Raw genomic sequence first — 144,179 nt, 5'->3', positions numbered from 1 at the left:
GGGTGTATTTTAAGCACAACACTGTTTGTTGTAAAAAGGAACTCCATATGCAAAATAATTCCAAAGCCGATTATGTACTCTGTCTATGTTGATGTTCTTCAAATAGCTTGCACATCTTCCAATGTAGCAACTTGCGAAAGGCAAATACAGTTGACTATAAATAAACTGACAACATGGGCAGACAACAATGGTTTCCAGTTTTCACCACACAAAACAGTGGCTATTGTTTTCTCTCTCAAACGAGGATTACAGACCAATCCGACCCTACACCTCAAGGAAATCGACTTACCCATAGAAAACGAACACAAATTTCTCGGCATAATATTCGACAAAAACTCACTTTCCTGCCCCACATCAATATGCTTAAAAAGAAAGCTTTGCGAGCTCTAAATATACTTAAGGTCCTGTCTTGGAAACACTGGGGTTCCGATAGGGCCTGCCTTTTACAAATTTACCGTTCTGTTGTACGCTCCTGCTTAGACTATGGTAGCATTGAGTATGGCTCGGCGAGACAGTCCTACTTGAAACGATTGGATCCCGTTCACAATTTAGGTTTACGTCTCTCGTCTGGGGCGTATAGGACATCCCCCATAAACAGCCTCTACGTCGAAAGAAATCAACCACCACTCACAGATAGAAGAACAATGCTGACATGCTCATACATACTGAAGATCCGTTCACTGCCGAAACATCTGTGTTACCCCATAGTTACGAAATGCCCGCCTAGGACACTTTTTAATAATAAACCCCAAGCTATCAGGCCGTTGCTTCTTCAGTTTGAAGAGAGATGCCAAGAACTCAGTATGCTGGACACATTACCTCAAATTTCTCATAGACAAAACCAACTACCCCCTTGGTACAGTTTACCTACAACATGTGACTTCACACTAACACACCTTCAAAAAAAGCAGACACCGCGAGAACATATTTTACAGGAATTTTTGGCACTAAACGAAAAATATAAAGGCTACACCACATTTTACACAGACGGTTCCAAAACATCATGCTATGTCGGGAGTAAAAAGTTGATCAGACTACCCCAGTGCGCTTCGGTTTACACAGCAGAATATTATGCCATTGCTGTAGCAGTAGAAAGCATAATGAAGCATAAAATTAAACACAGTATTATATATACAGACTCTCTCAGTGCACTCACAGCAGTACGTTACAAAAATGCAGCTCAGCCCATAATAGGAGGCATAATACACAATTTATTAACAGTCACAACACAAGGACAGGAAATTAAGTTATGCTGGGTCCCTAGCCATGTTGGAATCAAGGGAAATGAGAGAGCCGATGCGTGTTCCGCACAGGCGGGTAACGGAACAATAGAAAAAGTACAGATTCCTCACAGCGACTGCATGAAATTCGTATGGAGCAAACTGAGAAAAACTTGGCAGTCATTATGGGATACGGAAACCGACAACAAACTCCACCTAGTTAAACCCATGATAGCCGAGTGGACATCAAGCAGACATGAAGAACGCCTCAAAGAAGTGATTTTATGTCGTCTCCGCATTGAACACACACATCTTACACAAAATTTCCTTCTTATGAAACAAGACAAACCGAGATGCGACGATTGTGAACAAGAACTTACAGTAAATCACATCTTGCTCTCATGTGCGAAATTTGAGGCCTTGAGGAAAAAACATTTCAGGCTGTTTTACAGCGAGCAAATTCTATTTCACCCCAGCCTACTCCTAGGAGAGGATGCTGTTGTTAAACTTTCCTCTGTCTTTACTTTTTTAAAAGAAGCGACACTTCTAAACAAGCTATAACGAGATAAAGCAATTGGTTATTATCCACAAAAAACACCGAACCTTTTGTTTGGCGCATGATAGCCTTAGTTGCTTATGTGCCACAAAACACAACACAACAACATATTAGCAGGCCCCAGTTGTAAATCGTACGAACGAATGATGAATGAGACGTTCGACGCTTTCCTTTGCGATGTGCTATCGGGCGTTCACGTACATGAGCGCAGTTCGTGCCTCAATTGGCACAAACTCAGTGGTCCTACCTGTATTATTTCCACAGAGATTAGCCTTATTAACATTATTAGGCATTATTATTAACATTATTGGGAAGCACAGCATCTTCCGTCACATTTCCCTTTCAGGAATATTTTTCAGACAGCGGGAAGGCGCATTTCATCATGTGTGTGTATGTGTGTGTGTGTGTGTGTGTGTGTGTGTGTGTGTGTGTGTGTGTGTGTGTGTGTGTGTGTGTGTGTGTGTGCGTCTGTGTGTGTGTGTGTGTGTGTACGTGTTTAGCATATTGCGCTTCTTGGTATCGTGGTCGTGTTTGACGGTACACCCTCATAAATTATCTTTTTACAACCTCACAATTGCCAGAAAGATCCAAGAAACATCTTTCATGGGTGTTTGTAGGTATGTAGTGGCAGAGGTTTTTGTTATACCGTAGGGTAACGCAAAAACATAGCTGGTTCGACGCTCACCTTTTCTTCGCGGAAAGATGCAGACTGCGCAGCAACAACGATGTGCGCGGGCGATTGCTGTGCCCTCCGTTTCTGGCACAAGAGTTTCATAGATTTTATTTCTGTTTAGTGGGCTGCTGTACCGGAAACGGTTATTTTAACTCTCTACTGTGATTCACTCTTTCAACCGTATCCTCGACGTTGTTTATGTTATAGGGAAACGAGAATGCACTACCCCTGGTTGGACATCAACTACTAATGCCCAGGTGTTTAATCTTATCGCTTCCTACCAAGTCATGATCGTACGGAAATGTGGTTGGATGCAGAAGCTTTCGGAGTAAACCATGCTGCGTAGTGTTCCCTTCGCCCTTCACTGATTACTCTCTTTACGCCATGTTTTCACCTCACTGGAAGCGTTTACGCCACTTTGTTGACCATAAAAATCAATTCAAAAGTGTTGTTTTCCTCTGTTGGTCTTCTTTGCCGATTTACTATGAAGTTTCTTGTCGCGCACTTTAACAGCTTTGGCTTTACTGCCCGGCTCACGTACCCTCTGACAAAGTCGGTCGACCCGCTACCGGAGAGTTGTCACAATTTCTCCGCCAGGCAAAACCATGGTGTGTAAAACTAAGTCTAGACAAGGTGTGAGCCCGGAAGAACGTCACTCTGGTTTGCTAGTTTGTAGACTGTATCAAGCTTAGCAAAGTCCGCCGATTCAAAGTAGCTCGACACAAGCGCACAGGAGCTGTAACCCGCATATGCCGGTGCAACTGATACGCTAGTAGGAAATCTACGGTCAATGAAAGGCGGGAGAAAATAAGCTAAATAATATAGGTAATACGGTGTTAAAAGCAGCTGAAGCATGCATTGTATATGCAAAAAACAAAATTCTGGAAGCTCTTATTGATCAGGCTGAACAAGCACAGCAGTGAGCAGCACAACCACAAATTTGTGATCGGTTTTCCTGCATAAAGGCGGACAGCCGCGATTCATAAAATATTCGTATGGAATTTCGGGACGAGTACTGCACAAATTTTTTCCGCCAAATAGTCATCTCAGCTGCTTAGAATGCCGTAAATATGAAAAAGCAACATCATAAACAAAATACACTTCGCAGTTATTTCCCCGACACGGCTGGAGTCATGGCCGAGTGCTCTGAACCACAACATGCAGTGCGCGCCATGAGAAGGTTTCGATCAACGATTACCCCTAGTTTTCTGGAGTTTATTTTTTGTTTATGTGATATTTCAAATAGTGCCTTCCACATTATTTGCTGTAATGTTCATTCTTCCACAAGCGAGTTGGTAGACAGCCTGAAAACTGACTCTTACACGCTGGCGAGATCTCAGTGGCGTGGGATTCAATTAGCACCGACAGTTTGTGGGCCATGTGCCGAATCAGCGCCCTCTCGGCATGATGTGAACACGCCTCTTACAACTCAGTCCCGAGCAAGGCAAGCTTCCAAGGTGGGGGCGAAGAACCTCGCAATTGAGCGTCTTCTATGGCGAGGAGGACGTTCAGCCAGTGCCTACGCCTCGGCAAGTGAACATTGCCAATGTAAGCCGTGCTGGCAGGCTTATATTACCCATTTTACCGCGAAGAACGGGGCAGAAGGACGGTATGTCGATTTTGAGATATGAGGAAGTCTCAAAGAAAGATGACGCCGGATGCGAACTCGTTTTTGCACGAAGCCAAAGCCGAAAGTGTTTGTACTGAAATCTTAGACACCGTCCAATCACATCTTAAAATTCGTGCCTCGGGTGTTAGTTGCAGCCGACCTAAATGTCGTACGGTATTTGTTTCTTCCTTGAGGCTTTATAAATTAGCTGCAATACACTCTCAAAAATTGAATATCAGCTATATCAAACTTTCGGGTGAAAAAAAAAAATCGCGAAATTTCGGTTGCCCGCTGCTCCTCAATTCGAACTGCTCGATGGCCTATATTGAGTTTATTGAGTTATTTTTGTACTTTTTGCCTGTCCTTGCCCAAATAAACTTTCCGCATTTTGCCGTGCTAGCTGCACATCTGCCTTACTTTGTCAATCAAAGTCAGAAATAAATACGATGACCCTCATATATGTGTCACAGAGGAACCGCGGGCGCAAGCAACCGCGGGTGGATTGAGGCATAAAGAAATAAAGAAAATTGCAGGCGTCGTAGGCGCCTTATTTATTCACGATTTATTAAGCGTAAATAGATGTGTATTATTGGAAGTGAATGTGTTATTGTAAATATGTAATGTATCATTACAACACATGCTGCTATGTTGCCCTAAGTCATATAGAAGAGAACCTCTGACAATTCAAGCTGTTAAATATTTAAAATAGCCTGTCTATGCAATGCAAACAAACATATAAGGCTAAGAAATGCACGCCCGTGTCCTTAGAGCAAGGTCCTAATTTTCTGCATTGTTTATTTTGACACGCATGTTGGATCCTTATATTCGAATAGGTTTATTTTTATGTGTTCATATATATTTTTAAAAGTGTTTGCAAACAATTTATCGTTCAACAGTCCCACTTGTTATCAAAGTGGCCTTCATATTTGGTCATTTTCAGGAATCCTGCTGTGCCCCTGTTTGTAAGAGAACAAAATTAGCATGTTTAGGCAGGTGCTGCCTCCCATATGCCAAATCTTTATATACAACCACGTGAGGAAGTAGCTTAGCCTGTACCTGTAGACGTAAAATTGCAGCACCAATAATTTTGGACAAGAAACAAAGTTTGAGAAATTCCCGTTAGTGTGTCTTTAACACTTTGGCCTTAAGAGCGCATAGGTACAGCCTTTACTACCAACCTGCCGCTTTCCCCTTGAAGTTAGCGCCACCATGGACACCTTGGCCCAATTTCTCAGCCGGTCATTGCTCTTTCTGTACGCGCTATTCTGGTAATGAGACTTGTTTTTCTAGGGAGAGAGGGAGAAATTACTTCATTTTGGAAGAAAGCTGGCCTGGAACGCGTGGTGGCCGCCGGGCGAAGGCTGGCTGCGATGGCAGCGGCTCGGTTAACCAGGAGTAGTTGGCCCCTCTGTTGCAAGCTGCCAAGCACGTAATCCCACTGCTCCACGCTAGAGATGAGGAAGGAACGCATTAAGAGGGCAGGCCCACATGGCGTGAATTAGAGCGTACATAGTACCACAGGGGGTAGTTGGGAAAAGAACTGAGAGGTATACAACTTGTGCAGGAGTGAAAGACTAGAGAGGACATTGGTTGCAGGAGTCGCCACAGGCGCTTGTGAGCGTTAGTGAAGAATGTGTGGGCATTGGGATACCGCCGGTGAAGAGGCGGGTATGCTCCGTGATTTTATAAGAGAAGGAAACCCCGCGACGACCGCGCCCGTGGTGGGGAGCGGGATAGAGCCCAGAATGGCTAGTAAATTCTCGTGCTACTTTGTCTGCCACATCGTCGCCTTCCATCCCACGCTGGGTCGTGGTTCGTACGACTTTGCCTGGTTGGGTAGAGGGATTTCGGAAGGGTGGTTTGAGTAGCGTAGCCCAAAGGCTACCGCGGATGGAGGTTTGAAGGACCACATTCGAGTCAGTGAATATAATGTGTGGTTGTGGCCTTTTTGATAAGGGCTAGGACTATTGAAGCCTCCTCTGCCGTTGCGGTGAAAGCTGTCCGTAAGGTGACGGCCGTGACTTCGGGAGAATTGGAGTGCGAATTACTACCATAGAGAAGCGATCGCCGTATTGTTACTCCGTGGCGTCTACAAACATGGTGGTGGGAGAGATTGCGTATTTATCTGCAAGTTCACGCGTATGTCGAGGCAGTCTCGGATGTCTCGAGGTAAGGACCGTTTGCTTTCTATGATTGGCGGAATGCCGAATCGTAAGTTATGAAGCATGTACCGCCCTGTAGAAGTGGTACAGAAGCGGCGTAGCTGATTAATACGATGTGCCTCTTGTTGCTCGTGCGCAGTGCCGTATACTCTTAACGAGGAAACTCGCAGTTGAGGCATGGAGGTGAATTTGTAACGCTGCCTCGTATTCCTTTCTGAATGAGGCCGTCCATTCTGTCTAGGTTGGAGGTAGTAAGCCTAAGGTATGTGGTGGTTTATGTGCTGTTACTGATGATGAACACCTTAAATAGACGGATTCCTTCTCTCTCCTTGAGCACATTGTGCCGGCATGCAATTCGGTGACTTAGGCCAATTTTTTCATTACTTGTTAATAAGGTCGAAAAAGGAATTGGCCATTACCTCCAGTACGTTGTATAACGGGGCCTAGTACTTTTAGGGTTTGCACCTCTTGGATGATGCGGTTGCCGAGTGAAACATGAATGTTCTATGAAGTAAGAAAAAATTCCTGCAGGAAGAATCACGGTGAAATATTTTTGGGAAGAAGAGGATAACACAGAGTGGCTACGCCTCTGTATCCAAGATGCGGGTACCTTGCTCAAGAATGGTTTCTATCTGAGAATCGGTGCCCAAAGGTACCCCATATTGTAAAGCGGTCAGCAGTAAGACTGCGTGTGAGGCTCGGGACCGAGTCTCACACGCTTGGGCATGAGAAATAATGTTATGGAGGCAAATTTGCATGCTGGGGAAAGCGTACTTTGAGTTCAGTAATAATTAAAGTGCGCCATTAGGGCCCTAATAGAGGGATCGCGTAGGCTGTGAATAAGTGCTTAGACACGCCATCTGCACCGGGTGCAGATCACGGCCGAATCAGTAGGAAAGTGTCTCTCAATTCTGCTTTCGTGATGGGTGTATTGAGGGTTTTGTTAGGCGAGCGGCGGTGTGCATAGTGTATTCGATGGGCTGATGGGCCGGTAGGCCAATGGTGATGCAAAGCGTTCGATTTCTGCAGGAGTTGTTGGTTATCCCCACAGAAGTTCTGCAATATAAGTGTGAGGATGTTGCGTTGCGTCGTCTTAGAGCCCATCGGATCAAGGAGATGTCTTGTAAGGGACTAAGTGTGTTTCATACATAGAGAGCGTCTAATGCTGTCACAGACTTTAAACCACCGATTGTGGATATGCCGAGCTGAGTACTTGAGAATTTCCGCTTCGATATGAGGTACCTTAAAGCGCAGTTTTCTTTTGTGTTTTTGCTTCCGCCATCGGCGCTGTATGCCACAGTACGCTGCCCAAAGATGTTGTAGGTGTGGGTCTACAGTTTCGGTCGGTGTGCATGGATCAACGGGAGTACTAGTTTGTCGCACGTCAGCTACTATTTGCTGAACCCCGCGCACGAGACCTAGCGATGACATTTTTGGGTCGTCATAATCACTCCACACTTCGCGGAACATGCCCAAGTTGGGTACGTGGGTACTGCGGCGGCGACTATGGCACCGGTTGCTTTGAGACCGGGTGGTTTTGATACTGCAATAATTGCTGCCTAGTGCATGTATCGCGTTGTCCATGACTGCCGCATGGGCGTTCAATGTGAGTGTGAGTTCCGGAGACAAGTCTCTCTGCACGTTGTTACCCACGCGGGTGGGGGTCTGCGTGTCTTATTCTATCAATAAGCGGCATGCCTGGATATGATTCCAAAAGCGCTGTTCTTTCGGGCTGCTGTGATCATATCCCGAGGCTGTATGTGGTGTATTGAAACCCTCCGTGACGTACAGTGCGTGGGGGCCAGCCTCGAATTTCGCTAAGGAGAGAAACTGGTCGAACGAGTGGTTGGCCGATCTGGAAGAGCTCTAAATATTCAGTGTGTAGATGGTGATGCCACCAGGTTGCGGAGAGTATTCCACCAATACATCTTGAGGGATCGTGATGTGTAAAATTCTAGATGATCCGATAGAACGTTGCGATGCACCAAAATGGCGGTAGGGGATTTGCGCCTATTTTTGATACCCCGTGGGAATGCGATTTAATGATACTGACGAGGTCTTTCCACCATATAGCCCAACTTGCTAGGTCACGCGAAAAATGAGACGAGCGAAAAGAAAGAAGACAGCAAAAAGAGACGAAACCAACTCGACGTCTGCAAACAGAGTTCAGTAGTTCAGTGTAAAAAAAGTGTGGTAAAATACTCTCGCGAAATGTCAGCTTCCAATTTGAGCGGAGCATTTTTCAGGTATCGCCTCGCGGCCACACGCGAGAATGTACTTTCATCGCTAGCATAGAAGTCCTGCTAAGCAGACGCCCGAAATGTTCACATGGACACATGGTACACTTTGCGAGTGGAAAAGTGAGAAACATGATCCTGTAGCAGGCGTCGCGTCTTTGTTCATCACCGTTAAAGAATGTGAACTAGGCCTAAACTCCGCAGGAGCCTCAGGAAGGGTGTTGTCGACCGTGAAACCATTTTCTCACATGACTAGGGGCCAAGGATCTTGCTGGGCGCTTCGACGCGTGAGCAGCGCGGAAATAGAAAAAACGTGTTGCGCGGTGCTTTCGAACGCCGCGCATTCAGAGAAAGGCCGCGCCTGCTCGCACCAGATGTCCTAACCGCCAGCACATGGGAATGAACCCCGACGAAGAGGGCTTGCTTTTCCCCATTTCCCGGCCCTCAGCGGCAAGGGGGAATGGAAAATGAAGACGGACAGACGCGGTCGGGGCGCAGGAGAGCTCGGCCCATCGTCTTTGGGCTCGCCCGAGCACTGTTTCTTAGCCGCCCGCTGGGCTGTAAATAAATGTACAGTTTTGAATCGGAGGCTGAGTTTGTCGGTTGAAGATACCCGGGGTCAGATCCTCAGAGCTACTGCGACTTGGAGGAGAAGCCCCAGGGAAAAGAACATCACGAAGATAACTGGCGCAGTCGACAGGATCTTCAACAGCGACGACTCAGTCAGCCGGCGGGCGAGACGGGCCCTCGACGGACGGAGCAGGCGGAAAAATCGTGGTCTGCTGAACGATATCGGCGGGGAGCAGCGAGCTCGCCAGCCAGGTTGAGAAGCGGCTCGACCGGCGCTCAACGGACTTCTCAACGGAGAGCAGCAGCCTGCTGAATGGGAACTGCTGGAGCAGGGAAAGAGCTGGCCCCGACAGAAGGCGGTGACTTGTGGTGCCGCGTGCGGACGCCTCTGCGGAAGGAGCCGGATCACCGCTCCAGCAGGTACGCCGAAAGATGTACGGGTTGGAACCCATCCACTGGACGTGCGTAAGTCTCCTGTTTCGCGGGATTCGGCACGATCAGAATCTGGCGGGAAAGGCGAAGAGAGGATAGTGGCTAACGTTGCTTCGCGGGTGTTCAGATTTTCTGCGACTGGGGAGCAGGGTAGTCAAGCATCCCGCGTGGAAACGTATCCCCAAATGAAGATGGAGGTTAAGGAGGCTGTTACGCGCGGCTCCATTGGGAAATGACAGGCAGTCAAAGGTGAATGAGACTGCGCAGGCCCGTTAAAAAGCTGATACCAAGAGAAAGCCTCAGCTGCGTCGCATGTTCGCATTCACGTGGGCGATGAGCCCCTCTCTGCTTCTTGCGCCACGCCACGGTCTGTGGTAGAGAACGACGCTTTGTGCATGCACGGTGGTTGAGTAGCTTCCGAACATGAGGGTTCGCACAGAAAGGAGCTGAAAAACAATGCAGTTCTTAAATCAGCCGTTCTGAAGAGGCTGAGGCTGGCTTCAATTGAGCGTGAGCCCGTTGCCGCAGCGTGCGGAGACGGAGAACAAACCAGCAGCGTGGGCGAGGGGCCAGTTGCTTTGCAGGATGTAGCAGGAAATGAAATGCGCGCGGAATCGAACGCAGTTGGTGTCGCATACATTGCGTCTTGTGTTTCTGGAGATCCCCAAATGTCGTATCCTGAAAATGTGATTGCCATGGGGAGCTCCAGCGAATGAGAGAGGAAAGTGTGCATCATGGTACGGCCGCTCAAGCAATGCAGCCCCAGGCAGGTGCAGGGATGGATGCACGAGTGGTTGAAAGAGATAGCCTCTCCATCATTGCATGTCAGCGTTGATGTGGCCGCTAAGCAGCCCTCTGCTGCTAACGCGGACCAATGCTTCGTCATGGAGAACGGCGTTTCGAGCGCAGGAGTGGCTGAACCCCAGGGTTCGCCTAGAAGGAGGCGCAAGTGTCAGTCAGCTTCACCTCAGTGCATCGTGGTGGCACCGCATGCTCACAAGCCAGCAGCGGTCCTTTCTCGAGCGAGAAAGTGAGGAGGAGAGGATTCCGGATACCGTTGTGCGACGAGGTACGCCGCGTGGCAAGGGTGTTTTCGGACGACGACGGCTGGTGTGTACCGCGTTCTAAAGGCCGTTCGCTCTGAATGAGCTGGTGAGGATTGAGGCTAATTTGTCATGGTGACCAGCAGCCAGTGTCAAGAGGCACTCACCGTGCTGATTGTTATTCGTCAATTGAAGGAACGATGTAGCACGCGCGAGAAGTGTGTGTGGTGTGTGTGTTTCGTGTGTGAAACATTCCTGAAGTTATGTTTCACAGTGGCGGTGAAGGTGTTGTTCGCTTCGACGCACGAGCAGCGCGGAAATGAAAAAAAAAAACGTGTTGCGTGGTGCTTTCGAACGCCGCGCTTTCAGAGAAAGGCCGCGCCTGCTCGCACCAGATGTCCCAACCACCACCACATGGGCATGAACCCCAACGAAGAGGACTTGCTTTTTCTCCTTTCCCGGCCCTTAGCGCCAAGGGGGAATGGAAAATGAAGACGGACAGACGCGGTCCGGGCGCAGGAGAGCTCGGCACGTCGTCTTCGGGCTCGGCCGAGAACTGTTTCTTAGCCGCCCGCTCGGCTGTAAATAAATGTACAGTTTTGTATCGGAAGCTGAGTTTGTCCGTTGAGGATACCCGGGGTCAGATCCTCAGCGCTACTGCGGGTTGGGGGCGAAGCCCCGGGGAAAAGAACATCACGAAGATAACTGACCTCATTCAACGTTATAACACGATATTGGTAGCTTGCCCAATGTCGCTTTGAAAGAGAGTCTGGGTGCTGCATAGAGTGTACACACACCTATGACACGGCGAATATCTTCTGGACAGTAGCAGTCTTCATTGATAGGCCTGTAGGCGGCAAAGGAGACTGCTGCACCTGTTTCCTGAAGAGTGATTACTATAAGTGGAGATTCTTAACCCTGTACGAAGGTATTTTGGCTTGTTACAATACCACCTACAAATTTTATTTAAAACAAAGTTCATTTGGCAAAGTCCTCCTTTGTTGTTTCTTCAATAAATATATTTTAAAGCAATGATACAAAAAAGGTTTGGCTGCTGGTGACATTGCAGGGTTACGTTGCAGCAAAACCACTACTATGATTTGTGCGGTTTGTCGCCAAAAATACGCGAGTTGCTAGTTGGTATATTGGTGTGTTCATAAGTCAAATAGCAAGGGCATGCGAAAAACAACAAATCATGGGTAAAAAGAAACGACCACAAAAACTCCATTCGGGAGCAGTATCTAGTACAATGCACTTAGATTTCATGTTGGCGGGCGTTGGAGTCTCCCCGAAAACTCATCTGCAGTAACAGTTTAAATTATAGCCTTGTGCACGCACTGCACGGAAGCTGACCATCCAGAATAAAAAAACTGCTATATGACTGAACCTGAACCTTGAACGATGAATCAATGAAAGGGTTAAAAGCTGGCCCATTACTTCGTCTAAGTGTTTCTTTTTTTGCGACTCGAAAGTCTAAACAGGGAGGCAAGAGAGTTCATTGCAACGGCGCAATTTCCCCGCTTGCAATGGCCCGGCGTTCGGTGTGAACATGTGTTGTCCTTTCCTCACACTTGCATTTATTGTGGTGTCACCTGCGGCGGCAATTATGGCCTCCCCACCACTGCGAAAACTCCACCAACAAAGTTTTCTGCGCAGCGACAGATCTATAACTACCTGGAGCGCCCTCCAGACAGCCAGTTAAGCCACCAGGGTCGGTACTGAAAGACAAGGAGCGTGCAGTTCAGCTTTTTTCCGCGAAAGTTTTATTTAAACGAATTTATAGTATATTAGAGACATCTTACGCTTCAACTATATTTATCTTCAATGCAATTTGGATCGGTACTCTTCTTTCAAAGTTGCTGACGCCGTGCAGACAGGGAGGAAGGCACTGCTGTCCCTTTCCCGACTACCAGCCTGTCGATCGCTGCCCACTTTGCCTGATAAAAAAAAGACCGCTAGAGCCTTCTACATGCACGGAAGAACCCTTTTTGAAGTGGTTAAGGCTCACTCTGGAAGCCTCAGTAAAATATATGCCGCAAACATTGACTTGCAACCAGACTCCCGTTAAGCACGTTGTTGCTGCAAAATGTGGGCATTAGCTTTCAGCTGAGAGTTGCTCTTCAACTTCAAGCGTAAACACGAGCATCTTAGCCACGCGTTCCGGTTGAATTATCTCGGTAGCGAAGCTGCAAAACACGTACTCCACATCGTCCCTATGCTGCCATTCCAAACGCTACGTTGCAGTATTGGGTTCTGACCTTAGCCGCCGGGGAAACAAATTGGAATGATGTATTTACCAGTAGGAGCGCCATAGCATAAATATTATGTTCATTCAGCGAATAAATATGAGGACACTCCTCGGTGCTAACATCTAATAAAACCCCATGCCTCGTCCCGTCTATCATCCGTCCGACTATGCAAAGGGGAAGTTTAAGCTGGGCTACGCCCTTGAACAAAACGCGGCAAATCCCACCGGCCCGGCCTAAATTTCAAAGGGGCTCCATAACCAGAGCCCGGATTATAGTTCAGGTATGGACCGCACCCCACGAGTGGATAAAAAGTCCGCGTGATTTTAGGTCCACCAATCAATATCTAGATCAGGGCAGCTTGAGAAACGCGTGGTGCTCTTTTCATATGCAGCCTTCTTTTCCAAGCCGCATGTCAAATCGAATCCAGATGCTTGTGGCAGTAATACCCGGAAAGCAATGTTTGGTCCCGTTGCTGGTCAATGAAGCTTTCTCTCCCCAGTTCTTGGTGCCGCGGACGAATGAAGCTGGTTACCCAATGTAATGACACGAAAAAGTATCTGTAAAGACAACCGTTCTCACTGGATACCATACGTGAACAACACAGACAATTTATATAAAGCGCCAAATGGCTCTCAAACGCAAAGCGACAGTGAAAAGTCCCGAACGGCGCAGCCTGAAGGAAGAACTGCTCATTACGTCGTTAACTACGCGCACGAAGTTTTGCAGCCAAACCCTTGCCACATTCCCAACATATTCGCCTCAGAAATAATGGTGCATCTTGAAAGACACTAATACGTTCAACAAGCGACTCAAGAATAACGGGAAAACTACATGTCTTTAAAAGCATAGCAAGTAAAATTATTCCCACGTTTTTTCAGTCGCTCTTGCAATCTCCTCCCCTCTAAACCCAAATGAAGGCTCGTATAAATCAGTGACGTATAATCTGATTCGTAATGAGATAATATTCGACGAAGGTGTATTCGCAGTTCTGTTAGATCTGGATGCAAAAAAATAAAACGGCGCTGGTGGCTTGCCCAACATCTCCCTACGGCGATATACTAAAATGCTGTCGCATTATCTCTAGGCACTTTTAGATACGTCGCTAAATAGGAGCGTTTTGCCACAGGACTGGTAGACAGCGACGGTAATTCCTGTACCCAAAGCAGGATAGCAAGTCATGCGAAAAAACTGTAGATTGATTTTTTGACTAGTACCTACTACAAAATACTCACTCTGCAGGCCTCAGTAAAATATATGCCCCAAAAGTTTACATGCGACCAGACTCCCGTGAAGCACCTTGTTGATGCAATATGTGGGCATTAGCTTTCAGCTGAGAGTATCGTCCAACCGCACTCCAATGACCTTCTCGCAAGTCTAATATCAAAGTCTAATCTCAAGTCTAATATCGCAAGGCTAATATCAAAGCATCGTGAAAAAAACGTTTTTGTTGGCCACCAACAAGTATAAAACGTAAAGTACCTACAGGAACGCAACCACCGATTGCCATTCATTGCTTTCGAACGAAGAGATGCGGTATTTCTAGATCTGTCAGAGGTATTTGACCTGGTGCCGCAAAATTTGCTTGTTGTTAGGCTTACGCAGATTTGTTTACTCAACACAAATTGGTTTCTGAGCTACGCCTTTGTCTGTTGAATGGTAAACCGTTCAACAGACAAAGGCTTACCTCGCAAATTCTACCCGGTTTGTTGAATTTCACGGAGTTGGGTCGGATAGTTTACTTGTCTTTTTAGGAGTGCCACAGGATTCACTGTTGGTCCGTTGGTGTTCTTCACATAGAATAATATATATTGCTTAAGATGTTGGTGGCCACATGAAAGTGAAATTCTTCGCAGATGATTGCCCTTTTTGCTCTGTTAGCACGAGTGGTGCCTGCAAAGCTGTATTGAATGAAAATGCTTGTAGGCTCACTGACAGCCGCGGTAAGAGTTTAATGAAAATTAGATTTTCCTAGTCTGTGCCGCTTGCAGTAACAACCAAAAAATTCACATATTCACGCTAAAGCTATCAGAGACCGTGCTTTCCAACTTGTACCGTCTGTAAATTCTGAGGCTTAATAAGTGTTAGCGATCTGAAATGGATTATGTACATGGATAATATCTGTAGCAAAGCCGTTCGATGCAATGGTTCGTGAGCAGAATACTACAAAGATGTCATTCAAATATTTATTGGGAAACTCATCGCACCTTGATTCCTCAGTCCTTGAGTACACAATAATAGTTTGGGATCGGTTTATGCGACGAGTGTTTTTAAGTAGACAATGACGAGGCAGGTTTTTTGCAAGGAACAGAAAGAATATTTTATACAGAATATATATATATAACCCAGAAACCATTCGGAGACAATACTAATACGTTTTATATTGTAAAAACTTATACCCGCTTCAGACAGATCTTCCGTTGCAAAAAAAAAGAAAAATTGATTCACAATAGCTCCAAGAATAGACGAATTCGATGCAGGGGTAGAGAAAGACGTCAAGCGACGCTTCAATTGTATGCCGCTATGAGCTCGTGCTTCGCAAAGTAGGCGCGCCTAATGTGTTTGCCGGCGACTGCAGAGTAGTCGGTGCCCGTTCCCTCCGCGCAACAAATTGGTTTCATCGTTGGCCGAACCGCCGTCGGTGGCGCAATCGTTGGTGCCACGAAACCGTACGAGGTGTTTGCTCGACCTTTATGAGCTCGAAGATAACACAAACCCACCAGGCATCTCCAGGTTTTGTACCTGCAGCAATAAGCTTCGCCTAAAGTGCGCGCTTTTACTTTGACTTTGAAGGCAACAGTACTGTGAAGCGTCTGAGCTGATGATGGGTTGGAGCCTCAGTTTAAGAGAGTAGCGAGCGTAGGGCAAACACTCCGCTTAGTGTCCGAAATGTAAGCGAATTTTATAGCCGCTCACCAAAACTGCACTTTACGCTCCATCGCTGTCCCCTGAAAACGTGTGGCACCCTTAAGCCACCCTACCAACTGAACAGGGCGACACGCAAGCCTATACCCAAAAAATCTCACTATATTTGCAGCGTTCCTTTTTATTTGCCTCTGCTGTGCATGTCTGTTACACGGAATTTCGTACAATGCTTGGAGGAGGCCCTGAGCAGACATATTTTCTGGGATATTTGAAACGCTAAAAGATTCATCTTTCTTATTCATATACTTACAGTCCGCCATGCTAGTTGACCGTGCTTTGCAGCTGTGACTACTCGTGGGACATGTCAGAAATATAATTTATAATAGAGACAAAGTCTCATTTGTGGTCCTATGTGGGGTCACTTTTTTGCAGCTTCACAAGAATTGCCGTGGCACTCGGTAAGGTGTTTGTACAAGCTGTTACCCTGGCTTTTAGATTTGAGAGAAAGAAACTGCAGGCTTCTTAAAATACGTGTTTAATGTTAGCAGCTAGTCTTTGAATTTGAGACATTGTTGCAGGAAATGCTAACATATAGCTTAGTACAATGTTACTGGTACTTTAGTCATAAATTAGAACAGTTTTGTTATCCACATGCACAGAATTGGTGGTATATATTTCATTGGTTTACCTACCCTTGCAAAGCACAAAGTCACTCGGGGAATGCAGACCTTCTGCGCTATGTTCACTTAACTTTCGATTTCCTTCATCATTTGTTTGATGTCCTAAATAAATACTGTGGCGCTGGGAAAAAACTTGAGATTTCTTTCACGCGCAAAGAGAACGGTTGATGCAGGGAAGCAAAAAGGAATTGCAGTCTTTTTCTACGATGCGCATCGTCAATCTACCGCCATGAAGATTGCTAGCACCAGCCGTCACTGCGAGCTGCAGGACAAGTTTCAGCCGCATAGGCATTACTTCAACAAACGTGGCTGAAGAAAATACAGCGCAGTTTCTTGAATGTCGATTTGGAAGCAAAAAAGTCATGTTCAGTTCCAATGGCAGCTCCGGAGCACTTTCGGATCAACTTTTCTGCTCTTTCTGGAGCAGACGCGTTCCAATGGCAGTTCGGGAGCAACCAAATCCTGTTCCAATGGCAAATCGGGAGCGCCGTCGCAGCCGAGATCACTCCGTAGGGCAAAAAATCGATTTTGTAGAATTCAAATTTGGCGCCCTTGGAGACCGCCTCATAGTCTCTACAATGGCAGAAAGAGGGCGCCAGGAGTCCGCTAGAAGTAGGAGTTCCTGTATAAACATCCCCCTCGCGAGGGGCACGATGAAATGCAGAGCATTTCCGGGGGCTCACGGCGTTAAGTATTTTGCGTTACGTTAATGTTGTTGAACTTGTGACAACTGCTGACGAGAGAGCGCTCGTCAGCAGTAATTTGAATGAGTCAACGATATAAGGCGCGTTAGTAGCTTCCCATTCTGTGTCGGCTTTGTGGCGCAGTGGGTAGAGTACCATGTAAATTGCGTTCCGCCCGCAGGGTCGAGGGACCGAAACCTGGCACCGCATAGTACTTTCTTTTTTATATAGTCGGGACAACGAGGGTGCGGACTACAGACGTCAACGCGGGTGACATCGTGAGTTACTGAAATGCTCTGCATTTAAAATTTAAAAAAAAATGTTTCTGACTTAAGGGGAGGGGTTTTATTGCTTGTTTGGTATTGCGAACTTGAGAACCCAATGCAAATCGAATAAGATATTTCCTAACATCCCAACCGTCTTTCCTCCGCTTTTGTCACACATTCGCACCCTCAATATTTACCCTGGGTATGCTTTACGCGCAAGTACTTTTTTTTCAGCGGATTTGACGGTTCCTCTGCGAAACATCATTTTTTCTTGATTTGCTCGGTGGGGTTTTTGTTTCAGTGGCCCTGATTACTAGCACCTAGTTTGTCGGTGCTTTGTCCTCCCGCATAACGCAAGGCGGGGGAGTTTTGAGCCCGGGGAGGCATCATAGCACTGCTGGGAATAAACACAGCTTGATTATAATGATGGTGATGATGGTGACGGTGTTTCTGGTAAAGATGGCAGTGAACAATTGACATTAGGATAAAGAAACAGATACCACATTGCTTACTGTGATGATCTCAGTGGCTAGTCAACACAACTCGCAGTGCAAAACTGTGACAGGTGTAGGACATCGAAAAGAACATTTATGGGTACAGGACCACTTAACGAGACGCAGATTACGTTACCACCAGAAATATGCTAAACACAACATTTTGGCGTAGCCTGCAAAAAAATAACAGCTACCATTTCAGCTTAGAAACATGGCAGTGGAAAATGAAACGTCTACGGCGGCATTGACACGTCCTGGTTGTCGCCGGGTAGCTTAGAACTAGTAGCTGTCGTGTCCGGAGATTGAATGAGCGGCCGACGAGAAGCTAGTATACACGGCTGGCACTGCAGCGTGGCTGGGTTTCGGGTGTATCTCAGACGGCCTAAAGAGACCACGTCTACGGCGCACCAGGCGTTTTGCACCTTGCCTTCATTATCCTGATTCCTTTTATTAAACCGGGCTTGCTCACCGATCAAATTCTCCCCCTCTTTTCCTCTTCGTGCGTCACCTTATAGCTTTGGGCTAATCTGTCCGTTCCATTGGGGTAACACAGTGCGTGGAACATACCTCTCAAGGGAGATAATTGACTTTCGGGCATCTCATGCCACTCACTTTTATTAACCTTACACTTCCTTTCTCACGCTGGTAATAAATTATGACTCAGTTTCATTACGTAAAGGTGCCAGAGAGTAACGACATGCGCGATTTCACTGCTGTCACAGCGCTTCAAACATGGGCTATTCACGTGGTTAACAAATGATGGGGCTTTATTCCAGGCTGCGAAAACGGTGAGTTTGCGGAGCTGTAAACGACACCCATGATTACCCATGTGACGTAACTTGAATTCTCATGCATGGCTCTACGAAGAGTGAAAAGACAGACACTTCAAATGTACTTAACCACACTTTATATTACTAGACAAAGACATTCATGACTGCTTTATGTTCTTATGGCGTCTTCGCTCTGAGTGGTCAAGCCAAGGTAGCCTGGAATGAACTGAAGGAGGTGCCATACTTGACTCCCTTTTTATATATGAAGGCGTGGTGACGTCACTACGTAATGTATAGGCAATTGTGTACTTTGGCTTTTGGAGTAGTTTACGCAACCGTAATCTTTACCGGTATGCCCAGTCCCCCTTGACAGGTATGTACCTGCTGTCAGTGAGTATGTTGACGCATTCTTATTGATGATAGTTTTCTGCTGACACCACCATAAATATTTGCGTGGATGGCAGAGGTATACTGGTTCGCAGTAAAAGGGCTCATCATGTTTGGATCTTGCACCTGCCAAAGATGTTATGCTAGTTGTATTAGTGAACCATAAACATTGTGCCAGGTGTTACATTTTTGCGACTCTACAGTAAGATATACTGTTACTTAAATATCATAAAATAGTGCTACTACCGCATTTACTGGCGTACTGATCACACTTTTTTTTTCAGAAATATGATGCAAAGTTAGGGGTGCGTCCCCCTGCCGCGTTGCATCCCCTGCCGCGTTGCAAAGTGATGGAGCATGCAGTGATTTTATGAAATATGGAATGCGCCGGAACGAGTTTGCTGCGATGTGAGAACTGGTCGACCAGTAAGTGGCTTCTGCTGCCACAGTGCGGGACATCAAAACAGACATTCTAAGAAAGCTTTTTCTGAGACACCCTAAGATATTTATTTGTCTTGTGGGTACAGTATGTACATTTAGTGAGAGTTTCTTCTGCACCAATAATGAACTCATACTTGCCGATATCGCTAATATCGGCAAGTATGCGGCAATAAAGTAGCCATGTCCGCTTTGAAAGGCGAGGAAACAGGTAAGCACGACCATGGTGAGCTAGACTTGGCACGCATAAGACATATGGCTGCGGCAAGTTCCGGGTGCGATCATTGCACGGGGAATAAAAAATGTCATATTTTGACGGCGAACTTCAGGGGTGCTCTCATTACTCGAGTGCGATCATTATGCGAGTAAATACGGTAGTTTGCTGATGATCAGAAAGCAATCACAAGTAAAAGCTATGCGGAGGATAAAAATTTGCCGTAAATGGAACTGTCATTTTATGGTAAAATCAGTTGTTAGATGTTTTTATTTTTATATACCCTGCTAAATTGTTCGAGGGAGCAATGTAAGTGCAAAAACATATACCGCATTTTTAGGGAGGTGCGGAATGCGCACCACTGAATGCTGCTGCCAGCCGTGGCGAACTTCTGCCCGGGCGGCGTGATCAGCAGAAATGACAGACCACACACATGCCATCGCCTAGCGAGCCATGTATCAGACTACGCGTTCCAGAACACCCTTCTCAAACATTGACGACTTCCAAAATTCACGCTTATTGCCCTTTTCTGTTCGTTTTCCCCCTTTTCTTCTTTGCGCGTTACATGTCAGTGAAAGCATTCGTTACTATGTTGGTGGAAAATCCTGCATTCGTGGTAACAAAATGGAGGTGGAATGGCAGCAGTATGGCCGTCGGCTCAAAGAATAAAAGCAGGTGAATACAGTGTCCGGCATGACGTCACTGTTCAGAGCGAAACTCCAGAAAACAAACTAGATAACAAAGTTGAAAAGAAATTTCGAAATGTTTTGCCCGGAATCAATTTCACAGCGAAGTTCTCAAATATGCAGCACAAACAAGGGCCCCTGTGTGACGAAGGGTCCGAACGAGTGCTAATGAGTGCGGGAAGAGGTCTACAAAGACCAGCGAAATCAAATCCAAAGGAAATAAACCGTACGACTATCCCCAACTTACTGTGGACAGCACCACGGCTAGCCTGAGCTAGAAAAAACAAGGCTCCAGAAAGAATTCAGAAGCGTGCCAATAGGGAGGGGGCAGGTGCCACGTGAGCCTCTCTGCGAAGGGTTGTTCCTGACGCCTCTCCAGCGCTGCATGGCCCCTTGTCCTGACGCTGGAGCTAAGCCCTGAACATGACCACCGTTCCAGTGGGCGCCTGAGTTTAGGACCTTCACGGGTAGACTCGAGGCCGACAAAACCAGGCCAGACATCCAGCCCTCTGGTAGTGCGGGTGTACTAGCCAAGGTTCAAGTTCACCGTCTTCCAGCTGCCTTTGTGCTTTTGTGCCACCGCAGCTTTGCTGGATTCTGTTTTCGCTAGGGGAGAACTGCATTCACGCGTCGTCCACGGCTACGCACCCCCTGCATCGACGCTGCGCTGCTACGAACGTTGCCCAGTGCCCGATTGCCCGGTGCCCGGTACCCTCACGTGACGGTGCTCTTGCTTGCCTATATTACCTGTCCAAAGGTTCCCTGTAACTTTCACGTTGGCGAAAAGTTTACCTTAATACTTTCTGTTATTCGTGCTCGTTAGTTTGCGTTATAAATACAACCGCCTGTGTGTCTGCAAAAGCGCAACCCTTTCTTTAGGGCTAACAAAAAAAATTCACGCCTCTCCATGAAGTTAATCATAACGAGTGAGCTCGTTCTTACCGCAAATCACCTGTGGCATTGCACACTCGCGCATGTATATGAGTGACAATGCGTGTGTACAAATTGAATCCAATGCAATATAATAAATCCCATACAAAAAATCCAATCAAACTCCAAACCCAACCCAACCAAATTATTGAATTTTGATCCAAATCCCATCGAATCTAATTCGATCACTTTGAATTAGATCCGATCAAAATTCCAATAAATCCAATCCAATCCAGTGCTCCTCACCCATGCGCAACACTGTGTACACGGACGCCAAGGGAGAAGCCAAGGACGAAGCGAGGTGTTAAGATTCTTCGCACCTAATAAGCACAAGCGCTGCCCACCCCTGAACCATCTGAACCACATTAGCGGTAAGAATTCACTTGAACAAAGTTTAAGGTAGAGGAAAGATTGAGGCTGTGGGAGTGAAACGTGTTTTACAGACTACCTAATCATACAGGAGAAACTTTATACTTGTTATAACACAAATCGCAATTCGTTGAGTAGGAAACCGTGTTTTCCAAAAAAAATCGCTTATGAATGCAAAACAAAGGAAATTGGGCAGTTAAAGAAGGAGGAAACATTCCAAAGGCACAATACGGTAACATTACAAGGACAAACGCCTCCCACTGGATGCGTTCCACGATACGCACAACGTTATTACGTTATTGACGGGGATGGAATGACCGCGCTATAGTACACATGCCTCAAGTTTTGCAAGCTCAGTGGCTATGGTATTTGCAGCGACACACTATGAATCATGTACACAAACAGCAACTGTAGCCTTGCGGTGCTGATAATACCATCATTTATGTTCCACAGTTCAGCATAAATCTTGCGCCCATGTCCTCCCTGTGTCTTCTGTCGTTTTTTTTTTAAATGCAGATCATTTCAGAACTCACAATGTTACCCGCGTTGACGTCCGTAGTCCGCATCATCGTTGTCCCTACTATATATAAAAAAAATACTATCCGGCGCCAGGTTTCGATCCCACGACTCTGCGGGCGGAACGCAAGGTACATGGTGCTCTACCCACTGGGCCACAAAGCCGACACAAAATCGAAGGTTACGAATGCGCCTTATATCCTTGACTCATTCAACCGTCGGCCACAGGTGCGCCCTCTCGCCCGCGTCCTCCTTGCTTTTCTCCGCTCGCAACACCATCTCTCGCCGCGTTCGGTTCGGGCGCACAACAGGTGGGGACGTGCGCAACACCCTCTCTAGCCGCGTTGGGTGCGCGCTGAGCAACAGCTGGTTCGCGCGCAAGAACAGGTGGGGGCGCTCGCATCGCGCTCTCTCGCCGCGGTCGGTTCGCGATAAAACCCCATATGTAGTTCGCGCGCGCTCCGGTCGCTACCATCTGTGGCGTGATCGTGACGTCAACATCACGCGTTCGTGTGTGTGGTGGCGCGATTTCGGCGCTATAACACTCTCGCGAGGGGCATTGGATTGAATTCGATTGGATTGACTTGGCTTGGCTTGGATTGGTTTGGATTTGGATTGGATTAAAGTGGATTGTGTTGGATTGCGTTGCGTCATAGCCGCGCCACGTTGCGTCATAGCCGCTCCACGTTGCGTCATAGCCGCGGCAGGGGGTTCACGGCACGTTTCACGCTCACCATCGACTTCATAGACAATGTCTACGCTGGAAGACAACAATTACAACAACAACAACCAATACGTAATCGATACGACTTGCAGGCGCACCCCCGCGGAAATTCTCTGCATTTGATCGTGCCCCTCGCGAGGGGGATGTTTGCTTTCTGCACATCAGGTTAACAAATGTTTATAATTTTGTTACGCTTTATCCCTGGCTCATCTTTTAATTTCCAGTCTTACGTTCGCCGAAATTACTGTGGTTTTAAAACTAAACGCGTCAAATGTATCTCTTTCAAGGCTATCTATGTCAACAGCGTTTTCAAATTTAAATTCTCTGTTGATCTGTGCCAAGCAATCATTTTGGTCACTCAAAGTCTTTCTAAAAGATCAGTCAGCTCACGTATACGTGTTTGCTAGATGAGGAGAAAGTCTTTAACCCTACCGGTAACATCGGTAAGCTGCCCCCGGACGATCCACCGCCTTTCGTATAGGGCCTCCATGGTCCAGTCCAGCATCACAGACGTCGTTGATAATGGGAGTAGACTCACGGGGCAAAAGACGGCGTTATCATTTTAGGAGCTTCGTAGCCGCGAATGCAGAACTCACATGTGTCGGCAAAGGTCAGCATGAATGGGTCCGGCTCGCTTCTTCTTCGTCTAAAGCCAGCCCCAGCTTTAGCCACGGGTTCGTTGAAACAGCGGCTTCATTTTTGCTGCAAGGCAGATCGCCCGCGACCATCTTCATGAATCACAAGCCTCTCAGAAGAACAGATATGACCAGCGCCACCGGCCAGTGCACTTACCTCCGGGATCATTGGTCCTTCTCTGGACACCATCCCGTCGCTTAGAACTTTCAGAAAAACTACTTGCGCCTTATACTGGTTCTTACCACGTTCTTCGCTTGGTTACGGACGTAACATATGAAATCACCCCCGTCCTTCCTTCACCTTCCGAGAGAACCCCGCCTACTAACATTGTGCATGTGTCCCGCCTCAAGCCATACTGTGCGCCTTCGTTGACTACAAGTTAGCGTCGGGACGACGCTTTTCCAGCGGGGAGTCATGTTACAAGGCATGGTTATGTTGGCGAGCAGGACCCATGATACAAGGTGGACAATCTACGCGACCTACTGCGATCATCATCATTTGAGCCTGTCATTATCGTCACGGCTCTCTCTCGCACTCAGCCTTGTTCGCTCTCGAACTCATGTATTACCACTGCCAAGTAGCCCAAACGCAAACTCTGATCACCAATAATCCTTTGGCATTCCCTACACATAAGAAGTTCTTTGGTTTACGAGAAAGTTTGATGGTACTATCGTTACTATTCTCTTTGCGTCCCTATTTGTGATATATCAGTATTTTCATTCGCCGATGTTATCTTCGTTTGGCCATGACAGTTTGCTCAGGCGTACATTCATCCGGTAACTCCGGAATTTGATGAAAGCTAACTGAAGATCAACGGTCATAACACTGTATTAGCTTATGAACAACTTAATAAAAACACGCAGCAGGGGACGATGGCGCCCCTTTTATAATGGCGCCGAAGCGGGTGTGCGCATACAAGCGCTATTCACAGACAATTTACAAATCTTATTTTATGCCTGTAAACTAAATAAAGGCATGGTGCACACAATGGCGGCATAAAATCCACCGGAAAAGCGGGCTCATATTTTATTTCTCGTGTAGTGACTATTCGCTTCCTATAGCCACTGCACTTAATAGTATGAAGGCCTTCCGGTCTTATTACCAGGCATTACAAACGGACGACCTTGATATCGGTTTATCATAGGGGCCATAGTACGTAAACAGGTTTTAATGCGTTATATCGCCGTCGCACTTTTTTATAATTCGTCAATAGTATCAAACGATGTTGGCACCCACAATGCTTGTTCATCTACCGCAGATTGTCGCTAACTCTCAAGACCCGAACGGTGTACTCACGATAACATTGTGAGAATGTATGAGCGATGTTTGTTGTGTGAACACTTTTTTGATCAGTATCCTCACCAAACCAGGATCTCATGAGAAGCTCAAATAGATTTCGCATTCGAGAGCACCTAGACATGACTCAAAATTTTGATGATAGCATACACGCCCTGGTGGTATAGAGAAAAAGCTGGACCCAAAGACAGTGCGATAGAGGCAGTGCTGTATTTTTTTCGTAGGTACTGAAACGAAAACTATACCTAATATTTTCTTCCGCTTTCCATGGAACAGTTTAGTTATATTTGGTAATTTCGTATAGCTTCGTTGGAAACTGAACGGAAGAAGCATAACCAGCAACATCAAATTTCGTGGTTTTACCCATTATGCTCCCCGAGCTATATGCGCAGTATTGTAGAGGGTAGATATTTATGGCGGCTTTTGAGTTTCTTCAACGGAGAGCTGTTTTTCAAACCTCCACACATTTTCGGGTTTTTGTTCTTCCAGAAAAACGGCTGCCGTGGGATAAGTTCAAGCCTATTTCTTGTGTCATGCACATGCCGGGGGAGCCAGGTTTTATATGCAAGTAATTAAAATCAAATACCAATCTGTCAAGTTATTCGCGAAATTTGAAGGGTTTATGATGTTCCTAAAAAATGTGTACACGAAGGTGCTTGAAATTATGAAGGGCTACATGAAATCCTCAAAATAAATCAATGGTGTGTTCCTGTTTAGGGAAAATGACCCAATGTGCAGCGAGGAACACTAAAACCAAGTTAGGAGCTGTACATTTCCCTCGAAGGCCTGCTAAACGGATATCTAAAGCCAGTATGCAAGAATTTTCTTATCAGGATTGTAACGTAGGAAAGCAGACAAGGGCGTTCCGCGAACATTAGTGCATATAACCTCATGGGTCTGAAATCACTGAAAAGGCCAACCAGGAACCCAGACTCCGGTGCAATTCATCATGCGCGTCTACTTTCCGGCACTTCAGAATACAGACAACAAGGAATGTACTAGTTTCTGACAATGTGCAAATATGTATCTCTGGTAGCGGGAACAACTCAACCAGAACATTCAATGCCATCGTAAAACGTTGGCTATACGTTAAGTTGACTGGAGTTTTCTGATGAGGGTGCTCGAGCTGTGAAACATGTTTCACTTTAGTAAGATCCTGCTCTAAAATATCTCAATAAGTGGTCATCGAAAATTTTTATGAAAAGCTTACCTTCATTTTTCAGTACTCTACTGTCTTCATATCTGAGAAGCTAATGAATACACCAAGAACAAGACCAACCCATCTACGATTGGCCCGTCGCAGTACAAGCGCGCCGATCGGAGTTGCCTTATACGCGGTGCCTCGAAATCATGCTTCTTTCCTTCCGCTTAGCCGCTAAATACAAAAGAAAACACCCATTTACCTGGTTGTAAAACTTTTCACTATGACGCTCCCTTTTAACATTGACGTGAAACAGCCAAAAAAGGTTTCAGGAAATTGAAATCATACCTTATGTTTTTGCTTCTTACAATAAACTCCTGAAGAAGAGTACGAAACTGATGATATTTTTCAGATGAAATATGAAAAATAATATGGTTACCCCTGTCACTGAACTGTGTCCCGCTGAGCGTTAAGTTTACGTCACAATACATAAACAAGTTTCTTAATTCCTGGGGTTTTCAAAAATTCATATCAAACTTTTATAGGTTGAGGCAAAATATATCGTGCAAATAACACTTGCCCTACGCCATCAACATTATTCGAAAAACAGCATGCCAGGTAATCTCATCTGGACATACTTTTAAGGGAAAATGAATTGCTTGCGGTCGTCACACGTATGTTCTTTCATCATCTCCAGTACAAAGAATAGTCAGAGACAAAAGCAGTTGTGCAACAAAGGTACTTTTTGTGTCCCTTACAAATGCCGGGCATAACCGGTTGCCTAGTAGAGTCCCCCACAAAAGATTTACGACGGCTGTGGTAAATGCTGCGGCAGGCATGGCTGAAACCAGTCGCTTGGTTCTAACGTTTTTGGTGGTCATTGGTAAGTGTGAACAAAGGCTGTTCTCCTAGCAATAAATCATCGGCAAAATGTTTTGTAGCGGCAGAACTTCAATGTGGCACTCTTCGTTTTTGAAGTAAAGTTGCGGTTGGTATAAAGACATTTCACCAAAAGGGACTGCGATATTGTAAAGACTGTCTAGTTACTTTACCGGATCTGTGGCTACGACGCGTCATATATTTTCAGTGGTTTTGAGACAAACTATCAAGCGTTTTTAGACGACTACGTTCTAAAAAAAAGACTTTTGTCTGGCGGGATTATCTCCGGGAATTAGCACGTTTCGGCTGAGGACGGCACACCAGCAAGAATGTTACATAATTATTCGCTAGCCTATTGACCCACGCTTTAAACCAAAACCATGTAGAAGTTACCTATAAACTTTGTAAAACCCGTAATATTGAAGTCGAATTGTAATGAACGCTTCTTTTTTTTCAAAGCGTAAACTTCGACTGCGAACCACTAACTGGTTTCGGGACCGTGCACAGTGCGTGAGCTTTTTCGTACTGCAGCAAGAGTTTCGCAATGCTCAAGAGTTTCGCAAAAATGTCAATTGATCAATTTCATGAGAGCACTTCTGTACAGGAACCAGAATTCATTTTTTTTTTTTTTGGGAACCTCAAAAGGTAGCCGTGCGCTATGGGATTCACGCCCATAAGAGCACTGCCATCAGCGTTGCACCAGGCTGAACCAGTTTGCGAATACTATACACTTCTACGAACGGGTGCAGCCACGTCTAAATGCAGTCAGCCTGTGGCTCTTCTACCCTTGAGTTCTTTGTCGATTCTTTTGAACAGAATCCATCTCCCAGCTCGCATTTTCAACAGTTAGATCTATGATGTGTTGCTGCCGCTGAAACCCACATAATATATTCACATACAAAATGCGTGTGTTTTAAATTTTGTTTTTATTTCATGTTCGTTATTCAGTCCGTACCCCGACGTGTCGAGAGGTGTCACAGCAGCGGGGTTCAACACTAGAATGAAACGCCTTTTTTCATTCACAGACCCCTTGTAATTTTATTTTTAGTTTTAGTAGAGACTCTGGGTGCGAAAATTCTTTGCAGTGCAATGTATGTCGTCTCACCAAACACTTTCACGAGAAGTTCCCCTCGCTCTGAATGATTGCGTAATAGGCATCCATTAAATCAAGGTTCGTAGAAATCAATAGAAAAAGACCAAAGTAAATTTTATTCTTCTTGGGAAATTCTGTTCCTCCTGAAAAGAACGTACGTCACTGCACTGCACTGGTTTGCCGCGTTTTTACTTGGTCTTTTTTTCTAGTCGTATATCGATCATCGGTGGTGGCACTTTTTGCAAGGGGCTGCGCGCCAGCCGTTCTTAAGCGGTGACTGTAGTGGTCTAGAAAGCTGCTCGCGGGGAATTCAGCGAAGAATACAGCTGTGGAAGGCTTCAATTATTCTCTATCCTTTAATGCGTGGTGCATAAAAACCGTGCGTGGCGTATCCGCTCGATGCCATCTTTTTGTATAAGCACGTGAAGTGGCGCAGAGTATCCAGGAAACTGTCTGAATACGTACCACAAATTTTAGTTTCCTTTTCATGCCGAACCTTTAAACAAAGGCCGGCACCTTTTCTGCAAAAATACGTTTTACGCATGAGACGCCGGGAAGTAAACCAGTATATAACCTTTTTTTTTACTCGGTATTTCCTAATCTGCGTACTAAATCTACACCAAATCAATTGCTAACACGTTGACACCCGCTGTATTTTTGTTATAGCGGCATTTAATTACCCTGACACACATTGCATCGACTATGGCTAGGGTATTCGTGCACGATACAGACATTCTGAATCTCCTTATTTGCCTGCAGCTGTGCCTGCGGGTGCTGCTATTTATGGACGCGCATGGTACTGTCACCGCCTGGTTCCTCGCTTCATAGTAAGTGCAGAATGTAAAAATTATTTTTTGTAATAGCTCGAAGATTTATCAGTGCTGAAGAAACGTTGGTGATGAGCTCTAAATGCAGTTTGGCATGACTTTGAATGATTGGCTGATAATTTTAGTTTTCCTTTTAAACGCGATCATAAAGCAGACCCTTTCTGTACCGCCAAAGTATAACGAGTGCAAAAAAATATATCCTTATTGTATCTCTCGATTTCAAAGACAAAAAATGTGGCCGACCTAATTAAACGAATAACTAGACTTAAAAAAAACTCAATAGCGAGGCAACAGATATTTATGCAAGATATAAAGGCTTTGTCCCGCTTGTTTGGCGCTGATTTTCTGTATCTGTGTTGTCACAATGGCTTGAAATGATGATTAAGTCACTAAATTTTACGGCTGTTTCGTTCATGGTATAGTTCCGCCGAGTTTTTATGCGCGCCAACAAATCTTGGACAGAAAAGCGCCGTCGGCCGAGCCAAGTTTAACGGGAATGACGAACAGAAGAGTGCTTTAACTTACATATAACCGTAACATTTGTAAACATTTTTTTCAAGTTTGGACTCTGAGGTGACGTAAGCACCGTGTCCAGTGCATTTTACTTGTTCCAGGTATTTCGGAAGGAAATCATAAATGTTATAAAGTCTCGTGTGCTGTCGATACTTTATGCACATACAAAACAACTGGGATAGCAGGAACAGGCATGCAGTATGAAAACTTTGGAAGGAAATATTGTTACGGGGAAGAGACTATATATGGAGGCTTGGTGCAGCGAGATGCAAGCACAGGGCTAGACGAACAAGGCTGAGTGCGAGAGAGAGCCGTGACGATAACGACAGGCTCAAATGATGATGATCGCAGTTAGTCGCGTAGATTGTCCACCTTGTATCATGGGTCCTGCTCGCCAACATAACCATGCCTTGCAACATGACTCCCCGCTGGAAAAGCGTCGTCCCGACGCTAACTTGTAGTCAACGAAGGCGCACAGTATGGCTTGAGGCGGGACACATGCACAATGTTAGTAGGCGGGGTTCTCTCGGAAGGTGAAGGAAGGACGGGGGTGATCTCATATGAGAGAGAGAAATAATTATTTATTGGAGAGTGTAGCTCCAACCCAAACAGGAGCTGGCTACTCCAGGCATTGGAGTATACAAAAGGTACAATACTTGCCCTAAGGAACCACAAGGGGTTAGATTAAGTACATTGATACAGCAGCGGATGAAAGATGCGCACTCAGTAACTACTTGCTCTGTGTAGTACACAAGCACACCCATATATATATGTTACGTCCGTAACCAAGCGAAGAACGCGGTAAGGACCGGTATAAGGCGCAAGCAGTTTTTCTGAAAGTTCCACGGGACGGGATGGTGTCCAGAGAGGACCAAAGATCTCGGAGGGAACTGTACTGGTATATCTGTTCTTCTGAGAGGTTTGTGATTCGTGAAAACCGTCGCGGGCGATCTGCCTTGCAACAAGAATGAAGCCGCTGTTTCAACGAACCCGTGGCTAAAGCTGGCGCTGTCTTTAGGCGAAGAAGAAGCGAGCCGGACCCATTCATGCTGACCTTTGCCGACACATGTGAGATCCGCATTCGCGGCTACGAAGCTCCTAAAATGATAACGCCGTCTTTTGCCCCGTGAGTCTACTCCCATTATCAACGACGTCTGTGATGCTGGACTGGACCATGGAGGCCCTATACGAAAGGCGGTGGATCGTCCGGGGGCAGCTTACCGATGTTACCGGTAGGGTTAAAGACTTTCTCCTCATCGAGCAAACACGTATACGTGAGCTGACTGATCTTTTAGAAAGACTTTGAGTTACCAAAATGATTGCTTGGCACAGATCAACCGAGAATTTGAATTTGAAAACGCGGTTGACATAGATAGCCTTGAAACAGATATGTTTGACGCGTTTGGTTTTAAAACCACAGTAATTTCGTCGAACGTAAGACTGGAAATTAAAAGATGAGCCAGGGATAAAGCGTAACAAAATTATAAACATTTGTTAACCTGATGTGCAGAAAGCAAACATCCCCCTCGCGACGGGCACGATCAAATGCAGAGCATTTCCGCGGGGGGGGGGGGGCGCCTGCAAGTCCTATCGATTACGTATTGGTTGTTGCTGTTGTAACTGTTGTCTTCCAGCGTAGACATTGTCTATGAAGTCGATGGTGAAACGTGAAACGTGCCGTGAACCCCCTGCCGCGGCAATGACGCAACGTGGCGCGGCTATGACGCAACGCAATCCAACACAATCTACTTTAATCCAATCCAATCCAAACCAATCCAAGCCAAGCCAAGTCAATCCAATCGAATTCAATCCAATGCCCCTCGCGAGAGTGTCATAGCGCCGAAATCGCGCCACCACACGAACGCGTGATGTTGACGTCACGATCACGCCACAGATGGTAGCGACCGGAGCGCGCGCGAACGACATATGGGGTTTTATCGCGAACCGACCGCGGCGAGAGAGCGCGATGCGAGCGCCCCCACCTGGTCTTGCGCGCGAACCAGCTGTTGCTCAGCGTGCACCCAACGCGGCTAGAGAGGGTGTTGCGCACGTCCCCACCTGTTGTGCGCCCGAACCGAACGCGGCGAGAGATGGTGTTGCGAGCGGAGAGAAGCAAGGAGGACGCGGGCGAGAGGGCGCACCTGTGGCCGACGGTTGAATGAGTCAAGGATATAACGCGCGTTCGTAACCTTCGCTTCTGTGTCCGCTTTGTGGCCCAGTGGGTAGAGCACCATGTACCTTGCGTTCCGCCCGCAGAGTCGTGGGATCGAAACCTGGCGCCGGATAGTATTTTTTTATATATAGTAGGAACAACGACGATGCGGACTACGGACGTCAACGCGGGTGACATCGTGAGTTACTGAAATTCTCTGCATTTAAAAGTAGCTCGGGTGATCCCATCGTGAGCGTATTCTGTGGACAAGGGGGCAGAAGGGGGAAGTAAGGTGTGCAGGGGCAAAGCAGGGTCACGGCCGTAAAGAAGGCAGAAAGGGGAAACTCCCATGGTGTCGTGACGCGACTAATTGTATGCGAATGTAATGCAGGGAAGGGCGATGTCCCAATCGCGATGGTCCGCTGAGACGTAGGCAGACAGCATGTCCGTAAGGGTCCGGTTGAGTCGTTCGGTGAGTCCGTTTGTTTGCGGATGATATGCTGTGGAAAATGTGTGCTGAATAGAGCATGAGCGCAGAAGGTCGTCAACAACTTTGGATAAGAAGTATCGGCCACGATCGGTGAGCAATTGACGGGGAGCTCCGTGTTGCAGAATGACGTTGGCAAGGAGAAAATCGGCAACATCGGTCGCGCAATACGTAGGCAGGGCACGGGTGATGGCAAAACGTGTTGCATAGTCCGCCGCGACGGCCACCCACTAGTTTCCGCACTTGGACAGAGGAAAAGGGCCCAGTAAGTCCAAACCTACACGGAAAAATGGCTCAAGGGGAGTTTCGGTCGGTTGAAGCTGACCGGTGGGGAGCGTGGTCGGTGTTTTCCGCCGTTGGCAGAGGTCGCAGGCGGTGACGTATCGTCGCACGGATTTGTATAGGCCGGGCTAAAAGAAGCGACGTCGCAAACGGTCCTACGTGCGGGTTATCCCGAGATGGCCAGCCCTGGGGCCATCGTGAAGCTGGTGCAAGATGGCCGCACGCAAGTTCTGAGGTATAACATGGAGCAATTCGGGACTAATGGCGCGGAAGTTTCGACGATAGAGGGTGCCATCACGAATTGCATAGGCACGTAGAGAAGGGTCAGGTGTTGCGCATTCGAGACCGTCAAAGATTAGGCGCAATGATGCATCACGGCGCTGTTCTTCAGCAATGTTCAGGAGGTCGGAGATGGCAAAAAGGGAGACATCAGAACTTGCTCCGCTGAGGTCTGGACGGTCCACAGGATTCCGTGACAGGCTTTTCCAAATAAAATGGTAGCCTTACACTGGTGGGAGAAAAAAGCTCAAAAACGTCACAATTATTTTAATCCCCACTGCAACTAACAAGCTGAACGATTGTAAATATTAATACTATGACCAGTTTTCTTTATATCAGTCGCTTTAGGTTTCTAAAATGTAAGAAACAGCCATAATTATTTGTCCTTTTTCACTGCAAACTGCTACTCAACCGTACATCGGATAATAAAGAATGTGTTGAATGGGACCTCATTTTTCTGAGTTAGAACAAAAATAATGCAACAAATGTTTAGCTTTCTAGAATACTCAGGAATTGAATGCCATTTTGTGTCATTATCGCGAAAATTGAGAAATATGATTTTTTCTAAATGACGTCGAAAGGTGGGCTTTTTTTTCAAAATTTTCATTTTTTGTCGCATTTCACGAAGCCGTATATTGATAAATGTCCTTAGTAGTGCATTGAGAACAGTATGAGGTGTTCAGCAGCCCCTCGTAAACACGTCTCAAAAACTATACGGGTGAGCCTTTAGGGCGATGTGTAAAAAAAGAATTTTTTTAGGAGTGCCACTTTTGAATGTCATTGCTCTGGCTACTAAATTTGAGAAATATTTTCTCAGAAAATATAGATATTGCAAATTTAATTTTCGAAAATCGGGCAGAAAAGTTTGCGAATATTTGATTAAAAAATTAGGAAAATTCGGAATTTCCCTTCGTTTTACAGGACCCCAAAGTTGTCACACCAAGCAATGTGGAAAGTAGCCCCGACCAATCGCGTTCTAAATATTTTTTTATTAAATCAACGATGCTGTTTCTCACTAAACTAATGCCAGTTGCATGGTGAAGGTACAATGCTCTACACAATAATAAAATTTCATCTCAAACAAAAAATGGTCATGGCACCACTTTGGCTGTCCTTATCTGAAAACACCCTGCAACTAGTATTCAAGTATTGCCTCCAGTGTATGCCACCTATTTAAAACACAAGTTCTCTTATTCAATTCAGCAATCATGCGGTCAAGCTATTAGCAACACTAAAAATATGGGTCTTTGTAATTTCGCAACACTGGTTACCCTTACAAAAATGGTTATTGAGATTGAATTGAAAGTCAATTGACTTTACTCAGTACAATGTGTTGACAGTCAATTGACTTTGAATAGAAATTTTGTATTGAGTTCTCGTTGAAAATTGGCCGCCGTGTTTCAATTCAAACTCAACGCTGTGTTTCAATTGAAAGTCTATTGACTATATTCAACATGTCTGTTGATTTCCAATTGAGTTTCTGTTGACTCTCAATACACTTTTTCTGTTGAGTTCCTGTTGTGATGTATCAATTGAAAGTCTATTGAGAAAAGTCAGTGGAGTTCCAGTTGAGTCTGTGTTGACTATCTATTGATTCTCCCGTTGAGTTCCTGTTGAGAAATGTCAAATGAAAACCTATTGAGCATATTCAAGACAGCCCGTTTGATTTCAAGCCCGTTTGTCTTTTATCAAGTTATTTCAACAATGCCTCGTAAAGTTCAGTTGACTGTACTAAATATATAGTGAGTCTGCTTCAATAATGCAAAAAATCAAGGTGTGCATTGAGCAGGGGAAATAATTAGGTGTTTCATTGCAACGCTTGCTTTATTGCTCACGAAAGCAGCACGGGAGGACTGGAGCCTTGCAGGGTCCACTTGGCTACTTGACTGTGTAGCCTGCAAAATACAAGAAACAGACTTGTTTGTTTCCACCAGTATAGTACGAAATGATTGCGTCCCTTCTTATTAAGCATGCTGGTCAAGTAGCTTGCTATCTTATATGTTAGATGGTTTGTATTTTTGTAAAGCAAGGCAAGGAGACAGCAGTTCAACAAATGTATAACCTTGTTTCAAGTATTAATGCATCAAGGCAAACTAACCACATCAATTAATTCTACAATGGGTAGGGAGTGGAACGCCTTTACTTGAATGCCTTCCGCATTAAAGCACCTGAAATCTAGAGGAACGACTATGCCCGCAGGGAGCCACAAAATCACTCGCATGGGTTAGTTATCGTGTCTTCCACATCTTTGAGGCCCAAAAGAAATCCGCTTAGGCCTATCAAGACTGGGTGAGCCACTACCAAACCTGTCCAAAAGCATACCTGTCAACCTGTGGATTTGGTTTTGTGAAATTTCAATGCTGGAAATGTCAAAACAAAATTACATAACTGTCAACTTGCATGAGCTGGTTTACAAAATTGTAGCCTTGATTAAAAAAAAACTAGTGTCAGATGGTACTGTAAACTAAAGTTACTACAACAGGCAATCATTGCAAATGGCTTTATGAATGAATGAGCGCATAATACTTTGTGCTTACCGACTAGTGGAAAAAAATTACATGACCAGTGAAAGAAAAAAAAACTTGCCAGAAAGAACGTGACAGAAAAAAATATGCAAGTTGAATTTCGCAGTCTTTCACACTCTTGTAACGCTGAAGTATGGTGTGTGCCTTGCAGTACGTATAGCAAACAAGTAGCACTAAGCAGCAGCTTGAAGGGATCATATGAGATATTGGTATATCGACATTTTTGCCTTAATCGTAACAATGCCAGAGGAGTGTCCCAGTATAACAAGGTCGTGATGCCAGTTTACACACAACGAGAACACGAAACAATTTTGTTTGGTGAGAGGAAAAAACAGCAGAGTTGCTGTAAATGAGAAAAAATGTAAAAGCTTTTTTTTTTCCTTTGCTCGGCGAGATTTTCTATACAGTAGCAGCACTAAAACAGTACAGTGACACCGTGCCGACCAATCATTTGGGTAATTCCTAGGGTAATTTGTCACAACAGATCGACTAAGCCCTCGCGCAATGCCGGTGTAGCATCAGTCAGTGGCACGTCTGATGCCACGTTCAGCCAAAATGTTATTCAGTGACTCACACCACATTCAGCCCAACTTATTCAAAACTGCTCCGAGAAAGGCAATCAGCAGGTTGTGATTATAAGCAATGGAAAATTTCAATTTATGCTAGCAAGTCGAGCAAGTGCTTAGTGAAAACCGGTATTCATCAGTTTGAAAGTTTGACGCCTGTACATGTTCTAGCGCAAGCTGCCTAGCACCTGAGACAAAAATTGGAAAATGAGAAATTCCCTGAAAGATACGTGGAGAGAATTGGCACTTTGTGGTAAAAGACTAATATATAACAGTGTGCAGTCTGTTTCCAACTACTCCTTACGCAGCACATTTTTTTCTTCATTGGTTTTAAAACCAAAGTGTCTGCTTGCCTTTAGGGTGTCAAGGTAACGCATAAGACTTGTGTAAAGATGCTTTGGGTTCAAAACCTAGCTTCTGCGGATACACAGTCTCTATTTTCCAAAAGTAATAAATAAATTTGTTATATTCTTGGGCATTATTTCTTTAGCTGGAATGAAGTACGTTTTAGGCCACGTTTGTAACCTGAGTCACTGCTCTGCACTCAGGGAACGCTCTTTCTCCAAACAATCGTTCAAATTAGGAAGCAAATATATTGCCGGCAGCCAGCACTTTAGCTTGTAAGTATATTTTACCGCCATCTCTCTTAACTGGTTGATCACACTATACTGTTTGTGACTGGTAGATCTGCCTCTCAGCCTAGCGCTGTCAGGTGTGTTTGCATAGCGCAGTATTCGTGCGTCTGTTATTGATCCGACAGGCACTTGTTCGATTCGACCTCCTTCATTTTTTTTTTTCATTTTCGTTAACTTCGTTCGTCAAACATTTTATTTACCTTAATCATGGTGTTCTTTCTTTTTTTAGCACACTTCGTACCAGGCAATACAGGGCTGCTGCTCCGTTCTGTAGCAGCACTGCGTCTAGAATTTTATTTATTCGTCACTTGCCTTCAAAGGTTTTGTTAGACCTTTAGCTTAAGATACATACAAATATATTAAACGCGAAAGCAATACAGCAGCGCGGAAGACAGTAAAACTACCGATTGATGTCAAAATGTGTGCCGGTACAATACCCCCTTCAATTTGTTACACTTACGTACAGTATTTTTGAAAAGCTGAAGCGAAATCGTACCCTTTAGGTCGATCTCGAGACGGCATGCGTAAAAACACTGTTTATATAGCGACAAACAACCAAGTCGTGAGTATAGCCATTTAGGTAGGTCTGCACAACGTTAGTCATGATGAAATGTACAGGAGCGCTCGGAAAGAATGAACTTACCTTATAACAACTTCGCTCCCAGCGGGGCTCCCAGCGTGGTGAATTTGACGGATTCCAAAGCGTTGCTAACAGGGGTGGTAACACCTCACTTCGCAAGCTTCTTCACCGTACGATCATAGCGCACAAACACAACACGACACACAAAGGATGTTCACCGGCGGTAGAAGAGCGCATACGATGGCTTTTCCTTCAATAAATTCGATGTATCGCCAGCTGCACTGCAATGTCTGACCTTCGATGCTGGTTGAAAAGATTCGCACACGGCACATAAATCGCCAACAACACGAGCAAAGCTGTACATTTTCACAGAACAGTGAGAAAGACCCCACCACGTTGTCGCCCGCACATCCGGGATGGCGAACAAGCGACATTGGCTTGGTTTCAAGTCGGTTTGCGATGGCTATGCTGGGTATGCCACAGCTACGCATTCTTGTGAAAACTGAGCGTGAAAACATTGACACGAGATATAAAAAAAACCTACGGCTTCTTGTGAGTCCTATGTTAATATTTACAATAATTTTTTATAGAATTATTACCAACCCCTCTAGCAGCAGTAATATTATATTGCAGATAACCGAACTCCGCCGAGGACTCGATGTTTGCTGTCAGCGCCACTGGCGGCAGTGGCAACGCCGCGTACTAGACATTCGTGACCACGGCCGGGGTGGAGGAGCGGCGGGCGCGCACTTTCAAATGAAGTGTGCGCGCTCGCCGCTCCTCCAGTCCGGCCGTGTCGTGACAGCGCGGTCACTTTAGCTTAGCGTGGGAGGGTGCCAGAGGAACCAAAAGAACTGGTTATCGCCGGGTGTGGAGGTGGATGGCACGTCTTTTGTGTCCGGGCGCCCGCTTCGGCGAACTGCAGCAGGAGAGAGGACGGAAGAATTCTGGAAAGTCCAATCTTTGAAAACAGCTTCACAGTTCTTGATCTGCTTGCGGGCGCAGGATATTTGCGAGGCGCTTGTGTTTGAGAAACGTAGTCCGCGGACGTGTTGACATCTTTAAAAGACATGCTTTCGTTAGCGCGAGAGCGGTTCGGAGTGTAACAAGCGGCACGCCAGCCCACTAATTTGTTCGGTTTCTCTCTCTCTCTCTTTTTTTTTTTTTTGTAGTGGCGTGAAGCAGTGTCAGGCTCGTTCTTTCTTTTTGTGACCCTGTGCAGTAAAGATGAGTTGTTAATGAGCGCTTCAGTTTGTCTTTCTTCATTTTTTTTCTTCGTTTGTTCGTTCAGTTCGTGTGAGCGGCGGCGCCTTGGACTGGCGTACGGAGTTCTTTTGCAGTGAAAGAACTGTTTTCACCTGTTTTAATAGAGCGTAGATGCGCGTTTGCTCCTCGTGGGATTTTCTACATTCTACATTGCTGTAATACTGTTGTTATCATAGACAGTTCACGGTATCCCCAAGGAAAGTTATGTATGACGGGGAATAGAACTCGCGTCCTTGGGCTCAGACCACGGCGGGGTGCGCGAATGATAACTGGAGTAATGAAGTCCACGAGTGAACGACGATGAAGCCAAGCCTGCGTTCGCTTGATTTGAACGCTTGTTTTAAAAGTTCGCTGTGTACAAAAATTTAATTGTTCTTTTTTCGACGTGTAGGGGATTTAGACCAAAGTGTTGCTGTTTTTTTTTCTGAGTATTTATAGGCACAATTTCGTCACTGGAATATTCTTGTGCGTTTGGCTTTGTGAGCTAAGTATTCATGTTTGCAAAACAGCGCTGTTAGTATCGTGCCTCCACAGAAAAACACTGAATCATCGCACTAGGATGCGATGTCACATATGCCTTTTGTTGATGTAGCAAATGAAATCGCGTTTTAAATGTACCTCCTCCCCACTCCCCTCCCCGGAACACAAGGTATCACAGCATTGTATGTGTGAAAAGAGGTAGGGGAAGTGACGACTTTTTTTTTGTCCCCAGAACTGGGACCCGAGATGTGTAGCCTCCCTCCCCCCCCCCCCCCCCCCCCCCTCCTTTCCGTTTTTTCCCGGCCGAGATATGCATGCTTCATGATTCCGCTCCAACTTTCCCGGAAGACTGACTTCGAATATGTCCACTGCCGCTAAAGCGGAAGCTTAGCAGTTGTGGAGATTGCAAATGTCAATGCGTGCTAAGGTATAAAGAAGAAAATCCGCTGCTATAGCAAGGAAATGATTCCGCGGGAGTCACGTGCCAGAAGAGATGAGTCACTAGAGTTTTGTCAATGTTTAGTTCCTCCATTGTTTTGTGCAAAGCATGTTGCGGCAGTATTTGAGGAAATGCAGGCAAAAATTGTCCAATATAGTTGATTTCCCCACTTAGCAGGTATAATTATTATTTGGGCGAAGATGCTGCTGGTAAAGGCTACTGGCCTAAGGAGTATTATTAGCTTTGAAAATTAAGCTCGAACCATAAAACACGGACAAAAAGAAGGACACTGGTATAATTTTCAACAACGTATGTTCACCAACTAGCTCGACTCTCAATTTTACTTGATTTTTGTCAGTAGAAACTCTATTGAGTTTCAATTAAACAAAGTCATTTGATATTCTGTTGAGTTTTGTCTATTGAAACCTCGTTGACTTTTTATTGACTGCACTCAATAGAAATATCAATGTAGAATAAAAATACATAAAAGTCACCTAGTAGTCTTAATTATGTAGACACAGTGGGCAGCGCTGAAAAAAATAGCCCTTCAAAGTGTATGTTTCAGCCTGATGAGTTTTGTCAATTGGTTCTCCAAAGAGTTTCAATAGACTGGTGTCAATTGGTTTTGTATTGCGTTTTCTCAATACAAATCCTTTTGAGTTTCTACTGACACATCTCAATAGCCAATTGAGTTTGAATTAGGTTTCTGTTGACTCAATAAAAACTCAACTGGAACTGAATTGAAACTCAAAATCCATTTTTGTAAGGGTAGGCACATTCTTAATGCAATTCAGCTATTGTTTGGGTTAACAAAAATGATAACGCTGCTCGCATAGCCTGAATCCCTTTGTCTTTTTTTTTTAAATCAGGACGAAGAGCGAGAGCGAGCTGAACGTTAAACAAACCTGTTGCCCCACGGGCTCGCGAAAGAAACGCATCCCGAGAAAGGGCACCTGGCGAAAGTATATTTGGGCGCTGTGTGGGCACCATGGCAAGCAGCAGTGAGCGTCGTACTGAGTACTACTGACCAAAGGCCATGCCTTAAAAAGATATGACAATAACACACACACCCCCGACTGAACAGGTGCAATCTGCGCAATACGTGTTTAATGAAACTAGCCAAAATATGACTAGAGAAAAAAGAGCAAACGCTTGAAAAAACGGCTAGTGTGGAACAGCTGTATGCAATGCCTGCGATACCGGAATTGATATACGATGTAGAACGAAGACCAAATTTGAAGGTTTCAATGCACTGCGGACTCACCCCGCCTCGAGCAAAGCTGTTATCTGCCGACGAAAGACACGTTTTTACCATACCTGACGCGCCAAATGGAAGCGACGAGCGCGCGTTATCGGCGTCGGCGAGCGGGTTCGCTTTGTACGCAGGCAGCTTGGTATGCACCCTTGTGTAAAACTTACGATGAGTGTACGGCTGCTGGTTATGACCAGATGAGCCAAATTAATGCAGATACGGCTACTTCGCCGTGTACGTTAGCCCGGACGGCTTTGCAGCGCATCACGGCCATAATACATAATAGCAGTAACAGTTGGCCAAGCTAGCAATGGCTAGCTAGTATAATACAACGCAGCCTGCGGCTCACGTAATTCAGTGCAGCGACAGCGCACAACGCCTGCTTCGCCTACGGACCGCCGGCCGGCCGGCCACTTCCGCAACTCACCGCAGTCGTTTGCGGCACGTAAAACCTACGTGCAAGGTAAATGTAACTGGTAGCGAAGCTTCCATAGAAGCCCATACGTTCAGAAAATGGCGGCTGTTAAGCTGCTCATGGGGCTTAGCGCCATCTGTGGGAGGAGGGAACACTTCCGGCGGAACAAAAAATAAACAGGATATGACGCAAGATCCGGTCAGAAAGTGACGTCATTTTGGTGAAATTAGCGGGAAAATTCGACTTCAAAATAGCTTTAGCAGGCCTCTGATCGCCGAGGGCTCATGCCATTGCAAGCTGACGTAAGTTGGCGAGCCCTTGGCGTGTGTGCTTAAAGTCAACTCCAGCTGAACTAGTACAGACTCGTGACTAGAGAAACGTACTTTAGCATACTGTCGTATGATTCGCCTCGGTGTTTATAAAAAAAAAACATCTTGCATTTTCTCTGAACCTTTATTCTGTATTCATGCCTTCCACTGCTTTGTAAAAGCAATCAGTTGTTTATTTTGATTGCAGTGGGTGGCAAATTGGGAACAGGGCACGTAGCCCCCTCCCCCCCCCCCGCTCCCCCCCGACCGGATTTTTATTTCTGCCTTGGGATACAGAGCACAAAGAACACTTGACCACTGTCCCCGGCCCCCCTTTCATATAAAAAACGTGCCCACTCCTTACACCGATACAAATTTCTACCAATGCCACTGCTGGGTTTAATTGCGTAGCCCATACGCAGGTTGCGAGCGTGCCTTAAGTATAGATCAAGGTTATATAATGCTTGCTCAGTTTATGTACTTCTGTTCTAAGAGGAGGAAGGAGGAATGCCTTTATTAAGAGAAGAAATAACCCATAGTGATGCTATTATCAAGACATTTGAATTTTATTCCAGCATAAACACAAAACAACTTTACCACACTGCACAAAATAAGCACGTATACAATAAATACAAAATGTTCGTGGGCACTACATGCATTACGATTTTCCTTGCGCGCCGAAAAATTGACTTTACAGGTAACACACAGCATTATGAGCGAAAGCGTCAACACAAGAAATACTTCGAAACAAGAGAAAAGAACTAGGCACTGCATCTTGACGCAGAAAACCGGGCCGCAGGAATGCCGATTCATGAAATTGCAGCAAACACAACGCAGCTGTCCCGGCATCTTATCAAGTAGACGTGGGTTTCTATAGAAGTTCACTCAGCATTCACGCCTGCAATTTCCTGGTTGCATTATTAGGTAAGTGTCGCAACAGATAAGTAAAAAGAGGAAAAATGGATCAATGCAAACAAAAGCGATGGCAGTATGTAAAAGCACATAGCAGGAAAGATCTGGCAGCAGCGCAGCACGGAGCAGCAAAACACAGTACTGCGATGGGAATTATGCTTGCGCATACAATTGCGGGAAGGAACGAGCACTACAAGCGTTGTAATGGAATAGAGAAGACACTGACATAGACAATTAAAGCTACTTGTTTAAATTAGAGTCGTACTACGCTGAGGAGTCCTAGAGTAATTGACACCATTTGCTACGAGCCAGCCTGAGGTGAAATCTAGAGATAACTGTGACATAACAAAGCTTTAGACCCATTTTTTTTTTGAAGCACCACCACGTGACCTTACACAACCCCCGTGAACGTATCAACAGTACTATAGTTTGGCGTTACCTGTGGAAATGAGAGGAAAATGGTGCAGTAAAACGCCAGGCGTACGGGAGTTGCTGTTGAAACCTTGTACATCACATCGTTTCCGTAGGTACCGAGGAAACCGCTCCGCTCCAACCGTTGGCAGCATCGTCCCGTAGTTCACCGTGCCCGCCGGGCACGGTACTAAACGTGTTCACCGAGGATACAGCGCACCTCGCAACTCCACGCACAGCAAAAATTAAGTGCACACCAAATTAACAACGAAAAACGAACGCAAATGCGCACCACCAAAACACGTGAGGGGCGTTTCCTCGCAGACGAACTTTAGGAGCGCTTTTCCGAACACTACAAGGGCTGAATCACAGAGCAACGACATGTGCCATTCTTTAGAGGGCGCTAGAAAAAAAGGTTTTTGAGAATGAACAGCATTTTCGTAAACAATTTACACACTGTGCCTAAATAAGTGTGATTCAGAAATAAATATGGTTCGTAAAATATAAATGTTGTGTTATTGTTCAGCAAAACATGGTTTTTCGTTACTAGTGTTTTTTCCTCTTCACCTAGTCGCGCTTCATTCGCCACTCCCATAAGCCCCCATGCTAATGTCGCTGGCAATAGGTTCTGAACCGCTTTTCGCCCGAAGCTTCGCTACCATTTATATTTACCTTGGCTACGTGCGACGACGGGCGCGTACCGCTGGCATCCCTCAGCGCTAGATAAAACGGCACAACCAGCCTAAAATACCATTACGTCTGGCTAAAAAATGGTGTCTTACGCATTTCCGGGGCGTTTTCAAAGCGCTTATCCTAAAGACGCAGCACTAGCTATGCCTGATTCCCTGAGGTTACGCAGTGCTCGCAGCGTTTGCAGTACAAGGAAACGTAAATATGATACGCCAGAGCAGCACTTTAAAAAAGAAAGTCTCACCTTTCCTTCAGGATGCAAAACCGATGTCTCAAAGAAAGCGCTAGGCGTTTCCTTCTCAACAGTAGAGGTTAGCACGAGGCTGCAGAAACACACGTACAAACGCTGCTGAAAGAGCCAAATGGCGGCTTGCGCTTGCGGCTTGGCAGGGCTTGGCGCAAAGAAGCCACAAAAATTTACATTCACAGCCATTCAATTTACTACACAAATAAAAATGTGTAGTCTAATGTGTAACAAAATTTTAAAAGTATAATATTGTGTGTTGCCTAATTTTAAATATATAGTTTTTATCACTTGCGCCGACTGCCGGAAAGTGCGCGAGTCAGGCCACTCGGCCGCGATAAGCCCGTGTGTCCACTCTTCTAATTTTTTATTTCTCTATGGAACAGCAGTGTCGTGGCCCGCAATGCGAATTCGGGCAGCACACATTCCGGCGGCGGCAGACGTCCCTCCATCGGCGACCTGTACGACACTGGGCACCGCCGGAGTGAGAACTTTGCGCAGGCGGCGGCGGAGGTCTGAGCTCATAACAGAAAAATGGGCGCCGGTGTCAATGAGAGCACTTACTGGAATACCATCGACAGTAACGTCTAGTAAATTTCGTGTGGTGGGCAAAGTTAGCAGAGGATTTGGTGGCCGGGTCACAGATGCAGCGTCACCTCCGGGAGCTGCTCTGCCTAGTTTTCCGGAGAGGAGTGGTCAGACGGGATCGGCGACAGGAAGCGGCGGGGCTGCGGCGAACGGTACTGGCGGTGGTGCGGTGACGGCGAGCGGATGTTGCGGCGGGGTCGGGCGTCGTCTCTCGGGAAGGCGTCTGAGGACGAGGAGAGAAGCGAGATGGGCCTTCTTCCGGGTTGTTATAGGCAGGAAATCGGGGTCGGGGAGGCATAAATCGACGACTCTGGCAGTATCGCGCCACGTGGCCAACACGGTGACAGTGGAAGCATATGGGTCGGTTGTCAGGCGTTCTCCAATAGGCAGGGTTTCTGATCGGGTAGTTGAAACTACGAGTATAGGGGGCTCGCCAATAACTGGTAGGTGGAAAGGGACTAGATGTAAAGTTAGCGTGGCTAATGGCGCAGACGGATTGAACGCCTAGCTTAGCAAGTTCTTCGCGCGCGACAGCTTGAATTAACGGGACGGGAGGCCTGCTGTCTTCGGCAACGTATTGGGGAAGAACGGCGGGGGCCATGGCCTCGAGCTCTCTACGTACTATTCTTGTCAGACGTCAGGTGGTGCCATGGCCGTGGTCATGCCAGATGAAATTGAGGGCGAACGGGTTTGGGTTTGTGGCGGATTGTCTTCGCAAGATGATGTGGCGGCAGTGTTCGGGAGCCGGGTGAACTGCGACGTAATTCGGCGGCTCTTCACCTGCTAGAACCGGCGGCACTCGGTGATGAGAGCCTCGACCGTAGCACAGTCTTTGCAGATGAGCTGGTGGAAAGCGTCATCGGCTATTCCTTTGAGTACATGTCCCACCTTTGTGGACTCAGTCATCTGGGCGTCAGCTTTTTTTGCAAAGGGAGAGGACGTCCTGAATGTAGGCCACGTATGATTCAGTGGAGGTCTGTGCGCATGTGGCTAGCGCGTTCTTGGCTGCAAGTTGGTGACCAGCTGGGTTGCCCAACAATTTGGGCAGCCTTTCTTTGCAGATGTCCCAGCTCGTTACCTCCGCCTCACACGTTCGGAACCAGGTTGTGGCCGATCCGTCCAGACTGTAATCGACGTTGACCAGCATGATGGTTGGGTCCAACCGATTATAGGCGCTGACCCGCTCGAACGAGTCGATTCAGTCCTCAACGTCCAAGTCGTCGGCTCCGGTGAAATTTCGAGTATCACGGGGTTGTTGAGAGACCACGATAAGTGGGGTGGTTGAGCCAGTGGCCCCATTGTTGGCCATGATCGTTGGTGGTTGAGCAAGGTGACGTCCGCTACGAAGCTGCGTTGTGCGTAAAGCGTTACCCTGCACCTCCCACCAAAATGTTACGGGGAAGAGGCTATATTTGGAGGCTTGGTACAGCGAGATGCAAGCACCGGGCTAGACGAACAAGGCTGAGTGCGAGAGAGAGCCGTGATGATAATGACAAGGTCAAATGATGATGATCGCAGTTAGTCGCGTAGATTGTCCACCTTGTATCATGGGTCCTGCTCGTCAACAACATAACCATGCCTTGTAACAATGTTTCTATACAATTTTTTTAGAATTTTGAATGAACACTTTTAGAACAGTTTGCTGCCAATAGGATTTTCTTCGTCCGCCGACCTTCACTTTCGAGGTATTTGTCGTTAATTTGAAGTTAAAACGCTTTAGATAATTTTCTTTGGTTGTCAGTGCACATGCTTTCCCGGTAGGCAAGTGAACAGCCCTATAACTTTTTCAATTATAAAACTTCCTTTCTTCCAAGTGTATGAACTTATCAGAAACGCTAAATCACTCCAATTACGAGGTATGAAATTAGATAGGTGCGACATCATAACCATACGTCAGATGTGTGTTTGATACAGGTAGTCTGGTCATATAAATTCAAAGTAGGGTGGCTGTTGTTTTCAGACAATATATATACAGATATATATACAGGGTGTCCCAGCTATCATGCACCAAGAATAAAAAAAAAGTGTAAAGGCGTAACTCGAAAGAAACCAGCTGCGTAATGTTTGTAGTACTGTGAAGAAGTGGACAGTATTTTTTTCTTTAATGAGACTTAACTAATTGTAATTAATTATCTAACTCGAGAAATACTGTCCTAATCACTAAAGTGTCAATGAGGCACTTGTAGGTAACCACGAGGGGCATCTAACTGCGGTATTTTCAGCGATGAACTAATTGCGTACACATTTATTCTGACTGATAAAGAAAACCCGCGAAATATGAAAAATACCACGTGACGGCGCCTGCGCGCGCACCGTAAAGCAACGCCCTCAAACAGGCTGCCTCTGAGTTAGCCAGAATGAAATAGACAAAAGAAAGAAAGAAGAAATCGCGACCGAGTTTGTTCCTTATCTGCACACGCGTCCCGCGAATCTTGCTGCTGCTGCTCCTTCCATGCATGCTATTATCAAGGTGATGCGCTGTCTCTTCGGGCGGGTAACACGCAAAGCAGTTGCTTTCAACCCGCTTTGTTTGGGGACGCTGCTTCACAATGCGCGCGTAAGCGTCGTCACGTGATATTTTTCATATTTCGCGGGTTTCCTTTATCAGTCAGAATAAATGAGTACGCAATTAGTTCGTCGCTGAAAATAGCGCAGTTAGATGCCCCGCGTGTTTACCTACAAGTGCCTCATTGACACTTTAGTCATTAGGACAGTATTTCTCGAGTTAGATAATTAATTACAAACAATTAATTAAGTCTCATTAACGAAAAAATTACTCTCCGCTTCTTCACATTACTGCAAACATTATGCACTAGGTTTTCTTCGAGTTACGCAATTTCTCTTTTGTTAAATCTTGGTGCATGATAGCTGGGACACCCTGTATATATATATATATATATATATATATATATATATATAGGGAGTAGTAGAACTTTGAAGATGGTAGAGAACACAAGAGAAGAAAAACTTCGAACAAGGTAAAAGCACGATTGTGGCCTACGTTTCAGCAAAGAGAACTTGCTTTCCTCAGGGCCAACGATTGTGGCCTACGTTTCAGCAAAGAGAACTTGCTTTCCTCAGGGCAATCGCTCGCCTGGCAGGCACGGTTTATATAGGGGTAGGACCCCAGGTGAAAGGAGAGGGAAAGATGGAAGGGAAATTGAGCAAGCTGATTGGTTTTGGGAGTGTGTTGGGGAAGAGATTGAGGGGCCAAGAAGGTTGTCTAGTTTAAGCCGCGAAGTAGGTCACACGGAAATCAGCTGGTGGTTGATATTCGTGGAATTTTTGGAGAGAAATGATGAGAGGGTGTTTATTGACCCTCCGCGGGGTATAGGGAAAGGATCTCAGAACCGCCGGAAGCAGACCAGGCGGTGAGGGTGGGGTCCTTATCAGAAACTGTCTGCAAGCCTCAGGTCAAAAGAAAAGATAGAGCCGGGGGGAAACTAACTAGGTCAAGGCAAAAAGAAAAAGAAAAAAAACACAGGGAGGAAAACCACATAAACCCACACACAAAAGAAAAAGCAATGACCCCGCAACTGAAATGGCACGTGTCACCCACGGCAACATTCCTGGAACAGGCCTGTCCTGAAACTCAAAAACGAAAAGATAAAGTTAGAGTGACGTACGGGTCATAAGACCACGCAGAGTAGTAAAAAAAAGGAGAGAGAAATAAAATAAATAAAATTGAATTCCAAAAGCAAAGGTTGGAGGGATGAGGGCGAGTATTAAGCTAGACGCTAAGGAATGAAGAAAAAAAAAACAAGAAATTAGGTGGCCAGGTACAGAGCAGAGTGAACGGTCATAGTCTTTGGATGAGGTATATGCACGATAATGCCTAATGCTGTATTCCCGGTGAATATCGCAAGGATTCCAAGTTGCCCTTACACGCATTAATTCCAGCAGGTTCCATGGAGTTGAATTTGTGAATTAAGTAGGATTCTCGGTATTTCCTGTCCCTAGGAGACTTAAAATTTGACTGAAGTATATATAACTTAAGGTCATCAAAATTGTGGCCTGGTTGGTTGAAATGCTGCGCTACAGCTATGGAGGATTTGCTAAGAGTATCTGCCCGGTGACCATTAAGCCGTAGGCTCATAGGTTGACTCGTTTCGCCTATATACTGTTTGTGGCACATTGAACATTCCAACATATACACAATGTTGGATGAAGTGCACGTGAAACTCTAATTAATCTTGTGGACATAATTACTGGCTGTGCTTTTTACAACGCAGTCTGTTTGCAGGTGCTTACAAGTCTTGCATCTGGGGCGGGAGCAGCTGGCTATGACTGGTTGCTTTGACGGCCCTGTTTTAGCATGCACTAAAATATCTTTTAGATTCCTGTTTCTCCGGTAGGTAACCCTTGGTGCTTCCGGGAAAGTCTTTTTAAGTCAGTCGTTACTGGCTAAAATGGGGTAGTACTTCCGCAGTATATTGTTTACGTTTGGGAGGGCGTTTGAAAATTTACTTATTAGGGCAGGTGGCCTGGCGCTTTCGTTTTGCCGCTGTTTTTTGAGAACGTCATCCCTTTTGAGATTAGACACACGTTGGTACGCCTGATCGAGCGAGCTTTTGGGGTGGTTCCTGTTCATAAGGGTGGCCTTGAGTTCATCTAGGTGCTCTACGTAGTCACTGTCATCACTGCATACTCTTCTAAGCCTGGTGGCTTGTCCTACAAAGATCCCTTGTTCGCAGTGTCTGGGGTGATGGCTTTTATAATCTAGGTACTGCTGCCTGTCTGTTGGCTTTCTAAAAAGCGTGGTTTTAAGTTTACCGTTGTCTAGAATGACGGTAGTATCTAGGAAGTTCACTTCTTTTTCAGAATACTGGCAGGAGAATTTAATAGTCGGATGCGAAGAATTGAGATGGGATATAAACGTTTCTAGAGTCGCGCGACCGTGTTCCCAAATCATGAAGATGTCGTCTATGTAGCGGAGGTAAACCTGAGGTTTATGCGGAAAAGAGCTTAATAGGGTAGCTTCAAGTTGCCCCATGAAAATGTTGGCATAGGTCGGTGCGAATGGAGTACCCATGCTAGTTCCAAAAACTTGCAAAAAGTAAGAAGAGTCAAATTCAAAATAATTGAGAGTTAGAACTAGGTTTAACAAAGTTATGTACACTTCTGGTGCATGTTGGTGCGGGTTCACTGATAGAGATTTTGAAATCGCTTCAATTCCTTCGGCGAACGGAATGTTGGTACACAATGCAGCAACGTCAAGAGTAACAAGGAGGGTTCCACTGGGTAGGCGCCCGCCCATATTTATCTCTTCTATTATGCGGAGGAAGTGGGGGGTGTCTTGAACGAATGAAGGAAGAAGAGCCGGAATGTCGGATAGGTGATGATTCAGAAACAGAGATAGTGACCTGAGGAAAGCAAGTTCTCTTTGCTGAAACGTAGGCCACAATCGTGCTTTTACCTTGTTCGAAGTTTTTCTTCTCTTATATGTATATATATTTATATATATATATATATATATATATATATATATATATATATATATATGAAAGTTAACAACTTTGCGGTTAACTTGTTTATTATAAATTAGTCCGACAGTTATAAGAGTGGAACTTCCTTCCTCAGGGACAATAGGATTGTCCCTGAGGAAGGAAGTTCCACTTCCGAAACTGTCGGACTAATTTATAAGAAATAAGTTAACCGCAAAGTTGTTGTTATCTTTTACCTGACCGATTCTTCTGGAACGTTGCAAAACTCATCGAAATCTTTCTCTGTCTCTCTCTCTCTCTCTCTCTCTATATATATATATATATATATATATATATATATATATAAGGTTAGTAGAGACAGAGACACACGAGAAAGACATTGAAAATAAAAATAAAAGTTTACTGACGTTTCAGGGAGAGGACTCCCTTTCTTCAGAGTACTCTTCAGATTACTTCTGGTACTCTGAAGAAAGGGAGTCCTCTCCCTGAAACGTCAGTAAACTTTTATTTTTATTTTCAATGTCTTTCTCGTGTGTCTCTGTCTCTACTAACCTTATTTTTTCGCGCTCTGTGTGAGTTTTTGATTCCAGACTATATATATATATACATATATATATATATATATATATATATATATATATATATATATATATATATATATATATATATATATATATATATATATATATATATATTTATTTATTTATATATATATATATATATATATATATATATATATATATATATATAGTAAGTAAATGAGGGGCTCGTTGAGGAAATACAGAAACATAGGTCGGCAGTCTACAACGCCAAAGGAGGCATAGGGGTTTGGTTAGGCTCTATTTCTTACGATGGTTAATGAAGTTAAGATTTTTTTAATATAAGGAAGAAAGAAAGAAAGAAAAACACGCGCCCAGAGTGGGGACCGAACCCACGCCTTTCGATTAGATCTCGAATGCCTTACCAATTCGGCTATCTGGGCAACTGTGTTCTCCTTCACTGTCTGGGCTATTTATATTTACAAGAAGTATATCTGACGCTTGAGGGTGGCAGCCAGCGCCGCCCTGACTACACGGGGAGAAGGGGACCTTCTTTTTAATTCCCGGAGCGGGACTCAAACGTCTACAGCCTGTCATGAGCGGGTAACTGGCGGGAAGCCCTCTTATGCTACCTAGGCATCAAGGCTGCCAGAACCGAGTCCCTCGCTAGGCTTTCGCAGATTAATATAGTAAGTAAATGAGGGGCTCGTTGAGGAAATACAGAAACATAGGTCGGCAGTCTACAACGCCAAAGGAGGCATAGGGGTTTGGTTAGGCTCTATTTCTTACGATGGTTAATGAAGTTAAGATTTTTTTTAATATAAGGAAGAAAGAAAGAAAGAAAAACACGCGCCCAGAGTGGGGACCGAACCCACGCCTTTCGATTAGATCTCGAATGCCTTACCAATTCAGCTACCTGGGCGACTGTGTTCTCCTTCACTTTCTGGGCTATTTATATTTACTACAAGTATATCTGACGCTTGAGGGTGGTAGCCAGCGCCGCCCTGACTACACGGGGAGAAGGGGACCTTCTTTTTAACCCCCGGGGAGTGACTCAAACGTCTACAGCCTGTCATGAGCGGGTAACTGGCGGGAAGCCCTCTTATGCTACCTAGGCATCAAGGCTGCCAGAACCGAGACCCTCGCTAGGCTTTGCGCAGATTAATATAGTAAGTAAATGAGGGGCTCGTTGAGGAAATACAGAAACATAGGTCGGCAGTCTACAACGCCAAAGGAGGCATAGGGGTTTGGTTAGGCTCTATTTTTTACGATGGTTAATGAAGTTAAGATTTTTTTTAATATAAGGAAGAAAGAAAGAAAGAAAAACACGCGCCCAGAGTGGGGACCGAACCCACGCCTTTCGATTAGATCTCGAATGCCTTACCAATTCGCCTATCTGGGCGACTGTGTTCTCCTTCACTTTCTGGGCTATTTATATTTACTAGAAGTATATCTGACGCTTGAGGGTGGTAGCCAGCTTAGATCTCGATTAGATCTCGATTAGATCTGGTAAGGCATTCGAGATCTAATCGAAAGGCGTGGGTTTGGTCCCCACTCTGGGCGCGTGTTTTTCTTTCTTTCTTTCTTCCTTATATTAAAAAAATCTTAACTTCATTAACCATCGTAAAAAATAGAGCCTAACCAAACCCCTATGCCTCCTTTGGCGTGGTAGACTGTCGACCTATGTTTCTGTATTTCCTCAATGAGCCCCTCATTTACGTACTATATATTTAATATGCGAAAGCCTAGCGAGGGTCTCGGTTCTGGCAGCCTTGATGCCTAGGTAGCATAAAAGGGCTTCCCGCCAGTTACCCGCTCATGACAGGATGTAGACGCTTGAGTCACGCCCCGGGGGTTAAAGGAGCCATGAAGAGAAAACACAAGTTTGGTTCATTCGAAAGATTGCCTCGTTAGAACCATAACGACACCACTTATAACGCAAACTTCGCTCAAATAAGCTACATAATTAGGAAAAACGGGAATGGTCATGCGACCCACCAGCTCATTTCCCGCAACAGAACCTATGCCGTCACATGGGCTAAGCTCTGCGATTGGCGGAGGCCGGCAAAAGCAAACGCATGTTAGGCAGGGCTTACAGTTTGCATAGCGAGCTAAATGCCCGTGAAACATACTGCACATTCTTTTTATGACAAAGAACGGTGGAGTAAACGGTTGAAGTTCCGAATGAACACGCAAGCGTGTGCGCCAATGCGTACGAAACAACCGCCTGGCCGAGCTCGACATCTCGCCGTCGCGCAGACGAATTTTCGGGTTCGAGGCGCTCTGACCTTGGAGGAAAAATGCCGTAAACACCGCGCATTGACGCTCGTATCTTTCTGGTCGAAGCAGAGAGCTCGCGCGAACGGCTTTCCATACACGACACCGGCCAACTGGCATAAGCGATACTGCTACTGAAGTTGAACTATTATTAACCGTAATAAAAATACGGCACATACGTACCAGTCTGTATTCGTCCGTGGCGACGGCGCTGACGAGGCAGCGGTGCCGACGGCAGGGCGTTCGTCTGTTGTGGCTATCGCGGAATGGTCGCTTTTCCGTCCACCGCGTATCCCACAACTCTTGCCGCTCGTGCACTTAGAAGCGTCGAGCGTTCAAGTGGTGTGAGGTTGTTAAATGCAAGCCCGAGCTCCTCGGCGAAAGTTTTGTTCTCCGGATCAGGCGATTCCATGACTAGGGCTGCGGGTGCACTAGGTTTTACTAGCATTTTTAAAATGGCCGCCGTCTCGGTCGACTCCCGCGTGTGGGTGCTATATGGAGTCGACATACTAAGTATCTGTTTCATGGACCGGCTCTATGACGCCATTGTACACGTCACGGAATGTTCAATTTTAGCGGGAGATATAAAATTTTGGCTTAAATTGCCTTATTTCTCAGTGAATAAAGCATCATTTGCTTCCGGGAAAGCGCTTGGGGTACTATGAAACACCTAATCTTTCGAATAAAACAAACTTTTGTTTTCTCTTCATGGCTCCTTTAAAAAGAAGGTCCCCTTCTCCCGGTGTAGTCAGGGCGGCGCTGGCTACCACCCTCAAGCGTCAGATATACTTCTAGTTAATATAAATAGCCCAGAAAGTGAAGGAGAACACAGTCGCCCAGATAGCCGAATTGGTAAGGCATTCGAGATCTAATCGAAAGGCGTGGGTTCGGTCCCCACTCTGGGCGCGTGTTTTTCTTTCTTTCTTTCTTCCTTATATTAAAAAAATCTTAACTTCATTAACCATCGTAAAAAATAGAGCCTAACCAAACCCCTATGCCTCCTTTGGCGTTGTAGACTGCCGACCTATGTTTCTGTATTTCCTCAACGAGCCCCTCATTTACTTACTATATTAATCTGCGAAAGCCTAGCGAGGGTCTCGGTTCTGGCAGCCTTGATGCCTAGGTAGCATAAGAGGGCTTCCCGCCAGTTACCCGCTCATGACAGGCTGTAGACGTTTGTGTCACGCCCCGGGGGTTAAAAAGAAGGTCCCCTTCTCCCCGTGTAGTCAGGGCGGCGCTGGCTACCACCCTCAAGCGTCAGATATACTTCTAGTAAATATAAATAGCCCAGAAAGTGAAGGAGAACACAGTCGCCCAGATAGCCGAATTGGTAAGGCATTCGAGATCTAATCGAAAGGCGTGGGTTCGGTCCCCACTCTGGGCGCGTGTTTTTCTTTCGTTCTTTCTTCCTTATATTAAAAAAAATCTTAACTTCATTAACCATCGTAAAAAATAGAGCCTAACCAAACCCCTATGGCTCCTTTGGCGTTGTAGACTGCCGACCTATGTTTCTATATATATATATATATATATATATATATATATATATATATATATATATATATATATATATATATATATATATATATATATATATATATATATATATTCTTATATAGAGAAAGGTAAAACTCACAAAGCGCGCAGAAACAGTATAAATAAAGAGTCGGATACACAGCAAGACCAATAAGAAAGAATGTTTCATTATGTAGCGGCAACGGGACTTGCCTTCATTAGAGTACAGTTACATGATTTTGCTTTCACAAACATTTGAAACACATTTCTATATAGATTTGCAGAAAACTGTGAGAAGGATCGGAAGATCTTTCGAAAACAGAGAGAGTATGCATGCAATCGCGCTAAGCCTATGCTACAACAACAACAACAAAAAGGAGACAAAGGAGAGAGGGAGAGAGAGAGGAAGGGGTCGTGTTTACAAGGCAGCGGTCAAGGTTGCTCTACGACGGGGCAACGTACTTTGCATGGGCTGCAAGTGCAGAAGACTAGACGTCTAAATCACGGTTTCTAAAGGAAGGGAAAAATATACAATGAGGTATTCAGTGGGTGGAGAGACTGCTTTAGACGGATCCATGCAGGCATGAACGAAAAATGTGTTGTGGGTGTGCCCCCCGCGGGTGCACAGAATAGACACAGTACACAAAAGGCCATTGCACAAGAGCTAGTAACTCAACAGGAAATAGTTAGGGTCCAAGATCACAAAGGGTTAAAAGTTTCCAAGTGGTGGGGGGAACGCTTCCTCCTTCCCAAGGACAAATCGCATTGTTGAGTCGCATTAGGCTAATAAAGCTGCAGTATTTGGGGAGTTTCTAATAATTCTGATGGGAAACTCAAGGATAGGGTTAATGAAGATTGTGATAAAAATTATGAAGTCGCCAATTTTATTCCAGGGATAAGCCCGTTAATTTTCCGCAACTTTCAATATTACCAAGCGTAGCTGACCCAAACTTATAAATGAGATAAGATTCGCTAACCTGGCGGTCAATGTGGTTTTGAAAGCGGAATCTAAAATTGTTGCTTTAAGATATGCAAATGCATGACCGGAACTGTTCACATTTCTTGACAGGGGCAAATAAGGACAACTTTTTGCATGAGAGCGCTGATTATTCAATCGTATTCGAAAGGGCGTTTCAGTTTGGCCGATATATTGCTGCCTACAAACTGGTCACTCTAGAAGGTATACGACATTAGCAGAGTCACAGTTGAAGTTACCCTTTATATATACGTAGTAGTCTGAAGCCGTGCTGGTGGCACGCCGTGTAGTGGTCATGTGTGGGCATCCTTTGCATCGAGGTTTATTACAGGGCATGCAACCAGTAGTTTCCTGTCGGTTGATACGAGAATTAGTAACAAGGTCACTCAATTTCTTGAAGTCAAATTGAAAAACATAACAACATTTATGCTAGCCTTTCGACCGGGGGCCAATGTTTTTTAAGGATACAAATACTGCAGATCATTTGGGTTTAAATACATTTCAGTTGTGGGCGGGGCAAGAAGATGAACCATGCAAAAAGTAGGCTTTACGCGACACAGAAGCAGGCGAAGCCCCAAAAAGCGGAGGGGGGGGGTAAAGAAGGCGTTGGAGTTGTGGCGGGGAACAAAGTGCAAAGGGGGCGTAATCAAGAGAGGCGAGGCTATAAGCTAACAGGAAATTGTGCATGGCACTGAAGTCACCGCTGGAAGGCAAGAAAGTCAGGGATAAATCAGGGGCTCGTTTCCTGCTCGTTTCTTGATGGGAAATTGACTCGTTAACAGAAATGGGTGGGAGAGCCGAGAGGTAATTACGGACGCCTAGTGCAAGCGTAACACACACACACACACACACACACACACACACACACACACACACACACACACACACACACACACACACACACACACACACACACACACACACACTCACGCACGCACGCACGCACGCACACGCACAGGCGCACGCGCACGCGCACGCGCACACGCACACGCACACGCACACGCACGCACGCACACACGCACACGCACACACACCCACACGCGCTCGCGCACGCGCACGCGCGCGCACACGCACACGCACACGCACACGCTCACGCTCACGCACACACACACACAAAAAAACGACGGAATGAAGGAAGGAAGGAAGGAAGGAAAGAAGGAAGGAAGGAAGGAAGAGGGATATTGAGTCAAGAGAGGGTTTTTTTAGCGGGAGGGGCGCGGGAACCGCAGCGGGGGATAGCGGGGATGAAAGAGGTTCGAAGAACGCCCCAAACAGCACGTGGTTTCACATAAAGTAAAATCGCGGAAACGTTTTTCTGCGTACAACGCGACAGCCATCCACGAGGCGTACGCAGAAAGGCAAGGCCATGCAATGCAAGGAAAATACAATGCAAAGACAATGACAACAGGCAAAGACAATATATATATAAATATATATATATCTATTGGCGGTGAGCGCGAACACAGGCGGCGCTGTGAAGCGCGCCTCCGTGACGTCAGCTTAGGGATTCTCGCATTTGTCGTCTGCTTCACTCAGGATCGCTCTCCCTGCTGTTTCTTTGCGCTCGGTCAACGTCTGATGCTTGTCCGCACCAGAATTGGCGTGTGGGTAACTTTTTATGATAATAATAGGCTTAAAATCGCATACACTAACTCATGGTGTCAATTAAAGTATAGTTTTGGATGCCGCTACGGGAGAAACATTGCCGGCGCCACCCCATTCCTTGCGAAGCCGGTCCGGAGCGGAGCGCGAAGAGTCGGAGCTAGGCGTCAGCTTCTCAAGTAAGCATTCCAACAAAAGGAACAGTCAGCTGCTAATAACCGACAACAGCGAAAATGCAAGACCAAAACAAATTCTAGGCCTTCAGGGCTGTTGGCTTTGGCAGAAGGCATTACGATTCCCGGTAATCACATGTAAGGTAAAACAGTTTTTGCAACCTTGCCGAACGCTCGAACGTGTTTTGTCACATCACTTTACGTTGTCAAGGCATAAAAATTTGCCGACATGCACTATAGACTGCAAAAACTGTAGGTTGAGTTCCAAATAACCCAGTGTGTATATACGGGCGTGCTGATTCTATACCAGGCATCTACCAGTATGGAGGTTTATTGAGCAAAACGAGTCATGTCTTCGTTAAATTTATAGTAACACATATATGTTTGTTAAGACCTGGAGGGATATTTCGGAACATTTTGCACAGCCATATCTTCCCGATATTCGGATATGCGTTATAGGAAAACTGCACTCAAGAGGAGTAGGAGGAGTAAGGGGAGGAGGGGAAAACTTTGTTCAACAATTAAATCGATCTGGTTAGTGGGACGGGTCCTCAGTCCAGGACAAGATAGTAAAAGAAATTTTTTTCAAATCGTAGAACGCCATCCCGAGTAGAATAGGATTTGTTCTTCGCGCCTGGACGGGTTGAAAAGCAATAAAGGGCTACTTGGAATTCTTCGGTTTCGATTCTTGTAATATATGCAGGTATACTATTTATTACGTTAGCTAGCGAGTATATCATGCCTTCAACACTGTAATCATGTCATCATTGTTCGAGTTGAGAGTCAGTTCGTTATGATAACGATATAATTACGATAGAAATTCGGAGCACAAAAGCCGCCTTCGAGTACTGTGGACCACGTCGTTTAGGGCGCAATCGCGGGGGCGTAGCACAAACATTCTCATTGTATTTGCACGTGAATAAACAAAGCACGTTGCGGATATGCACCTTCTTGCACGCAGCCGTAATGAAAGCCAATTTGTGAAGAAGGGAATGTATGACATACAACATGAAGGAAGTATCCACACGACCTTTGTGAGCCTCCCAAACATTCCGAAACCTCCTAATAAGAAGTTGGTGACGGCGCAGAAAAATTAATGCGTTGGGCAGAAAAAAAGCAAGAAACATTAATCTGATACAAGACAGCAACACCGAAAGAAATAGAAGAAAGCCGCTTTATTTCTTGCTGTGCGATGCGCGTGTAGGGGCGGCTGCTTGGTACGTGGCAGTAGACAGTTGAGTCTTCATTAGAGCATCTCAAAAATACTGCAGGGAAACCCACGCATTTTTAATACTTATCGAGAAGCTCTGATTGCTGATCCTCGCGAATAAGCTAGAAAGGACGAGTTACACACGGTCTTCTGACCGATGCTCTGAAGAAATTTGTTCTCTATCTCTTCGTGTGTTGCAAACTTTGGGGGATACAGCTTCAAATTATTCAGATGCGTCAGAAGCTGGCAAAATAATTGAGTCACTAGAAGTACGCTTTTTAACGCACTACAGCAACAAAGCGGGCCATTTCTAGTACAGGCACTGCTGCCCCTCACAAGCGGAGTGTAGCAGACGACAGCGGCGCGAGTCCCTAAGCCGACGTCAGAGTCAGGGGGCGCCACTCAAACATCTCACCGCCAATATATATATACAGTGTGTTGCGACGATAACTGGAACACTTTAAAAATTTTTCCTGAGTGATCCGCCGCTCTGTTCACGCTCAAACTTCACACAAAGGTCGCATTTTGTGGTCTATTTTGTTTGACACCGGGAACAACAACGGTAGTTACCTGTTTATTCTGAAAATAAATAAAAACGATTTTCGCCTATGGGAAAATGGCGGCGATTTGGACGTGCGAGCCCGAAAACCGGGTTTTCTGATCGTCTGTTAGCTCATTTCTAGGTGCATTTTCTGATCGTCTGCTGCACCATTTGGCTCCGTACGTGAATCCCAAACATGCGTTTCACTCTGCAGGTGGTTCCGTCATTCCAACATCAACTTGCGCTGGCTCGCACGTCCAAATCAGCAGCCATTTCCCCATAGGCGAAAATCGTTTTTATTTATTTTCAGAATAAACAGGTAAGTACCGTTGTTGTTCCCGGTGTCAAACAAAATAGACCACAAAATGCGACCTTTGTGTGAAGTTTGAGCGCGAACAGAGCGGCGGATCGCTCAGGAAAATTTTTTAAAGTGTTCCAGTTATCGTCGCAACACCCTGTATATATGTATGTGTGTGTGTGTGTATGCATATATATGCAGATTGCGCACGCAGAATCCGTTGGATTCAACCTAGACGTAATACAAATTTCAGCGTTCACAAAACAACAGCGCCATAAACAATTTTGTAGTGACCATTTACGTTGCAGGTATATGTTGTGTCGGTGAGCACTTGGTGTTAAATTTTCTTAAGTCAAGCGAATTCTTTGCAGAGATTGAAAATTTGAAAATTGGATTGGAGATTGGTGGAACAAAATTCCACCTTTAGAATCCCGAAGGAAACTAGCAATACTTAAATTTCTTTTTTACCTATCCAGGGAAAGCAGTATCATAACCCTATCGCACGTCCTCACTTAGTTATCTTCACGTCTTACTAAAGGATACCATACTTGCAAATTTCCACCTATCTTTTCCGGCACTAGCACCTTTAGGTTCTCTTTTTTCCCTCGCGCAACAACAGGCTGGAACGAACTGCCGCACCAAGTTTTTGAGCCTGGAAATGTACTAAAATTTCTGGAAAATTACTTTGAGCTGTGATTTATGTTACTTGTGAATATTTTGTTTACCTCTCTGTTTTCTTTCTTTTTTCTTTCTTTCTCTACACCTGTACGACTATGTAATTGGTCATATCATTATCGTTGCACCACGTACCACTCGTGCGTGAGCCATATTTTACGGCCTGCAGTATTTTATCAATAAATAAATTAATAAATATAAGTGCATGGCCTGTGCAAGGAGCATTCAGGGCGCTAGGCGGGACAAGGACGAAGATTTACAGAAACAAGTTAAGCGCACCTCGTGTGTAAATCTTCGTCTTTGTCCCGCCTGCGCGAGCAAAGTTTCGAGTAAAAAACCAAGAAGCCCCATTTCAAGCTCTCTGAAGGATTTATGTTATGGCCATCTTGGCCTTGTAGGTTTAAGAGACTGTCTAGAAGGGCAAGTACAGTTTAACTTCAATTTTTCGTAATATTATACAGCGGATACTGGGTTTTTAAGCTGACGATTTCTGCGCGTTGTCCGCGTTCTGGCGAATGGGCCCGAGATAATGGATTTATCACAGAGTGATTCAGCCTACAAAATGCCTTTAAATTATGTTGCTAGTTTTCATCTTCATCTTTATCATCTAATCTGGAGCTAATGGCTGACTGTATTGCCTTAACAAAATATTGGGAGCTGAAACATTTTGTATGCTTGCGGGTTTAGCAAAGTGTACCATTTGTAACTTACCTCGAAAATAAACGATCTTGCGCTCGCAACATCCGTAGATGTTTCCAACGCATTCGTTCTAATCATATTGCACATTGCATGCATGCTGAGGTGCATATATATTTTGACTCGGATTTAATCTGGGAAATATACTAATTTAAACTACGGCATTTTTTCTGGATTCCGTAATGATGTGGGTGCCTCAAGTGCTGATGCAACCCTAAAGCGTTATTTTAAATTGACCGCACAAGCTCATGTGCGACCCGCCGCGGTGGCTCAGTGGCTAAGGCGTTGCGCTGCTGAGCACGAGGTCGCGGGTTCGATTCCCGGCCGCGGCGGCCGCTTTTCTGATGGAGGCGAAAAGCAAAAACGCCCCTGTGTACGAGATTTCGGCGCACGATAAAGATCCCCAGGTGGTCAAAATTAATCCGCAGCCCTCCACTACGGCGCGCCTCATCGCCTGCGTTGCGTCGGCGCGTTAAACCTTACAATCAATCAATCAAGCTCATGTGCGGCAGTTTCTATGATGAGCAGTTTCTACAAGTAAGTAAATGAAATACGAAATATCATTTGGTATTTTTTGCGGGATTACAATCAGCAGCAATGTTGTTTATATGTCTCCAAAAAGTGATAGTTTTACGCAAGACCTTGAGGCCCATCAGATTAAACTGGACCGCAATATTTTGCTTAACCGCAGGCTTGCCATTGTACACTCCGAAATGAGGTAATTTTGTACTTACCGTAGTCATTACTAAATAGTCTTTTTAAAAAACAGGCCACAGTGAGTTTTCTTGAACACATGGGGTGATAAACTTTGAAAAGCAATTGCTGCTGTCTCAGATTGAGGCTGGTTACTGACCAATGTTGTTTTTAGTGGAAGGATATACGTCGGCACTTGTGTTTTTATTACCTTGGTGTTTTAGGTTGCCTCGCAAAGAACACTGCACATATTTTACAGTACGCTGGGGTATTATAGATGAACTTCGGTACATACAACAAATACTGCATCCTGATATTCAAAAAGAAGTCCGCAGTGGAGAATATTTGGTAGATATAGCTAATATTACTATGCATGCACTAGTTCAGAAATCGAGCTTACTAATTTTGGTGCTTTATTTTGTTCTCGTTCATACTTAAGGCTCAGACCTTCATTTCATTGAAAGAGACTAGTACCTCAAGGATACCTCTCCTGTTAAACCACGCATCGTGCCCGTGCGAGAACATTTTGAGAAGGCGAAAGCTTCAGGGTGGTTCCCGTTTCAGTCGTCCAAACTGATAGCGCAGAATTTTTAAACTTGGGCTAAGGATTTTTTGTGTTCCAAATTTAGACAATTATGCAGCAGACTGAGACCAAAAGATATTTATGTAATTATCGTGTTCAATGTGCTTCTTTCTTAAATCATATTCTGTTGATACAATTTCAGACACATACAGTAACACCTTGTACGTACCCATGCCTTGTGGTGTCACCCCAAGAACACCCTCGCATCATTGTCCAGAATGAGCCCGATGGTACAGAATGCATGGTAAGGGCTTCTTATAAACCTCTGATTTACCGTTACAAGTTTTAACTCCAAACAATAAGCAAGTACTCAGCTGGATGTTGAAGATTGGAATTCGGACTGACACAATCTCGACGTGTTTGTTGTCGGCGCATAGGCAAACCTTTTTGCAGGCAGGCACAAATGAGACCACTGAGTTGTGGTTGATTTTTCCGCTGCTATATTATCAAAACAGAAATGCACAGAACTGGGATTCATGTTCACAGCTTACGTCTTTTTCTTCAAACGGTTAACATACCTGTAGACAAAGCACACACGTTTGTAGACTGCAGTTGGAAAGCGGATCATATTCCGAGTTAAAGGGACACTGAAGTGATTTGTAAACTTTGCGGGGTTACGAGCGCAAATTGTAGTCCGGAGTCCCTAGGCCCTGTTTCGGCCGCTCTGAGCGCGCTTACGCGAATTTATTTAGCAGAAAAATCAATTCAAAAATGGTCTCCTCCTTTCTGTACCCTCGCCCATTTTCTGTGGCATTTTTGTGTGACGTCAGGAGGATATTAGCTAGCAATCAGCTGCGCTACTACACGGCTCGCCGACCTTCCGACAGAGTCAGGCGGCCCAGCGTTTCGCCCGCCGGCCGCCGACGCGTCGTCGCAATTCGTTCGCTTAGTTCAAACAAAGCCAGGACACGTTTGTGAATGGAAGAATGTGCTTTCCTTTACTTTGTTAGTTTGTACACTGTAAACAGCTCCAAGTCAAGGTCGCATCACACAAGCGCTGTACAAGCGCACATGCGACGCTTCGCTGACTGGGAAGTTAGTAGAAAAATATAAGGCCACTTGAATGTAGGAGAACATTCAGCCAAGTCAATATAGATACTAATTAAATAAAATCAACTGATACTTTTACCGTACAGCGTAAAACTAGGGTGCGGGAAGCACTTTTTTGCACTGGGCGAACAGGCACAGCGGTCAGGAGCACGACTACGCATCTCAGAACGCTTTTCCGTCTAAAAATGCAATTGCTAGACGTGAGATATTGTGGAAACTTGGGGGACGCTCACTGCACGAGGGCAATACAACAAATAGTCACCTAAGCTATGTGAAATGCTAAAAATAAATAAAAGTATAAGCTGGTTATATATTATATCTTATATTTCCAAGGTCAGCAGCGCTCGCCCGTGGCCTAGTTGTCTGGAGCGCTAGGTATGTAATTGCAAGCGTTTTGCAAGTCACGAGTTGGAATCCTCGAGGGTGCGTTCCTTTTTTTTGTACGTTGACTTTTTCATTTTCGGCCGATGTTTTCTGTACTGAGTTCACTTTTTTTTGGCCTTAACGTTCACTGATCTAGTTCAAAGAACGCGCGCCGGCTGACACTGACGCACTAGCGAGTTCTCGTTGGCGTGCTGTTGCCATCAGCAGCGACTGCTTGCGGGCAGTGGGCACAGGTCAGAATCAACTGACCATTCGCCTGGTGCGAACACGCTTTTGCGGTACAGGCATGAGTGAGGCAAGCTCCAAATATAGGGGAAAAGCGCATGGCATTTGAGCGTCTGCGGGGACGCTGAGGGCGTTCATGCACTGCGTAGGCCTCGGCTAGTGATTGCTACGATTCCAAGCCGTCGTGGGAGGCTTATCCTATGCATTTTACAGCCGACAACATGGCAGAAGCGCGGTAGGGCGATTACTGAGATATCGAGAAGGCCCATCCAATGATGCCGACGGGTGTCAAGCATGTTGTTTTGCAGAACCGAAACCGAAACGTGTTTGAATGCTAACCTTGTACATCGTCCAATCATGGTGCGTCTCCTCCCGTCGTCACAGCCTTTAGTTGGTTCGGCCGCCGCAAACCGCGAATGGTAGTTTTTCTTCTTTCGCGCTTTCCAAATAATTACCGACTTGTCAACCGGATAAACGATAAAAGTTTGCTAATTTGAGACAGTCTACGCAGTGCAAGCAAAATCAGGAGCTTTACAAATTCACTTCTGTGTCCCTTTAAGACCAACGCAGTCACAAGTAGCACAAAAACACGAGAGAAATAAAAACACTCAGTGGGTATTATTGGATGTGTTTTATATGGAATATAGAAAGATTTCTGGGAACGATAATTTGCAAATGCGGGTATAAAACAAATAAGCGGCGTGCCAAAATGAGGGCGAGCGAAGGAAAATTTGGTTGGTGCACGGGAAGAAAGTGTTACTTCAGCTTGAAGGAAATACTAAAACTTTTTTACTCAAGGCAGTAAAATATCAACGCATGTTAACTTTATTGAGGTTTTCGGAGGATAACAACGATATGCATACCGTTAAAAGTTTTGACTATAGCCTACGGGGCAAAAGCAATGAAACTATCTTTAGCCCAATTGCTTATTTTTGTACGGTTGTAACACAAACAATACGGTAGATACGCGGACAGCACGGCGAAAAACAAAATTATTGTGCATTGTTCCTTTTACGGTGGAGCTGTTATTGTCTTACTGCCAATTTTTTTGCTTGTGCCGTAGGAGAAATGTTTCTGCCATCCTCCTAGCTTCAAAGACCTTCTTCTTTAACCCGCCTATCGGCCTACTGCAGTACATATTTCTGCATAGATAACGCATAGTGCGTATTCAAAAATAGCTTCCCAGCAATGCCTTTCAGTTAAAAAAAAAAAACTTACATGAGGAACACCGCCGGAAGCTTTATCAACGTAGCTCTATACATAGCTTTTAATCAGGCTTTCGCGTATTGTACGTTTCTGAGTGAAGGATGCTCACAAAGAAAAAACTCAACGCTGATGGGCGCGAAGGAGGCGAAAGGAGGCCACCGAGGACCATTATGCCGCGAACGCCAAACACAGCCACAGGCGCGCTGCCTCGTCGAGACCCCTGAATCTACAAGGTTGAAAACGCAAGATATAAGCGTAGTACTGTTTTGCTGAACACTTCGTGGCGTAACGGCGCTATTTGAACCGGGTGTTATGACCATGCACTAACCTGCAAACACCTGCTCTGTTCGTCCCCTTTTCAGAAACGAATAATAGTGAATATTTTGATGCGGATTTGCCTTGCGGAGCTTTATTAAGGGCATCTTCACTTTCTCCCGTCAGGAGAGTGCATGGTTCGGCCAAACTTTCAAAGTGGCTGAAGGAGCACGCCGCAAGCTGTAAGGCGCACTTTAGCTTTCTATGGTTTATTAATGGCTCGATAAGCTGAACGATACCTTTCACGTTACCTACGATTCAATAAAAATTGTAAGGCTATGCAGTCTTGCCCAGAAATTCCAATCGCAGCAGAAATGGGTGCCAAAGGGCTCTGGTTCACTTGTGGTGCACACAAACCTGTGGGTAATGAACTTGGTCAAGTAACCTCTCGTGGCCCTGGCCTTCGTTCCCGCGGCACTCACGTAACATGATTTGCCGGTCCCAAGAGAGAGAGAGAGAGAGAGAGAGAAAGAGAGAGAGAAACAAAAAGAAAGGCCGAGAGGTTATCCAGGCTTAGAGCCCGGATTGATACTCCACACTGGGGAAGGGGTGTGAAGAGGATGAAAGAGAGGGCAGGCAAAAAATAGGGGAAAGGAGCAGGGCCGCTTACACACTTTCGTCCCTTTGCAGGCACTATAGTCTTTCAGCTCAGCCTGTTTCTTTGATAAAACGCAAAAGGGCTTTGGTGTCTTCTGCGAATTCGGTTGTAGGGGTCGGTGTCCTAAAATAGTCTCTACTGTAAACGGTTGATTGTCCAGTCGGTTGAGCTCGGTGACTAAAACACGTCTTTCTGGTGAATACAGCGGTCAACGGCAAAGCACAAGTTCGATTGCTCTTCAACCTCGCAGGCGTCACACTAGGCACTACTGGCCATCCCGATGAGGAAGGAGTAGGCTTTTGTGAGAGGTCTCAAGCATTCCTCCATTAGTTAGGACAAGAAAAGCTCGGTAGTTATCTGCCTTTTCGTGTCCCATGTTTGGGATGCTGTAGGGGAGGAAGAGAACCTGAACAGCGTATTTGTGTATGCGCCCCACACCCTACACCCCGACGCCTATGAGGGGAATATTTTGTACTGGCCGGATAAAATGTCCTGCCCAAAGCTGAGGGGCAGAATAGGTAGAAGTTTGTCGCTGCAGTCACCATCCGCGGTAATTCCCCATCTTTAAATTCGCCTCTGGCTTGTCCTTTGGTAGCATATAAATCAACTTTGTTAGGAACATCTGAACATACGTTTAATGAAAACTTACGAACACATTACGATTGTACCCTCTCTAGAAAATATCAAAGTCGCTTTCGGTTGCAAAGCTAAACATTCTAGTGTGTACATTTAACAATTTAGTTGTTTGAGATTTCGTCTGGCTAAGGCGGTAAATTTTTTAAGGAAGTTTTCAGAACCCGCGGTAAGATGTTTTTAACAAAACGCTGTCTGTTCTTGTGTCACTACCCGCTTCTTTAAATTATTTTCTCTTTTTTTCAATGTTTTCCTGCTTTGGTTTTAAAACGCTTTTGCACTAACGCCACTGAACCTTCATCTGGGTTTGCAATGTATCTTATATTTAATATATTTGAGTTACCTTTTGAAACATTGCTTTGCTATCAATGGTAGAATAATTTTGTTCGTACACCGTGTTTGTTCCTCGCTAGTTAATATTAGGCACAAATTTTCAAGTGTCAGTTACATCCGTTGCATGCATGCACCCGTGTACAGAGCAACGAACCAGGTCAAGCTAGCTTTGGTGCCCTTGTTTTGTGTGCATGTAAGCCTATAGATCTACACTATTTCTAAATAAACCTTTTACTCTATAACACATGATTTCCGAAATAAGAGAGCAGCTAGACGACATTTCACAGGATGGGTTTGGAAACATTTAAAAATTCAAGAACGTGCCTAATATTACGTCATTATGGGAACCGTTTGTTGAAATGGTTCTTTTGCAAACGTGTCTATTAACGCATCTTCTGTATTCGGCACTTCTATGATCCGTTTTACGCTCATGCGACTTTGTTGTTTTGCCAACGTTAGGCGAAATACAGTTTGAAATTTGTCAGACTTGTATTCGGTTGTTGTACAAAGCATACAAGTTTCCTGTGCGCAAGCAGTATTTCCCGTTTTTATGTTTTTTATTCAGATGCCGCCAGGGTTTCACCATAAAGGACAGGAAAGATGGGTACGTAGAAAATAGGGACTTCCTTTACGCATAATCAAATATTATAAAAGCTCCAAGTTGTGCAAACACAGAGCATCACTTTAACGTTAAACTGAGTAGTAGACTACGCACGGGTTCGTGTTTCTGATATGCAATTCGGTGTCAAGACGAGCAACGTAGCGATAGCCTGTCGTGTCGTCTGACACTAAACGAGAATAATATTTTGCTGGTATGGTGCTTCTTGTAATTTTTATTTGTTTTCTGTTTTTGTTGAGTGCGCTGTTGGGAAATTTTGAAGTTACACTAAAGAAAAATGAGCCTACTACCAGCTTCTGAACAAAAATTATACCTCAATTTGAGTACCCACTTCAGCGATATGGCATGTGAAATATATATATATATATATATATATATATATATATATATATATATATATATATATATATATATATATATATATATATATATATATATATATAAATCTAGAGAAAGATAAACTCACAAAGCGCGCAGAAATAGTATAAGTAAAGAGTCGGATACACAGCAAGAACAATAACAAACAATGTTTACTTACGTAGCGGCAACGGGACTTGCCTTCATCAGAGTAAAGTTACATGATTTTGCTGTCGCAAACATTTTGAACACATTTCTTATATAGGTTTGCATAAAACTGTGAGAAAGAGCGAAAAATGTTTCGGAAATGGGGAGTGTGCATGCACACTCCCCATTTCCGAAACATTTTCCGCTCTCTCCCATCAGAATTCGCAGAAACTCTCTTAATACAGCAGCTTTATTAGCCTAATGCGGCTCAACAATGCCATTTGTCTTGGGGAAGGAGGCCTCGTTCCCACCACCACTTAAGAATGTTTAACTCTTTGTGATCTATTCATGTTTAACCTTTTGTGACCATACCTATTTCCTGTTCAGTTGCTAGCATCTGTGAAATGCTCTTTTGTGCCCCCTATCTATTCTCTTCACCCGCGGGGGGCACACCCATCTTCTCTTCAGCCCCAATACCTTACTGTACACTCTTCCCTTCCTTTTCAAACCGCGGTTGTCCAGTTTCCCCCATTGTCTGAACTTGCATTCCGCGCGGCATACGTTGACCCGTCATGGTGCAACCTTGAACGCGGCCTTGTTAACACGACCCCTTTTTCTCTCTCGGGATTTCCCCCCCCCCCTTTTTTTGTTTGTTTGTTTGTTTGTTGTTGTTGTAACATAGGCGTCGCCTGACTGTATGCACACTCTCCATTTCCGAAACATTTTCCGCTCCTTCTCGCAGTTTTATGCAAACCTATATAAGAAATGTGTTCGAAACGTTTGCGACAGCAAAATCATGTAACTTTACTCTTATGAAGGCAAGTCCCGTTACCGCTACGTAAGTAAACGTTGTTTGTTATTGTTCTTGCTGTGTATCCGACTCTTTACTTATACTATATATATATATATATATATATATATATATATATATATATATATATATATATTGTAAGGGATATAGTTGACCCTCCGGTAGTAGACCGAACGTTATTTATTGGCAGGAGCAGAAGCAAGGCGAGCGCAGGTACAAGCGTACCGACGATGGCCGAACACAAGCGCCAAGCACCTTCAGCCGTACTTCTTCTTCCACCGCTACCAGCGTGCGCGCATACTGTCGTGCATAGATTGGCCACGATCGCATGGCACTCTTTCTTGATGTGGCGCATACCCGGACAAGCTGATGGCGTTAAGAGCTGCTCGTTATCCTTGCTACAATCGCCCCCGGTGAAAAGGAGCCATCCTGGCGACTTAGGGTGAGGACGACACCAGGGGGTCGTAGTAGGGCTTCAGTCGTTGAACGTGGACTGTTTCACGCCCCCGGCGGCGAAGATCACAGGAGGGGGTGACTGGTTCCACAATGTAGTTCACGGGCGAAGTGCGGGCGATGACTTTGTAAGGGCCATGATATTTGGCGACAAGTTTAGAGGAGAGACCCGGTGTCGGGCAGGGCACCCAAAGCTAGACAAGTGAGCCGGGTTCAAATGTCGGAGGGGTGGTGAAATCGTCACGGCGATGCTTCTGGCGCTGTTGGTCTGCAGTTGTAAAGGAACGGGCGAGTTGGCGACACTCTTCGGCTTGCTGCACTAGTTGCGAAACCGGTTTAAATTCTGTGGCGTCAGGGTTGTAAGGCAGAATGGTATCCAGTGTACAGGTCGGCTCGCGTCCATAAAGTAGGAAAAACGGAGAGAATCCTGTCGTTGTCTGCGTAGCCGTGTTGTATGCATACGTTATGAACGGAAGTACGAGGTCCCAATCGGAGTGATCCGACGACCCGTACATTGAGAGCATATCTCCCAGGGTGCGGTTGAAGCGCTCTGTGAGCCCATTGGTTTGCGGGTGGTACGAGGAGCTCGTGCGGTGAACGACGTGACATTCGGCGAGTAGAGCTTTCACAACGTCCGATAGGAAAACGCGGCCACGATCACCCAGAAGTTCCCGAGGCGCGCCGTGACGAAGTACAAAGTGACGCAAAAGAAAACTGGCGACATCACGAGCCGTGGATGCCGGCAAGGCAGCTGTTTCGGCGTACCTTGTGAGGTGGTCGACCGCTACAATTATCCACCGGTTACCGGCAGCCGTTAAAGGCAGGGGCCCGTACAGATCGATTCCAACGCGATCAAAGGGTTTCGAGGGGCACGGTAGTGGTTGCAACGGGGCTGTAGAGCGAATAGGCGGTGATTTGCGACGCTGACACTCCGGACATGAGCGCACGTACTTCCGCACGTAGGTATACATGCCCCTCCAATAGTAACGTAGGCGTAGTCGCTCGTACGTTTTGAGGACGCCAGCGTGCGCGCAACTCGGGTCGGCATGAAAGGCGGAGCAGATGTCGGCACGCAGATGGCGTGGGATAACCAAAAGCCACTTCCGACCGTCCGAGTTGTAATTCCAACGATAAAGGAGCTCTTCACGCAGTTGGTAGTCAGAGGCTTGTCGCCGCAGTGCTCTGGGTGCGCCGGTAGCTGAAGGACCAGACAGGACGCCGATGATGGAAGCTATCCATGGGTCCTTACGCTGCTCGGCAGTCATGTTGGTGACACTGAGCGACGACAAGCTACAGTCCGCTGTGGCAAGGTGAGACACGTCAGCCGGGATTGGAGAGCGGGAGAGTGCGTCAGCATCCGAATGCTTACGGCCGGAACGGTAAACCACGCGGATATCATATTCTTGCAGACGAAGAGCCCACCGCCCAAGACGACCTGAAGGATCCTTCAGGGAGGCGAGCCAACAAAGCGCGTGGTGATCGGTCACCACGTCAAATGGGCGGCCATACAAGTACGGGCGGAACTTCCCAAGCGCCCCTATTATGGCCAAACATTCCTTCTCTGTGACGGAGTAATTTGTTTCTGCTTTCGTCAGTGCCCGACTTGCGTACGCAACAACATACTCCTCACAGCCGGATTTCCGCTGAGCGAGCACGGCACCGAGGCCAATCCCACTCGCATCAGTGTGCACTTCCGTGGGGCCAACGGGTCGAAATGCCGTAATATTGCCGCGAATCATACATTGGGTTTGTTTATTTGTGTTTTGCTTTTACCGCCCAGCTGCGCCGGTCTGTGTTATCTCCGTGCCAAGGGAAGCGCGTGTTCCATTCCTTCTTTCTGTGCCGCATGTGTTATCTGTTGTGATAGGGAGAGCATTCAGATTTACGTGAACAGGCCGGAATAATCTTCTTTATCTACAATGTTCTCGATGCGAATCGACGGTTCCAGAACCACGCGCGCCGAAAGATAAAAAGCCTGCAGAGCAGACGCCGGGGCATTCGATTCTGCGACGCTCGCCGACGCACGTACGTCACTTTGTTGACCGCTGCCTCGCCGCCCCTGTATTCTTTTCAGTTGTTAGGGGAGCACAAGTTCGCTCCAATAAACTTGTTTCTTTTCCAAACAACTGCGTCGTCCTTGGCTTCGTGACATCTGGTGGAGATGCGGGGTACGCACCCTTTATGCCCACTACAGCCTCTGGAAGCCGCCAAGCCAGTCCAACAAGAGCCAGCCTCCGCGTGCAAGATTTACCACCCAAGTTCGGTCTACTACCGGAGAAGACGAAGAAGAAAGACGTCGCAACCAGCACCATGCTCAACCAAGCCAATCCTCCTGTCGTTCTGCAGCAGCCACGGGAACCGCCATCATTCCGAGGAGCCCCCGCAGAAGACCCAGAAGAATGGTTGGAGAAACTGGAGCGCGTCCGGAAATTCAACAGGTGGGACGACGCAGAAACGTTCGGGCATGTTTTCTTTTACTTGGAAGATTCGGCTCGCACTTGGTTCGAGAACCACGAGAGCTCCTTGACAAACTGGGCTCAGTTCAAAAGCGAGTTTTCTAAGACCTTCACTAACGTCGTGCGGAAAGAAAGAGCCACCCTTTTGTTGGAAACGCGCACGCAGCACCCCAATGAAGGCGTCTTGACCTTCGTTGAGGAGATGAAGCAGCTATTTCGCCGCGCGGATCCCGAAATTACGGAAGAAAAGAAGTTGCGGTTCTTAATGCGCGGAGTGAAGCAGGAACTGTTTGCAGGACTTGTCCGAAATCCGCCCAAAACCGTCGCCGAATTCGTTACCGAAGCCAGCACCATTGAGAAAGCCCACGAGATGCGTGCTAAGCAGTATGACCGCAACTTTGTTGGCGCGGCCAATGCGAACGACTTTGGCAGCACGCGGATCCCGGCCGACAGCCTACGCGAGACTATCCGCGAAATAGTGAGGGAGGAGCTGCGGAAACTGCTCCCGACGCCGCCGCAACCACAAGTCGCTTCTCTTACCGACGTCATTAGAGAAGAAGTGCAGCAAGCGCTGGGAAATTCAACGACGCCAGTAGCACCTCGCGAGCCGCAAGCCATGACCTACGCAGCTGCTGTACATCGCCCTCGCCCACCTGCACCCTATCGTCACGAGGCTCCGTACCGTCGTCCCCTCTCGCCGGCTTGACCACCTGCGGCGCAACCCCCTGCCCCAAGGAAGACCGACGTGTGGCGAACGTCAGACAATCGTCCGCTGTGCTACCACTGCGGAGAGGCCGACCACGTCTACCGTCGCTGCCCCTACAGGAGGCTCGGTTTGCGAGGGTTCTCCGTCGACGCACCCCGCCCCCGAACTGGCCAGCGCCCATCGGAGATCGAAGAGTACCTGTCCACCACCAGCCGTCGACCAGCCCGTTTCAACCGTTCGCCGTCGCCCTACCCATACCAATCGCCGAACCGCCGTAGCAACGCTGACTTCTCCCGTGGAAGGTCCCCCAGCCCACGCGGGGGAAACTAAAAGCAGCAACTTCTGGAGGTGAAGTTGCTCTGCGGCGAAAAACTGGAAACCCTCCAACGATGCAAGGACGCGGTGAAGACAATGATTCACGACATGCCCTCATCAAGACGACCCGACCTAACCCTGACGAGACTCCCGAACACGACGACAGCTATACGCCGCGACGCGTACCCGACCTGACTGAGACGTCCGCTGAGAAGACGACGACAACGACGACGCACAGTGCCCGACCGCCAACACGCACAAGCCGAGATACGACGCCCCGACGAACCCGGAACTCGAGGAAGACTGCGTCTGACGTCAAGGTGTCCATCGACGGCTTTGACGTAGTCGCCCTCGTAGACACGGGAGCTGACTATTCGGTAATGAGCGGACCATTTGCGTCTAAACTGAAGAAAGTTATGACCAGATGGGATGGTCCGCACATACGCACAGCAGGAGGCCACCTCGTGACGCCAAGTGGAACGTGCACATCGCGCGTCACCATAGACGGCACGACGTACCCTGCGGTGTTCGTCGTTTTGCCCAACTGCTCCCGCGACGTAATTCTCGGAATGGACTTTTTGACGGACAACGGCGCAATAATCGATCTGCAGACGAAGTCGATAACTTTTTCCTGCGACAACTCCATGACGCCGGAATCGAACCCCGAACACTGTGCAGCTGTAAGGATCGCCGATGATCACGTCACCCTGCCACCCCGCGCAAGCTTGATGATCACCGTCCACTGTGAAGGTGCTGCTCCCGACGTCGACGCTATCGTGGAGAGTGACCAACGGTTGCTTCTTGACCGCGGTGTGTCTGTCGCAAGAGGCATAGCACGGTTTAAGCAGCGCAAAGCCCACGTTTTGGTCAGCAATTTCACCGAGGAGTACCAGCGTTTAAACAAGGGCGCTGCAATTGCGTTCGTCGAAGAAATGCAACAAGCAAGTGACGTGTTAGCAGTCGCCGACTTTGAACGCGCACCCGACGATACCTTCAAGTTTCCGCACCCCTTCGACGTGAATCCGGCGCTACCGCAAGATGAAAGGAACAAGTTATTGGCTTTTCTGCGTCGCTACAGCGAGTGTTTTTCGTCGAACTCAAAGTTACGTCAAACACCTCTGGCGAAGCACCGGATAATAACCGAGGATGGAGCATGACCTACCCGACAGTCACCGTACCGCGTCTCTTCACACGAGCGTGAAGCCATCCGGACTCAAGTCGACGACATGCTCAACGGCGACATTATACAGCCATCGAAAAGTCCGTGGGCTGCGCCGGTCGTACTCGTGAAGAAAAAAGACGGCACACTGAGGTTCTGCGTTGACTACCGGCGATTGAACAAGATCACCAAAAAGGAGGTGTACCCCCTGCCACGAACCGACGCCGCCCTCGACCACCTCTGCCATGCGAGGTACTTCTCATCGATGGATCTGAAGACAGGCTACTGGCAAATTGAAGTGGACGAGAGAGATCGAGAGAAGACTGCATTCATAACCCCGGATGGCCTATACGAGTTCAAGGTGATGCCGTTTGGGCTATGCACGGCACCAGCAACGTTCCAAAGAGTCATGGACACTGTGCTAGCTGGCCTGAAGTGGCACACCTGCCTCGTATACCTCGACGACGTTGTGTTATTCTCTAGGACTTTCGACGAACACCTCGCAAGGTTGCAGTCTGTACTCGAGGCCATCCGTACGTTGGGGTTAACGCTGAAGCCTGAAAAGTGTCGCTTCGCGTACGAGGAACTGAAGTTTTTGGGCCATGTCGTCAACGCCGCGGGAGTCCGGCCTGACCCGTTGAAAACTTCAGCCATTGCGAACTTCCCAAGGCCGAAAGATAAGAAGGGCGTGCGCAGGTTTCTTGGACTGTGCGCATACTACCGGCGCTTCGTCGCAAACTTCGCAGGCATTGCAGAGCCGCTCACGCGCTTCACGAAAGACAGCACCCCTTTCAGCTGGGAAGACGACCAAGAAAAGGCATTCTGCGAGCTGCAAAAACATCTGCAAAGCCCGCCCGTGCTCGCTCATTTCGACGAAAACGCCGACACGGAAATACACACGGACGCCAGTGATATAGGCTTGGGTGCCGCCCTTGTCCAAAAACAAAGCGGGTGCGAAAACGTAATCGCCTATGCCAGCCGTGGTCTGTCGAAGGAGGAGAAAAACTACTCTGCCTCCGAAAAAGAGTGCTTGGCTATTATACGGGCCATTTCAAAATTTCGCCCATACGTGTATGGCAGACCGTTCAAGGTTGTAACAGACCATCATGCGCTGTGTTGGCTCGCCAATTTGAAGGACCCCTCTGGCCGTCTTGGGCGGTGGAGTCTGCGCCTGCAAGAGTTCGACGTTACAATCGTCTACAAATCCGAGAGGAAACACTCCGACGCCGACTGCCTGTCCCGCGCCCCTGTCGACCCGCCACCACAAGACTCCGATGAAGACAGCGCGTTCTTCGGGGTTGTTACGGAGAGCGACCTAGCCGCTCAGCAGCGTGCCGACCCCGACTTGCGCGTAATGATCGACTACCTCGAAGGACGAAACGTCGCCGTGCCTAGAGCGTTGAAGCGTAACTTACCAGCATTCAGCCTTAAAAACTCCGTCCTCGTGAAGAAGAATTTCAGCCCCCGAACAAGAACGAATTATCTACTTGTCATCCCCGCAGACCTTCGTGACGAAATTTTGGAAGCATCCCACGACGACCCGTCTTCTGGACATCTCGGCACAGCTCGCACTATTGCAAAAATTAAGGCGAAGTACTTCTGGCCCCGCCTTACATCCGACGTCACCCACTACGTTCGGAGTTGCCGTGACTGCCAGCGACGAAAAACGCCGCCGACCAGACCCGCCGGACTTCTGCAACCGATCGCCGTCCCATCGAGACCATTTCAACAAATTGGAATGGACCTTTTAGGCCCGTTCCCTACGTCACGATCACAGAACAAGTGGATTGTCGTAGCGACAGACTACATGACGCGCTACGCAGAGACCGCCGCTCTTCCGAGGGGGACTGCACAAGAAGTGGCAAAGTTCTTTATAAGCCAAGTTGTGCTGCGACATGGAGCCCCTGAAGTCCTAATCACGGACCGCGGAACGGCCTTTACCGCGGAGCTGATGCAAGGAATCTTACTCTACAGCAACACGGATCACCGAAGAACGACGTCGTACCACCCCCAAACGAACGGACTAACGGAACGTCGGAACAAGACGATTGCGGATATGCTTTCCATGTACGTCGACGTTGAACATAAGACTTGGGAAGAAGTCCTCCCGTATGTCGCGTTTGCGTACAACACGGCTATCCAGGAGACGACACAGCTGACGCCGTTCGAGCTTGTCTACGGTAGAAGGCCGACTACGATGCTCGACGCCATGCTTCTGCACGTAGAAGACGACGACCTCAACGCCGACGTCCACGGATGTCTTAAACGTGCGGAGGAGCCCCGCCAGCTCGCTCGAGTTCGTATAACGGACCAGCAGCTGGTGGATGCGGGCCGCTACAACCTCCGACGCCGAGACGCCGAGTACCAACCATGGGATCGTGTGTGGGTTTGGACTCCCATCCGACGACGCGGACTCAGTCAGGAGCTCCTGCGACGGTATTTCGGACCCTACCAGATTATACTGCCGCGAACCATACATTGGGTTTGTTTATTTGTGTTTTGCTTTTACCGCCCGGCTGCGCCGGTCTGTGTTATCTCTGCGCCAAGGGAAGCGCGTGTTCCATTCTTTCTTTCTGTGCCGCATGTGTTATCTGTTGTGATAGGGAGAGCATTCCGATCTAACGTGAACAGCCCAGAATAATCTTCTTGGATCTACTATGTTCTCGATGCGAATCGACGTTTCGAGAACCACGCGCGCCAAAAGATAAAAAGCCTGCAGTGCGGACGCCGGGGCATTCGATTCGACGACACTCGCCTGTGCGAGTCACTTTGTTGACCGCTGCTTCGCCGCCTCTGTATTCTTTTGAGTTGTTAGGGGAGCACAAGTTCGCTCCAATAAACGTGTTTCTCATTCAACACAACTGCATCGTCCTTGTCTTCGTGACATCGGGTGGAGGTGCTGGGTACGCACCCTTCATGCCCACTACAACCTCGAAAAGCCGCCAAGCCAGCCCAACAAGAGCCAGCCCCCGCCTGCAAGATTTACCGCCCGAGTTCGGTTTGATGCCAGAAGGGCCCAAGTAAAGGAACGCTGCAACCAACACCATGGTGCAAGAAACAACGCCACCAATCGTCCTGCAGCAGCCCCGGGAACCGCCATCGCTCCGAGGAGCCCCCGCAGAAGATCCAGAGGAATGGTTGGAGAAGCTGGAGCGCGTGCGGATCTTCAACAGGTGGGACGATGAAGAAACCTTCCGGCATGTTTTCTTTTACTTGGAGGATGCAGCTCGAACTTGGTTTGAAAACCACGAGAGCGCCTTGACCGACCGGACGCAATTCAAAAGCGAGTTCCTTAAGACCTTCACGACCGTGGTGAGAAAAGAACGAGCTGCGATTTTACTGGAAACTCGAACGCAACACCCGAACGAAGGAGTCGTAATCTTCGTCGAGGAAATGAAGCGACTTTTCCGCCGTGCGGACCCAGGAATGACGGAGGAAAAGAAACTACGGTTTCTGATGCGAGGTGTGAAGCAAGAGCTCTTCGCGTGCCTTGTTCGCAACCCCCCCAAGACCGTGTCCGAATTCGCGTCTGAGGCCGCCGCAATGGAGAAGACGCTCGAAATCCGAACGAGGCAGTACGACCGCCCAATCAATGCGCTGGTTTCGGAGACGATTGGTGCCAGCGCTATTAACTCCGACTCACTACGCGACACTATCCGCGCAGTGGTAAGGGAGGAGCTGCGCAAACTTTTCCCGATGACGACACCACAACCTCAAGTCACTTCACTGACCGACGTGATCCGGGAAGAAGTACAGCAGGCTTTGGGAACTTCTGTGCCGTCCGAAGCACCCCGCGAGCCCGAGGCTATGACCTACTCTGCGGCTGTTCGTCGACCCCGCCCTGCTCCAACACGCCGTCAAGAGGCCCCGCCGTACCGCCGCCCACTGTCACCCGCCCGACCCCCGGTAGCCCGAAACCAGACGCCGAGGAAGACGGACGTATGGCGAACTCCCGATAACCGTCCTCTGTGCTACCACTGCGGAGAGGCCGACCACATTTACCGTCGCTGCCCATACAAGAGACTCGGACTGCGTGGTTTCTCCGTCGACGCACCTCGCCCTCTCCCTGGCCAACGACCACGTGAGATCGACGAGTACCTATCTGAAACCAGCCGTGGCCCAGCGCGTTTCAACCGTTCGCCGTCGCCCTACCCCTACCAATCACCGAACCGCCGTAGCAACGCTGACTTCGCCCGTGGAAGGTCCCCCAGCCCACGCGGGGGAAACTAAAGGCGGCAACTTCTGGAGGTGAAGTTGCTCTACGGCGAAACACTAGAAACCCTCCAACGACGCAAGGACGCGCTGAAGACAGTGATTCACGACATGCCCTCATCCCGACGACCCGACCTAACCCTGACGAGACTCCCGAACACGACGACAGCTACACGGCGCGACGCGTACCCGACCTGACCGAGACGTCCGTTGAGAAGACGACGACAACGACGATGCACAGTGCCCGACCATCAACACGTACAAGCAGAGATACGACGCCCCGACGAACCCGGAACTCGAGGACGACTGCATCTGACGTCAAGGTGTCCATCGACGGCTTTGACGTAGTCGCCCTCGTAGACACGGGAGCTGACTATTCGGTAATGAGCGGACCATTTGCGTCTAAACTGAAGAAAGTTATGACCAGATGGGACGGTCCGCACATTCGCACAGCAGGAGGCCACCTCGTGACGCCAAGTGGAACGTGCACATCGCGCGTCACCATAGACGGCACAACGTACCCTGCGGCGTTCGTCGTTCTGCCTAACTGCTCCCGCGACGTGATTCTCGGAATGGACTTTTTGACGGACAACGGCGCAATAATTGATCTGCAGACCAAGTCGATAACATTTTCCTCCAATCACTCCACGACGCCGCAGCCGAACCCCGATCACCGTGCTGCTGTCAGGATCGCCGACGATCACATCACCCTGCCACCCCGCGCAAGCTTGATGATCGCCGTCTACTGTGAGGATGCTGCTTCTGACATCGACGCTATCGTAGAGAGTGATCGAAGGTTGCTTCTCGACCGCGGTGTCTCCGTCGCAAGAGGCATTGCGCACTTTAAGCAACGCCAATCTCACGTTTTGGTCACTAATTTCACCGAAGAGTACCAGCATTTAAACAAGGGAGCTGCACTTGCGTTCCTCGAACAAACGCAAGAAGCAAGTGATGTGATCGCAGTCGCCGACTTTGAACGCACACCCGTAGAAACATTCAAGCTCCCGCAGCCATTCGACGTGAATCCGGCGCTACCGCAAGAACAACGGAAAAAATTATTGGCTTTGCTGCGTCGCTATAGCGAATGTTTTTCGTCGAGCGCAAAACTACGTCAGACCCCTCTAGCGAAGCACCGAATAATAACCGAAGATGGAGCCCGACCTACCCGGCAGTCACCGTACCGCGTCTCTTCACACGAACGGGAAGCCATCCGGACTCAAGTCAACGACATGCTGAGCGATGACATTATACAGCCATCGAAAAGCCCCTGGGCTGCGCCCGTCGTACTCGTAAAGAAAAAAGACGGCACATTAAGGTTTTGCGTTGACTACCGGCGACTGAACAAAATCACGAAAAAGGACGTGTACCCCCTCCCCCGAATCGACGACGCCCTCGACCACCTCTGCCACGCGAAGTACTTCTCATCGATGGACCTGAAGACCGGCTACTGGCAAATTGAAGTGGACGAGAGAGACCGAGAGAAGACTGCATTTATAACCCCAGACGGCCTATACGAGTTCAAGGTGATGCCGTTTGGGCTGTGCACAGCACCAGCGACGTTTCAAAGAGTCATGGACACTGTGCTAGCTGGCCTTAAGTGGCACACCTGCCTCGTATACCTCGACGACGTAGTGGTATTCGCCCGGACTTTCGACGAACACCTTGCAAGGTTGGAGTCTGTACTCGAGGCCATTCGTACGTCGGGGTTGACGCTGAAGCCTGAAAAGTGCCGTTTCGCATACGGGGAACTCAAGTTCTTGGGCCACGTCATCAACGCCGCGGGAGTCCTACCTGACCCGGCAAAAACTTCAGCCATTGCGAACTTCCCAAGGCCGAAAGACAAGAAGGGCGTGCGGAGATTTCTCGGGCTGTGCGCATACTACCGGCGCTTCGTCGCAAACTTCGCACGCATTGCAGAGCCACTCACGCGCTTGACGAAAGATAGCACCCCTTTCAGCTGGGAAAACGACCAAGAAAAAGCATTCGGCGAGCTGCAAAAACGCCTGCAAAGCCCGCCCGTGCTCGCTCATTTCGACGGAAATGCCGAAACGGAAATGCATACGGACGCCAGTGATATAGGCTTGGGTGCCGTCCTTGTCCAAAAGCAAAGCGGCTGCGAAAGGGTAATCGCCTATGCTAGCCGTGGTCTGTCGAAGGAGGAGAAAAACTATTCTGCCTCTGAGAAAGAGTGCCTGGCTATTATATGGGCGATTTCAAAATTTCGCCCATACGTGTATGGAAGGCCATTCAAGGTTGTAACAGACCACCATGCGCTGTGTTGGCTCGCCAATTTGAAGGACCCCTCTGGCCGTCTTGGGCGGTGGAGCTTGCGCCTGCAGGAGTTCGACGTTACAGTCGTTTATAAATCCGGCAGGAAACACTCCGACGCCGACTGCCTGTCCCGCGCCCCCGTCGACCCACCACCACAAGACTATGATGAAGACAGCGCGTTCTTCGGGATCGTGACGGAGAGCGACCTAGCCGCCCAGCAGCGTGCCGACCCCGACTTACGCGTCATAATCGAGTACCTCGAGGGATGCAACGTTGCCGTTCCTAGGACCTTCAAACGCAGCTTACCAGCATTCAGCCTGAGAAACTCCGTCCTTGTGAAGAAGAATTTCAGCCCCGGAACAAGAGCGAATTACCTTCTCGTCATCCCCGCGGACCTTCGTGACGAAATTTTGGAAGCGTGCCACGACGACCCGTCTTCCGGACATCTGGGCACAGCCCGCACTATTGGAAAAATCAAGGCGAGGTACTACTGGCCCGGCCTTACCTCTGACGTCACCCACTACGTCCGGAGCTGCCGTGACTGCCAGCGACGAAAAACGCCGCCGACAAGACCCGCCGGACTTCTGCAACCGATCGCCGTCCCATCGAGACCATTTCAACAGATTGGAATGGACCTTTTAGGCCCGTTCCCTACGTCACGATCACAGAACAAGTGGATTGTCGTAGCGACAGACTACATGACGCGCTACGCAGAGACCGCGGCTCTTCCGAGGGGGACTGCACAAGAAGTGGCGAAGTTCTTTATAAGCCAAGTTGTGCTGCGACATGGAGCCCCGGAAGTCCTAATCACAGACCGCGGAACGGCATTTACTCCGGAGCTGATGCAAGGAGTATTACGCTACAGCAACACGGATCACCGAAGAACGACGGCGTACCACCCCCAAACGAACGGACTAACAGAACGTCTGAACAAGACAATCGCAGATATGCTGTCAATGTACGTTGACGTTGAACATAAGACTTGGGACGAAGTGCTCCCGTATGTCACGTTTGCGTACAACACGGCTATACAGGAGACGACACAGCTGACGCCGTTCGAGCTTGTCTACGGTAGAAGGCCGAGTACGATGCTCGACGCCATGCTTCCGCACGTAGAAGACGACGACCTCAACGCCGACGTCCACGGATATCTTCAACGTGCGGAGGAGGCCCGCCAGCTCGCTCGAGTTCGTATAACGGACCAGCAGCTGGTGGATGCGGGCCGCTACAACCTCCGACGCCGAGACGCCGAGTACCAACCAGGAGATCGTGTGTGGGTTTGGACTCCCATCCGACGACGCGGACTCAGTGAGAAGCTCCTGCGACGGTATTTCGGACCCTACCAGATTCTACGACGTGTTGGCCAACTTACCTACGAAGTGATCCCCGATGGTGACTCCGGCACATCACGACGACGCACGCGGCCTGAAGTCGTCCACGTGGTTCGCTTAAAACCTTTCTACGGACGATGACGAACTTTTATTTTCATTTGTTCGGACTGTCGCTTATGTTAGCATCGGGTCGATGCACTCTTAGAGGGGGGGGTAATGCCGCGAACCATACATTGGGTTTGTTTATTTGTGTTTTGCTTTTACCGCCCGGCTGCGCCGGTCTGTGTTATCTCTGCGCCAAGGGAAGCGCGTGTTCCATTCTTTCTTTCTGTGCCGCATGTGTTATCTGTTGTGATTAGGAGAGCATTCCGATCTAACGTGAACAGCCCAGAATAATCTTCTTGGATCTACTATGTTCTCGATGCGAATCGACGTTTCGAGAACCACGCGCGCCAAAAGATAAAAAGCCTGCAGTGCGGACGCCGGGGCATTCGATTCGACGACACTCGCCTGTGCAAGTCACTTTGTTGACCGCTGCTTCGCCGCCTCTGTATTCTTTTGAGTTGTTAGGGGAGCACAAGTTCGCTCCAATAAACGTGTTTCTCATTCAACACAACTGCATCGTCCTTGTCTTCGTGACAATACGACGTGTTGGCCAACTTACCTTCGAAGTGATCCCCGATGGTGACTCCGGCACATCACGACGACGCACGCGGCCTGAAGTCGTCCACGTGGTTCGCTTAAAACCTTTCTACGGACCATGATGAACTTTTATTTTCATTTGTTCGGACTGTCGCTTATGTTAGCATCGGGTCGATGCACTCTTAGAGGGGGGGTTGTGCGCGCGAATCATACATTGGGTTTGTTTATTTGTGTTTTGCTTTTACCGCCCGGCTGCGCCGGTCTGTGTTATCTCCGTGCCAAGGGAAGCGCGTGTTCCATTCCTTCTTTCTGTGCCGCATGTGTTATCTGTTGTGATAGGGAGAGCATTCCGATTTACGTGAACAGCCCGGAATAATCTTCTTCATCTACAATGTTCGCGATGCGAATCGACGGTTCCAGAACCACGCGCGCCGAAAGATAAAAAGCCTGCAGAGCAGACGCCGGGGCATTCGATTCTGGGACGCTCGCCGACGCACGTACGTCACTTTGTTGACCGCTGCCTCGCCGCCCCTGTATTCTTTTCAGTTGTTAGGGGAGTACAAGTTCTCTCCAATAAACTTGTTTCTTTTCCAAACAACTGCGTCGTCCTAGGCTTCGTGACAATATAGGCGGGGATGTCAACAAACGACGCAGTGTCGCAAACGCCTCGTCGCAGGATGGTGACCAAGCAGAAATGCCGCTGTCGTTACCGAGGAGCTTGGTAAGAGGCGAAATGATGGTCGCGAAGTTGGGAACAAACCGTCGAAAATACGAACAGAGGCCAATGAAGCTCCGAAGCGCCTTCAGTGTGGTCGGCATCGGGAACTCTGCAACGGCTCGAAGCTTTGTTGCCTCGGGGCTGATGCCGTCTTCTGAAACGACATGACCCAGGATGGTAAGCTTGCGTGCGGCGAAGCGGCATTTTTTGAGGTTTAGCTGCAGCCCAGCGTTCGCAATGCAAGTCAGGACTTGTTCTAGGTGAATAAAGTGTGTCTCGAAATCGGGGGAGAAAACGACTACGTCGTCCAGGTAACAGAGGCACGTCTTCCACTTGAGGCCATGGAGGAGACTGTCCATCATTCTTTCGAACGTGGCGGGGGCGTTGCAAAGCCCAAACGGCATAACGTTAAATTCGTAAAGGCGGTCTGGGGTTACAAATGCTGTCTTTGCGCGATCAGCCTCGGCCATGGGAACTTGCCAGTACCCGGAGCGTAAGTCGAGTGACGAGAAAAATTCCGCTCCCTGCAGACAGTCCAGCGCATCGTCGATACGCAGAAGAGGGTACACGTCTTTTCTTGTGATGGTATTCAAGCGGCGATAATCAACGCAAAACCGAATGGAGCCGTCTTTCTTCTTAACCAGAACTACTGGTGAAGCCCGCGGACTCTTCGAGGGGCGAATAACACCTCGTTGAAGCATATCTGTGACGTGGTCTTCAATGGTTCGCCGCTCTGTCGGAGACACACAATATGGGCGCTGTCGAAGTGGAGCATGTGATCCTGTGTCGACTGAGTGCGTAACAGTAGACGTGCGGCCCAGCGAGGTTTGCGTGCAATCAAAGGAAGAACGAAACTTCGAAAGCAATGAAGTAATACGTTCTCGCTTGGTTGCATCCAGATTGGCGTCGATGCAGTGGGCAAAGGCATCGGATGGCAATAGCCCGGGCGAACATGGAGAAGCACTCAGTTCACTGATCTCAACATGAGAAAGATCACCTGGTACGTCAACAACTAGACGAGCATCTACAAGCTCTGCGAAGCCAAGTGTTTCTCCCTGTAAAAGAGCGCACGGGGTCGCTGACGGATTGGTCACCAACATAGTGGTGGCGCCATCACGCACAGCCAAAACGGCGGAAGGTAGTGGAAGGCATTTGCGGCGAAAGAAAATGACAGAAGGCGTAAACAAAACAGTGGCGTCGGGGACAGAGGTACAGCACAGGGGCACGATGACGGAGGAGCTGGGCGGGACGTCGGTGTCTTCAGCGACGAGTAATTTTGTAGCGGCATTACAGGAACCGTCGAAAAGAACAGAAGAAAGCTCGACTTCAGCACGGGAACAATTAATGATAGCGTTATTGTGGGCAAGAAAGTCCCACCCGAGGATGATGTCGTGAGAGCAAGCTGGCAGCACGATGAATTCGATGGTGTAGGAATTGTTCTGGATGACGACACGAACTGTGCAAGCGGCTAGCGGCTTAATGGGCTGTGAACTGGCGGTGCGTAACGAGAGTCCTGAAAGGGGCGTCATGGCTTTTCGAATAGAGCGGCAGAGGTCGGCGTGGATCACCGAAACAGCGGCTCCAGTGTCGATGAGAGCAATGGTAGGGACACCTTCCACAATTACGTCGATAACATTTTTAGGCGAGAAATGAGGACTTCTAGGATTCGATGGCGACGCAGTTCTTGCCTCCGGAACTGCGGCTTTTAGTTTGCCTCTTCGGCATTAGTAGGGCGGCGACGCATGGGAGACACCGAACGGCGACGTGGAGAAGCTGAACGGCGGCCAGCGAAAGTTGGACGGTCAGTCGGCTCAGGGGGCAAATGGTACGGCGCTGGTTGAGCGGCATACGGCAAAAAGTAACGGGTGGCGTAAAAAGGCGCCTGGGGATAGCTGGCGACGGGCGGCAATATGCGGCGGCGACAGTAGCGAGCGACATGCCCTGGCGTGCCAAATACAAAACAAATCGGACGATTGTCCTGCGTGCGCCACGCACCCGTTAGCTGGGGACTGCTCACCGGGCTTATCGGCGGTCGTGCTGGTAATGAATCTGGAGCACGGGGCGCTGATGGAAACGAAGCGGCAGGAAAGGAAGCGGCAGGTGGGCATACAACAGGTCGGCGAGAGAACGAAGCAGGCTGGTGCGATAGCCGTCCTGCTACCGAGGCGTAAGTCAGGGGCGCAGCTACGGGCAGGTTATGCTGAGCCGATGGTAGTGCCTCAGCGACCTCTTCCTTGCGAGAGTTACGGGGATCGATACCCCGCACCTCCACCACTTGTAAGGGATATAGTTGACCCTCCGGTAGTAGACCGAACGTTGTTTATTGGCAGGAGCAGAAGCAAGGCGAGCGCAGGTACAAGCGTACCGACGATGGCCGAACACACGCGCCAAGCACCTTCAGCCGTACTTCTTCTTCCACAGCTACCAGCGTGCGCGCATACTGTCGTGCATAGATTGGCCACGATTGCATGGCACTCTTTCTTGATGTGGCGCATACCCGGACAAGCTGATGGCGTTAAGAGCTGCTCGTTATCCTTGAACGCACCGCACCGGGTATGCGGAGATGTGGGTTCGAGTCCCGCTCCCGGAAAACGGCGGATTTTTTCTCGACTTATATTTTCGCTTATTTATCAATGAATCAAAGAAACGTGACAAGCACACGTCATTCGGCCCTATTATATAGTTCGAAAAAAGCCGAATAGCACTGGCAATGACGACTGCAACCTTGATATGTATCTTTACCGAGTCCCTCGTCCCGTATCTCTCTGTTCTGCTATATATATATATATATATATATATATATATATATATATATATATATATATACAGAGGTCGGCGAACTCACTCATGAGTCCACTCACCCAGACTCATTTGGACTCAAACTCACGCGTGAGTTTGAGTTTGAGTGAGTGCGAGGCTAGTGTGGCATGGTGAGTTTGAGCCGAGTGATCCCGACTGAGTTTGAGTCTGATTGAGTTTGAGTACGCCTGAGACCTAGTGAATTCTGAGTCCATTTTGAGTTCTGAGTACATTTTGAGTTTGAGTCCATTTTGAATTCTGAGTACATTTTGAGTTTGAGTCCATTTTGAGTTCTGAGTGCATTTTGAGTTTGAGTCCATTTTGAGTTCTGAGTACACTTTAAGTTTGAGTCCAGTTTGAGTTCTGAGTACATTTTGAGTTTGAGTAAATTTTGAGTTTGATTACATATTGAGTTTTGATTATATATTCAGTTTTGATTACATTTTGAGTTATGAGTACATAGGAGTTTTGAGTCCATTTTGAGTTTGAGTACATATGAGAAGCCTAGCAGGCAGCTATGGTTGGCTGTTAAGTTTCATGCGTCACTGTGGGCTTGGAATTCAGGTTACCTGCGGGTACGGCACCCATCACGATGTGCATGATCGGTTGGAAGGGAGGGGGTGTCTGATTTTTTTCAGTTTCTTGTTGAATTTTCATGGCCATAAGCACTTCCTGTATACCTAATTTTCGCAGCTGTGCGCGTGAGTGATAATTGACTGGTGAGGTCATAAAAAAGGGTTGTGTTAACTTTTCCTCCTGACGGATCCACTAAGAGCGTGGGAAGGGGTGATGGGAAAGCACACGGCGGCGCTGGCGTGCTGGTTGTTCGCCTGCTACTGTTAACGTCTTGATATACTAGGGGTCACAAAGGAAGAGGTGAGAGCCGGGGGGAAATGGGGGCGGAGGCTGCCCTTTCTGCTGTTTCAAATGAATCAGCTGAATTGACTGGGCAGCGCCCCTTAAGACAGAATAATGACCACATTAGATTGGGTGAAAAGTGAAACTGATGAGGCTAAGGCGTGTAAGGTATCAAATAAAAGGTCCGGATTAACGGAATCAAGCGGGGTAAATAAAAAAATGCTTCCTAAATGTAGTCATCAGGCAGTCATAATGAGTCATAGATTGGCTTAAAATTCAAAATGACGCTGCGAGGGCATGTGGAGAATCAAATGCAAGTTCTCGATGTGGGGAATCATTCGGGACGAAAATGAGTTATGGATAAATCATGACGTAGGCATGGTAAGTCATAGATTCGGTTAAAATTCAAGCTCATGACGCTAGGGCGTGTGACCTAACAAATTAAAGGTCTCGATGAGGGTAAGCACGTGCTTCCTGATTATTATCATGACATAGTCAAAATGGGTCATAGGTTAAAATTCACAATAATGACATTGGGTGTCCGGGGCATCAAATTGAAGGTTCCGATAAGGGAAATCACGTGGGACAAAAACGTGGTAGGGCTATATTATGAGACAGTCATGGTTAGTCATTGTTAGGTTTAATTTTAAATTGATTCCGCTAGGATGTGATGGGTATCAAATTAATGGTCTTGATGAGCGCAGTCACGTGGGAGAAATACAAAAATGCTTACTGGTTATAACCATTACATTGTCATGGCGAGTCATATATTGGGGTAAAATTCGAAGTTACCCCGCTAGGGCGTGTAGGGTATAAAATTTACGGTCTTGACGAGGGGAATCACGTGGTACAAATAAAAGAAGGCTTATTAGTTCAAATCATGAGATAGTCATTATGAGTCATAGATTGGGTTAAATTCAAGGTGAGGGCGCTGAAGCATGTGGGGCATCAAATTCAAGGTTGCAGTTAGGGGAATCACGTCGGACACCTGAATAATGCGTCCTGGTTACAGTGATGAGAATCATGGTTATATTGACTGGTATAAATTCCATATGACCCTGCTAGGGTGTGTGGGGTATCAAATTAAAGGTCTCGTCGAGGGGGATCACATGGGACAAATATAAAAATGCTTTCTGGTTATAATTATGAGGATATAGCAAAAGGTAAATAGCAAAAGGTACACACTCACACTGACAGTCTCACTCTCACTCTCACTCTCACTCACACTCACACTGACACTCTCACTCTCACTCTCCCTCTCACTCTCACTCACACTCACACTCTCACTCTCACTCACACTCACACTCTCACTCTCACTCTCACTCTCACTCACACTCTCACTCTCACTCACACTCACACTCACACTCACTCTCTCACACTCTCACTCTCACTCTCACTCTCACTCTCACACTCACACTCACATTCACACTCACACTCTCACTCTCACTCACACTACTCACACTCACACTCTCACTCTCACTCACACTCTCACTCTCACTCACACTCACACTCACTCTCTCACTCTCTCACTCTCACTCTCACTATCACTCTCACTCACACTCACACTCACACTCACACTCACTCTCTCACACTATAACTCTCACTCTCACTCTCACTCTCTCACTCTCTCACTCTCATACTCACACTCACATTCACACTCACACTCTCACTCTCACTCACACACACTCACACTTACACTCTCACTCTCACTCTTACTCACACTCACACTCTCATTCTCACTCTCACTCTCACTCACACTCACTCTCTCTCTCTCACTCTCACTCTCACACTCACTCACACTCACTCACACTCACACTCACACTCTCACTCTCACTCTCACTCTCACTCACACTCACACTCACAATCTCACTCTCAATCTCACTCTCGCTCTCACTCTCACTCTCACTCACACTCTCCCTCTCACTCACACTCTCACTTTCACTCTCACTCACACTCTCACTCTCACACTCACACTCTCACACTCACACTCTCACACTCTCACACTCACACTCACACTCACTCTCACTCTCACTCTCACTCTCTCACTGTCTCAATCTCTGTGAGGCCATTTGAGTTCTGAATTCATTTTGAGTTCTCAGCAAATTTTGAGTTCTGAGTTCATTTTGAGTTTTGAGTACATTTTGAGTTGGAGTACCTTTTGAGTTTTGAGTACATTTTGAGTCTTGAGTTCCCTTTGAGTTTGAGTACATTTTGAGTTTTGAGTCCATTTTGAGTTTGAGTACACTTTGAGTTTGAGTACATTTTGAGTTTTGATTCCATATTGAGTTTGAGTACATTTTGAGTTTGAGTACAGTTTGAGTTTGAGTACATTTTGAGTTTTGATTACATTTTGAGTTTGAGTACATTTTGATTTCTGAGTACATTTTGAGTTTTGAGTTGCAGTGAGTTCTGAGTTTTGCGCTCAATGTGAGTTTGAGTTTGAGTGAGCGCAGATGTGCTGCTCAGCATTGAGTCTGTGAGTGGTGATTCGAAAAAAAAATTGTGAGTGAGTTTGAGTGAGCCGCGCACACTTTGCCAACTTTACCAACTATATATATATATAAATATATATATATATATATATATATATATATATATATATATATATATATATATATATATATATATATATATATATATATATATATATATGTATATATATATATAGAACAGAGAATAAGGGTTGGCAGTCAAGAAAACCTCGGAAAGCAAAGGGGTTTTATTGCTTTCCGAGGTTTTCTTGACTGCCAACCCTTATTCTCTGTCTTATTTCACGGAGCCCCTCATTTTCCTATATATATATATACCAATGTATATATATATATATATATATATATATATATATATATATAACACAGAAATAAGGGTTGGCAGTCGAGAAAACCTCGGAAAGCAAAGGGGAGGATGTGGTAGATCATTGAAACAGATTAAGAATTTGGAAAGAAAGAAAGAAAGTGAAGAAAAAATGCCCGCCAGGTGGGATCCGAACCCACGACCTCCAGAATACCGGTCTGGTGCGATAACCACTACGCTACCGGCGGGGCGATTTTCCCATTCACTTTCTGGGGTATTTATGTTAGGTATGTATGTTTCCTGTGCTTGGGGGTGGTAGCCAGCGCCATTCGGACTAATCGGGGTGAAGGGGACCTTCTTTTTAACCCCCGGGTCGTGACTCGAGTGTCTACGACATGTCCAGAGTGGTCGACCAGCTTTGAACCCTCTTAAGCTCCCTTTGGCAACAAGACTGCCAGAACAGAGGCCCTCGCTATGCATGTAGCGAATCAGAATAGGAAATGAGGGGCTCGTTGAAAATAACACAGAAATAAGGGTTGGCAGTCGAGAAAACCTCGGAAAGCAAAGGGGAGGATGTGGTAGATCATTGAAACAGATTAAGAATTTGGAAAGAAAGAAAGAAAGTGAAGAAAAAATGCCCGCCAGGTGGGATCCGAACCCACGACCTCCAGAATACCGGTCTGGTGCGATAACCACTACGCTACCGGCGGGGCGATTTTCCCATTCACTTTCTGGGGTATTTATGTTAGGTATGTATGTTTCCTGTGCTTGGGGGTGGTAGCCAGCGCCATTCGGACTAATCGGGGTGAAGGGGACCTTCTTTTTAACCCCCGGGTCGTGACTCGAGTGTCTACGACATGTCCAGAGTGGTCGACCAGCTTTGAACCCTCTTAAGCTCCCTTTGGCAACAAGACTGCCAGAACAGAGGCCCTCGCTATGCATGTAGCGAATCAGAATAGGAAATGAGGGGCTCGTTGAAAATAACACAGAAATAAGGGTTGGCAGTCGAGAAAACCTCGGAAAGCAAAGGGGAGGATGTGGTAGATCATTGAAACAGATTAAGAATTTGGAAAGAAAGAAAGAAAGTGAAGAAAAAATGCCCGCCAGGTGGGATCCGAACCCACGACCTCCAGAATACCGGTCTGGTGCGATAACCAATACGCTACCGGCGGGGCGATTTTCCCATTCACTTTCTGGGGTATTTATGTTAGGTATGTATGTTTCCTGTGCTTGGGGGTGGTAGCCAGCGCCATTCGGACTAATCGGGGTGAAGGGGACCTTCTTTTTAACCCCCGGGTCGTGACTCGAGTGTCTACGACATGTCCAGAGTGGTCGACCAGCTTTGAACCCTCTTAAGCTCCCTTTGGCAACAAGACTGCCAGAACAGAGGCCCTCGCTATGCATGTAGCGAATCAGAATAGGAAATGAGGGGCTCGTTGAAAATAACACAGAAATAAGGGTTGGCAGTCGAGAAAACCTCGGAAAGCAAAGGGGAGGATGTGGTAGATCATTGAAACAGATTAAGAATTTGGAAAGAAAGAAAGAAAGTGAAGAAAAAATGCCCGCCAGGTGGGATCCGAACCCACGACCTCCAGAATACCGGTCTGGTGCGATAACCACTACGCTACCGGCGGGGCGATTTTCCCATTCACTTTCTGGGGTATTTATGTTAGGTATGTATGTTTCCTGTGCTTGGGGGTGGTAGCCAGCGCCATTCGGACTAATCGGGGTGAAGGGGACCTTCTTTTTAACCCCCGGGTCGTGACTCGAGTGTCTACGACATGTCCAGAGTGGTCGACCAGCTTTGAACCCTCTTAAGCTCCCTTTGGCAACAAGACTGCCAGAACAGAGGCCCTCGCTATGCATGTAGCGAATCAGAATAGGAAATGAGGGGCTCGTTGAAAATAACACAGAAATAAGGGTTGGCAGTCGAGAAAACCTCGGAAAGCAAAGGGGAGGATGTGGTAGATCATTGAAACAGATTAAGAATTTGGAAAGAAAGAAAGAAAGTGAAGAAAAAATGCCCGCCAGGTGGGATCCGAACCCACGACCTCCAGAATACCGGTCTGGTGCGATAACCACTACGCTACCGGCGGGGCGATTTTCCCATTCACTTTCTGGGGTATTTATGTTAGGTATGTATGTTTCCTGTGCTTGGGGGTGGTAGCCAGCGCCATTCGGACTAATCGGGGTGAAGGGGACCTTCTTTTTAACCCCCGGGTCGTGACTCGAGTGTCTACGACATGTCCAGAGTGGTCGACCAGCTTTGAACCCTCTTAAGCTCCCTTTGGCAACAAGACTGCCAGAACAGAGGCCCTCGCTATGCATGTAGCGAATCAGAATAGGAAATGAGGGGCTCGTTGAAAATAACACAGAAATAAGGGTTGGCAGTCGAGAAAACCTCGGAAAGCAAAGGGGAGGATGTGGTAGATCATTGAAACAGATTAAGAATTTGGAAAGAAAGAAAGAAAGTGAAGAAAAAATGCCCGCCAGGTGGGATCCGAACCCACGACCTCCAGAATACCGGTCTGGTGCGATAACCACTACGCTACCGGCGGGGCGATTTTCCCATTCACTTTCTGGGGTATTTATGTTAGGTATGTATGTTTCCTGTGCTTGGGGGTGGTAGCCAGCGCCATTCGGACTAATCGGGGTGAAGGGGACCTTCTTTTTAACCCCCGGGTCGTGACTCGAGTGTCTACGACATGTCCAGAGTGGTCGACCAGCTTTGAACCCTCTTAAGCTCCCTTTGGCAACAAGACTGCCAGAACAGAGGCCCTCGCTATGCATGTAGCGAATCAGAATAGGAAATGAGGGGCTCGTTGAAAATAACACAGAAATAAGGGTTGGCAGTCGAGAAAACCTCGGAAAGCAAAGGGGAGGATGTGGTAGATCATTGAAACAGATTAAGAATTTGGAAAGAAAGAAAGAAAGTGAAGAAAAAATGCCCGCCAGGTGGGATCCGAACCCACGACCTCCAGAATACCGGTCTGGTGCGATAACCACTACGCTACCGGCGGGGCGATTTTCCCATTCACTTTCTGGGGTATTTATGTTAGGTATGTATGTTTCCTGTGCTTGGGGGTGGTAGCCAGCGCCATTCGGACTAATCGGGGTGAAGGGGACCTTCTTTTTAACCCCCGGGTCGTGACTCGAGTGTCTACGACATGTCCAGAGTGGTCGACCAGCTTTGAACCCTCTTAAGCTCCCTTTGGCAACAAGACTGCCAGAACAGAGGCCCTCGCTATGCATGTAGCGAATCAGAATAGGAAATGAGGGGCTCGTTGAAAATAACACAGAAATAAGGGTTGGCAGTCGAGAAAACCTCGGAAAGCAAAGGGGAGGATGTGGTAGATCATTGAAACAGATTAAGAATTTGGAAAGAAAGAAAGTGAAGAAAAAATGCCCGCCAGGTGGGATCCGAACCCACGACCTCCAGAATACCGGTCTGGTGCGATAACCAATACGCTACCGGCGGGGCGATTTTCCCATTCACTTTCTGGGGTATTTATGTTAGGTATGTATGTTTCCTGTGCTTGGGGGTGGTAGCCAGCGCCATTCGGACTAATCGGGGTGAAGGGGACCTTCTTTTTAACCCCCGGGTCGTGACTCGAGTGTCTACGACATGTCCAGAGTGGTCGACCAGCTTTGAACCCTCTTAAGCTCCCTTTGGCAACAAGACTGCCAGAACGGAGGCCCTCGCTATGCATGTAGCGAATCAGAATAGGAAATGAGGGGCTCGTTGAAAATAACACAGAAATAAGGGTTGGCAGTCGAGAAAACCTCGGAAAGCAAAGGGGAGGATGTGGTAGATCATTGAAACAGATTAAGAATTTGGAAAGAAAGAAAGAAAGTGAAGAAAAAATGCCCGCCAGGTGGGATCCGAACCCACGACCTCCAGAATACCGGTCTGGTGCGATAACCACTACGCTACCGGCGGGGCGATTTTCCCATTCACTTTCTGGGGTATTTATGTTAGGTATGTATGTTTCCTGTGCTTGGGGGTGGTAGCCAGCGCCATTCGGACTAATCGGGGTGAAGGGGACCTTCTTTTTAACCCCCGGGTCGTGACTCGAGTGTCTACGACATGTCCAGAGTGGTCGACCAGCTTTGAACCCTCTTAAGCTCCCTTTGGCAACAAGACTGCCAGAACAGAGGCCCTCGCTATGCATGTAGCGAATCAGAATAGGAAATGAGGGGCTCGTTGAAAATAACACAGAAATAAGGGTTGGCAGTCGAGAAAACCTCGGAAAGCAAAGGGGAGGATGTGGTAGATCATTGAAACAGATTAAGAATTTGGAAAGAAAGAAAGAAAGTGAAGAAAAAATGCCCGCCAGGTGGGATCCGAACCCACGACCTCCAGAATACCGGTCTGGTGCGATAACCACTACGCTACCGGCGGGGCGATTTTCCCATTCACTTTCTGGGGTATTTATGTTAGGTATGTATGTTTCCTGTGCTTGGGGGTGGTAGCCAGCGCCATTCGGACTAATCGGGGTGAAGGGGACCTTCTTTTTAACCCCCGGGTCGTGACTCGAGTGTCTACGACATGTCCAGAGTGGTCGACCAGCTTTGAACCCTCTTAAGCTCCCTTTGGCAACAAGACTGCCAGAACAGAGGCCCTCGCTATGCATGTAGCGAATCAGAATAGGAAATGAGGGGCTCGTTGAAAATAACACAGAAATAAGGGTTGGCAGTCGAGAAAACCTCGGAAAGCAAAGGGGAGGATGTGGTAGATCATTGAAACAGATTAAGAATTTGGAAAGAAAGAAAGAAAGTGAAGAAAAAATGCCCGCCAGGTGGGATCCGAACCCACGACCTCCAGAATACCGGTCTGGTGCGATAACCACTACGCTACCGGCGGGGCGATTTTCCCATTCACTTTCTGGGGTATTTATGTTAGGTATGTATGTTTCCTGTGCTTGGGGGTGGTAGCCAGCGCCATTCGGACTAATCGGGGTGAAGGGGACCTTCTTTTTAACCCCCGGGTCGTGACTCGAGTGTCTACGACATGTCCAGAGTGGTCGACCAGCTTTGAACCCTCTTAAGCTCCCTTTGGCAACAAGACTGCCAGAACAGAGGCCCTCGCTATGCATGTAGCGAATCAGAATAGGAAATGAGGGGCTCGTTGAAAATAACACAGAAATAAGGGTTGGCAGTCGAGAAAACCTCGGAAAGCAAAGGGGAGGATGTGGTAGATCATTGAAACAGATTAAGAATTTGGAAAGAAAGAAAGAAAGTGAAGAAAAAATGCCCGCCAGGTGGGATCCGAACCCACGACCTCCAGAATACCGGTCTGGTGCGATAACCACTACGCTACCGGCGGGGCGATTTTCCCATTCACTTTCTGGGGTATTTATGTTAGGTATGTATGTTTCCTGTGCTTGGGGGTGGTAGCCAGCGCCATTCGGACTAATCGGGGTGAAGGGGACCTTCTTTTTAACCCCCGGGTCGTGACTCGAGTGTCTACGACATGTCCAGAGTGGTCGACCAGCTTTGAACCCTCTTAAGCTCCCTTTGGCAACAAGACTGCCAGAACAGAGGCCCTCGCTATGCATGTAGCGAATCAGAATAGGAAATGAGGGGCTCGTTGAAAATAACACAGAAATAAGGGTTGGCAGTCGAGAAAACCTCGGAAAGCAAAGGGGAGGATGTGGTAGATCATTGAAACAGATTAAGAATTTGGAAAGAAAGAAAGAAAGTGAAGAAAAAATGCCCGCCAGGTGGGATCCGAACCCACGACCTCCAGAATACCGGTCTGGTGCGATAACCACTACGCTACCGGCGGGGCGATTTTCCCATTCACTTTCTGGGGTATTTATGTTAGGTATGTATGTTTCCTGTGCTTGGGGGTGGTAGCCAGCGCCATTCGGACTAATCGGGGTGAAGGGGACCTTCTTTTTAACCCCCGGGTCGTGACTCGAGTGTCTACGACATGTCCAGAGTGGTCGACCAGCTTTGAACCCTCTTAAGCTCCCTTTGGCAACAAGACTGCCAGAACAGAGGCCCTCGCTATGCATGTAGCGAATCAGAATAGGAAATGAGGGGCTCGTTGAAAATAACACAGAAATAAGGGTTGGCAGTCGAGAAAACCTCGGAAAGCAAAGGGGAGGATGTGGTAGATCATTGAAACAGATTAAGAATTTGGAAAGAAAGAAAGAAAGTGAAGAAAAAATGCCCGCCAGGTGGGATCCGAACCCACGACCTCCAGAATACCGGTCTGGTGCGATAACCACTACGCTACCGGCGGGGCGATTTTCCCATTCACTTTCTGGGGTATTTATGTTAGGTATGTATGTTTCCTGTGCTTGGGGGTGGTAGCCAGCGCCATTCGGACTAATCGGGGTGAAGGGGACCTTCTTTTTAACCCCCGGGTCGTGACTCGAGTGTCTACGACATGTCCAGAGTGGTCGACCAGCTTTGAACCCTCTTAAGCTCCCTTTGGCAACAAGACTGCCAGAACAGAGGCCCTCGCTATGCATGTAGCGAATCAGAATAGGAAATGAGGGGCTCGTTGAAAATAACACAGAAATAAGGGTTGGCAGTCGAGAAAACCTCGGAAAGCAAAGGGGAGGATGTGGTAGATCATTGAAACAGATTAAGAATTTGGAAAGAAAGAAAGAAAGTGAAGAAAAAATGCCCGCCAGGTGGGATCCGAACCCACGACCTCCAGAATACCGGTCTGGTGCGATAACCACTACGCTACCGGCGGGGCGATTTTCCCATTCACTTTCTGGGGTATTTATGTTAGGTATGTATGTTTCCTGTGCTTGGGGGTGGTAGCCAGCGCCATTCGGACTAATCGGGGTGAAGGGGACCTTCTTTTTAACCCCCGGGTCGTGACTCGAGTGTCTACGACATGTCCAGAGTGGTCGACCAGCTTTGAACCCTCTTAAGCTCCCTTTGGCAACAAGACTGCCAGAACAGAGGCCCTCGCTATGCATGTAGCGAATCAGAATAGGAAATGAGGGGCTCGTTGAAAATAACACAGAAATAAGGGTTGGCAGTCGAGAAAACCTCGGAAAGCAAAGGGGAGGATGTGGTAGATCATTGAAACAGATTAAGAATTTGGAAAGAAAGAAAGAAAGTGAAGAAAAAATGCCCGCCAGGTGGGATCCGAACCCACGACCTCCAGAATACCGGTCTGGTGCGATAACCACTACGCTACCGGCGGGGCGATTTTCCCATTCACTTTCTGGGGTATTTATGTTAGGTATGTATGTTTCCTGTGCTTGGGGGTGGTAGCCAGCGCCATTCGGACTAATCGGGGTGAAGGGGACCTTCTTTTTAACCCCCGGGTCGTGACTCGAGTGTCTACGACATGTCCAGAGTGGTCGACCAGCTTTGAACCCTCTTAAGCTCCCTTTGGCAACAAGACTGCCAGAACAGAGGCCCTCGCTATGCATGTAGCGAATCAGAATAGGAAATGAGGGGCTCGTTGAAAATAACACAGAAATAAGGGTTGGCAGTCGAGAAAACCTCGGAAAGCAAAGGGGAGGATGTGGTAGATCATTGAAACAGATTAAGAATTTGGAAAGAAAGAAAGAAAGTGAAGAAAAAATGCCCGCCAGGTGGGATCCGAACCCACGACCTCCAGAATACCGGTCTGGTGCGATAACCACTACGCTACCGGCGGGGCGATTTTCCCATTCACTTTCTGGGGTATTTATGTTAGGTATGTATGTTTCCTGTGCTTGGGGGTGGTAGCCAGCGCCATTCGGACTAATCGGGGTGAAGGGGACCTTCTTTTTAACCCCCGGGTCGTGACTCGAGTGTCTACGACATGTCCAGAGTGGTCGACCAGCTTTGAACCCTCTTAAGCTCCCTTTGGCAACAAGACTGCCAGAACAGAGGCCCTCGCTATGCATGTAGCGAATCAGAATAGGAAATGAGGGGCTCGTTGAAAATAACACAGAAATAAGGGTTGGCAGTCGAGAAAACCTCGGAAAGCAAAGGGGAGGATGTGGTAGATCATTGAAACAGATTAAGAATTTGGAAAGAAAGAAAGAAAGTGAAGAAAAAATGCCCGCCAGGTGGGATCCGAACCCACGACCTCCAGAATACCGGTCTGGTGCGATAACCACTACGCTACCGGCGGGGCGATTTTCCCATTCACTTTCTGGGGTATTTATGTTAGGTATGTATGTTTCCTGTGCTTGGGGGTGGTAGCCAGCGCCATTCGGACTAATCGGGGTGAAGGGGACCTTCTTTTTAACCCCCGGGTCGTGACTCGAGTGTCTACGACATGTCCAGAGTGGTCGACCAGCTTTGAACCCTCTTAAGCTCCCTTTGGCAACAAGACTGCCAGAACAGAGGCCCTCGCTATGCATGTAGCGAATCAGAATAGGAAATGAGGGGCTCGTTGAAAATAACACAGAAATAAGGGTTGGCAGTCGAGAAAACCTCGGAAAGCAAAGGGGAGGATGTGGTAGATCATTGAAACAGATTAAGAATTTGGAAAGAAAGAAAGTGAAGAAAAAATGCCCGCCAGGTGGGATCCGAACCCACGACCTCCAGAATACCGGTCTGGTGCGATAACCAATACGCTACCGGCGGGGCGATTTTCCCATTCACTTTCTGGGGTATTTATGTTAGGTATGTATGTTTCCTGTGCTTGGGGGTGGTAGCCAGCGCCATTCGGACTAATCGGGGTGAAGGGGACCTTCTTTTTAACCCCCGGGTCGTGACTCGAGTGTCTACGACATGTCCAGAGTGGTCGACCAGCTTTGAACCCTCTTAAGCTCCCTTTGGCAACAAGACTGCCAGAACGGAGGCCCTCGCTATGCATGTAGCGAATCAGAATAGGAAATGAGGGGCTCGTTGAAAATAACACAGAAATAAGGGTTGGCAGTCGAGAAAACCTCGGAAAGCAAAGGGGAGGATGTGGTAGATCATTGAAACAGATTAAGAATTTGGAAAGAAAGAAAGAAAGTGAAGAAAAAATGCCCGCCAGGTGGGATCCGAACCCACGACCTCCAGAATACCGGTCTGGTGCGATAACCACTACGCTACCGGCGGGGCGATTTTCCCATTCACTTTCTGGGGTATTTATGTTAGGTATGTATGTTTCCTGTGCTTGGGGGTGGTAGCCAGCGCCATTCGGACTAATCGGGGTGAAGGGGACCTTCTTTTTAACCCCCGGGTCGTGACTCGAGTGTCTACGACATGTCCAGAGTGGTCGACCAGCTTTGAACCCTCTTAAGCTCCCTTTGGCAACAAGACTGCCAGAACAGAGGCCCTCGCTATGCATGTAGCGAATCAGAATAGGAAATGAGGGGCTCGTTGAAAATAACACAGAAATAAGGGTTGGCAGTCGAGAAAACCTCGGAAAGCAAAGGGGAGGATGTGGTAGATCATTGAAACAGATTAAGAATTTGGAAAGAAAGAAAGAAAGTGAAGAAAAAATGCCCGCCAGGTGGGATCCGAACCCACGACCTCCAGAATACCGGTCTGGTGCGATAACCACTACGCTACCGGCGGGGCGATTTTCCCATTCACTTTCTGGGGTATTTATGTTAGGTATGTATGTTTCCTGTGCTTGGGGGTGGTAGCCAGCGCCATTCGGACTAATCGGGGTGAAGGGGACCTTCTTTTTAACCCCCGGGTCGTGACTCGAGTGTCTACGACATGTCCAGAGTGGTCGACCAGCTTTGAACCCTCTTAAGCTCCCTTTGGCAACAAGACTGCCAGAACAGAGGCCCTCGCTATGCATGTAGCGAATCAGAATAGGAAATGAGGGGCTCGTTGAAAATAACACAGAAATAAGGGTTGGCAGTCGAGAAAACCTCGGAAAGCAAAGGGGAGGATGTGGTAGATCATTGAAACAGATTAAGAATTTGGAAAGAAAGAAAGAAAGTGAAGAAAAAATGCCCGCCAGGTGGGATCCGAACCCACGACCTCCAGAATACCGGTCTGGTGCGATAACCACTACGCTACCGGCGGGGCGATTTTCCCATTCACTTTCTGGGGTATTTATGTTAGGTATGTATGTTTCCTGTGCTTGGGGGTGGTAGCCAGCGCCATTCGGACTAATCGGGGTGAAGGGGACCTTCTTTTTAACCCCCGGGTCGTGACTCGAGTGTCTACGACATGTCCAGAGTGGTCGACCAGCTTTGAACCCTCTTAAGCTCCCTTTGGCAACAAGACTGCCAGAACAGAGGCCCTCGCTATGCATGTAGCGAATCAGAATAGGAAATGAGGGGCTCGTTGAAAATAACACAGAAATAAGGGTTGGCAGTCGAGAAAACCTCGGAAAGCAAAGGGGAGGATGTGGTAGATCATTGAAACAGATTAAGAATTTGGAAAGAAAGAAAGAAAGTGAAGAAAAAATGCCCGCCAGGTGGGATCCGAACCCACGACCTCCAGAATACCGGTCTGGTGCGATAACCACTACGCTACCGGCGGGGCGATTTTCCCATTCACTTTCTGGGGTATTTATGTTAGGTATGTATGTTTCCTGTGCTTGGGGGTGGTAGCCAGCGCCATTCGGACTAATCGGGGTGAAGGGGACCTTCTTTTTAACCCCCGGGTCGTGACTCGAGTGTCTACGACATGTCCAGAGTGGTCGACCAGCTTTGAACCCTCTTAAGCTCCCTTTGGCAACAAGACTGCCAGAACAGAGGCCCTCGCTATGCATGTAGCGAATCAGAATAGGAAATGAGGGGCTCGTTGAAAATAACACAGAAATAAGGGTTGGCAGTCGAGAAAACCTCGGAAAGCAAAGGGGAGGATGTGGTAGATCATTGAAACAGATTAAGAATTTGGAAAGAAAGAAAGAAAGTGAAGAAAAAATGCCCGCCAGGTGGGATCCGAACCCACGACCTCCAGAATACCGGTCTGGTGCGATAACCACTACGCTACCGGCGGGGCGATTTTCCCATTCACTTTCTGGGGTATTTATGTTAGGTATGTATGTTTCCTGTGCTTGGGGGTGGTCTACCACATCCTCCCCTTTGCTTTCCGAGGTTTTCTCGACTGCCAACCCTTATTTCTGTGTTATTTTCAACGAGCCCCTCATTTCCTATTCTGATTCGCTACATGCATAGCGAGGGCCTCTGTTCTGGCAGTCTTGTTGCCAAAGGGAGCTTAAGAGGGTTCAAAGCTGGTCGACCACTCTGGACATGTCGTAGACACTCGAGTCACGACCCGGGGGTTAAAAAGAAGGTCCCCTTCACCCCGATTAGTCCGAATGGCGCTGGCTACCACCCCCAAGCACAGGAAACATACATACCTAACATAAATACCCCAGAAAGTGAATGGGAAAATCGCCCCGCCGGTAGCGTAGTGGTTATCGCACCAGACCGGTATTCTGGAGGTCGTGGGTTCGGATCCCACCTGGCGGGCATTTTTTCTTCACTTTCTTTCTTTCTTTCCAAATTCTTAATCTGTTTCAATGATCTACCACATCCTCCCCTTTGCTTTCCGAGGTTTTCTCGACTGCCAACCCTTATTTCTGTGTTATTTTCAACGAGCCCCTCATTTCCTATTCTGATTCGCTACATGCATAGCGAGGGCCTCTGTTCTGGCAGTCTTGTTGCCAAAGGGAGCTTAAGAGGGTTCAAAGCTGGTCGACCACTCTGGACATGTCGTAGACACTCGAGTCACGACCCGGGGGTTAAAAAGAAGGTCCCCTTCACCCCGATTAGTCCGAATGGCGCTGGCTACCACCCCCAAGCACAGGAAACATACATACCTAACATAAATACCCCAGAAAGTGAATGGGAAAATCGCCCCGCCGGTAGCGTAGTGGTTATCGCACCAGACCGGTATTCTGGAGGTCGTGGGTTCGGATCCCACCTGGCGGGCATTTTTTCTTCACTTTCTTTCTTTCTTTCCAAATTCTTAATCTGTTTCAATGATCTACCACATCCTCCCCTTTGCTTTCCGAGGTTTTCTCGACTGCCAACCCTTATTTCTGTGTTATTTTCAACGAGCCCCTCATTTCCTATTCTGATTCGCTACATGCATAGCGAGGGCCTCTGTTCTGGCAGTCTTGTTGCCAAAGGGAGCTTAAGAGGGTTCAAAGCTGGTCGACCACTCTGGACATGTCGTAGACACTCGAGTCACGACCCGGGGGTTAAAAAGAAGGTCCCCTTCACCCCGATTAGTCCGAATGGCGCTGGCTACCACCCCCAAGCACAGGAAACATACATACCTAACATAAATACCCCAGAAAGTGAATGGGAAAATCGCCCCGCCGGTAGCGTAGTGGTTATCGCACCAGACCGGTATTCTGGAGGTCGTGGGTTCGGATCCCACCTGGCGGGCATTTTTTCTTCACTTTCTTTCTTTCTTTCCAAATTCTTAATCTGTTTCAATGATCTACCACATCCTCCCCTTTGCTTTCCGAGGTTTTCTCGACTGCCAACCCTTATTTCTGTGTTATTTTCAACGAGCCCCTCATTTCCTATTCTGATTCGCTACATGCATAGCGAGGGCCTCTGTTCTGGCAGTCTTGTTGCCAAAGGGAGCTTAAGAGGGTTCAAAGCTGGTCGACCACTCTGGACATGTCGTAGACACTCGAGTCACGACCCGGGGGTTAAAAAGAAGGTCCCCTTCACCCCGATTAGTCCGAATGGCGCTGGCTACCACCCCCAAGCACAGGAAACATACATACCTAACATAAATACCCCAGAAAGTGAATGGGAAAATCGCCCCGCCGGTAGCGTAGTGGTTATCGCACCAGACCGGTATTCTGGAGGTCGTGGGTTCGGATCCCACCTGGCGGGCATTTTTTCTTCACTTTCTTTCTTTCTTTCCAAATTCTTAATCTGTTTCAATGATCTACCACATCCTCCCCTTTGCTTTCCGAGGTTTTCTCGACTGCCAACCCTTATTTCTGTGTTATTTTCAACGAGCCCCTCATTTCCTATTCTGATTCGCTACATGCATAGCGAGGGCCTCTGTTCTGGCAGTCTTGTTGCCAAAGGGAGCTTAAGAGGGTTCAAAGCTGGTCGACCACTCTGGACATGTCGTAGACACTCGAGTCACGACCCGGGGGTTAAAAAGAAGGTCCCCTTCACCCCGATTAGTCCGAATGGCGCTGGCTACCACCCCCAAGCACAGGAAACATACATACCTAACATAAATACCCCAGAAAGTGAATGGGAAAATCGCCCCGCCGGTAGCGTAGTGGTTATCGCACCAGACCGGTATTCTGGAGGTCGTGGGTTCGGATCCCACCTGGCGGGCATTTTTTCTTCACTTTCTTTCTTTCTTTCCAAATTCTTAATCTGTTTCAATGATCTACCACATCCTCCCCTTTGCTTTCCGAGGTTTTCTCGACTGCCAACCCTTATTTCTGTGTTATTTTAAACGAGCCCCTCATTTCCTATTCTGATTCGCTACATGCATAGCGAGGGCCTCTGTTCTGGCAGTCTTGTTGCCAAAGGGAGCTTAAGAGGGTTCAAAGCTGGTCGACCACTCTGGACATGTCGTAGACACTCGAGTCACGACCCGGGGGTTAAAAAGAAGGTCCCCTTCACCCCGATTAGTCCGAATGGCGCTGGCTACCACCCCCAAGCACAGGAAACATACATACCTAACATAAATACCCCAGAAAGTGAATGGGAAAATCGCCCCGCCGGTAGCGTAGTGGTTATCGCACCAGACCGGTATTCTGGAGGTCGTGGGTTCGGATCCCACCTGGCGGGCATTTTTTCTTCACTTTCTTTCTTTCTTTCCAAATTCTTAATCTGTTTCAATGATCTACCACATCCTCCCCTTTGCTTTCCGAGGTTTTCTCGACTGCCAACCCTTATTTCTGTGTTATTTTCAACGAGCCCCTCATTTCCTATTCTGATTCGCTATATATATATATATATATATATATATATATATATATACATTGGAGAAGGGCTGTCTTTGGTTGCCGTAGCAAATAGTAAAAAATGGGTATAGCTTCTAACAAAACTGTGTATTGGTCGACGTTTCGATAGGATGCCGATCTTTCTCAAGACAACATTTCGTATTTCTGTGCACGTATTTATGAGCTCGTCGTCTAACGACGCCAAAAAAAGAGAGAGGGGGGATTAGGGGAGAAAAGCAGCAACAAACACACACTCCCGGCGAGGTGATGTGAAGGTTTGCAAAAAAGAGACAGAGGAAAAAAAAAGCAAACGAAAGAAAACACAAAACCAAAACAAACCTAAACATGCAGAAAAGAGAGAGGAGTACACAAATCTATCAAAACGCTCTCCTCCATCGTTCGTCAGCTTGTAGAATGAGTGACAGGTAGCGCCCGCTTCAGAGGGGGGCCGCTCTGCTCAAGAAGCGAAAGCGCAAAGCAGTAACAGGGATGTTCTCATACCATCACTGGGGGGCACAGAATTCCAATGGTCACTGACATTACGGGAAGAGTTGACATGAAGCGGTCGCAGCCGCACACATGTTTGAGTAACACCAACGCTACAAACAGATAGGACGGCTCGTTAAGAGTGTAGGTACGATCTCCGCACTGTGGCTCAAAACATGCAAGGTTCTGCCGACCGGCAGGACGGGCGGGCGGCATCCATCACACTTAGGTCTATTCTTCTCCTCTGTCCGGGCAGTCCAAGGGGTCGTCCCTGACATTGAACCCGGGGAAGGGCGCTTAACTAATTCCCTACCCGCACGCGGGAGTCGCGCGGGTCCTTTGTTGGAGTAAACGGCGGCGGGTGCCTCGATGTTGTTTGTTGCATATGCCGCCTGTGCGGAAACCCCAGGAAGAGAATAAATAAAATAAGAATAGCTTGATTACTTGTTTAAACAACACCGAGACTTACAATTTAGATCGGGGATTATTCTGCACCCAGATTATCAACAGCATGTAGAGACGACATAATGCCCGGGCTAACATTCATTCCTGCCTTTACTGTGTTTAATTTGTAAATAATGTAAGATTCACGTTGTTCGCGTTCTCTTGTAGTAGAAAATCCACTGTGTAAAAGTGTGACTTTGATGGAGTCGAACGGGTGGTTTTCGGAGTTAAAATGTCGTGATAATGGTAGATCCAGGAGTGAACGAACATGTGCGCGATGGTTGTTGAAGCGCATACGGAATGTGGTGTCCGTCTGGCCAATGTATTGGATGCCACAAACACCGCACTCAAGAAGGTACACCACATTAAAAGAGTCGCAGTCGAGTGTCGCGTGAATTAGATGCTTGAAATGGGAGTTGGTGCTTTCTGCCACCGTGGTTGTCTGCATGTGTTTACATACGCGGCACCGTGCCTTTTCGCATGGTCGACACCCACCCTTGGGTGCCCTCTCAGTTTTGGCGTGTACAAGGTAATCTTTAATATTTTTGGGGCGCCTTTATACGACCCGAGGAGGGGCGGGGAAGATTTTCGAAAGCCGTTCACTCTGTTGTAGCATGTTGAAGTGCTTTTTCTAGATTTTGTTTATGTTTGGGGAATTGCCCCCTAACGTCAAAACTAGGTTGCCTCTCCCCTTCTGGTTTAGTTCTTTTTCATGGTGCAGCAACACTTGGCGATCAAGGTTGACCGCTTTGCAAATAGCTTCGTTGACTGAGGGTGGTGGGTATTGTTGCTTCGCGAGTACATTGCGCAAGTTTTCTCCGTTTGCCTCCAAGTCCTCCGTGCGGGAGCAAATTCTCCTAAATCGTCGGGCCTGCGAGTATGGGATACCTCTTTTGCAGTGGCGCGGATGACAAGTGTCGAAGTGAAGATACTGCTGCCTATCGGTAGGTTTTTTGTACATGGTAGTGATCAGTTCTCCTTTGTCTGTATTTATATGCACGTCAAAGAAATTGCTTGCCGTGGTTGAATAGGTATAAGTGAATGCGATGCTTGGAGGGGCCTTGTTGAAACATTCGATGAAGTCGATTAAGTCTTCCTCCGTACCGGTCCAAATAAGGAATACATCGTCCAAAAAGCGCGAGTAAAAAAATGGCTTTATTTCACGGGTTGATAGGAAATTTTTTTCGAGATCGTTCATGAATATATTAGCGTAGTTGGGTGCCATTCGAGTACCCATGGCAGTGCCGTTTATTTGTAGGTAATACTGATTGTGAAATTCAAAGCTATTTAATTCCAGCACTAGCTTGGTCAAAGTTTCAATGACTTGTGGGCTTGGTGACTCATGGTCCCGATGTATGCTATAGCATTCAACCAGGGCTTCAATCCCATCTCGGTGATGTATATTTGTGCACAGAGAAGTTACATCTACAGTTACAAGGAAGGCGCCATCAGGGATTTTTATTTTGTCGATTTCCCGTAGGAAGTGGTTAGTATCACGAAGATACGACGAATGGGTAGCGGGTATTTGCTTAATCAGGGAGTCTATGTAGCTTGATATTTGTTCGGTGAGAGCGCCTCTTCCCGAAATTATTGCCCTAACAGGGTTCCCTTCTTTATGAACTTTAGGCAGCATGTAAAACCTTCCTGGCGTTGCGTGTGCTGCTGTGTGCTTTACAGAGGCGTGGCTCTATTTCCCCAATTTTGACAAGATTATTTAGTGTTGTTGTTGTTATTACCTCATGTTTAACAAGTGGATCTGCGTCAAGTGCTTGGTAGAAAAATTCATTATTTAACTTACGGTGGCCTTCTTGAATGTAGTCTGTTTTACTAATATATTACAATACCTCCACCTTTATCAGCCGGTTTTATGACAATGTCTGTTCGATCACCCAGTGCCTTAAGTGCCTTGCGCTCCTCTTTAGAAAGGTTCTGGGCCCCTGATTTGCGAGTGTTATAAGCCCGCAGGACGTCTCTTTGAACGGCCTCAATGTACGAGTCCAAGTGTTTTTTTCCCGCTCTGATTTCGGTGTCCACTGCCGCCCTACATTGACGGAGGTTGGGGCAGTGCGCTCTTTGTCCGGCTTATCGAAAAAATATTCTTCGGGGCGTAAATTTCCTGAAAAATTGTGCAGATCTTTCAGCAAGCTAAAGTCATTGTATCGGCCAGTACTTGGGCAAAATGTCAGCCCGCGCGAGATTAACGACCGCTCATGAATAGTAAGCTGTGCCCCGGAGAGGTTAATTATGTTTTCATCTATGTTCTTTTGAGTTTTTCACATTTCTTTCGACCTGCAGGGTCGGATTGGGTCTGTAATTTTAGAATTTCCAATGTCCGTGTGGTGCGGAGCTGAATTGATTTGAGAAAACTCGTTTGAGTACGGAACTTTATCCCTTGACAATTTTTTTAATTTTGATTCTCATTATTTCATCTGTCTTCTTTTTCTCGAACAGTTCCAGTTCGCTGGCCTCCAGCGCAGAAAGGACAATATTATTCCTAGCACGAAGCTCCTGCGCCCTCAGAGACGCGAGTGTATTATAACAATGAACCACTACTTAAGTTAGCTGAAGTGATGTGGATTTAAGAGTTTCGTTCCAATTTTGTGTTTCACGTTTGTTAAGCGTATGCATCAATGGTGTTAATGATAGAAGAAGGCCCCGGGGGGCGATCCCAGCCTTTAGATATATTTTGAGTGCACGCACATGTAGGTCATGACGCACCCGCATTTCAATTGTTTTCCTTATCTTAAAAAAAATAGGCGTCAGCAGCTGATCATGCGTGTCATCTGAGGGAGAGGAGGTCGGAACATTTGCGCGGCCAGGATGTCAATTCATGCAAATGCGACGTGCAGACCCACAGTGTTTTCGGAGATCGTACCTTTTGACGGAGGTGGTGGCAGGGCTTTTCTCGTTTTCTGGACTAGATTCCAGAATCTCGCCGTCTCTCGCGCTCGGCTGGGGGTCAGAAGGTTGTGGGCTCGTTGAAATCCGTGGGTTGAGTTCTGATTTCCCGGGCTTGGGCTCGGTCGTCTGCAGGTTTTCCGATAGAGATGCGCTTGTGGCTGAGAGCCCTGGGTCCGGGCCTTGGGGATGTTCAGGTGCACTGTATGATCCGGCGATGGGTTTGGATGGTTGCGGTGCTTTACGAGGCTTTTGGGGTTTTTTGTTGATAGCCCCAGAAAGAATGCTGCAAGGTGTTTCGCTGGGTTTCCACGTGGAGTCCGCAGGCCCTGCGTCACCTTTCTGGGGGATCACAGTTGTACGCGCACTCCCAGCTGTAAGCCTTTGGTGTACGTTCGGACGAGTGACCGGGCTGGGCGCCGGTTCTCTACTGCTAGCGGAGGGACTGTTCGATCTGACCGCCTGAGCGAAGGATGGTATCACTGACTGCAGCTGGCTAGTTGCACTGGGGCATGTGGGGTAGACCGTATCGTCCATGTGAAGGCTGTTCATGCAGGGGACGTTCGGGCTCGTCGGTGGTGGTTGGCTGGTGGCACGGGGGAGGGCGTGGTCTCTCCAATCTCCGATTTGCGGTTTCCGGGTTCGCAGCAGCAGGTTGTACAAGTTCCAGGAGAGTAGTGATGCTCCCGCGAAGTTTGGGTGACCCCCATCCGCCGCCAACGCCATCCGAGGGGAGAAGTGTTGCATAGCGTGATCGAGGTAGCATACGCCGGGTGTTTTGTTGCACAAATCTACGAGCCGGAAGTTGAATATGTGCGCCTCCTGGTTGATGATCCCTACCCTTCTCAAGTTGGGCTGGCGTAGTCTCTCGTTGGGCCCCGGGGCAGCACCAATGACACAAAAATGATTCCAATGTCTGGTCTTTCGGCCTTGATGTGGCGAAGGAGGGTACGGTACCTTTGAATTGCTGTCTCCGCGCTCGTCCGCGCGATGTCGTTAGTGCCCACGTGGAGGACGAGGAGAGACACCCCTCGTGGCACGAAATCCAGCAGTCCCCCCACGCCGTCAATTCGGGCACCCGGCTGCGATATGAACGCTGGGGAATCCGGGCTCGACGGGTCGAAGTGCGTGTGAAGGTGCTTCGTCTAAGAATCACCCACGTCTCGGAATCACTTGTTTAAACAAGTAATCAAGCTATTCTTATTTTATTTATTCCCTTCCTGGGGTTTCCGCAGAGGCGGAATATGCCACAAACAACATCGAGGCGCCCGCCGAAGTTTACTCCAACAAAGGACCCGCGCGACTCCCGCGTGCGGGTAGAGGATTAGTTAAGCGCCCTTCCCCGGGTTCAATGTCAGGGACGACCCCTTGGACTGCCCGGACAGAGGAGAAGAATAGACCTAAGTGTGATGAATGCCGCTCGCCCGTCCTGCCGGTCGGCGGAACCTTGCATGTTTTGAGCCACAGTGCGGAGATCGTACCTACACTCTTAACGAGCCGTCCTATCTGTTTGTAGCGTTGGTGAAACTGAAACATGTCTGCGGCTGCGACCGCTTCCTGTCACCTCTTCCCGTAATGTCAGTGACCATTGGAATTCTGTGCCCCCCAGCGATGGTGTGAGAACATCCCTGTTACTGCTTTGCGCTTTCGCTTCTTGAGCAGAGCGGCCCCCCTCTGAAGCGGGCGCTACCTGTCACTCTTTCTACAAGCTGACGAACGATGAAGGACAGCGTTTTGAAAGAGTGGTGTACTCCTCTCTCTTTTCTGCATGTTTAGGTTTGTTTTGGTTTTGTGTTTTCTTTCGTTTGCTTTTTTTTCCTCTTTATCTTTTTTGCAAACCTTCACCTCACCTCGCCGGGAGTGTGTGTTTGTTGCTGCTTTTCTCCCCAAATCCCCCCTCCCACTTTTTTCGGCGTCGTTGGACGACGAGCTTATAAATACGTGCACAGAAATATGAAATGGTGTCTTGAGAAAGATCGGCATCCGATCGAAACGTCGACCAATAAACAGTTTTGTTAGAAGCTATACCCATTTTTTACTATTTCTACGGCAACCAAAGATAGCTTTCCTCCAAAGTATCACTTGCAATGGCTGCCGTCAATGCTTCTATGAAACGGATCATCTCGAAACTCTCCCTTCATGCACCCACATGTGCCGTCCTGGGTGATTCCCAGACGAAGCACCTTGATGCGCACTTCGACCCGTCAAGCCCGGATTCCCCAGCGTTCATATCGCAGCTGGGTGCCCGAATTGACGACGTCGGGGGACTGCTGGACTTCGTGCCACGAGGGGTGTCTCTCCTCGTCCTCCACGTGGGCACTAACGACATTGCGCGGACGAGCGCGGAGACAGCCATTCAAAGGTACCGTACCCTCCTTCACCACGTCAAGGCCGAAAGACCAGACATTGGACCTATTTCTGTGTCATTGGTGCTTCCCCGGGGCCCTAACGAGAGACTACGCCAGCCCAACTTGAGAAGAGTAGGGATCATCAACCAGGAGGCGCACACATTCAACTGCCGGCTCGTAGATTTGGGCAACGAAACGCCCGGCGTATTCTACCTCAGATCACGCTATGCAACACTTCTCCCCTCGAATGGTTTTGGTGGCGGATGGGTTGCACCCGAACTTCACGGGAGTATCACTACTCTCCTGGAACTCGTACAACCTGCTGCTGCGAACCCGGAAACCCCAAATCGGAGATTGGAGAGACCACGCCATCCCCCGTGCCACCAGCCAACCCCCGCCGACGAGCCCGAACGTCCCCTGCATGAACAGCCTTCACATGGACGATACGGTCTACCCCACATGCAGTATAGCAACTAGCCAGCTGCAGTCAGTGATACCATCCTTCGCTCAGGTGGTCAGCTCGAACAGTCCCTCCGCTTGCAGTAGAGAACCGGCTCCCAGCCCGGTCGCTCGTCCGAACGTCCACCGAAGGCTTACAGATGGGAGTGCGCGTACAACTGTGACCCCCCAGAAAGGTGACGCAGGGCCTGCGGACTCCACGTGGAAAGCCAGCGAAACACCTTGCAGCGTTCTTTCTGGGGCTATCAATAAAAACCCCCAAAAGCCGCGTAAAGCACCGCAACCATTCAAACCCATCGCCGGATCAAACAGTGCACCTGAACATCCCCAAGGCCCGGACCCAGGGCCCTCAGCCACAAGCGCATCTCCGTCGGAAAACCTGCAGACGATCGAGCCCAAGCCCGGAAAATCAGAACTAAACCCACGGATTTCAACGAGCCCACAACCTTCTGACCCCCAGCCGAGCGCGAGAGACTGCGAGATTGTGGAATCCAGTCCAGCAAACGAGAAAAGCCCTGCCACCCCCTCCGTCAAAAGGTACGATCTCCGAAAACACTGTGGCTCTGCACGTCGCATTTGCATGAACTGACATCGTGGCCATGCAAATGTTCCGACCTCCTCTCCCTCAGATGAAACGCATGATCAGCGTCTGACGCCTAATTTCTTTAAGATAAAGAAAACAATTGACAAGTGGCTGCGCCATGACCTACATGTGCGTACAGTCAAAATATATCTAAAGGCTGGGATCACCCCCGGGGCCTTCTTCTATCAATAATACCATCGATGCATACGTTTAACAAACGTGAAACACAAAATTGGAACGAAACTCTTAAATCCGCATCACTTCAGCTAACTAAAATCGTAGTGGATCATTGTGATAATACACTCGCGTCTCTGAGGGCGGAGGAGCTTCGTGCTAGGAATATTATTGTCCTTTCTGCGCTGGAGGCCAGCGAACTGGAACTGTTCGAGAAAAAGAAGACAGATAAAGTAATGAGAATCAAAATTAAAAAAATTGTCAAGGGATAAAGTTCCGTACTCAAAGAAGTTTTCTCAAATCAATTCAGCTCCGAACCACACGGACATTGGAAATCCAAAAATTACACCCTCAATCCGACCCTGCAGGTCGAAAGAAATGTCAAAAACTCAAAAGAACATAGATGAAAACATAATTAACCTCTCCGGGGTTCAGCTTACTATTCATGAGCGGTCGTTAATCTCGCGCGGGCTGACATTTTGCCCATGTACCGGCCGATACAATGAGTTTAGCTTTCTGAAAGATCTGGACAATTTTTTACGGAATTTACGCCTCGAAGAGTATTTTTTCGATAAGACGGACAAAGAGCGCACTGCCCCAACCTCCGTCTATGTAGGGCGGCAGTGGACACCGAAATCAGAGCGGGAAAAACACTTGGACTCGTACATTGAGGCCGTTCAAAGAGACGTCCTGCGGGCTTATAACTCTCGCAAACCAGGGGCCCAGAACCTTTCTAAAGAGGAGTGCGAGGCACTTAAGGCACTGGGTGATCGAACAGACATTGTCATAAAACCGGCCGATAAAGGTGGAGGTATTGTTATACTTAGTAAACCAGACTACATTCAAGAAGGCCACCTTCCGTTAAATAATGAATTTTTCTTCCAAGCACTTGACGCAGATCCACTTGTTAAACATGAGGTAATAACAACAACAACACTAAATAATCTTGTCAAAATTGGGGAAATAGAGCCACGCCTCTGTAAAGCACACAGCAGCACACGCAACGCCAGGAAGGTTTTACATGCGGTCTAAAGTTCATAAAGAAGGGAACTCTGGTAGACCAATTATTTCGGGAAGAGGCACTCTCACCGAACCAATGTCAAGCTACATAGACTCCCTGATTAAGAAATTACCCGCTACCCAGTCGGCATATCTTCGTGATACTAACCACTTCCTACGGGAAATCGACAACATAAAAATCCCTGATGGCGCCTTCCTTGTAACTCTAGATGTAACTTCTCTGTACACAAATATACCTCACCGAGATGGGATTGAAACCCTGGTTGAATCGTATAGCATACATCAGGATCACGAGTCGCCAAGCCCACTGGTCATTGAAACTTTGACCAAGCTAGTGCTGGAATTAAATAGCTTTGAATTCCACAGTCAGTATTACCTACAAATAAACGGCACTGCGATGGGTACTCGAATGGCACCCAACTACGCTAATATATTCATGAACGATCTCGAAACAAAATTTCCTATCAACCCGTGAAATAAAGCCATTTTTTTACTAGCGCTTTTTGGACGATGTATTCCTTATTTGGACCGGTACGGAGGAAGACTTAATCGACGTCATCGAATGTTTCAACAAGGCCCATCCAAGCATCGCATTAACTTATACCTGTTCAACCACGGAAAGCAATTTCTTTGACGTGCATATGAATACAGACAACGGAGAACTACCGGACAACGGAGACAACGGAGAACTGATCACTACCGTGTACAAAAAACCTGCCGATAGGTAGCAGTATCTGCACTTCGACAGTTGTCCTCCGCGCGGCTGCAAAACGAGTATCTCATACTCGAAGGTCCACTGATTTAGGAGAATTTGTTCCCCCACCGAGGACTTGGAGGCAAACGCAGAAAACTTGCGCCATGTACTCGCAAAGCAACAATACCCGCCACCCATTGTCAACGACGCTATTTGCAAAGCGGTCAACCTTAATCGCCAAGAGTTGCTGCAACATGAAAAAGAACTACACCAGAAGGGGTGAGGCAACCTGGTTTTGACGTTTGGGGGCAATTCCCCAAACATAAAAAAAATCTTGAAAAAGCACTTCAACATGCTACAACCGAGTGAACGGCTTTCGGAAATCTTCCCCACCCCTCCTCGGGTCGTATACAGGCGCCCCAAAAATATTAAAGATAACCTTGTACACGCCAAAACTGAGAGGGCACCCAAGGATGGGGGTCGACCATGCGAAAAGGCACGGTGCCGCGTATGTAAACACATGCAAACAACCACGGTGGCAGAAAGCACCAACTCCCATTTCAAGCATCTAATTCACGTGACACTCGACTGCGACTCTTCTAATGTAGTGTACCTTATTGAGTGCGGTGTTTGGGGCATCCAATACATTGGCCAGGCGGACACGGCACTCCGCATGCGCTTCAACAACCATCGCGCACATGTTCGTTCACTCCCGGATCTACCATTATCACGACATATCAACTCCGAAAACCACCCGTTCGACTCCATCAAAGTCACACTTTTACAGAGTGGATTTTCTACTACAACAGAACGCGAACAACGTGAATCTACTATATTTACAAATTCAACAGAGTAAAGGCAGGAATGAATGTTAGCCCGGGCATTATGTCGTCAGTACATGCTGTTGATTGTCTGGCTGCAGAATAATCCCTTATCTAAATTGTAAGTCTCGGTATTGTTTAAACAAGTTATCAAGGTATTCTTATTTTAGTTATTCCCTTCCTGGGGTTTCCGCACAGACGGCATATGCCACAAACAACATCGAGGCGCCCGCCGCCGTTTACTCCAACAAAGGACCCGCGCGACTCCCGCGTGTGGGTAGAGGATTAGTTAAGCGCCCTTACCCGTGTTCAATGTCAGGGACGACCCCTTCGACTGCCCGGACAGAGGGGAAGAATAGACCTAAGTGTGATGAATGCCGCTCGCCCGTCCTGCCTGTCGGCGGAACTTTACATGTTTTGAGACACAGTGCAGAGATCGTACCTACACGCTTAACGAGCCGTCCTATCTGTTTGTAGCGTTGGTGTTACTCAAACATGTGTGCGGCTGCGACCGCTTCATGTCAACTCTTCCCGTAATGTCAGTGACCATTGGAATTCTGTGGCCCCCAGTGATGGTATGAGAACGTCCCTGTTACTGCTTTGCGCTTTCGCTTCTTGAGCAGAGCGGCCCCCCTCTGAAGCGGGCGCTACCTGTCACTCATTCTACAAGCTGACGAACGATGGAGGAGAGCGTTTTGATAGATTTGTGTACTCCTCTCTCTTTTCTGCATGTTTAGGTTTGTTTTGGTTTTGTGTTTTCTTTCGTTTGCTTTTTTTTCCTCTCTCTCTTTTTTGCAAACCTTCACCTCACCTCGCCGGGAGTGTATGTTTGTTTCTTCTTTTCTCCCCAAATCCCCCCTCTCTCTTTTTTCGGCGTCGTTGGACGACGAGCTTATACATACGTGCACAGAAATACGAAATGTTGTCTTGAGAAAGGTCGGCATCCGATCGAAACGTCGACCAATAAACAGTTTTGTGAGAAGCTATACCCATTTTTTTACTATATATATATATATATAATATATATAGATATATATATAGACAGATAGATAGATAGATAAATTCTAGAGAGGGGAAACATCAAGCCAAAGCTATGACCAAGGTCATCGGCCAATTCACTACCAAACCGAAGAGGACGGCCGCCGACTGGAGGCGAAAGAAGGAGGAGCGTGGAGCTCGTTCGGGGCCGAATAAACATGGAAGCCTGACGGACGGACGCAGTTTCATCACAAGTGGCGCAGTCGACACGCCTTCAATTCTCGAGGCGACCCAGCCTCCGTACCTGCTCTCCCTCGCGGCGACCCAGCCGCAGGGTCGGCCCCAGCAGCGGCCAAGGCCTGCGACGCCTTCCAGCCCTGCTTCCTGAGTTCACCAGTGCGGCCTCGGTCCAAGCACAAGCGCCCAACGCAAGGACAGCCCAGCCCCAGGCGAGCCAGCCTTAGGGGCTGCCTTCCCCAGCGGCCGACGTCTTCTTGACTCGCCGCTGCGTCCGTGGTTCGCACCGTGATTTCTGCGAATTTTGGACTCTTCTCCGACAGAGACCAAGGTCTCGCAATGAAGACCACTTCTGCGAACGCCAGCCACCATTTTTGGACCGCCCAGGCCCTCATAGAGATGGGTCAGCAGCTTCACTGCGCCATTCCCAGCCCGTTTCCATCGCCCGCCCACACCGGAGTCCCTGTCTTCTGGGGGTTCAAGGACGGTGCGGTTTCTTGAGTAAACCTGATCGACGACCTTGCTACTCATCACGCCTGGGCCGACAACAGCAAGTTGTTAGTTGCACAGAAAAGCCTGCGCCATGCTGCTCGAGCAGGGCACCTGTGCAAAGGTCACTATCATTCGACGTGGGCAAGCTGGCACGGCTCATTACTGGCAGAATTTGGTGAGTTCCCGCGAACGTACGACGAGCGCTTCATGCATATGTTTGCCCGATGCCAGGGCCCAGGAGAAAACGTCGTCAGCTACATCTACGAAAAGCTATACCTGCTTGAATGATGCAACCTTGACTGGCCATCTGGTGTCGCGAAAGTACGTCGTCGATGGCCTGGCTCACTTCTTCCATGCTGCAGTCTTGGCGGGCCAGCCGCCCCATTTAGGCCTGCGTGACTTTATTCGCCTCGCTGCAGAATTGCAGCACAGTGCAACCTGCCAAGCACAGGAGCCTCACCTGCAAGCCTCAAAGCATTCCCTTGCGGAGACCCTTGGCTGTGGTTCCGACTTGTGTCGTATGGTGGTGAAGGAGGAGACAACCACCAAGACGCAGGCCTCTCTTGTCGGTGAGCCACCTTCGACGTGGGCAGAATCGGAGCCAATATTGTACCCGGAATGCCGTCGTCCACCGTCTTGCAACAGCTGCGTTGGCGACGATGTCCTTCTGGAACATCACCAGGGCACCGCTCACCAGATCGACGTCATCAAACTCAGGAGCACCGTTCATCGTTCTTCGCTCTTCCGGTCGGAATGCCCAGATCTGGCGGAGCAGCAACCCCATGTGGCGGCGCTCGCACCTACCCCGCCGAGCAAAGGAAGTAAGGACGGGTCCTACCATTTTTCGGCCATCACAACGCCCGCATCCTTGAACCAGGATAACGTGAGCCTTGGAATTCTGATAGAGCCCTTCAACAACTCCAAGGTGCCGGTGAAAGACCACACTTCGTTCACCGTGACGGCTAATGTGAACTATCCCATGAAGAGCATTTGTGCCGACCGGAAGGCAGAAAGACGACCTGAAACATCATCTTGGGAAACTCACTCGCGAACGTTTATGAAGAATCCATTGAGGATCAGGACATCGTTTGGGCTGGAAATGATGAGGCCGAAGCCAGCGGTGAGGTAGCGTCAAATGCCCGAACGAAACACGAAAATCATGACGAACATAAGGATACAGCTGCTACAGACAAGGATGCTTTCGTGAAAATTACCCAAACCGACTACAAAAATATTGAAAGCAAGCACGTGGACAAAAAGACGGACTTACCAAAAAATGAAAACGAGAATCAAATGACTATGAGCAGGAAGAGCCCCTTCAAACAAACGGACTGGATTCACAGCAGAAAGCGCGGCTTAGAAACGCCGGACATTATCTTTCTGGAATACGCAGTGAAGAGTTCCTCGTCAATGGAAACAAGCTTTGCTCTGGAACTAGTCGGAAAGGAAGAGAACCGAACCGGGAGACGTAACCAACGGGAAGAGACCTGCAACAGACTCTTCACTCGTTCGTGGGTCAACCGTCGAGACACAGCCAGGGGCCTACGCAAACAGCCTGGTGATGCGCTTTTTCGCAGGGTGGCCCAGTGTAGAGACGTGAAACATCAAGCAAAAGGTGATATCAAGGTCACCGGCTAATCCACTACCAAACCGCGGAGGGCGGCCGCCGACAGGAAGCGATGGAAGAAGCGTGGAGCTCGTTTGGGGACAGAATAAACATGGAAGCCTGACACACGAACGCAGTTTCATTACAATATATATATATTTATATATATATATATATATATATATATATATATATATATATATATATATATATTTATATATATATACTCTAGAAAAAGTTCTTGGCAGGATGGTTAACTATAGGATTGAGTAGTCAGACCATAAAACAACTATATTGATTTGAACTTTTCAACCAGGGACCGGCCGTAACGCTCGACATAATAGTTTGTTTTTAATTTTACGCTGTGACTACTCAATACTACGCACACACCTATAAATATATATATATATATATATATATATATATACATATATATATACATATATATATAGAAAGGAAATGAGGGGCTCGTTGAGGAAAATACAGAAAGATAGGGCAGCAGTCTACAACGCCAAAGGAGGCATAGGGGTGTGGTTCTGCTCTTCTCTTTTTCACTACGGTTAAAGAAATAAACATTTTTTTAATATACAGAAGAAAGAAAGAAAAACACGCGCCCAGAGTGGGGACCGAACCGAATTGGTAAGGCATTCGACATGTAATCGAAAGGCGTGGGTTCGGTCCCCACTCTGGGCGCGTGTTTTTCTTTCTTTCTTTCTTCTGTATATTAAAAAAATGTTTATTTCATTAACCGTAGTGAAAAAGAGAAGAGCATAACCACACCCCTATGCCTCCTTTGGCGTTGTAGACTGCTGCCCTATCTTTCTGTATTTTACATATATATATATATATATATATATATGTATATATATTGTGAGAATCAATCTGTCCGATGCTGCTGCCGACACGGGCGTCCGTATTCTCCAGCTCCTTGGGGGGCTCCCGGTAGGAGAAGAGCACCTGTGGGGCTGTGTGGCTGGCCTTGCGGCCTTCCTTGAACTCCTGCATAAACACTTTCCCGAGTACAACGTCCCCTTCATCCTTGAATATGGTGCTGAAGACTAAGGTGACTCTGTCTGGCTTCGCCTCGACGTACATTGTCTCCTCGTCCCGGTAGTGAATGACGGCCCGCTTGTCGGCAATCTCCCCGCGCTCCTAGAAGTCAAAGTACTTCTCAAAGGCAGAAGCAAAGCAGTACCTCTTGAGCTGGCTGGCCTTGCGAATAATCTCGTCCCTGTTCTCGGGCTCGTGTTCACGTCGTGTTCACTAGCGCATCGGACAAATTGATTCTCAAAATATATAAGTATATATATATATATATATATATATATATATATATATATATATATATATATATATATATATATATATATATATATATATATATATATATATATATAGTGAAAAAAGTCGACTGACACTTTTCCCGTTTTTGTTGCCAAAAGTTTCGGAGTTAGAAACTCCTTCTTCAGCCCTGAAGAAGGCGTTTCTAACTACGGAACGTAGCGAATACGAATAGGAAAATAGGGGCTGGTTGAATTAGGACAGATATAGGGGTTAGCAGTCAAAAATGCCTCGGAAAGCAAAAGGTAGAATGCGGTAGGTTATTGAAACAGATGAAGAATTTCGGAAGACAGAAAGAAAGTAAAGAATATAAACCCGCTGGGTGGGATCCGAACCTACAACTTTCACAATTCTCGTCTGGTGCGATGACACTATGCTACCGGCGGGACTGTTTCCCCTCCACTTTCTCGGGTATTTGTGTTAAAGTACTTTTTGATTCCTGCCCTTGAGGGTGGTAGCCAGCGCCACTCGGACTACTCGGGGTAAAGGAGACCTAATTTAAAAGCTACAGGCCATAGATTGAGCGTCTACGACATGTCGAGAGTGGTCAACGAGTGTTCAACCCTCTTAATTATTCTACCTATGGTACCAAGACTGCCTGAACAGAGGCCCTCGCTATGCATGTAGCGAATACGAATGGGAAATAAGGGGCTCGTGGAATTAAGGCAGAAATAGGGTTTGGCAGTCAAGAATGCCTCGGAAGGCAAAAGGAGAATGCGGTAGATCATTGAAACAGAAGAAGAATTTTGGAAGACAGAAAGAAAGTAAAGTGCCCGCCAGGTGGGATCCAAACCCACAACCTCCAGAATAATCGTCTGGTGCGATGACCACTACGCTACTGGCGGGGCTGTTTCCCCTCCACTTTCTCAGGTATTTAGGTTAAATCACTTTTTGTTTCCTGCGCTATGGGGTGGTGGCAGTTCCACTCGGACTACTGGTGGTGAACGGAACCTAAGTATAAACCCCCGGGCCATGACTCGAGTGTCTACGACGTTGAGAGTGGTCAACCAGGGTTCACCCCTCTTAAGCTGCCTATGACACCAAGACTGCCAGAACATAGGGCCTCGCTATTACGAGGCATTAGGCGCTTTCAATGCGCAACCGTTCGAGGGGTTGTCTTGGCCTCAGCTGGCCTTCAAGGTGAGATTGATGCTACAAAGAAGGAGCCGTGTTGCGCGTTTGTCAGTGAAGTAAAGCGGATTCGGCTAAAATGGGGACATCGTACACATTCAGGACTTTGTGTCTAGTGAAAGGATCTGTAAGAAAAAAACGAACAAAACAACTTCGAGGTAGAAAAGCTATGAAAAATTTAGCTTTCCTTAGATAATGACGAAGTTGTTCCATCCTATTTATGCCAGATGCTGCAACAGGTTTCTAAACACCTTCAGGGACTTTGAAGGTGTATTCACTCTACGGCAGGTTCAGCACTTCCTTGTACAAGTGCACTATTTGGGGTTTTCTTGCTTATAGGTACAGAGGTCAAAACAGTTAACAACAACGCGCCACCGCGCGGCCTTCGATACGTGTAGCGCAGCCTGCTGATAGCTACCGGCGTGGCCAGCGAGATTAGGGGACGGTGCTGCGGTGGCTTGGCCTGCAAAAGCTATGGGCGATACTTCCTAGTTTTGGGGGGAGAGGTTCGACGCCGAAAGTTCCTCAGCACGACCGCTGCTAAAACCAATATTAAACTGCAGAAGGATCAACATTTGGGCGAGTTGGTACTGGTTATGTATCATCTTGACGGAACAGCGTAAAAAACGGGGACGCTAGGAGAGTAAGACGACAGGACGACGCTGTACTCACAACTATTTTTAATAAACTGCAACACGCATATATATATACTATGTCCCCAAAACCCACGTGCGCTCACAACATGACGCACATCGAGATTATCACTACAAAGTAACACCAAACTCTACGTCACGGACTTATCTAGAAATAAGAATTCTTTTTCATGTAATGCTATCGACGGCTCACTTATGCAGATATCGCCTCTTTTTCTAATGTGAAATGCTTCGATAATTTCCCTAGTGATCTGATTAGTGTGATAAATGTTGTTTTTTCAGCACCCATTAAGATGGGAAAAATTTGTGGTCGAATAGAAAGAAAATTGGCAGAATCTGATATTGCCGTTAAAAAGAAATGCTCTGTTAAGCACAGGTCCCCTCCAGTAGAGTGTAAAACGGGGGTGGTCTATCAAATTCCGTTTAATTGTGGACGTATATGTTGGGCAAACCGGTCGTTGCATTAATATAAGATTATTAGAGCACAAAAACTCACTAAAAAAACAAGAAAGATTCACATATCACTAGACACTGTTCCGAGCATGGGTGCTTTCCGCTTTTTCATGACAGCACCATCCTTTCGGTTCACACTAATCAGATCACTAGGGAAGTTATCGAAGCATTTCACATTAGAAAAAGAGGCGATATCTGCATAAGTGAGCCGTCGATAGCATTACATAAAAAAGAATTCTTATTTCTAGATAAGTTCGTGACTTAGAGTTTGGTGTTACTTTGTAGTGATAATCTCGATGTGCGTCATGTTGTGAGTGCACGTGGGTTTTGGGGACATAGTATATGTATGCGTGTTGCAGTTTATTAAAAAATAGTTGTGAGTACAGCGTCGTCCTGTCGTCTTTCTCTCCTAGTGTCGCCGTTTTTTACGCTGTTTCGTCAAGATGATACATAACCAATATTAAACGTTATCTAACGCTGATAACCAGTGCAGTCTTGTTTTCGCCTTTGGTATGGTTCTGATCAAAAAAAAAGTTGAATGTGGGTCGCGCACAGCCATTCTAACGTAGGTAGTGCAGGAAAGGAGTAAACATAAGCGTTGACTCAGAAATTGCTTCAAGACGTTTATTATTGGCGCGGTGAAATTTTACCCCGCATGCGCAGGCACATAAAGCGTGACGAGGTCGCGGTGAGATTTTCGGCGTCGAACCTCTCTCCCCAAAACGAGGAAGCATCGGCCATAGCTTTCGCATGCCAAGCCGCCGCAGCGCCGTCCCCTAATATCGCTGGTCACGCCGGTGGCCATCAGCAGGCTGCGCTACACCTATCCAAGGCCGCGCGCTTGCGCGTTGTTGTTAACAGTTTCGACCTCTGTACATATGTACGGACGGTTGCACAGTTCTTTTTATAAGTTCCTCAAGAATATCAGCTGTTGTTGAGGAGGACCCGGAATAACATCCCGTGATAAATTTTGCAATCAGCTGTTATGCTGAATAATCCAATCGTTTACACGAAGGCCTTAACTTAGGCAAAAAAAGTTTCATCCGGTCAAAACCGGATTAGCACTCCCATGCAGGCTTATCGCAAAAGCTTGCCTGGAATCTTCATCCCTAACTATAAGGTTTCGACGAAATTGTGTTGCATTATTCGTAGAAAGAACTACTGGCAACGCTGCAGTCATGCGTCACACCTCCATTAAATCACCAAGCAAAAATTAAGAGGCACAGCAGTGCCATTTTAAAAATTCGGGACCTCTTTAAGGCTACTCGAGTTGGGTGAATGCGATAGCATGGTTGTCCAGCTGAACGCCAGGAAATAGAAATTTCGAAGTATGTAAATATTAGAAGCAAGGTAACTGGTTGGCTACTATTGCAGAATGATTGTCTTATACCCCGCATTGAGAAACCACATACGTTATAAAGAACTTTGCTCTAATGCAAACGTTAAAAAAGCTATAGTGCTTCACAGTACCGTAAATTGCTTGACTACTCCTCCTAAGTAACCTTAGCAAGTCAAAAGGAGGCAATCAGGCTACAACAGTGTATAAATTCATGACCGCAAGTCATTGGCCCTACCAGAGCCGGGCGGCCTGGTTGTACTGCTTTTTCAGAAACCTACCTTACTGAGAGAATCCCTGTTTTTTTTTTGTGCGAAGCAGTGTATTTACAACCCCCGATGATTCATTTCGGTGAAGTGGATTTACAGGATGCCGCCCAATGGCTCCTCCTCACCACCGCCGACACTCTTCCAGAACTATTATTTTCTTCGCCACCACCGATGCGCTTTTCAGAAGTTGCGCAATCTTTTAAAAACGGTGGCTTTTCAGTTATATAATCTCTACTTGGAATCTACGAAGGCGCGAATGGTCGCAAAATCGACCAAGAGCTACCGCCACCGTGTTCGCTTCAAATTTTACATCGCCTAGAAGCTGTGAATCCTCCCGGTTGAAAAGGAACTTCCCCGCAATTTTTCTTCATCTTGAAAGCCTTTTCCGAACAATATCTTCGCCTGTGTATTTCACGCCTCAGTGTGCACCCACAACCGGTTGCCGGTTCATGCGTGCCCGGGTTGGGGTTTGAAGAATGGGTGCGTGAACGTACATCTGGACTTTACCTGTTCACAAATTTTATAATTCTCCCAATGCTTCTGGACTACTACCACCATGCAAACGGTAAAGGAGGAAGTGTTTTATTTGTGTCGCTTTCGAGTGTTGTTTTTTCGCCACGTGGGGGATTTTTAAATGTCCTTCGCCGGTGGGGAGACGAGCTCACGTGGTTTCAGTTATGGCGTCGCCGCCGCTAGCAGATGCTTCGCGCGGACGGCTAATTTCCACGAATGCAAATGTAACAGCTTGAATAAGTGCATGATGGTAGCCGCATAGACACGGAAGACCACTTCGATTCGTCAGGTTTTTCTACGGTCAGCGAAAGTGAGACAAGTTGCCCCGAACCGTCACCAGCTGTGTGCCCTTGGGTTTCGGTTTCTTCTCCCGTCGCTAGCAGATCCGGCCCTGTTCTATAGGCCATAGCTCTTATCTGCAGACTGGCCACTTCGTTCGTGGCTGTTGTTGTTGTGTCAAGTATTTGTTTCACTTCAATTGCCCCAGGGGGGCTGCTGTGAAATAAAAAAGAAAGAGAAACAAAAACCTTTATTGGATTAAACAGGAAGAAACGAAGTTCTGGACAGTTGCGTATCGGGGGTCCATGGCGCCATTGTCCTTTGAAGAGCTCTTCCGGTATGGCCCTCAGTCGGTTTGCCCGAGGGCGTGGAGCCTGGCGCCAGTGGGTGGAGGAGATGGAATCAGAAGGAACTTGCCAATTTCCCGCCAGTGGTCGACGGTGGTCGCAATTCTGGTAGATGAGTCCGGGCGGGCAGGCCCAAGCGCGGGCGTCGGGCGTACCTCGGGCCGCAGAGTGGCCAGGGCTCGAGTCGGGCGGTGAGACCATTTCGTGCCCACTGCACAGAGTCAAGTTTTCTCCGCAAAGACGGGCCGGAATTCTCATGGCGTAGCGTTCCGAAGCTGCGCGCGGCTGTTCGGGTTAATTTCTATTTTTGTATATAAATAAGTTTTGTACTAACACCTCTCATATTTGCGGTATTATTCTAGAAGCGTTTTATTCTCAAAGTGTATATTTCAAATTGTTATTATGTCTAAGGTGTGCAAAGTAGCATTCAGATTATCATCATTTTTTTTTTCTTTTTTTTTCTTTTTTGTCTTCAGAATTTTAATAAAATGCCTAATGTATCTGTTTGAAATTATTACTTTTGGAAAGCATCATTCTTCCTACATTTTATCAGAAGCTACACTTAAGCATAGAACATATTTTGTGGCAAGAAACAAATTTTCTGGAATACCCAAAAACAACCGGTAGGCACATGTGTTTACAAAATTGTATATGATATTATCTTTTGTACTTAGAAAGCTCATTTTTGCAGTATTTCTTTATAAGGCCGTTATAATAAAATTGTAGATCTGAAATTTTTTATGAGTACCATGAGCAAAGTGGCCTTGATGTCTTCATCATTTTGTTTTTTTTTGTTACTTTTTATAAGTCGTTACTTTTTATAAGTCGTTAAATTTTTATAAATCGTTTATTTGAAATTATTACTGCTAGGAAGCCCTAATCTTTCGCTATCATTTGTATCTTACACTTCACCATCACTCATTGTCTGTGGCAAGGAAAAAATGTTTCCTGGAACACCCAAAAACTACCGAATTTTCCACGTTCACGAAAGTGTTAACTATAGCTGTTTTCTGGCTCAATGAGCCCTATCGACTGTACTACGCAATAGAGTGGCTTTAGGTACGAGTTGGTGTGTCTACAAGATGATCAGACGTGGCAGGGAAACGGATAGCCACATGTTTAACCCCTAGAATAAAGCTCCAAGCCTTCCAGATTTTTACTCGCTATGGTATGAACACATATCTAGTTTGCTTGGAGGAAGACCAGCAGGAATTGAAAGAACATCGGCCTGAACAGAAATACGAATGGTCACGAAAGCAACAAAAAACCATGTCGCCACCGTTGCCGCCTAAAGTTCCAAATTGCCCAGTAGCTGCGATTCCCTCCCGTTTTAATAGCACCTTTCTCACGTGGAATGCAGACGTGAGCCAGTTATACTTGTTCAGCTTACAGGGCTTTCATAGCGATATTTTTGCCGTTGGCTTTCACTTCCAAGCACGCGCACACACGCGGTTGCCGGCTTATGAAAGCGGGATTTGGGAGTGGAGAGAGGTGGGCGTGTCCATGCAGCTACACGCTTCAGCTCTTGCTTATGACATGTTCATGGGGCTGGCGAGAGGTTCAAACGGGGACATCAGGCTGCCCATTGCGGCCTTTGGGGTGTCCTCGGACGAGTGGATTGAGTGGGTGTGTTACAATAATAGTAAGAGCCGTTAGAGACGGGAAAGAAACAGACTGGATAGAACACAAGCTCTGACAAACGACAGTTTATTTTTGGAAATAAATAATATTTATGGGAAAGAAATACCACCATGGTTATCTGTGAATGCACTGCGGCATGCAGAAAAACTCCCAAGCATTTCCCCGAGGGTGAACATGGTTAAGTGTGAATGCACGGGGTGATGCTATGAGGGGGAGTAAAGTTAAAATCCGTTGGCATTCGCCCGTGAGCGCGCGCGAGCCGACCCACGGAGGTCTGGCAGTTTATCGCTGCATATATAGGGGGGTATGCCGCGCCGAGCGCGCAGAGCCAGGTGGCTGAGAGAGGAGGCGAGCGCAAGGGGAGAGGGACAGCGGCGCACGGCAGCTGCCGCCGAGCGAGGGGGAGAGGAGAGAGTGTGACGTCACGGTGGAGAGAGAGGCGCACGGCAGCTGCTGGGGAGAAGAGGCGCGCTGTGACGTCATACTATGACGTCACGGCGCGAGGAGCGGTGCGGGGAGCGGCGCGCACCCGCGCAGCCACGGCGAGGAGGCGGAACGAGCGCGGTCACGTGGTGAAGTGACGTCACCGCGCCGTTGCTACCGACGCTCCTCTCCGCTCCACGCCGTTGCTAGGGAGAGGAGGACTGCGGACGCCGCCGCCGCCGCCGGCGGTGGAAGGTTTGGGGTCGCTTATAAAGTGCATTCGCACTTAAAACAGCTATAACAAGCTGTGAAAGTACGTATCTCACACGGACGCTGTCTTAGGTGAAACATGAACTCCTACCTCGCTAACTAAGCTATTTCTTTATCGAGCACGGGCACGGATGGTAGGCTTATGACAAACATCTGCAATGAATGAAGGATGTCTCGCATATCTTATGTGTGCGCTGACCTCTGTGTAACAGACAGCTTCACGTTTCTCAGCTCGAGTAAAGCTGGTGTCCTCCCAGGATTCATTCAGCTATTTGACTTGGAAGTAAGCTGAATCACAAATTAAAAACAAACGTCTTTTGTTTTGTGCACACCATTGACTGCGTCCGGCTTCGCAGGACATCCATCTTCACAGAGTGGCAGGGCACTAGTTTTTGTATAGATCAATCTGCGTATGTGTTTTGAATTACACAAGTAGTAAGTTATACAATATGATTGATTTCCGTTCAGTTCATTGATATTTACCTCAAGACATTGACTGGTGCAAGAGTGACAAATATACCTCAGCAATTTGCAATATTGGTAGATCACACCCATTCAGTTCAGACATTTTTAACAATAAGAGCGCATAAAAACGATTAAGAAATACAGACCACAATCACAATGCAAAATATGGAAATTACGTGGTTTGTAACAGGGCAAAACACAGATTGGTCAATAAACAAAATACATAACGCGGGCACAGAACTCACCACACGGTAAATACAGAATAAACAGTGTAGACATATGATCGACAACACAATGAAAAAATATCACGCTGTACAAAGATGGTTCTAGAGTAAAATTTGAGCGATTCGACAAGTCATGAGAAATTGTAACGTTGTATGAGCCTCGTCAGTGCGCTGAGAAATATTTCATTGTTTTACGTGAATGGTCATATTATTACAGATTTTAGCTCCAGTATATTGCACAGTATGCTTACAATAGCGGTCATGTACATTATATACTATAGAAAATCTGAAATCGCTACCTCATTGAGTTCTTTATATAATGAGTGGTGTTTTAAATATTGAGGCTTGTAAGGGATTGTTATTTCTGGGTAGCACAAGCTAGGTTCTAATCACCTGAAAGTACGAATGACATTTTTTCTAGCTATTTTGAGAGTTCTGCCGCGTGAAGCCGTTCATTGAGAACACGTAAATTTGCGGTGCTCTTCTTGAAATGGGACAACTGATTTGGGATACGAAGGATAAGTATTGCCTTATAGCTTGCGTCATCTAAATACAGCTCAGCTATTAAAATTAGTATTTTGTTCTCGCAACTCTTTTTCAGATGGGAAAGTGCCAAAGAAATATTTGCATCCCAGATTCCTCACTGAAAGGACTGAAGAGGAAGAAGCGGTTTATCTGCCTCTATACAATCGCGAAAATAATAAAGTTGCGGAAAGAGCGCAAGAATCTCCAAAATAAGATAGGGCAACTGGAAGAAGAGCTGGCCAGACAAAGTGGACGGGGATCAAGCAGTGATGACAGTGGAGCTAGTGGCTTCGGCATTGGCAGTACTGGACCTAACAATAATGAAGCTTTTGGCAGAGTATTTGGTGCAAGCCAGTCAAATTTTCCTGGAAGGGGAAGCGACACTTCTGGAGTCAGGCCTGGTGACAGCTCTGATTTCGAAGGCAGCCTAAATCTTGGAAGAGAGATGGTTGGGCCCGGTTCTCTGCCTGCTGGAATTCCTGGAAGGCATGGAGCGGTTTCTGGAGCTGCAGGTACTGGTGAAGACGTGGGCAACGGACAAGTCAGACTGGACACAGCACATGGCAGCCTCGACGTCTCCACAAGGAATGGCTTCGACGCTGATGAATACCCTGCTAGAACTGGGGCTGTACCACTAGTGTGGCACGAATAAACGAGGTTCTGCAGGCGAATTTGAAAACTCAAACTTGGCTTAGCGTCCGTCGCCTTACACAAAATGCTGTTCCCGGCGTAAGGGCAGTTCATTGCATGCTCCTCAACTCATTATTTAGGGCTTTATTCAGACCATAGAAAGGAAAGCAGGTATAGACGATTTACTCCAGGTACTGTACAAAACGCTCCGGGTGCTCTAACCTTCTTTTTACGGTATGCAAGACACGGGTGAATCAGAAAGCTGGGAAATGCCCGAGCACGTAGTAAAAAAATTCGGCGAAGACCATCTGGAAGTAAAAGCATCAGCATGCACGTGCACATCGCCTTGGGCGATTTTCGAATGAGAGCACTGGACCCATAACGGTGAAGTTTTTCAATAAGAAAGAAATCAACACAGTACTTAAAAATGTTCATAAGTTGAAACATACGGAATTTGGCATTTCTCGAGGTTACTCCGAGTCAGTTCGCGAAAAATGAAGGTAGGTACGGCTTTTCTCAAAAACTATAAAGAACGACAAAGCCCGCGTCCACCTTCTGTTCAAGAAGCTTAAAACTAATAAGGATGTTTAGATATCAGATACCGAAGCCAATTATTCCCACTGTGGTTTGTCCAAATAGACGCGATGGGTGTCCATCGTTAGCTAAGCTGCAACACGCTATATCAAATCACAATATGAATAGTGATGACGTTTGTCAGTTTATATACAGTAACATCAACAGAGGTACATGTAAAAATGTTGCATTACCTTTATAATACCTTCAACATATGCCATTGTTACAGCTTTACGAGAAACTTGTTTAAATGATTCTATCTCTACCAACAGCCTTTCTGTTTGTGACACAGACTACAATACTTTTTGTTGCTCCAGGCAAAAGCACCTGGGAAGCGGTGCCCTTCTTGCTGTAAGCAGACCACATTTGATTGTGCCACTGATCACCCGCACGTTTCTGCAATGTGTTGTAATTTCTTTAAAATTCAAATCGAGTAGTATAATTGTTAGAGTCTCATATCGCCCCCACCCTCTCTACACACGTTTTATTTGCCGAATTTTATCATATTCTTCCCGAACTTGCTCGTCGGTTTCCGCATTCTAATGTCATAATTTTTAGTAACTTCAATTTTCTCGACATTGCGCCTACTACTCAATTAACTTCTAGAACACAGGGAGAGTTCAATGCGTTTCTGCAATGTTGTCTTTATTTATTTATTTATTTAGTTAGTTAGTTATTTATTTATTTTGTACTGGAGATAGTAGTCTCCGACACGACGACATACCTTGCGGTTAGTGTGCGCCAATCTCCCCTGTACAACCGACGGGGTATGTACCGGAAGAAGGACTACTATGGGCCACTTGACGATGGCAGGCGCAAGGTGCTGCGCGAGAGACGAAGAGGCACGGTCAGCATCGCGTGGCTCGCTCTAAGAGAACATACCGCGACATCGGTCTGCGCTGCCTTACCCGTCTCTGGTCTCTGCCTCTTTCCAAGCATCTTGCCGGTCCCCAGCTATAATCCCCCTTATAATTTACGTATTTATTTTTTATTTATTTATATATTTATTTATTTATTTATTTTACTACATTCGCCCAGAGGGCATTGTTGTAGGATATACATAAAAAGGGTTCAATGCAAAAGCGGAATCATGAATCTCGTAATATGCAAAAATGAAAATCCACATTGGCATCTTTTAAAAGCTTGCATAATACAGCATATCACATCAAACGACAACAAAACCGAGGACAAAATAAACGAAAAAGAAAAAGAAAAACAAGACGAAAGGCGAAATAAAAAAGGACATTCTATAAAACGAGTCATAGTGGTCATCAAACATTGCAGTGGGCAGCAACACGCAGCTGCAATTATGAATAAAAAAACAAAAATTGACAGGAACAAGGTGACCGCAATTCAAGAAACATCGTTATCAATGTCGCCTCGCAGGTAACTTATTCCATTCGCCAATTGTGCGTGGTAAAAAAGATGATTTCAAATTTGAAAAACTTAAAAATGAATTTCTCATCTTTTTGCTATTGTCACTCCTTTTTGATACGTAGGCAGGTGGTTTTAGATAAGTCTGGTGGTTAATACATGTTTTAGTGTTAGCTATCTTGTTGAGGAATAGTTGACGACATACTGTGCGGCGAGTTGGTAAGCAGTCCCAAGACCGTGCCTTTTTTATTCTGGAAACACTGGTATTCTTGCCGAACGAACCGGTGACAAAGAGAGCAGTACGGTTTTGGATTACTTCTAGTTAGTTAATAGTTACCTTGGTGTCGGGATCCCACGCAGCAGCAGCGTATTCTAGTAGTGGCCGCACATTAGTTACGTACAAAGTCTCCTTTACGTCCTGTGGCACATTTCTGAAATTTCTTTGAATAAATTTAGTACACGCCAGCCTTCATTGCGACGGTTATTACTTCTAGTTAGTTAATAATTACCTTGGTGTCGGGATCCCACGCAGCAGCAGCGTATTCTAGTAGTGGGCGCACATTAGTTACGTACAAAGTCACCTTTACGTCCTGTGGCACATTTCTGGAATTTCTTTGAATAAATTTAGTACACGCCAGCCTTCATTGCGACGGTTTCAGTGCGTTTGGTGCAGGTCAGGTTTGATGAGAATGTGAGGCACAGGTATTCAACATAATCTGAAAATGCAATACCTTCCATCTTTAAAAAGTGAGTAGTTATTGTATTTGACCGTTTTTGGCTGAAACGAATGCAGTTTCATTTTGAGACGTTCAGTTTCACATTCCATTTATTACACCATTTAATAATACTGTTTACGTCCAACTGTAATTGAGCAGCGTCATTCGGATTGTTATTGTCCCTATAAAATACGCAATCATCGGCGTATAGCCGTCGTTTATATGACAGGTTTACAGCTATATCCTTAATAAAAATAAAAACAACAGGGGGCTGAGGAAGCACCCCTGCGGGACTCCTGACGTGACGGGGACGGGTTCGGATTGAAAGGTATTAATGAGAGCCTTTTGTGAGCGATTTCAAAGATATGTGCACACTCAACCAAGCGCGTTGTCAGGGAGACCAAGATGGGATAATTTATGAAGCAAGTGAGAGTGCGAAAGAAGATGAAATCCCTTTGGGAAGTATAAAAATACACAATCTACCGAGTACCTGAATCAAATGAGGAGAAAATGTCACGACAGAATTTTACTTTTCGGGTTGTGCATGAATGCCAAGCTCGGAAACCATGCTAGTAGTTCATGAAGAAATTATTTGCCTGCAAATGATGGAATATGTTCGAGTAAATAATATGCTCAAGGATTTTACAATACACCCTCGTCAACTATACGGGCCTGTAATTGGGCGCCTGGCAACGGGGTCTGTTTTTATGAATAGGTACAACGATGACAGATTTACACTGTAAGTGCAACTGACGTGTACACATTGATAATCTGGCTACCACCACAAGAAATATAAACACCGTGGCTGCGAAGTTTTTGAAAAATAGACAGGGTATCGCGTCAGGGCAGGGGGCAGAATGAGGTTTTATCTCTTCAAGAAGTTTGAATACTCTATTATATGTTACAACGATATCTGGCATGGCCAGTAGATGATACTGGGAACTTCCTGCACTTGGTGCACCCACTAGGGGGGTACAAAAATCTGATTGAAAGTATTTGTTGAAGTGATTGGTTTTATCCACGTCATTGGTTATAAATCCTTGATTGGTAGACAACAGGGAAATCGTTTCTTCTGGCTTTCCGCTTTGTATTACAAACTTTTATAGTTCTTTAGGACTGCGTCTAGGTTTTTCGCTTAAGAAAGAATAAATTTTATCTTTGGAACACCTTATGTTCTTCGTAATTGCGCAGGAAATTTCTTTGAGGCTTTTTAATATTTCTTCGTTCCTGTTGCAACGTATATCTTGAAGATACGTGTTTTCTTGTTGAGCAAAAGCTTAATCTCACGCGTAAACCAGGGTTTATTTTTACGTTGTGAACCAGACAAAATTTTGCATAGAATGTGTTTGCCTATAAGTGATAGGAACCTAGTTTTGAAACGCTCTCATAGTTCCTCAACGCTAAAAGTAAATGAGGCTTCAATGAAATCACCGCACTGCTAATCCAGAGTATCACTATCCATACTGTAATCGCCCTTCTCAAAGCTGTACCCTTTGCGCGGTTGCGATATGGTTTTATGCGGTCGCTTCCATGAAACTTTAGCAAGGACTTCGTCATGGTCACTGATACCAGGGGTTGCTGTAATGGATTGAACTAAGGCTTCGGCATTTGGAAAAACCAAGTCGAGTATAGAGCTGCTTTTGGCGGATCTTCTGGTGGGAAAATGAACGAATTGGTAAAGACCATGCGTTGCTACTATGTTGCGGAATTCATCGTAAAGACCTGACTGTGCAGATAAATGTAGAGATTTGTTGACCCACTGAACGCGAGGCATGGTAATGTCGCCACCGAGAAAGAGATTAGTATTTACTTTTTTGCAATGCGTTTGATAAGGACCGGAATGGTTCCAGCGAACTTGAACCGGGGCTGCTATAAAAAGACCCTGTTGTAAGATGTTCACCATTACGTAGGATGATTTTGCACTACACGCTTTCACAATTATCGTCCCACAGGTCTATTGGCACGCTAGGGATGGATTTGTCGACGACGAGAATACATCGCCACTATGAACGTCATGGTCGTGCCGATAAATTTCGAAACCTGACGGAAAGACTTCGGCCTTGCTTGTGATATCATCTAACCATGATTCGGAGCCAACAACAATACCGGCCTGCGTCGGGATTAATAAACTAGAAAGAGCATCTACCGTTATTTTTTATACTGCAGCAGTTATTTACTAGGACGTTGAGCTCCGTTAGCCTGCAAGCCTACCTACGCACTGGGGTTTTCTTTAGCTGGACAAGCGTTTTATGACGCGTGCTGCCATATAGCTAGCTCTCAGGCATAACAATTGCATTAACGTCAAGTCATACACGTAGCAGTTTTCCCCAAGTAACACTTTATCATATCTTAATTGATAGGGGTATTTGCTTTCCTTAGCAAACTCAAGAAGCTTTTTTCGAGCTAAGCATACAGATGCTGAAAAATCGTTGCGTAAACCGAAATCTGTGTTATTTATTTTATTTTGTTTTTGAAGTCCCGGATGAATTGCTTATCCTTGAAGTGGTTGAATTTTACCACCATAGGGCGACTGTTGTTCCCTTGAAAGCGACCGATTCTGTGTGCCCTTTCAACTTTCGACTTCTCAACTGTTATACCCAGCAGTTCAGAACAAAGTGACAGCACTTTTTCCTCTGATTGTGTCCGCGTTCCGGATTGGGCACCTGGTATACCATAAAACAGGAGATTGCTTCGACGTAAACGGTTTTCAGCACCGTGGCGGCTTTCGGCGAGACAATTTCTTGTGTTATGTCTAAAGGATTGCTGTTCATGTTCTTAATTTGTGACGATTGTAGACCGAAATATGGAGATGATTCTGCATGCACTACGTGATCCAACCGGTCTTCTTGCGTTTTAAGCTGTAAGTTCACAAGGCACTGCCATTGGCGGCAGTTTGACAGTTCCTGGTTTGGGTTTTGCTCGATACGTCGTACCGTTTCAAGAATAGCTGAGCATTCAGATAAGAAATATCCACAGCTGTTTGCACACATGAGTCACGGCTGTTATAGGTCCAGCATTCATTTCGACGTCACCAAAATTAACAGGAGCAGACAAAGGAAGACTGCGTGGTTCACGAGTAACAAAAAACTAACAACACGTTTACGTGACAGTTCACTGCAATATTCGGTGGGGCACGACACCGCTAACAGGCACCTGTTAGAGCTTTTAAAGCATAAAGCGTCCTGAAGGTAACCAACCACTGCAAAAAAGGAGCGTGAGTCCAGGTTTGTCGTGATGTCGGGCCCATGGGGGCACCGAGCGGCGGGTGTTTAAATAACATCGCCGGTGGCGCATCCGATGTACCAAGTTCAGGTTGCCAGCTGAATGGACCACATTGCTCCAAACGTAGCGGGTTGGCCAACCAGCCTATCTGATCCGCCTCTGTCCGGGTGACCAGCGTCTCAGACGGCAGGTACCCGGGCTCGGCGCTCGCTGCTTGTCCGATGGGCGTCCTGCCCGCAGCAGCGGTCGTCAGAAGAAACCAGTCGACGAGGGATACCTGTGCAGAACAGTAGCGTGAGTTAATGTTTGTCACGGTGTCGGGCCCTCTTAGGGGGCCAACATGAATTCAACCTCACCAAAATATTTACAAATCTCACACCACGTTCTATGGTCTTTTCAAATATTCTTTCCTTGGTTCTGATTAGCAATTGAGATATGTGCTCTGAAATAGCACATCTTAATGGTTCATCCGATCACTACGTAATAAACGGTCGCATAGCCCTTGTTTAAACCAAAAAGCAAACATTGAAAAAGCTCATTAGATGTTACACGACGGCTAATTGCAATTCTATTCACAGCCAACTATCAGTTTTCCCTCGTGGCGTTCTGTGAGATAACGTGTCGCCGACCATCGAAGGACCATTTGTGGACCATCACGGACCATCGCGGACCCGACGACACCGTCATCTACAACGACATCTCTAAACCTAACGGCATAACTATCTTGCAGTCGGACCTGACAAAACTATCGGAATGATGCCGTATAGAACAAATGAAAATTGATCTTAACAAAAGCAAGCGCGTTCGTTTCTCATGTGTTGCAGATCCTTCGCCTAATGTGCATGCCATAAACAACAGTAATTCGAACGGTTCCATCCATAAAGTATTTAGGCATTCTTTTTCATTTCGATTTATCTTGGACTAGCCATGTAGAATATATAACCGGGAAAGCATTAAGAAAGCTCGCCTTTCATAACCGTCGTTTGAAACTCGTGAACAAAGAATGAAACTTCACCCTTGTAATGCAGTTATCAGGCCAACCTTAGAATATGCGTTAATAATATAGCACCCGCACACAGCAGTCCTTACCAAAATGCTTGAATCAGTACAAAACAAAGCCGCACGGTTTATCTTGCCATGCTATTCACGTTATGAAAGTATTTCATCCATTTGGCAAAGTTTAAATTTCTCACCACTTGCCATGCGGAGAAAATTTTCCGGCTTATCCTTCTTTCACAGGTTATACCACACTGATTCGCGATTTCATCGAACTTTCATTCACCCTGCTTCGTACACTTCTACGCGTATCGACCATGATCATAAGATAGAACCAGTGTTTTCTCGAACAAAGAAACACCAATTTTCCCCTCTTGCTTTGTCAATAAATGAATGGAACTCACTGCTCCGTTTACGCACGCACTCAGCAATAAACTTTCCAAACTTTGTTACTTGCTTTTCTTGAAACTGATAACCAATCTTAATCCTTGTTATCTTTTTCTTGTGTAAAAACGATACCTCCTGCTTTCGAAAGGTGTTTTCCCTGTGGATATTTCGTGCGGACTTTTGTGTATATTTCTTTGAAGTCCGACTTATTATATTGTTGTACCCTGCATATTTGAAACAGTCTTTGCTGTTATTCTTGCTGCAGGTCGCCCCCCTTATGGAATGCGCTGTACGGCTCTTAAAATAAATAAATAAATAAATACAAAAAATAATAACTGGTTACTTTTGAAAAACGCTCGCACTAATCTGATAGATAAATACATCCGGGCCATCTATATTAAAATAGATAATACTGCACCTTGATTTTTGCAGAATTATCGCCGCGTAAATAACAAGAAAATACTATTCAGGCAAGCCGAGAAACGTAAATTATTGGAATCGTAGCATCCGCATAAGGCATGTGAAGAGAAAATCAAAAAATTGCTCAAAACAACGCGCTTACAGATTTTCCAAGGGACTTATCATCGATGTTAACAAAGCACCCTCGGCGTTTCTGGATTGGCAACACTCCCATGCATAATCCTGGTATGTTCTTTATTGATCGAAATTATAACTGGCAGTCATTGTTCAGAACTACTGAACAAAACATTTTCTTTGGGATTGGCAGTTGAAAGTTTCCCCCATAGGCCACTATATGCAGTCGAACTGATCTGTTTATACCAGAAATAATTATAACTGATTCTGGCATATATTCTCTGCTGAATAATATAGAGATTTCCTTTTTTGCTTAATACTCTTATGTAAGTTAAACAGTTCAATTTAATATACGAGAAAGCATCTTCCCAATAATATACCCCCATTCCAAAAGACACTACCCACCGGCGTTATACTCCACGATTGGAATGTGGCAAATGTTGCTCCGTTTTTCCAATCTGGTGATTGTACCTCACCCCTAAACGTTCGCCCCATTTCTTTAGTCTTACCATATGAAAGCTAATCGAGCAATGTATACGCTCCAAGATCATTAACTACCTCGAAGAGCACAACCTTATATTTCGGCAACAGCACAGTTTCCATAAAGTTTCATTGGGTGTGGTCAACGAGCTGACGCTACACAGGCGATGAGGCGCACCGTAGTGGAGCGCGGGGGATGATATATGACCACCTGGGGACCATGACATCCACCAAATCTCGAACACATGGGCGTTTTTGCTTTTAACCTCCGTCAGAACAGTTTCCGTAAATGATTTACGTGACACTCAACTAGCTGGCTTCATTCAATATAACATACATTCACATATACATGCCGGAAGTAAAGTAGACGCAATTTTGAAAGCATTTTAAAAGCATTTGATCGTGTCCCTCACCATTGACTTATTTACCAGCTTACCCTACTGAACATGATCCTGCAATTGTCACATGGATAAAAGACTTTATTTCTAACAGGATGCAGTTCACATCAGTTAACAATCAACACTCATCTCCAAAGCCTGTAACATCTGGTGTTCCTCAGCGAAGTGTACGCGGGCCCTCTCTATTTCTAGTTTATAATTACGATCTCTCAGATTGCGTTAAATAAAACATGAAGTTATTTGCGGATTACTGCGTAATTTACCGTAAAATTCAATCTAAGCATAACCAGGGCAATATTAGGTCTGACCTAAACACTATAAGCACATGATACTCAACCTGACTAATCCCTCTAAATCTTGATAAAAAAACTGGTGTCCTCTCCTAAACAGGCCTCCCAAACATCAACAACTCACATATTAAACGACAGCCTTGTAGAGAGAACTTGCACCAATAAATACCTTGGCGTGCGTTCAACTAGTAACGGGGCATGGAATAATCATATTAACAATATCCTCGCATCTGCCAAACGTTTGCTTGGTTTTCCGAAACCTTACCACATAAATGCTACGGCGCGTTTACGGATGTTTGAATATATATTACACTAATACGCACTAAACTAGAGTGTGCATCAGCCATTTAAGATCCTCATCAGGCATATGTATGAAATTATTTAGAAGCCTTGCAAAACTGGGCTGTCCGCTTGATCTTTTCCGATTAATCACATTATACCAGCGTAACCTATTAAACCCTAGCCCCGAGCTTCAAGCCATGTCACATAGTGTCAAACTATCTCGCTCAAAACTAGTTCATAAACTGCTATCGCGTGTTCATAAACGGCTATCATAACGAATTCACGTGTAAAACGACAACGATATTGCCACTGCCGCGACAATTCATGCAAAGTCAAAGGCATCACATGTCGTATTGTTGCAGTTACCCAAAAAATTTTTCCTGCCACCACAATAGACTCAAAAAATCTACCATCACACACTGTTCCTGAACCGGATGCCATAAAACTTAGTAGTGCTTTGAGAAAAAATGCTGTGTAATGCATATCATTTCACTGCCTCCTTTCACTAACTTCTGGCGCTGTTAAATGACCAATGCGAATATTGCTTGCGGTAATTGCTTGCGGTTTTTGACCCGCTAAAAGCTCGGTTTGGTAAATGACAGATGGCGCCACGTGGCCAAGTTAAAAATCATCCTAACAATAGGTACGAAAATCCCCCCAGAGAACAGCAACGTAAGAACTATTCTAGACAAGCGGGTAGTTCCCAACCAGTGTTGCGGAATGGGAGTCCGCATTCCATTCCAATTCCATTCCGGGGAATGACAATTCGCATAAATTCCATTCCTTTCAATTCCTCTGAATGCCAAAAGATCGCCCATTCCCATTCCAGGAATGGCCGGCCAGTTCAATTCCATTCCTGTAATTCCTCCCCGTTTTATCGGGTGATTATCAAGTTACGAATGAACGCACCATGTTATTACTCTCGTTAAGAACTGCTAAAACACGCACAAACGTCCCCAAGGTCAAGGGATAGGGGCTTTGTGGCTGATCTCGTGCAGTGCGATCACCCCACTAATTCCCACAGGGGCAGTTCTCCCGTTAGTTATTATAGTATTTCTATGGTCAGCATGTCTTTACGAGAAGTGATGTTTTCATATTGTTTAAGCCTGAATGTGTTAATGCTAAAGTGACGACATGTACTTTTTGTACTGACAAAAGTATGGTTGAAGAAGACATATTCCTTCGACGCGTATTACACGCGTAGTAGTTTACACGAGTATGGAGTGGTCGTGATTATGGTTAGAACAATAATTTTGTTAACGGGGAACAGAACCTCTGGATCTGGTGGTATCAGTTGGAAGAGTTACCGCTCCAGCACCTTGTCCTGCCTTTGCACCAAATACGGATCACGGGCCGCAGAGGTCGTCAGCTCTCACGGATTTCAAGCGCTCGTTGAAAGGTTGAGAACTTTCTGTGTTTGCGTGTGTGCAGGCTTGCAATGTCACCCTTGCCGAAAAGATTAGTTACGTGCATCAGGTATCATCCACTGCACACGATCGAAAGTTCAGACTGTGCTTAGAGTATGCGTGACCTTTGTATGGGTGTCTCAGTGGGAACCAATGCGCCGGGATAATTTTTTTCTCTCGTTAGTGTTTACTGGGATAGTGCACTTGTTAGTATACTAATTTGCGTCTTGTTTTTTTTTTCTTTTACAAATTGGGAGATCGTTCACACTTTTACACCACGCAACCTTTGAATCTAGCTAAATAAAGAAGAACTTAGAGAATGCGTTGTGACCTTGGGCTCAGCAAAAACTGAGTCCAAGGCCTGTATAACTCATTGTATAACTGAGGCCTGCATAACTAATTTGAGGAGTTGCATGCAGTGGAGTAGCAATGTAGGTTCCCCCAACTGTCCTCGGGTCTGGGCGATCAACCGAAAAAAAGTAAAGAAAAATGATAACGATAATAGTAGAAGGACACGTTCGGCAGTCGGTCGGTGTAGTGTTGCGGAAATCCCTACACCAGAAAAAGTGCTTAGGTGCCGTCGTTGATTGATTGTAGGGTTTAACGCGCCTACGCAACGCAGGCGATCAGGCGAGCTGTAGTGGAGTGCTCCGGATTAATTTTGACCACCTGGGGATCTTCAACGTGTGCTGAAATCTTGTAGAACAGGCGTTTTTGCTTTTCTGCTCCATCATAAAAGCGGCCACCGTGGCCGGGAATCGAACCCGTGACCTCGTGCTCAGCATCGCAATAAGATGTCCTCGTGAATTTTATATGCCGCAATAAAGGTCTCAAGCTGCAGTGAAAGGTAAAAAAAGCTTTCGTTTGGTTTCATTCATCAAATTACGTAACAAAATGGTATGAGATAAATGGATGCTTCGCCGTACAGTTCTCTAAAAACGAAGTGTAAATGACGGCTGCTTCAACGATCAGTTCTAAAAACAAAAACGCAAAAAAAAACAGCTGCCTTCTGTCTATACGTGGCGCTTGACAAACATGAGCTGCTCGAAAGACGTGTTTGAGAGCCGGTATCGCTTTGCTGTCATTATCAGGGATGCCGTGGAAAACACGCGTTCTGTGTCAGCTGACGTGGAATTTACACTGAAAACTGCCCTTGAGAGTCGAGAAAGCAAGGAAAAGCGGCTAGAGTTCGCTTTCCAATAGGTCGGAACCGTTTCGGAACAAAGCTTGCAGCGTGCAGCTTGTTTTTTTTTCTTCACGGGTAATATAAAAAAAACTGTTTCCAATGTGCCATGTTGGCGGACGTATTGTGCGTGTGTGAGCCGCTGGGCGCAGGAGCAAGTGTGCGGCAGTGCGCTATGAAATAGGTGTTTATTTCCCATAAAAAGCTAGGTGTTTATTTCCCTTCACTTTTCCCTTCACAGAAAGTGAAGGGGAAAGCATCGCCTAGCTTTTACAGTATGAGCGTGCTCATAAATCAATCATTGGGATTCTTTTGCCGCCAACAGGCGCCAAAGAGCCCCCCCCTCTCCTTTTCGCCTTCTTTCAGGCGCCAGGTGTGCGGTTACTTACGTCTTACATGCAGCATGGGGAAGCAGAAGTCGTCATCAAAGCTCTACTTGCTGTCTCGAGAATTATTTGTTATATTTTTTCGGTTGCAGTAGTGACTGACGGAGAGCTTCTTCTTTGTAGCTTTCCTCTGTAGCCCTATGGCTGCATTCAGGTGGATGTCAAACTTTCCTTCATAGAAACTTACTCCACCTTGGGGATTTCCCCTAAATCTGGTCGATTAACACCTGTCCTTCACTTTGAGTTGTTGATCAATTCGCTCTCGCGCTACAAACTAAGAGCCTCCTGGTTAGCTCAGTTGGTAGATCGACTGTTCCGGTTAAGCGGTGGTCCCGGGTTCGATTCCTGGACCGGGACGAATTTTTCTTCAACTGCGAAGTTTCTGAGAAAGCTGTTTAGCTTTTCTTTGTAGCCGTATGGCTGCATTCAGGTGGATGTCAAACTTTCCTTCATAGAAACTTACTCCACCTTGGGGATTTCCCCTAAAGCTGGCGATTAACACCTGTCCTTCACTTTTAGTTGTTGATCAATTCGCTCTCGCGCTACAAACTGCTAGCCTCCTCGTTAGCTCAGTTGGTAGAGCGACTGCACCGGTTTTAAGCGGTGGTCCCGGGTTCGAATCCTGGACCGGGACGAATTTTTGTTCAACTGCGAAGTTTCTGAGAAAGCTGTATAGCTTTCCTTTGTAGCCGTATGGCTGCATTCAGGTAGATGTCAAACTTTCCTTTATAGAAACTTACTCCACCTTGGGGATTTCCCCTAAATCTGGTCAACTAAGAGCTTCTTCTATCTGGTGAGAGGTTTGTTTGTGCCACGAGCTGTTCGCTGATTTTGCAGACCCTCCCTAGAACAGAGCGAACGCGTCCTTTATTCGGTCGCAAATTGCCGCGTCGGAGCTGGAAGGCGCAGCCGTGGCCGCAGTTCCTATTTCATGGGCTCTCCTGTTTCGGGTGGATCCCCAAACCAATATTTTAGGCCTTCGTCGACGCTTCTTCGGGCAAAGGCGTCCAAGTGTCTACACAGGAGGGACAGCATTGCAAACGTTCCTACCGGAGAACCGGGGAGCGCGAGGTGAGATGGGGCGTAAGCTGATATGTGGAAGTTTGCAGTGAACACAAGCCCCGCGCTAGCGTCCCGCTGACAGGAAGGTTGGATGCGAGTCGCCGAAGGTTCCAGAAGCAAAAAATAAAAGTTGAGGGGGGGGGGGCGGAGACAGCTCGCAGCAGGGGCGGATGCGCCGCCAAGGTAAAACCTTAGCCAAGGTAAAAAATCACAATGCCCAGTTAGTGGGAGAGAAGGGGGGAGGGGGGATGCCTCCGCGGTAGTTCCCCACCACGCATACCGACGGCTTAGAGCCGCGCTTATTACACGGATAATCGCGACGAATGTCGTATCAGCGCTGTATATAGGCGCAGAATTGTAGTAGGGTCGCTGCCTACACATATACCGTGCTTGAAACCAGCCAATTGACATTAACAGTGCAGTAGACTCTAGATAAACGGAACTTCAAGGGACCAAAAAAATTAGTTCCGTTTACCGAGATCGATGTATGAAAGCGCAAATTTATGTGCGTACACACTATCAATACCATTTCATAGAACTCGAAGCATCAGAAGGTGAATGCAGCTGATAGTTTTTCAGAAAGCATGAAAACTAAAAGAGGATTAGGCACAGCACTCAAAAAGTTAATTTGGCAACAACGAGTCCCTGAGAATGAAATGCATCAAATATGTTTGTTTGAGTCCTTGCAACGGCATCTTCACGGACGCTAGAGGCTTCAACCACCTCAACTTTGCGAGTGCTTATGAGCCACCGAATGTAGAAGATGGCAACGCGGTAAGGAAGCGCGAATAGCACCACGATGGCACGAACGAGGCAATAGGAGGAGAGCCCCGTAATCTCGGCGTCTAAAATCTAGACCATACGACTGGAACAAGAACTGCGATGTTGCATTCGTTGCGCTAACACGGCTGACCACGAACGAGACGAGGCTTACGAGGAGGGAGAAAAAAAAAAACAATCACGAAACAGCCGGAACCGTAAAAAGCTGATTCTCATGCCAATTTGTTTTACAAGAAGTTCCATTTCTGGTTCCGTTTGAACGGTGACGTGGAAACTTTAGTTCCGATTACCGAGAGTTTTTTTTTTACGTTATCTGAATAAAAAACCAACCAAGTTACTGGTTACTGTTCAGTTTAAGCGGCAATTCCGTTTAAGCGATTTCTGTTTATCAAGATTCTACTGTACTATGTTGTTAAATTCAAGGCTCCGGCTTGCTGATGTTTGAAATTGGGCTGGTGGGTTCTTTTGCGTGTTTATGCATATTTTTACAAAAACCGTGACAGGAAGGAAAAAGTACATGTGCTGTATTTTGGGAAAATACATGTAATTGCAGTCACATTCCATTCCGGACAAAAGGCACCTAATTCCATTCCCATTTCATTACTTCAAGTATTGTCGCCATTGCATTCCCATTCCATTCCGGGGCCGCGAAAGTGTGGAATGATTCCGGATTCATTCCGATTCCGGACTGGTAACTCCGCAACACTGTTCCTACACACAATCGACAAAAACCAAAAATTTTTAACAAATAATTGCCAATAAACAAAACGGCCAACAAACAAAGAGGAAGAAAAAGAGAAAGGGAACGATAACACTCATGCGACCACTGATAATGACTAGAATACTGCAGAGCCAGCCGTACTCCAAATTTATTGGCACAAAAGAAAGGGAAAGAAGCACGAGCATTGGGACAGCATATAGGGCATTTCTTAAGGTCGCAATGTTGACCATTAGACGAACACGAAAGGGTGGACCACCAAGATAACAGAATTAACATGCATAAACGAAGCTAGAACAAGGGGTGGACTATTTACTCGATGCAGGAAAGAAATAGCAGTATTCGGAGCAAAAAATGTCCTCGGGAAGTGCAGGACAACACAGGGGGAAAGTGAATAGGAGGGGCCTTCACGCCACATCGTAAATAGTATGTTCGGGATAATGACGATGAATTGCTTCTGAACTTGTGTCTTTCTAACGAATTTCAAGAAATCACAGAAATAATGCACTCTTCTAGCACCAAGAAAGGGTATGTACAAACGAAATCGGGAGGGGCTATTATACACACTTCAAAATATAAGAGGCTCCCCCAAGGACGCAACCCTAAACAGAAAAGAAAACACAGCCACCGCCACCCATTTGAAAAGAAACCACCGCATGCCATGATAGACAGGGCACCGATCCAGTGACACAACGTTGAAACCCTCCTCTACTAAAAATATAAATGCAATCCTACACACGAGCGGGTGTTATGGCAGGCTTAATTTCATTGGGGGAAAGTTTGAATATGATGAGACCACAATATACGACGACTTCAGGATGTACCAAAGAATGAGGCCTGAATTGTCGTTGTTGTCTACTCTGGAAATATTTTTGACTGCATGACCCTCCAACATGAACAAAGGAGTGGAAGGTGGAGCCATCCTCTTGGGGATTCAAATAGCGGATGTATCAAATAAAAGCATAACATCCTTGCAGACTCACAAAGAACATTACGCAGCTTTCTGGAGGCAGAATACGAAGCCCTTCGGAACGGTATTCCCATACATATGCAGAAAGTTAACAACGTCACCTGGATAGCCGGATCTAAAGGCTTGAAAGCGAACGACGCAATACGCAAAAGGTACACGTACTCACATACCGGGTTTTTGGTACTACACTTTCCTCTTCGGATAACGTTAAGGACGAATCCGCATCCTGTGCCTTGAAATACAACCTTTATCCTCACCACAACGAGGTCTCAATGCCGAAGAAACACTAGCTGTGTGGGTGAAAACCGACAGTTATATTAAAATAAATGTGCGCTAAGGTGCTCGGTGAGAACATCGAACATTAAGTTGGAACCGTGCTAAAATAGGAGAAACATCCACCCACTAGCCCGAAACCTAGCCGTGTCCAAGGCTATGGCCAGGGGAGAAGAACATAAACATAACGTATTCTTCGTAAAGGTTTAACAGCGCAAAAACACGACGACACACAAGGAAGAGAAGACAGGACAAGGGCTGATCCTGTCTTCTCCTGTCTTGTCCTGTCTACGCTTCCTTGTCTGTCGGCATCATCATCAAGCCATCCTCGTGAATAACATATGCCATTTCTTCGAAGCATTGGAGGCAGATTTGACCAGCCAGTTACCTCAACATCAGCGCGAGCTGACTGAGAGGTCAAAGGAAGGAGCTTTTGCATCTCGGGTCGTAGACTAAGGTTTCAACTTTGAGGTCTGCCATCTGTTTCGTGACTCCCCCCCCCCCCCCCAATTTTTGTAAACCGCAAGCATTTCTTGCTCAACAGAGATATTCTCTCTCTCTCTCTTTCTTTGAAAAAAAAAACAAAATTGTTCAGCCCGGCCTTCAAATCACGGAATAAAGAATTTGATACACTGACGCTCAGTCCTCCTTGCTAGAACTTCCCAACACCTTGCATTTCCAACCCTTCACGCTCACATTTTAAACCACAGAAGCACAGAAACCGTCTCTCCTGGGACACGGCGATCACAAACCCTGGTTACCAGTCCTTCTCTTTTGGACAACCTTCGGAGGTTGTGAAGCATCGATCGGAAATTAAGTAGCTGTGTACGGAAACGCATATCTTCGGTGAACTGTTCGTTCGCTCGGTTACAATGCGGCCGACGGCGACAGCCAGCAAAAATACCAGGAGCGGGAGCTTAAGAGCTGCGCTCTTGAAGGCAAGAAGGGACGGTTGCTATTGTTACGGCTACCTATCTTAGCGCCTTTGATCTTATCTTAGCCCCATTGATTGTTGGCGAGGCACGTAGAAGTCAGTTGGGGGGAGAGGGGGTGACTGGACGCTACTTTTTCATGATGTCTCAGCTTGTGCTACCCCTCTTGAAAATGTGGAGTTGATGGAATCCATCAAACATCAACATGGTGGATTATGGTAGTGGCATTAATCATGGCATGACGGCAGATGACTGCATGCTGGCAGGGTGATGGATGTCGGCATGATGGTAGACGTCCGTAGGTGATGGCATGCTGGTAGCTGATGGTAGCTGACGGCAATGGTAGCGTCGATGCTGGCAGGTTGGGTGACAGTATGATGGCAGATATCTGAAACTGCACAAAAATGATGACGATATGAAAAGGAAAGGTGCTATGCAATGCTAATTAAAAACTGGTTTCACTTCTTGCAAATAAATGTATAAAACAAGATTTGCAGCAAATCAGGGCGCTTGCGTGACTTGCATTTTGCTCTGTCCATTCACGTTGTGATAATTTTTCTGCTATCCTGCTACAATGCTCTGGAAACTTATCAAGCATTTTATGAGAGGTTAGAGGTGTGTGCTGGGGTGCTTAAAAATACTACACAAAAGGAACTTGGTTTTGACGTTGAATATATTATCATTAAATATCAAATATGGTGATTATCTTCGAACAGGTGAGCAGCTCAAAAGAAAAAAAAAACTGAGTTACACACTAAAGCTTATACAATCCAAATCAACTCAAAACAAATGTATACGCACATTTCACATGCCTCCGTAAACATTCTGAGATGGTCACTCCGATTAGGTCGCTTGCTTCTGCCAATCCTCTTCGCCATAAAAATCGAAAATCTGCAGAAAAAGAACATTTTCACGAAATTAAGTGGAAACAATCCTGCTAGGACTCCCTTCAGGTCATGGAAGGGTGCTCTTGACCTGCACTGCTCTAAAAGGCATCGCATGGTGGCAATGCCTTTCCCGTGAAAGGATTTTAGTAAGACACAAGCGCACATGCATGCAAGCGAGAATTTCAAGAGAACATGCGTTAGCAGCAGGTAGGGAAAAAAGCAAAACACCCTCGTCTAGAAGAATTCTACGCTCAAAGCACAGCCAGTGAATACCAGACGCAAGCAAATGTAGCTTCCGGCGAGTGCGTTGAAGGTTAAGAACACAGTAAATTGAAAGGTGAAGAATGCCAGATGACATTTCACCTGGTTGGATGCATTGAAGCGACGAAAAAAAACGCACACTGTCTTGAGGGGAAAGTGCTGACCAAACAAACGCTTGCAACAACTTCAGCAAACCTGTGATGAATTTAGAGAAAATTCAACACTATGAGGACAACCGGGCTG

The 144,179-nt window shown here is 46.8% G+C and overlaps 1 long non-coding RNA gene, 1 other non-coding gene and 1 pseudogene across 2 annotated transcripts; 1 reads left to right on the top strand and 2 right to left on the bottom strand.

The window, feature by feature from the left end:
* The first annotated feature begins 26,626 nt into the window (after positions 1-26,626).
* Positions 26,627-125,847, top strand: LOC144145648 (uncharacterized). Its single transcript, XR_013317554.1, has 5 exons — positions 26,627-26,726; positions 28,575-28,642; positions 61,031-61,132; positions 66,198-66,236; positions 125,273-125,847. It is a non-coding gene; the product is annotated as an uncharacterized LOC144145648 (long non-coding RNA).
* LOC144144856 (actin-related protein 2/3 complex subunit 2-A pseudogene) lies at positions 116,209-121,849 on the bottom strand (annotated as a pseudogene).
* Trnan-auu (transfer RNA asparagine (anticodon AUU)) lies at positions 117,440-117,512 on the bottom strand. Its single transcript has one exon. It is a non-coding gene; the product is annotated as a tRNA-Asn (tRNA).
* Positions 125,848-144,179: the final 18,332 nt, after the last annotated feature.

This window comes from Haemaphysalis longicornis, unplaced genomic scaffold (genome assembly GCF_048455015.1).
Source record: "Haemaphysalis longicornis isolate Haplotype H1 unplaced genomic scaffold, Haemaphysalis longicornis Haplotype H1 scaffold_7, whole genome shotgun sequence".
NCBI classification, from domain to species: Eukaryota; Metazoa; Arthropoda; class Arachnida; order Ixodida; family Ixodidae; genus Haemaphysalis; species Haemaphysalis longicornis.
Note: the sequence above shows the minus strand (reverse complement) of the source record. Positions and strands in the feature narration are given on the sequence as shown.